The 144,179-nt window shown below is 42.2% G+C and overlaps 1 protein-coding gene across 5 annotated transcripts; it reads left to right on the forward strand.

Moving 5' to 3' along the window:
* The first annotated feature begins 23,084 nt into the window (after positions 1-23,084).
* On the forward strand, positions 23,085-103,748 carry CXCR3 (C-X-C motif chemokine receptor 3). 5 transcript variants are annotated; one of them, XR_011847681.1, is made up of 3 exons: positions 23,085-23,462; positions 40,917-41,037; positions 85,984-86,322. XR_011847681.1 is itself a non-coding variant. In XM_072110387.1 (3 exons), the coding sequence occupies exon 3, from the start codon at positions 101,671-101,673 to the stop codon at positions 102,586-102,588; it is 918 nt and encodes a 305-aa protein (XP_071966488.1). In that variant the 5' UTR covers positions 23,103-23,462; positions 40,917-41,037; positions 101,533-101,670; the 3' UTR covers positions 102,589-103,748. The 5 variants fall into 5 exon arrangements, 4 of the variants coding, with proteins under 4 accessions (XP_071966488.1, XP_071966489.1, XP_071966487.1 ...); XM_072110387.1 differs by lacking the exon at positions 85,984-86,322 and adding an exon at positions 101,533-103,748 and having other exon boundaries at positions 23,103-23,462; XM_072110384.1 differs by lacking the exons at positions 23,085-23,462; positions 40,917-41,037; positions 85,984-86,322 and adding exons at positions 87,519-87,576; positions 91,522-91,643; positions 101,533-103,748.
* Positions 103,749-144,179: the final 40,431 nt, after the last annotated feature.

Consider the following 144,179-nt stretch of genomic DNA (forward strand, 5'->3'; position numbering starts at 1 on the left):
TCTTCAGACCTTGGCTGCAAGAGCTCACACATAGACATGTTTCTCGTGTTGCAGTCAGGCACCATCCCCTAAAAAGAGTTTTTATCTTTGAAAATAGTTTTTTTTTCAAATTTTTACTAAATCGTCTACTTTTACACCCCAAAAAACATAATCAATGACCAAAAATTTACTACTAACCTAAAATACAGTGTGCCACTATAAAACAATCTCAAAATCACTTTGATAAGGCTTTGTCTTTAACCCCTTAAAGATGCAGCCTGTTTGTATGTTAAGGCTCAGTCCTTTTTTTTTATTTGACCAGTGTCTTTTCCTGTGGTAATAACTCTTCAACACTAAGATATCCCTGTGATTTTGAGATTGTATTCTCGTGATACATTGTAATTTTTGATTACGATTTTTTTCATTTTGCCCTAAAATGAACACATTCAGAAGGAATTTGAGGTAAATTTACATCCGAAAATTTCTGCCCTCCTTCCTCCGAGTATGGCAATACCAGACTTGTGGATGTCAACTGCTGTTTCGTCGCACAGCGATGTCCAGAACAGAGTTCTTACCATTGGGTTTTTGGAAGGCCAATTTGGCTGCAAATGTTTTGTGGTGCCACAGTGTATTTGAAGTGCCCCTGAAGAGAGAGTACAATTTAAAAAAAAAAACAAAGATGACACCATTTTGGAAACTAGATCCCTCAAAGAATTTATTTGGGGTTGAAAGGGGGGGGTAGGGGGTGAGCAAAGTAAAAAATGTGTTTTTTTCTCAAAAATGTCATTTTAGTGCCTAATTTATTGTGCCCCACCAAAACCACTTTAGACAAACCCCCCAAAAATCCTTTTGTGGGTTGTCCCATGTGCCAATAATTGACAGGTTGGGCACACAGCAGGACTGATAAGGGAAGGAGTGACATTTTGCTTTTGCAGCTCCGTTTTCACACATTTGGATTTGGAGTGCCATGTCATGTTCACAGGGCCTCTGAGGTCCCAGTGCAATAGAAACCCCCGAGAAATTATACCATTTTGGAAACTAGACCCCTCAAAGAATTTATCTGGGATTGGGCTGAGCATGTTAACCTCTAACATGCTGGCCTTTTAGGGATAAATGAGAAAAATCGTAATCAAAAATTGAAATTTCAAAGTAAATGGTGCAGAGTAAAAAAATAGTTTTCTCAAAAATATCATTTTAGTGCCAAATATATTGTGCCCAACTAGAGATGAGCGAACATACTCGTCTGAGCTTGATGCTCGTTTGAGCATTAGCATACTCGAAACTGCTCGTTGCTCGGACGAGTATTTCGCCAGCTCGAGAAAATGGCATCTCCAGCCGTTTTGCTTTTTAGCGGCCAGAAACAGAGCCAATCACAAGCCAGGAGACTCTGCACTCCACCCAGCATGACGTGGTACCCTTACACGTCGATTGCAGTGGTTGGCTGGCCAGATCAGGTGACCCTGGAATAGACTAGCCCCTGCCCGCGCTGCTCGCGTCATTCTCTGTCTGGATGCCGCTAGGGAGAGAGCTGCTGCTGGTCAGGGAAAGCGTTAGGGTGTTCTATTAGAATAGTGTTAGGCAGGAGTGATTCTACAAGAACCCAACAGTCCTTCTTAGGGCTACAATAATGTTTTATTTTCCTTTTTTTTGGTTTGCTTGTGGCTGGGCTTGCTGCTATTAGTAGTGTAGCTAGTACCATACAGTGAGTAATTTGCAGGGAGACTTGTGTTTAGCTCTTAGTGACACACATATCCACCTAAAACACTGAAGTGGGACAATTTATTAGGGGTTTGATTTCAATTAGGCAGAGTCTGCGGATTTATTTTTTTTTACGTTTATTTCTTTTTAGAACTCACAGTAATCTGCCAAAGCAGTGTGCTTTGAGTGTGGGCTAGAAAATAGCCATAGGAGAACCCCAACGGCTTATTTAGGCCTACAATAGCGTTATATTTTCCTTTTTTTTGGTTTGCTTGTGGCTGGGCTTGCTGGCATTAGTAGTGCAGCTAGTACCATATTGTGAGTAATTTGCAGGGAGACTTGTGTTTAGCTCTTAGTGACACACATATCCACCTCAAACACCGAAGTGGGACAATTTATTAGGGGTTTGATTTGAATTACGCCGAGTCTGCTGATTTTTTTTTTTTTTACGTTTACCGTACATACTCGAGTATAAGCTGACCCGAGTATAAGCCGAGACCCATAATTTCAACACAAAAAACTGAGAAAACCTATTGACTCGAGTATAAGCCGAGGGTGGGAAATGCATTGGTTACAGCCTCCCAGTATATAGTATGCCAGCCCCTGTAGCATACAGCCTGCCCAGCCCCTGTAGTAGGAAAAAAAAAATAACACTGTACTCATCTTTCCGACGTCCCCCATAGGTCCTCTTCTGTCTCAGACAGAAGAGGACCTACGGGTGACGTCAGAAAGGTGAGTTTTGTCTTTATTTTTTTAGTTTACTCGAGTATAAGCCGAGTTAGGGTTTTTATACTCGAGTATATAAGGTATTTCTTTTTAGAACTCACAGTAATCTGCCAAAGCAGTGTGCTTTGAGTGTGGGCTAGAAAATAGCCATAGGAGAACCCCAACGGCTTATTTAGGCCTACAATACCGTTATATTTTCCTTTTTTTTTGGTTTGCTTGTGGCTGGGCTTGCTGGCATTAGTAGTGCAGCTAGTACCATATTGTGAGGAATTTGCAGGGAGACTTGCGACCGTTGTGTTTAGCTCTTAGTGACACACATATCCACCTCAAACACCGAAGTGGGACAATGTATTAGGGGTTTGATTTGAATTAGGCACAGTCTGCTGATTTATTTTTTACGTTTATTTCTCTTATAACTCAAAGTCATCTGGCACAGCACAAAATCCAGTTGTGTGCTGTCAGTGTAGGTTAGAAACTAGCCATAGCAATAGGATAGCATCGTTTTGCTTAAAAAAAAAACACAAAAAAAAAAAAGTCAGTCAGTCTTCCACGCAGTCCACCATGTCACCGAAATCAGCACTCCTCGAGCTCCTCCACCTCAGCCTCCTTCCCCCCAGTCTGCCCCCTCCCACCAAAATTTGGCATTTGAACCGGCATACTCTGAGGAACTGTTTTCTGGACCCTTCCCACAGTCACAAACCACTTGTCCGGTTGCTGCTGAGCAATTTTCCGATGCCCAGGTTTTCCACCGGTCGCAGTCTGTGGGTGATGATGACATTATTGACGCAGTGGAAGAAGTGTGTAAAGAGGTGTCGGACGATGAGGAGACACGGTTGTCAGACAGTGGTGAAGTTGTTGTCAGGGCAGGAAGTCTGAGGGGGGAGCAGACTGAGGGATCGGAGGATGATGAGGTGACAGACCCAAGCTGGGTTGATAGGCCGGGTGAACACAGTGCTTCTGAGATGGAGGCGAGTCCTATAGCAGAACAGGTTGGAAGAGGCAGTGGTGGGGCCAGACGGAGAGGCAGGGCCAGAGCTGGTGCATCAGCGCCAAATGTTGCCTGTAGTCAAGCTCCCGTGGCGAGGGCTAGATTTTCAGACGTCTGGAGGTTCTTTAAAGAGACACTGGATGACCGACGGACTGTGGTGTGTAACCTTTGCCAAACCAGGATCAGAGGGGTTCCACCACTACTAGCTTAACTACCACCAGTATGCGCAGGCATATGAATGCTAAACACCCCACTCAATGGCACCAAGCCCGTTCACCTCCGGCCGGGCACACCACTGCTCCTTCCCCTGTGTCATCTGCTAGTCAGCCCCCTGCCCAGGACCACGGTCCAAACACCTCCCGTGCGAAAACCCCATCTTCGCCTCCACGATCCTCCACAGCATCCACCAGCGTTCAGCTCTCCATACCCCAGACGCTGGAGCACAAAAGGAAGTATAGTGCAACCCACCCACACGCCCAAGCCCTCAACGTCCACATCTCCAAGTTGCTTAGCCTAGAGATGCTGCCCTATAGGCTGGTAGAGAACGAGGCCTTTCGAAACCTCATGGCGGCGGCCGCCCCTCGGTATTCGGTCCCCAGCCGCCACTACTATTCCCGATGTGCCGCCCCAGCCCTGCACAAGCACGTGTCAGAGAACATCATCCGTGCCCTGACCAACGCCGTTTCTGACAAGGTCCACCTGACCACGGACACATGGACGAGTGCTGCCGGGCAGGGCCACTATATATCGCTGACGGCACATTGGGTTAACTGGGTGGAGGCTGGGACCGAGTCTGACCCTGGGGCTGCTCATATACTGCCGATGCTGAGGATTGCGGGGCCTACCTCGGTCCAGGTCTCAAAGGCCTACTATGCCTCCTCCTCCTCCCACCCCTCCTCCACCTCCTCCTCCTCCGAATTATTATCCGTGTGCATGGCGCCATCAGACGGTAGCTCTAGGCACAGCAGCAGTGCCGTCGCTAAGCGACAGCAGGCGGTGCTCAAACTGCTGAGCCTAGGCGATAAAAGGCACACTGCCCAAGAGCTATTACAGGGCATCACGGCGCAGACTGATCTGTGGCTGGCACCGCTGAACCTGAAGCCAGGCATGGTTGTGTGTGACAACAGCCGTAACCTGGTGGCGGCTCTGCAACTCGGCAGACTGACACATGTGCCATGCCTGGCCCATGTGTTAAATCTCATAGTTCAGCGTTTCCTCAAGACATACCCCAATCTGTCTGATTTGCTCACGAAGGTGCGCCGCATCTGTGCGCATTTCAGGAAGTCCAGCACAGATGCTGCCACTCTCAGGGCAGCGCAGCGCCGCCTCCAACTGCCCGCTCACCGACGTGCCCACGAGGTGGAATTCAACATTAACCATGTTATCCAGAGTTTACCAGCAGCGCAGAGCGATTGTAGACTGCCAGATGTCAACTTCCACCAGAACTGGTAGTCAGGTCAGTCAGCTTCCTCAAGTCTACAATGAGGAGTGGACGTGGATGTCTGATATCTGTCAGGTGCTGAGTAACTTTGAGGAGTCAACACAGATGGTCAGTGGCGATGCCGCCATCATCAGCCTCACCATCCCGCTGCTTGGCCTGTTGAAAAACTCTCTGGTCAGCATGAAGTCGGAAGATTTGCGCTCGTCACAAGAGACGGGGGAAGAAGATTCCCTTGTTGATAGCCAAAGCACCCTTAGGTCTGTTTCTCAGTGCATATCGGAGGAGGTGGAGGAGGATGAGGAGGAAGAGGAGGAGAATGTTGGCGAGACAGAAGAGGGGACCATTGTTCAGTCCTTCACTGTTCAACGTGTATGGGCAGAAGAAGAGGAGTTGGAGGAGGAGGAAATGGGCAGTCAGGCCAGTGAGAGGAGTGAATTCTTGCGCGTTGGGACTCTGGCAAATATGGCAGATTTCATGCTAGGCTGCCTATCCCGTGACCCTCGCGTTCAAAGAATTTATTCCAGCACCGATTACTGGGTATTCACTCTCCTGGACCCACGGTACAAGCAAAATCTTTCCACTCTCATCCCTGGAGAGGAAAGGAGTGTGAGAATGCATGAATACCAGCAGGCCCTGGTGCACAAGCTAAAACAGTATTTCCCTTCTGACAGCGCTAGCGGCAGAGGGCGTACTTCTGCGGGACAAGTAGCGAGGGAGAGTAGGCGAGCAGGCAGCTTTTCCAGCACTGGCAGGGGTACGCTTTACAAGGCCTTTGCCAGTTTTATGTCACCCCAGCAAGACACTGTCATCTGTCCCCAGTCTCGGCAGAGTAGGGCTGATCTTTACAGAAAGATGGTGAGGGAGTACGTAGCTGACCATACCATCGTCCTAAATGATCACACAGCTCCCTACAACTACTGGGTTTCAAAGCTGGACATGTGGCATGAACTGGCGCTGTACGCCTTGGAGGTTCTTGCCTGCCCTGCCGCTAGCGTGTTGTCTGAGCAGGTTTTCAGTGCAGCTGGTGGCATCATCACCGATAAGCGTACACGCCTGTCGACTGACAGCGCTGACAGGCTGACGCTTATCAAGATGAATAAAGCCTGGATTTCTCCGGGTTTTCATTCTCCACCAGGTAAAAGAAGCTCAACCTCAATAATGTATGCACTCCTCCTCCTCATTGTCCTCCTTCTCCTCCTCTTTGTACACTAAAGCAGAGGAAACTGGCTATTTTTTGCCAGGGCCAACTGGCTCTAGCTATAGTACTCTATGTATTTAATTTTTCTGCAGGGCCACCTACCCGGTCCTCTGTTTTAATAAATTTTTGGGAGTGCCACATACAGGCACTCAATTTATTTAATTTTTCTGGAGGACCACCTACCTGCTCCTCTGGATTGAAAACATTTTGGGACTGCCACATACAGGCACTATCCAAATTTAATTGTTTCCATTGCAGCCTCCACATGTCGTCTTTTTAGCTGGCTCCACACGTTGTCTTCATTGCTACCTCCACACGTCATCGCCATAGCTGCCTCCAAAAGTCGTCCATATAGCTGCCTCCATACATGGTCTCCTTATCAAACGAACTGTGTCAGGCAGAATTTTGTTTTTTTTTCATGGATTCCACATTGTTAACTTTGTCGCCACCCTGCTGTGTAATCCACAAAATATACTGGCAAACTTTTATCATTTACCGATATTATTTCAGCGCTTCTTGCGCATCTGTTTAGCCGAGAGACAGGGGCTTGGATAGGTGAAAGCTCGCCTGGCAGCGGAGCGCCAGCTCCATCTCAAGATCCAACTAACATAGTTTTAACTGCAGTACCTTTAATCTACTACTAGTTCACTGCCTCCATACATGGTCCCCTTATCAAACGAGCTGTGTCAGGCAGAATTCTGGGTTCTTTTCATGGCTTCCACATCAAACTTGTTAACTTTGTCGCCACCCTGCTGTGTAATCCACAAAATATACTGGCAAACTTTTATCATTTACCGATATTATTTCAGCGCTTCTTGCGCATCTGTTTACATTCCCCTCACCTGCCATAACCCAAACTTATAAGAACGCTACTACACTTGATCTTATACAAAAGGTTCTTAGAAGTGCTGTTTGGGGAGTAGCCGAGAGACAGGGGCTTGGATAGGTGAAAGCTCGCCTGGCAGCGGAGCGCCAGCTCCATCTCAAGATCCAACTAACATAGTTTTAACTGCAGTACCTTTAATCTACTACTAGTTCACTGCCTCCATACATGGTCCACTTATCAAACGAGCTGTGTCAGGCAGAATTTTCAGGTGTTTCACCAGATACATAGTGGAACTCGGCCCATCTCTCGCCGCCATGCTGGAGAACTGAAGTTGCAATCATAGCAGCGCAATATGGATGCCCCATACTGTCGCTCTTAATCATGGAACCATTTCCGTAAAAACAATTAAAAATAGAACCACTATGCTATTCCATTATTCCTAGGTGAAATATTCAAACCACCCGGCCTACTTTGAAAATGATAATTTTTTCAAAGTAAACGCTTCTGGCCCCCAGGCCCATTTTGGGTGGGGAGGAGCCGAGAGACAGGGGCTTGGACAGGCAAAAGCTCGCCTGGCAGTGGACCGCCAGCTCCATCTCAAGATTAGGTAGCCTCAGAGGCATCCATGCATGCTGCCCCTGCTGTTTCCTGTCCATTTTGCCTCCACGATCCTCCACAGCGTCCACCAATGTCTCATTTCAACTCTCTATACCCCAGACGCTGGAGCACGAGAGGATATGCAGCACATCATCCCCTTATCAAACGAGCTGTGTCAGGCAGAATTTTCAGGTGTTTCACCAGATACATAGTGGAACTCGGTCTATCTGTCGCCGCCATGCTGGAGACCTGAAGTTGCAATCATAGCAGAGCAATATGAATGCCCCATACTGTCGCTCTTAATCATGGAAGTTGTCTCCATGGCTGCCTCCACATGTCGTCCCCTTATCAAAAGAGCTGTGTCAGGCTCATTTTTCGGGGATTTCACCAGATACGTTATGGAACTTGGTCACTATGTCGCCACCATGCTGTGTTATCGACTAAATATACCGTCAATCTTTTGTTCACATAGGAAATCATTTCCCCTCCTTTGGTGAAACCTGAGTCCATTTAGGGTATGTCGCCATGACACTCTCTAGCCTGCCACTGCTGCCACTGCCTCTGCATGCCGTCCCCTATAGTGTCAGGGTCAATTATTGCATGTTTTAGATGCTATCTAGCCTCATTCGGTCACTCTGTCATGGCCATGTTGTTGCCCATAATTTTTGCATAATGGTGCGATTAAGCAGCCTCAGAGGCATCCATGCATGCTGCCCCTGCTGTTTCCTGTCCATTTCCATGGTGTTTCCATCCTTTTCTGAGGTTCCCAGGTGTTTGGCCAAGCTTCCCTGTGCAGAGCCTTGGTCCCCTTGAAAAATGCTCGAGTCTTCCATTGACTTCAATGGGGCTCGTTATTCGAGACGAGCACTCGAGCATCGGGAAAAGTTCGTCTCGAATAATGAGTACCCGAGCATTTTAGTGCTCGCTCATCTCTATGCCCAACCCATTCCACTTTAGACACACACCCCAAAAATCATTCTGTGGGTTATAATGGGTATGTCATGGACAGGGCAAAATTTAGCTTTTGGAGCACCCTTTTATCTTGACTGGTGTTGGGGTGAGTATTGACCCCGTTTTAGGAAAGGACACCCATCAAAGTATTGATCTAGGGATGTATGAGCATTTTAACCCCTTAGATGCTGGCGCAAATGTAATACAAAATGAATGGGTCAGTGTAAAAATTACATTGTTTTCTTAAATGTGCTATTGTAGTGACAAATTAAATCAGTCCAACTCATGCCACTGTGGATAAACACCCAAAAAATCATTCTGTTGGTAATTACGGGTATGGCAATACCCCATGTGTGGCAATAGTCTACAGGCTGGGGACACGGCAGGGCTGAGAAGGGACAAGCAAAATTTAGCTTTTGGAGCACGCTCTTCACTGGACTGGTTTTGGGGTGTCCCTGAGGTATCAGTGCAATAAAAACCCCCGAGCAGTGACAATGTTTTAGGAAAAGGCACCTCTCAAAGTATTGATCTACGGTTGTATGAGCATTTTAATCCCTGAGATGCTGGCCCAAATGTAATACAAAATGAATGGGTCAGTGTAAAAATTGCATTGTTTTCTTAAATGTGCTGTTGTAGTGACAAATTAAATCAGACTAACTCATGCCACTGTGGATAAACACCCAAAAAATCATTCTGTTGGTAATTACGGGTATGGCAATACCCCATGTGTGGCAATAGTCTACAGGCTGGGGACACGGCAGGGCTGAGAAGGGACAAGCAAAATCTAGCTTTTGGAGCCCCCTTTTCACTGGACTAGTGTTGGGGTGTCCCTGAGGTACCAGTGCAATAGAAACCCCCGAGTAATGACCCTGTTTTAGGAAAGGGCACCTCTCAAAGTATTGAACTAGGGTTGTATGAGCATTTTAATCCCTGAGATGCTGGCCCAAATGTAATACAAAGTGAATGTGTCAAATGTGTCATTGTAGTGACAAATGAAATCAGCCCAACTCATGGCACTGTGGATAAACACCCCAAAAATCATTCTGCGGGTTATAACGGGTATGTTAATACCCCATGTGTGGCAATGGGCTACAAGATGGAGACACGGCTCGGAATAGAATGGTATTTGGAGCACAGGCATTTACATTTTTTTTGGCATCACAAAACATTTGTAGATGCCCTTAGGGATCATTATAGTAGAAACCCCTGAGAACTGATCCTATTTGAAAACTACACCCCTCCATGAATAAATCTAGGGGTGTAGTGAGGTGATTTTAACCCCACAGGTGGACCCAAGGATGATGCACAATGGATAGTGCATAGTACAAAGTATCCATTATGTGGCTACTACCACGGGAGACAATCACCCTAAAAATCATGATGTGGGTTCTCCCGGCAAAACCCTGTATGTGGCAATAATCTACAGGCTGGGCACATGGCAGAGCTCAGCAGGGAAGGTGCGGCATGTGTCATGATGTATAAGCTGTGTGAAAGTGCATCAGGGTACAATTATATGTCCAGGGACATGTGGCAAATCCGGAAACAATCCTTCATGCATAACCCTGGTTTCTCGGGGCACGTGTCACACTGGTATATGGTTTGTTTTTTTATGCCCCTTTTGGAGCACACCCTGCATCTCTTCTGTGTCCTTCCCCTTCTGGCTGTTTGAGGAACTTCTCCTGGAAAGTGCAGCCCTGGTACAATACATGTTTTCGCCTCGCTTCCAGACGTACTTTTATTCCCCCCTTCCTGGTCTCTAAAAATCAACTTCTTAACTACCACCTCTTGAAATTCCAGGAAAGTTCCATCCTGGCATGCACACCGAAGCAGCACGTAAGCATTATACAATGCCATCTTCATGATATGCACGGCCAGGTTCTTGTACCATACCCTCGACTTACGTATGACGTTATATGGCTGAGGTACCTGGTCCGACAAATCCACCCCTCCCGTATACCAATTATAATCCAAAATAGAGCCAGGTTTGGGGGCTTCTCACTGGTACCTCGCAAAGGGGTTGTGTGCCCACGTATTGTTGTTAGTACAAGGACATCCCTCTTGTCCTTGTACCTAACACAAAATACTGAGTCGCTGCTGAGTGCTCGGCTCTCGAGCCTTCTGAGCTTTTCCCCTAGCAGCGACTTAGGGTGGGTGGGCACTGAGCATTGTCGGCAAAATGCAAAAACCTATGGATGGTTTCAAAGCGCATCCTACTCATCCCCATGCGGAACATCGGGGTGTGGTACAGTATGTCTGTCCTCTAATGGCTTTTGGATGAGTCCCACAAGAACTAATATGCCCCAGTACTTCTCCATCTCTGCTGCACTAGCAGGGGTCCACCTGTGGGGTTGCAAATAAAAAGAAGTGGGGTTTAGGGCCATGTATTGTGCAGTGTAGAGATTGGTCTCGGACACCATCAAACCAATTAGATCCTCACTAAAAAAACTTAAAGTAGTCCACTGGTCCAAGCCCTGCTGTGTCTCTGCGTAACCCAGGACTGGTAGTGAGATCAGGGACCTGGTTGGCATAATTACTGGGGGTCACCCATGTGGGGTCAACTTCAGGAGAAGTTCCAGGCACTCCAGCAGAAGTCCCGGGAACTCTAGCAGAAGTCCTGGTCACTCCAGTAGAAGTCACGGGCACTTCGGCACTACTACGTAAGCGCCTTCTCGGGGGGTTCCTCAGATTAATAAAAAAGTATTTTTCTTTTCTTAGTAGATAGTATTTTTCTTTATTTTTGGCCCTCATATATGTATTTACTTTTCTGTACCTTGATTTGCATATGATTAGATGCATGGCCATCTTTGACTTACTTCGGCTGTACTGGCCTTACTTCTTTTTTTTGTTGAATGGTAGTCATGGCTTGTTAATATACCCATATGTGAAGTCTTTCTTCTGCAGGTATTATCTGGCTGCTGAAGTCTGCTCTTCTGGTTTAAACATGCGCAACAACCACATGTTTCTTCATAACAATGACTTTCAATGGGCCTCTTTATCTTTAACAGCCATGGCACCCTGGCAGGGCCGAGAAGAAGGGAAGGCGAGGGTAGGCGATCGCCTAGGACGATACCCTTGCCTCTCATCTTGGGGCACTGTCCCATCCCCTGTAGCAACCAGCGATATGTGTAACTTTAAGATACACATATTGCTAGTTGCCTTGCGCAGCTGGCACTCACAAGCACCCAGGCACGCGACTGCCACTAATGTCTTTGCTCAGGTGCAACCTGGGTCATAGAGTGGGACTACACCGACGCCACAGAATGGACCATGCGGTTTCAGGGAACGCAGGTAGGTGAGTGTTATTTTATTATTTTTTGGGGCATGGCTATATAGTACAGGTGGCCAGGTTGACTGTATACTACAGGGGTGCAGGGTGACTGTATACAACAGGGGACAGGCTGATTGTATAAACAGGGGGGAGGATGGCTATTTACTACATGGGGGCAAGACGACTTTATATTACAGTGTGGCATGATGGCTGTATACTACATGTGGCTGGCTGGTTAAATACTACACTGGAGCAGGCTGGCTATATACTACATGGGGCTGACTGGCTATTTACTACATGGGGGCAGGATGGCTAGATACTATATGGGGGCAGAATGTCTATATAGTACAGGGGGCAGGATAGCTATTTACTACATGGGGGCAGCATGGCTATATACTTCAGGGGGACAAGATGGCTATATACTACATGGGGGAAGGATGGCTATATACTACAGAGGGGCAATATGGCTATATAATACATGGGGTATGAATGGCTTTATACTACATGGAGCTGGAAGCCTATATACTACATGGGGGCAGGATGGCTATATACTACATAGGGGGAGAATTGCTATATACTACTTGGGGTATGAATGGCTATATACTACATGGGGCAGGATGGCTATATACTACAGAGGGGCAGGATCGCTATATACTACATGGGGCTGTTTGGCTATATACTACATTGAGCTGGCTATATACTACAAGGGTAGGATGGCTATATATTACATGGGGCAGGATGACTAAATACTACATGGGGACAGGGTGCATACATATTACAGGGGGACAATATGGCTATACACTACATGGGGTTGGCTATATACTAAAGAGGGCAGGATGTATATATACTACAGAGGCTGGCTGGCTATGTACTACAGCGGGCAGGATGGCTAAATACTACATGGGGGCAGGATGACTATATACTTCAGGGGGGCAGGATGCCTATATACTACATGTGGCTGGTTATATACTACATAGGAGCAAGATGGCTTTATACTACACGTGGGCAGGATGGCTATATACTACATAGGGTATGAATGGCTATATACTACATGGGGCAGGATTGCTATATACTACATGGGGTGGCTGGCTATAAACTACATCAGGCTGGTTATATACTACAGAGGGGCAAGATGGCTATATACTACATGGGGGCACAATGGCTATATACTACATGGGGCCAGGGTGGATATATACTACAGGGGGGCAATATGGCTATACACTACATAGGGCTGGCTATATACTACAGGGGGCAGGCTGCCTATATACTACATGTGCATGGCTGGCTATATACTACAGGGACGCAGGATGGCTATATAATACAGAGGGCAGGATGGCTATATACTACATGGGGATGGCTATATACTACAGGGGCAGGATTACAAGGAGAAGGCTGGCTATAGAATACATGGGGATGGCTGCCTATATACTACATGGGGGTGGATTGGCTATATACTTCAAGGGGGATATGATGGTTATTTGCTACATGGGGGCAGGCTGGCTATATAATACAGGGGGCAGGATGGATATATACTATTTGGGGATGACTGGCTGTATTCTACAGGGGGATAAGCTGGTTATATACTAAATGGGACTGGCTGTATACTACAGGGCGCAGGTTGCCTTTATACTACATGGGGGCAGGATGGCTATATACTACATGTGGTCAGGATGGCTATATACACCATGGGGCCAGGATGCCTATTTACTACATGGGGTTGGCTGGCTAAATACTACAGCAGGGCTGGATGGCTATATACTTCAGTGGGGCAGGATGGTTATATACTACACAGGTGCAGGATGGCTAAATACTACATGGGGTTGACTGTACGCAACATGAGGACAGGCTACCTATATAATACAGGGGTTATATACTACATGGGGGTAGGATGGCTATTTACTACATGGTGGCAGGTTGGCTATATACTACAGGGGGCTGGCTGTCTATATACTACAGTTAGGCAGGATGGCTATGTACTATATGGAGCTGGCTGGCTAAATACTACAGGAGGGCAGGATGGCTATATACTACTTGTGGGGCAGGCAGGCTGTATGCTACAGGGGAGCAGACTGACTGTATACAACAGAGGACAGGATGACTGTATACAACAAGGGGGTAGGATGGCTATATACTAAATGAGGGCAGGATGGCTATATATTAGATGGCACTGGCTGGCTATATACTACTGGGAGGCATGATGCCTGTATAATACATGTGGCTTACTGGTAAAATACTACAGTGGGGGCAGGCTTGCTATATACTACATGGAGCTGACTGTCTGTATACTACAAGGGGCAGGATGGCTATATATGAAATGGGGCTGGATATTTAATACATGGGGCAGAGTGGCTATATATGAAATGTGGCTGACTGTATACTACATGGGGCAGGCATCCTATATACTACAGGGGGACTGGATATATATTTCATGTGGGTGGGATGGCTATGCACTACATGTGGGCAGGATGGATATATACTACAGCAGGGCAGGATCGCTAAATACTACATGGGGCTGACTGACTATATATTACATGGGGGCAGGATTGCTATATAGTACATGGGGGCAGGGTGGCTATATACTACAGTTAGGGAGGATGGCTATGTACTATATGGGGCTGGCTGGCTATGTACTACATGGGGCTAGCTATATACTACAGGGGGACAAGCTTCCTATATTCTACATGGAGTTGGCTGGCTTTATACTACAGGGGGCAGGATGGAAATATACTACTGGGGGGCAGGCTGGCTACATACTACATGTGCAGCCCAGTCTTTGGTATCTATGTGTTTGGTACATTCATTGCTGGAATATACTTATGTGTTTGCTACATTCTTTTTGGTATAAGCATTGCAGGTATTTTCATGAACATTTTTTCTAGTTTGTGCTATGTTCGTGGCTGAAAGGCCTTATTGTAGATGTTTCCATACCAGTTGGACTTTCTTATTATTTTTAATTGGGGACATTTCATTTTTCCTGTTAGCATGGGCCCAAATTTGGCAGAGTGTCTAGAGCTTGTCCTGGCCCTGTCCTGCTCCTGTACCCTTGTAAAGAAGAAAGCTGCATAGTCTCTATAGGAATAACAATGCACCCAGTGGCGTAACTTGAAGCTGATGGGCCACAGTGCAAAGTCTGTGCCAGGCCCCCGACTATAATGTATGGTTTATAGTACTAGTCTTCTCATATGGGAAAGTGAGACCTTATGGCTACCCTAAGCCTCTTTGGCCCGGGTGCGACCGCACCCTCTGCACCCCCTCAAGTTACGCCCCTGAATGCACCCATAACAGTGACAGCCACTGTGCCCCATAACAATAACAGCAATATAACATTGTGACATGTTTGCAAAACCGTTCACTTGAAACGTATAGTTTGATGACTAAAGTGACAGATGTTTCTCTCTGAATATAAATGCAGGAAATGTTGCTTCAAAAATAACGTGGTATATACAGTAAATAAGCCAGGTGTCTAAAAAGGTGTGAAAAGTAATTTTAATGAAAACAGGAAGATATTGGCACTCAGAAGTTCAATTATTAAGAGGCAATTAAAGTATTATGGTCCACAAGCATAGCATTGTTTTATTTAGGGGCAGTAGATCAAACAATTGATCGAAGAGCAACCCTATTTCACACATTTATTTTAAAGTTAATAAAGTTGATGGCATATACAGTAAGTGGCAGAAGTGTCATAGGCATGACTGTCTAGGTCTACAATTACTGAGGAGACTTTCAGTTGTGCTGTATGCATAGCATCAATGGATTTCTGGCACACAGGCCCATAAACCATTCTAGTACGCGCTCTTTCTACTATCCAGGTCAGATTATGCAAAATACATAAGAACACAGCATGACCTAATAGTTATATTACACATGCATGATCATACTAAGAGAAGGCAAGGTAAAGAGATAAACTGTTTACATAAAATCAGACCAGACCATTGCAAGAGACGGAGCAACCTTTTATCCCGCCGCAAAGACGAGCAAACATCGCATTAGACTAACCCAGTGAAAAAAGTGGCACTACATATATTTCAGATTATTGGAATAAAGACTGTTCAACCAGAAATGTGCTAAGGAAGGAAACTGATGGTTAGTTTGTTTTCTAGGAAAGAATGAGCATGTATGCTAATATTAACCCTTTCAAGAACAAGGGTCATGGGTACCTGAATGTCCAGTTCATATTTAGCAATTTTGTTACCGTATATACTCGAGTATAGGCCGACCCAAGTATAAGCCGAGACCGCCAATTTTACCACCAAAAACTGGGAAAACATATTGACTCGAGTATAAGCCGAGGGTGTAGTATACAGCCAGCCAGCCAGCCCCAAGTAGTATACAGTCAGCCCCAAGTAGTATACAGCCAGCCCCCAATGTAGTATACAGGCATCCCCCCAATGTAGTATATAGGCATCCCCCCAATGTAGTACACATGATACAGGAGTGCAAAAAAAGAGGGAGAGCCAAGTGGGTGCGCTTGTAACCAAAATGAAATGAGATCTCCAGATATGACGGAATTCACACTATTTATTAATTAAACATAAAAATATAAAACATAAAAAACTTAATACTCACCCTCCAGTGTCCGGATCGTTGGCGCGGGTCCCGATCTGCAGTGCGAGGCTCCCGATCTTCGGCGCGGGTCCCGGCGGCTCCTCTTCTTTCTTCTCTGTTCTCTCGCCGGCAAAGTCGCGTCCATGCGACCTGCCGGCGGGCACACACTATGATGCAGCGGTATCGCTGCAGATCGCATGGACGCGACTCTGCCGGCGGAGAGAACAGAGAAGAAAGAAGAGAGAAGAGGAGCCGCCGGGACCCACGCCGGAGATCGGGAGCCTCGCGCTGAAGATCGGGACCCGCGCCAACGATTCGGAGGGTGAGTATTACGTTTTTTATTTTTTGCTTGACTCGTGTATAAGCCGAGGTGAGTTTTTTCAGCACATTTTTTGTGCTGAAAAACTCGGCTTATATACGAGTATATACGGTATGTTCTTCTTTACATGATGTATCTTTGGAAATGCGTAACATATTGTAACTGTATTTAGTGAGTTTTTTTAATGACAAGAACCTTGCTAGGATAGTTTTATTAATTACATGTTTTGTTTATAGACCAGTAACTAAATATTTGAAAAAAATGTGTATTTGTCATTTTTTTCATTAGGTTTTTCCCAATAAGCAGTAAAACTGATAATCAAAAACATATTTAAAATATGTAGATTAATTTCATGACTATGGGTTAGCAGACTACTTAAATTCTGTTCCAGTGGAACTTAAAAACCCTTTTTCCTGTACCAAAACTAGGACCATGTCCCCAGTAACAACCATGATCAGATGCAAGATATAAAGTTGCTAGGATAGTTTTATTAATTACATGTTTTGTTTCTAGACAAATGACAACATTCTTGGAATAAAATTTCCCATTGTGGTTTTTTAATAAGCCGTAAAACTGAAAAGAAAGACTTTGCAAATAAGTGTTTAAAATAAAAGTCAATGCAGGACTAGGGATGAGCAGACCCACTTATGTTCAGTTACAGCTGAAATTAAAAACCCTGTTTGATACTGTAACCCAGACTAGGACCATGCAACCAACAATACCCAGGATTGGTGCTGGCACCTTTAGCAGGTGTTAAAGGAAACCTACCACTTGTAGTTGCAGGTTTCCGATGGAAATACCGGGCACCAGCTCAGGGTGAGCTGGTGCCGGAGCTTATTTTAGTTAGTGTTTTAAACCGCGGTATCCGCGGTAACCTACAATTGGTAGGTTTCCTTTAACCTTTTAATGGATGCAATGCAGCACCATCTTGACAACATTGGGGAGTGCCAATCCTCCCCAAAATGGTGGTGTGCAGCATTGCCAGCATGTAAGTGCCAGTGTGCATGAGCCAGAACAATTTGGCTGTTGCTGGCAACTTCACCAGCGGCTTTTAAACAGTGCATCATTACCAGCAGTTACAGACGGGATTGTTGATCAAAGGCATATATTACATCAATCTACAAGAATGTAGCAATAAGATGATTTTCAGGGAGATTTAATCAAGAGAGGCCCTGAATATTCTGTGTAACTCCCTCTAGGATAAAGCAAGGAAGACCTGAAAAAGGAAGAGGCACTAGAGGGGGTGGGAGTTACTGGAAGGTCTAGCATCATTTAGGACATTTTCTATTAGATTTGATTTGGTGCAAAATCCCTTTAACCCCTTCCCGACGCGCGCCGTACTAGGTGCATGGAGAGGGCCGAGCCCTCTCCATAGCCGGTAAGTCTTTGCTGCATATTGCAGCAAAGGCTTACCGGTAACACCCGAGATCGGTGCTAGCACCGATCGCGGGTGTTTTCTCCGCGATCGCCGCCGGCAATGCTGCCGGCGGCTTCAAAGAGATGGCGCCGCATGGGCGCCGCCATCTTGTTGTGGATCGCTGATCCCCAATGACGTCACGGGGAGCGGCGATCCGTCGCCATGGTAACCTCGGGTGTTCCGAACACCCAAGGCTACTTCGTTTTAACCCATGCATTACAATGTGCTAATTGCGCATTGTAATGCATGGGGAGTAAAATCCACATATACTGCCATACTGTAGTATGGCAGTATATGATAGGATCGATCAGACTACCTAGGGTTAGAGTACCCTAGGGAGTCTGAAAAATAGTAAAAGTAAAAATAAAAAAAAGTTAAAAAAAAATAAATTATAATAAAAAAAACTAAAAATTCAAATCACCCCCCTTTCCCTAGAACTGATATAAAAATAAATAAACAGTAAAAATCATAAACACATTAGGTATCGCAGCGTCCGAAAATGCACGATCTATCAAAATATGATAATGTTTTTTCACTATGTTTAACCCCGTAACGGAAAATAGCGTCCAAAGTCGAAAATGGCATTTTTTTGCGATTTTGAAAAATATAAAAAAATTAATAAAAAGTGATCAAAAGGTCGCACAGTCCCAAAAATTATAGTAATGAAAACGGCTTCAAAATTCGCAAAAAAATGACACTGTCCACAGCTCCGTACACCAAAGTATGAAAAAGTTGTTGGCCCCAGAAGATGGCAAAATAAAAAAAAAATATTTTGTACAGGAGGTTTTAATTTTTTTAAATGTATGAAAACATTATAAAACCTATACAAATTTGGTATCCACGTGATCGTACCGACCCAAAGAATAAAGTAGACATGTCATTTGGGACGCAGAGTGAAAGCTGTAAAATCCAAGCCCACAAGAAAACGTCACAAATGTGGTTTTTCACCATTTTCACTGCATTTGGAATTTTTTTCCCGCTTCCCAGTACACACCATAGAATATTAAATACAGTCACTATGAAGTGCAATTTGTTTCGCAGAAAATAAGCCATAACACAGCTCTTTATGTGGAAAAATAAAAAAGTTATAGATTTTTGAAGTTGGTGAGTGAAAAAGGGAAGTGAAAAAACTAAAAAAGGCCAAGTCGTTAAGGGGTTAACATAACTGAACAAATGGAATCATGACTTAAATTCATTCTGATCATACACCACTTAGACAAATTGGTGGAGAACTGCTTTTCTATGTGTCAGTGTGTTAGTTCAATGTTCAGAAGCCAGATGAAAGTGTATATAAACCTGTACCATGATAATCTAACCAGACTGTATCTCACAGAACTAGATGGATCATAATGTGTCTGTAATTTTGCACTAACCACCGCTGAGTGCTAGGAGCTAAAACAGCAATAAAACTGAGTTATTAATAAATTAAAAGCCAGCAAAACTGAGAGGTGCTGAGTTTGAGTGCCTCTGGCTAATTTACATATTTTTAAAAATCTTTTTCTCACAAATTGTGCTGTTTTTTTACAGTTCTACTTGGTGCATAAAGAAATGCAAATGTAAGTGCTACAAATCTGAAACTGATGGTAGTATCCTTTAATTACTCACATTCGTAACTACTATCAATAAACATAAAAATATTCACGACATCTGCAACAAGTGCCAAATATGTTATTTTATTGATAATAGGGTGGGTTCCCAATTTCCTCACGAAAAAGAATCTGCTTACCCAAGGAGTGACATCCTTTGATTTATAATAATTTATACTGAGCTATTCAACTGTCTGACATCACATGACCATTATGTAAACCATCAACATGATGTAAACATAGTACACAAACAATATCAATTATTTGCTTCAGTGGAATTGACCCTAAAATAGCCAGCAATGGAACCTGATGATAGATGTGCATTACTCACCTCCTCATTCCTGGTAGCATGGATCTTCTTTTACTATAACTTTGAATGCCACATTTAGTTGAAATAAATGTTAAAATAATCAAATCAGCCTGAGGTGTCTATGCACGAGAATAGCTTTCCTTGAGCTGCCAGCAGTGGAGAAATGCAAAGACAGCTATTCTTGCGCATACGTGAGATTTGCAGTGAGAACCGATTGTGTCACCAGCTCTTGGAAAGCACCGTGCATCGTGTTCAAACAACCTCAGGTTCTCTAATGACTAATAAAATTCACAGAGTGAGCTCAAAGAAATCAAACCAAGACAAAGTATGGTATAATATCTCAATCTCTGTGAAATGATGCCATGAAAGGCTAGGCAGATGGGAGAGTGCTTTATTTCCTTTACAAAGGATTATACAGAACTTTCAGTGAGGCAGGACCTGGCCTTGGTTAGTTAAAGATAAGTAATGCCCAAAGTTCATTGGTTAGTAAATTATAACATAGGCATGGCAGGAACAAAGGCTCTGTTTTCCCTGGAATTGGTAGTATCGTAAATCAGCCAAAGCCCACATTCTTTCACTGCACAGCAGAGTGTTATCACACTGTTATCAATCTTCATCCATAGTCTGGCATCATCTTAGTTCCAGCATTTAGCAAGCATATAAAATAAAAAAAACATTTTCATTAAACATATAACAATACTTCACACCAGGGTGTGAATAAATTAGGTTACAACATAGCAAGAAGGTGATCTTAAGAGCACCTCAGGCTAATTTGAATATTTTATAAACTTTTATTTCAACGAAATGAAGGAATTCAAAGTTATAATAAAAAAAAAAGATCCATGCTCCATTACAAGGAGGTAAATAATACACATCTACCATCAAGTAATCTGATGATAGATTTGTTACTGTACCATTGAGGGTACATATTTCTTATTAATTCACATTTATTACCGTATAAACTCGTGTATAAGCCGAGTTTTTCAGCACAAAAAATGTGCTGAAAAACCTCGCCTTGGCTTATACACGAGTCAATGATAAAAAAAAATGAAACACACCCTCCGGTGTCCCCGATGTTTGTCGTGGCTCGCGGCGGCTCCCGATCCCTGTCGCAGCTACCCATGTCTCCTCTTCTGTCTTCTATCTTCTCTAGCCGGCAGAGTCGCGTCCATGCGATCTGCCGGCCGTCGGACACTGTGATAACGTCATCCGCGGCGACAGCGATCCGGCCAGAGAAGATAGAAGAGTGAAGAGTGAAGAAGCCGCCGGGAGCCGCGACGAACATTGGGGACAACAGAGGGTGAGTATTAAGTTTATTTTTTTATATGTATGCTACACAGGCTGTATACTGATGGGGGCAGGCTGTATACTGATGGGAGCAGGCTGTATACTGATGGGGGCAGGCTGTATACTACTGGGGGCAGGCTGTATACTACATGGGGGCAGGCTGTATACTACATGGGGGCAGGCTGTATGCTACATGGGGGCAGGCTGTATGCTACATGGGGGCAGGCTGTATACTACATGGGACCAGGCTGTATACTACATGGGACCAGGCTGTATGCTACATGGGACCAGGCTGTATGCTACATGGGGGCAGGCTGTATGCTACATGGGGGCAGGCTGTATACTACATGGGGCAGGCTGTATACTACATGGGGGCTGCTGTATGCTACGTGGGGCTGGCTGTATACTACATGGGGGCTGGCTGGCTGTATACTACACCCTCGGCTTATACTCGAGTCAATATGTTTTCCCAGTTTTCTGTGGTAAAATTAGGGGTCTCGGCTTATACTCGGGTCGGCTTATACTCGGGTATATACGGTAGCCCTTTTTGAGCAATATTGAAATAAATGCCTTTTCACTCAACTCTTCTAGTTAATTGTTTTTTCTATATTTAATGCATAGCATCAGTAATATGTTATCTTCATTCTACGGGTCAGTACGATAACGTCATGCCAAATATGTATAGTCTTTTTAAGTTTTTCTTCTATTTTATTCCCACAAATAAACACATTCAAAATATATACTGGGTTTTCTGTGCCACTGCATTCAGAGCCATAACTTCTTATTTTTCAGTGACTTCTATTGTTATCAGTGGTCCTCTAATTTTTTTCCCAGCTGAATGAGTTAAATATTTAATGGTAACAATTTTTGGATACTTATGAGTTAATTACTATTTTCATTAACTTTTCCTGAAAGGGGACAGATAGTAGAAAAGTCGTTGTTAACTCTGGCTCCCTACTTTTTCTAACCTGTATTGTTACATCTAAGGCCCTGTTACATTAACACAGTCTACTCCATGTATGTATCTGATTACATGAAATCAAAGAATGCCTCCATGGAGGATGAGGAGGAGTAGAAGTCCTTGGAAGATGGGGAGGAGTAGATATTCATGGAGGCATGCTGTGATCATGCCATGATACTGCCACGTGGTAAGATACATATATGCGGTAGACATAGCTAAGGTCCTTTACCCAGTTACATTTGCAAACATCACCCTGCTCTCATGACATACTGAGAACAGGCATGGGACATGGGGAGGAGTAAATGGGAGAGGTCGGCTGAGATACAATATACAAAATTTTTACAAAAGTTTATTTAATCCGTGAATACGTAAAAAAAGTGTACAAAAAAATCACTTTAAAAAAATGTATGCGGTAACGTGTTTCGAACAAAACAATGTATTAGTCCTTAGCCTAATGCGTTACCGCATGCATTTTTAAAGTGATTTTTTTTGTACACTTTTTTATGTATTGTTGGATTACATAAACTTTTGTAAAAATTTTTACCTACTGCCAGTAGATCAAGTAGATTTAATAAACCATACATTATAGTCAGGGGGCCTGGCACAGACTTTGTACTGGGGCCCATCAGTTTCTAGTTACACCACTGACTAATAACATCAAACTGCATGCAAATATATATATATATTTACTGCTAAATTTGTGAGGTGCTAAATTTACTGTTTGCATTTGTCACAAGTATAATTTACATGTCTTTTGCATAAGTACTTTTGCAACATATCACATTTGCAGCAAATCACATTTGATTTGTGATTACTTGAGGTTGGACAGAAGGCGCATCGTTTCCGTTTTAGGTTGGTTGCACTGCTGGTGCAGGCCATGGGTATTGTCGCTGTGCTAGCGGAAGCCGTGGCTCACTTTCTTCAGCATGCTGTTGGATCCTGTGGACAGTGGCTACAGCTTCATCATCTCTGGGTGTTACTTTTCTTTGTTCAACATATATGTGTTTTACATAGTTTATTTTTGATCCAATTTGGGTCTATTCATGCCATAACCCAAATGCATTGTAAGCCAACACAAGCCGAACAGAAACCTCTAAAAGTTCAAGAGATCTCCTTCTTTCTCTTAGGGGACTTATGCTTGCTGGTAGCGGTCCACTCATCAATCCTTGGAAGAGGCAGGAGATCTAGGTGTTGCTCCGTTACCGGCACCCAAGATGTGACTTCTAGAGGCTGCATTTCTAGAAGGTCCCATGCCTTCTGTAAATCTGCGGGGTATTTAATGGTGCATCTTTTACCATCTTTGGAAAAGAAAGCCCAAAGGGGAAGAGCCACTTAAAAAGAATCTTCTGGCTTCTTAGATGCTCCGTAAGTGTCTTAATAACTACCTTTTGTATAAAGTTGATGGTGCTTACTCTTGGAAGAAAGTAATAACAGTTCCCTCTGATTCAATCTCCCTCTTTTCTCTTGCCACTTTCAAGATGGCCGCTGTGTCACAGTAACCTACATGCCACATCTCTTGGCGGTTAGTCTTCCTTTGGAATTGGTTTTAGCAATCTGTGAATCCTCTCAACGATTATCTGTTGTGCTCTTTCGTGTGACAATAACAAAGCAAAAAGCTCTTGTGTCTTTGAGTTGTTCTGTTTTAACTGTCTCTGGCAGCCCTTTGAGTATTATATTCTTCCCGCGGCTGCGGTTCTCCTGATCTTCTATTATGAGCAGCGCTGAGTTAAGCCTTCAGCTTGTGTTTTCATTACATGAGCCATGGCTGCGCCGTGTTCCACTATCGTTCCTTGATTGGACTCCCGAGCTTCTACTATCTGCCCAATATGTGTGACCTCTTCATGTATGATGGCCAGTTGCTGTATTACTGGGGAGAGCGCTTGAGTAAGTAGTTTTTTTAAAACTGACCTCGTGAGTGGGGCTTCTTTGCTAGGCCCTGGGTTCCTCTCTGCCTTTAGCAAGCTCTCCGCGTCTGAGTCCTCGGGCACGTCACACTCTGTGACAGGATCCGGCGCCATCTTCTGCCCTCGTGCCGGCGGAGTCGCAAGTTTTTCTTGAGGTATTTGTCTAAGTCCCCTTGACTTCTTTTATAACTCAGGGTGTCAGGTGGATTTTGAGCCTTCTCCTTGTTAGATTTGGATATACAGCAGTTTAGGGCTTGCTGAGCGGGAGCTAAGGCACTATGCGTCTGCCATGTCTCGCGGCTCGGCCACGCCCCCCCTAATGAACGTATTACAATGTTCGATTTAGTATGGCAATATATGGTATGATCACTGAGAAAACCTAGGGTTAAAGTACCCTAGAGGGTCTGAAAAATAGAAAAAACATTTTTTTAAAAGTTGAAAAAATAATTGAATAAATAAAAACTAAAAATTCAAATCACTCCCCTTACCCTAAAATTGATATAAATATAAATAAACAGTAAAAATCATAAACATGTTAGGTATCGATGCACGGAATTTAACCCTGTAACAGTAATAGCGCCCAAAATGCCACCTTTTTTGTCATTTTGAAAAACATTAAAAAAAAATCAATAAAAAGTGATCAAAAGGATGTACTGTCCTAAAAATGGTAGAAGATGTCAAAATTAAAAAAAAAAACATTTTGTGTGGGAAGTTTTAATTTTTGCAAATGTATGAAAACATTATAAAACCTATACAAATTTGATATCCCCGTGATCACACCAACCCAAAGAATAGAATAGACATGTCATTTGGGCCGCACAGTGAAAGCCATAAAATTCACATCCACAAGAATATGGCACAAATTTTTTCACCAATTTCACTGCATTTGGAATTTTTTTTTTCTATCTATAACTATCTATCATCTATCTCAATATTTATTTATCTATGTATTTCTTTCCATTTATTTATCTACATACATCTATGTACGGTATATCTATCTATATCTCTATCTATGTACATCTATCTATGTATATCTATCTCTCTATCTACACAGTCAAAACAGCACAAAAAGAAAATGAGGCGGGTGCATGCCCAAAAGAACCAGGCCTCAGGTCCTCCAACAATACGACAAAAGAAAGAGTCTGTCTATCTATCTATCTATCTATCTAAGTCCAGGTAAAAGGCAGCACTCCGTAGATTGTGAAAAGTGGGTGTATCTTTATTCCATAACTGCAACGTTTCGGTGTATTGCACACCTTTTTCAAGTATAAAGTGACAAGTACATATCCAGGTATTTAAGGACCAACAAACACTCTGATTGGTTGACACACATAATGACAACAATTCATATACAGCGTAAAAAATGAGTCAATATACAAAGTGCAATAGTAGGATAATGAAGATAAATGGGTACCTTTATAAAGTGCATTATAATTCTCAATGGTATACAAATAAAGTGACATAGTGCAAGGTGTAGAAGATAAAATCTGCCCATCGGCACGAGAATCCTGCCCACGTCTCCTCCTGTTCATTGACAAATCCGTAATTACTATTCTGGAATTGACTTGCCCCTGTGGCCTAAAATACATTGGTGATTTCCAGCTATACTAAAACTCTTTATTCTCTTTGTAGAAATCAAGTATGACTATGCTACTCCCATCGGATGGACCCCCTAAGATCCACGTCTCCAGCATCATCCATATCACAATTTTTTACGTAACTTGTTCCGACAAGTCTGACTATAGTCTACATGTGCAGAGATCGGACTAGTGTCCACCCGGGCAACTACACGTACCAGGGCACGGATGCCGTATACCCAAATTCTACCTATCAGTCAGGCGATTGACACGTTAGTAAATGGGTGGCTCCAGATTAAAAGGGAGCCCTTCTGTTATGAGGGATTCACAAAATATACCAGCCCAAATAACGTGTGCCCCTCCATGTATTTTTATACTTACCCTCTTGCACGCTGTGTAGATAAGACTTGGAACAGGTCATGCCCCTATCCAAGATGCCCGCCGTCATCTCCACGAGTGGACAGTGCATGCACGCAGAGCACCACCTCTGGGATACACTCCCCATTCTAGCACTTCCGGTTTCACGGAGGTTGCTTCGCTCATGTCCGGCCAACGGAGAACAACAGTGCGCCAGGACAGGTGAATCCAGAATAGTAATTACGGATTTGTCAATGAACAGGAGGAGACGTGGGCGGGATTCTCGTGCCGATGGGCGGATTTTATCTTCTACACCTTGCACTATGTCTTTATTTGTATACCATTGAGAATTATAATGCACTTTATAAAGGTACCCATTTATATTCATTATCCCACTATTGCATTTTGTATATTGACTCATTTTTTACACTGTATATGAATTGTTGTCATTATGTGTGTCAAGCAATCAGAGTGGTTTTTGGTCCTTAAATACCTGGATATGTACTTGTCACTTTATGCTTGAATAAGGTGTGCAATACACCGAAACGTTGCAGTTATGGAATAAAGATACACCCGCTTTTCACAATCTACGGAGTGCTGCCTTTTACCTGGACTTATCATTGAAACCCTTGCCAAAAGATCTACGGCCCTGCACCCACAAGGAACCTGTGCTGCTTCTATATGTCTATCTATCTACTTGTTTATCTATTATATTACCTCACATATTACTTCAATAAATCGAACAGACGAGCCACACTCCGTATTGTCAGTGCTGCTCGTCTGTTCGATTTATTGGATTCCTGGGGCTTTGAGTCCTTGAGCTTGCACCCATTTTGGATCTTAATCCTTTACTTTAAAGTGCCGTCCTTAACTTCTACTATTGCTCACATATAGCCTTACATATAACCTCACACATATGCTGTCTTATACTCATTGCCTATAGTAACCAATCAAAGCTCAGTGCTCATAATAATGACTTGAAGCAAAATAGAACCTGAGCTGTGATTGGTTGCTTCTGTATATGGTAGTGCAATTCCCCTTAGCATTTCAAGATGTGGGTTGTAGGTGACAACAAGAGGTACTCTGTGGTTCTCTCGTTTGCCTTGTATTGCAGGAAATGACTTCTTGGAAAAAAAGTGGCTCCGGCAGTTTTATTTTTAATGGGGCTTGAATGATATCCCTGATTTAAAAATGTTTTCTTTAGAGGCTTGCAAGGTGTTTGTCCCTCTCTGTGGTGTTGGAGCTTTTTATGTGTTTTGGATAAAAACTGTCCCATCTGAGGTATGTCGGGTGGTCAATTGGTATAAGGTACAGCGATGTTTAAATCAAATTGTTCTGTATTTTAATGACAGTATCCAGAAAATTAATTTCAGTGAAAGAGCAGTTGAGGGTGGGATTAATGATGGGATGGAACTAATTGAAGCACTCATAAAAGTTTTTTAGCTGATGTTTAGAACGAATCCAGATAAATAGTATGTCATTAATAAACTGATAATAGCCAGAGCATTGTGGTGGACAGAAAGTTACTGTCCAGCTAAAAGATAGGTACTTGTATTAAGAGACAATTTCAATCTCAGAGAGAAAGAAAGGTTGGGAGTATAGGTTTATATTTTGGCAATGCTAAACTGTTTTTGGTCCTGCCAATGAAGCTTCTTTGAATTGAATTTATGACAACATTTGACACTCACAGAACAGGGATGAAAGTGTCACTGGGATTTATGTATTTTTTTATGACTCTTAAGGAATCTGCTCCCAGACCTGGAGGAGTCATCAATGTCATGGACCAGCTCTCAATTAAGGGACAATAAAACCTTCTCACTCCCCAAGTGCTAAACATTTATTTCCATTAGTGTTTACTTTTCTTCTTGCATTGATTGTTTGTTTTCCTAACACTTGTTTGATCAACTACTCAAAGCATGTGTCCATTTGTGTAAAAATTTGTGTACTATTCAGATACTATGGGAAAATATGCAAATAAGTTTACCAGAATGGGAAAAGGAAAACCATACCTCTTTTGCTACGTTGTAATTTAGCCCCCTTAATACCAAGCATGTCTTTCAGTGAGCCTATATTTGTGGTTGCATCTCTTCAGTACATCGTAGGGAACTGGTTTGGATGTGAGAGTGAGAGGCTATTGACTAGAGCCAATCAAGGCTGCCTTGTGGAGACCATTGAAGCTTTACTGGGGTATTCTGAGAAAATATGCAAATAGGTGTTCCAGGATGGGAAAAGGAAAACCACCTGGTAAGACAATAGTATATTGTTCTTATACCATGCCTGATGAAGAGACCTATGTAGTCCCAAATGATTACAACTAACATCATCCTTTTTATAAGGATAAAAGGTATCAACTTTCATCTATTTAACCACCAGCTAACATGGTACAATGAATCTTTGAGCAGAATTTATTTTCTGAATTTTTGACAAATTTCCATTTTTTTCATAAATAAATGACATATGGCCAATTTTCTCAGAATCACCTGCATATGGTAAAGCGTTCCAAAGTTATAATTAGAGATGAGCGAACATACTCGTCTGAGCTTGATGCTCGTTCGAGCATTAGCGTACTCGAAACTGCTCGTTGCTCGGACGAATACTTCGCCCGCTCGAGAAAATGGCATCTCCCGCCGTTTTGCTTTATGGCGGTTAGAAACAGAGCCAATCACAAGCCAAGAGACTCTGCACTCCACCCAGCATGACGTGGTACCCTTACACGTCGATAGCAGTGGTTGGCTGGCCAGATCAGGTGACCCTGGAATAGACTAGCCCCTGCCTGCGCTGCTCGGATCATTCTGTGTCTGGATGCCGCTAGGGAGAGAGCTGCTGCTGGTCAGGGAAAGCGTTAGGGTGTTCTATTAGAATAGTGTTAGGCAGGAGTGATTCAACAAGAACCCAACAGCCCTTCTTAGGGCTACAATAACGTTTTATTTTACTTTTTTTTGTTTGCTTGTGGCTGGGCTTGCTGGCATTAGTAGTGCAGCTAGTACCATATTGTGAGGAATTTGCAGGGGGTCTTGCTACCGTTGTGTTTAGCTCTTAGTGACACACATATCCACCTCAAACACCAAAGTGGGACAATTTATTAGGGGTTTGAGTAGAATTAGGCAGAGTCTGCTGATTTTTTTTTTTTTAGCTGTATTTCATTTTATAGCTCAAACTCCTCTTGCAAAGCAGTGTGCTCTCATTGTAGGCTACAAAATAGCCATAGGAGAACCCCAACGGCTTACTTAGGCCTACAATAGCGTTATATTTCCCTTTTTTTTGTTTGCTTGTGGCTGGCCTTGCTGGCACTAGTAGTGCAGCTAGTACCATACTGTGAGGAATTTGCTGGGAGACCTGCGACCATTGTGTTAAGCTCTTAGTGACACGCATATCCACCTCCAACACCGAAGTGGGACAATTTATTAGGGGTTTGAGTAGAATTAGGCAGAGTCTGCTGATTTTTTTTTTTTTTTTTTACCTTTATTTCATTTTATAGCTCAAACTCATCTTGCAAAGCACAAAATCCAGTTGTGTGCTATCAGTGTAGGTTAGAAACTAGCCATAGCAATAGGATAGCATCGTTTTGTTAAAAAAAATAAAAAACTAAAAAAAAATAAACACAAAATTTTTTTTTTTTCAAGTTTACACTTTAATTTGGAAAATGTTTAACCCGAGGGCTAGGGGTAGAGGACGAGGGCGTGGACGTGGGTGTCCAACTACTGCAGGGGTCAGAGGCCGTGGTCCTGGGCGGGGTGAGACACCACCTGCTGATGGGGGAGCAGGGGAACGCCGCAGAGGTACACTCCCTAGGTTCATCATGTCTCAAGTTACTGGGACTCGTGGTAGAGCACTGTTGAGGCCAGAACAGTGCGAACAGGTGATGTCGTGAATTGCGGACAATGCTTCTAGCCATTTGTCCACCAGTCAGTCTTCCACGCAGTCCACCCATGTCACCGAAATCGGCACTCCTCCAGCTCCTCCACCTCAGCCTCCTTCCCCCCAGTCTGCCCCCTCCCACCAAAATTTGGTATTTGAACCGGTATTTGAGGAACTGTTTTCTGAACCCTTCCCACAGTCACAAACCACTTGTCCTGCTGCTGCCGAGCTATTTTCCGATGCCCAGGTTTTCCACCAGTCGCAGTCTGTGGGTGATGATGACATTATTCACGTAGTGGAAGAAGTGTGTAAAGAGGTGTCGGACGATGAGGAGACACGGTTGTCAGACAGTGGTGAAGTTGTTGTCAGGGCAGGAAGTCCGAGGGGGGAGCAGACTGAGGGATCGGAGGATGATGAGGTGACAGACCCAAGCTGGGTTGATAGGCCGGGTGAACACAGTGCTTCTGAGACGGAGGCGAGTCCTATAGCAGAACAGGTTGGAAGAGGCAGTGGTGGGGCCAGACAGAGAGGCAGGGCCAGAGCTGGTGCATCATCGCCAAATGTTGCCCGTAGTCAAGCTCCCGTGGCGAGGGCTAGATTTTCAGAAGTCTGGAGGTTCTTTAAAGAAACAGCGGATGACCGACGGACTGTGGTGTGCAACCTTTGCCAAACCAGGATCAGCAGGGGTTCCACCACTACTAACTTAACTACCCCCAGTATGCGCAGGCATCTGAATGCTAAACACCCCACTCAATGGCACCAAGCCCGTTCACCTCCGGCCGGGCACACCACTGCTCCTTCCCCTGTGTCATCTGCTAGTCAGCCCCCTGCCCAGGACCCCGGCCCAAACACCTCCCGTGCGAAAACCCCATCTTCGCCTCCACGATCCTCCACAGCATCCACCAGCGTTCAGCTCTCCATACCCCAGACGCTGGAGCGCAAAAGGAGGTATAGTGCAACCCACCCACACGCCCAAGCCCTCAACGTCCACATCTCCAAGTTGCTTAGCCTGGAGATGCTGCCCTATAGGCTGGTAGAGACCGAGGCCTTTCGAAACCTCATGGCGGCGGCCGCCCCTCGGTATTCGGTCCCCAGCCACCACTACTTTTCCCGATGTGCCGTCCCAGCCCTGCACAAGCACATGTCAGAGAACATCCTCCGTGCCCTGACCAACGTCGTTTCTGACAAGGTCCACCTGACCACGGACACGTGGACGAGTGCTGCCGGGCAGGGCCACTATATATCGCTGACGGCACATTAGGTTAACTTGGTGGAGGCTGGGACCGAGTCTGACCCTGGGGCTGGTCATATACTGCCGACGCCGAGGATTGCGGGGCCTACCTCGGTCCAGGTCTCAAAGGCCTACTATGCCTCCTCCTCCCACCCCTCCTCCACCTCCTCCTCTGAATTACCATCCGTGGGCATGGCGCCATCAGTCGGTAGCTCTAGGCACAGCAGCAGTGCCATCGCTAAACGACAGCAGGCGGTGCTCAAACTGCTGAGCCTAGGCGATAAAAGGCACACCGCCCAAGAGTTATTACAGGGCATCACGGCGCAGACTGATCTGTGGCTGGCACCGCTGAACCTGAAGCCAGGCATGGTTGTGTGTGACAACGGCCGTAACCTGGTGGCAGCTCTGCAACTCGGCAGACTGACACATGTGCCATGCCTGGCCCATGTGTTAAATCTCATAGTTCAGCGTTTCCTCAAGACATACCCCAATCTGTCTGATTTGCTCACGAAGGTGCGCCGCATCTGTGCGCATTTCAGGAAGTCCAGCACAGATGCTGCCACTCTCAGGGTGGAATTCAACACTGCCAGATGTAGACTGCCAGATGTCAACTTCTACCAGAACTGGTAGTCAGGTCAGTCAGCTTCCTCAAGTCTACAATGAGGAGTGGACGTGGATGTCTGATATCTGTCAGGTGCTGAGTAACTTTGAGGAGTCAACACAGATGGTCAGTGGTGATGCCGCCATCATCAGCCTCACCATCCCGCTGCTTGGCCTGTTGAAAAACTCTCTGGTCAGCATGAAGTCGGAAGCTTTGCACTCGTCACAAGAGACGGGGGAAGAAGATTCCCTTGTTGATAGCCAAAGCACCCTTAGTTCTGTTTCTCAGCGCATATCGGAGGAGGTGGAGGAGGATGAGGAGGAAGAGGAGGAGAATGTTGGCGAGACAGAAGAGGGGACCATTGTTCAGTCCTTCACTGTTCAGCGTGTATGGGCAGAAGAAGAGGAGTTGGAGGAGTTGGAGGAGGAGGAAATGGACAGTCAGGCCAGTGAGGGGAGTGAATTCTTGCGCGTTGGGACTCTGGCGCATATGGCAGATTTCATGCTAAGCTGCCTATCCTGTGACCCTCGCGTTCAAAGAATTTATTCCAGCACCGATTACTGGGTATTCACTCTCCTGGACCCACGGTACAAGCAAAATCTTTCCACTCTCATCCCTGGAGAGGAAAGGAGTGTGAGAATGCATGAATACCAGCAGGCCCTGGTGCACAAGCTGAAACAGTATTTCCCTTCTGACAGCGCTAGCGGCAGAGGGCGTACTTCTGCGGGACAAGTAGCGAGGGAGAGTAGGCGACCAGGCAGCTTGTCCAGCACTGGCAGGGGTACGCTTTACAAGGCCTTTGCCAGTTTTATGTCACCCCAGCAAGACACTGTCACCTGTCCCCAGTCTCGGCAGAGTAGGGCTGATCTTTACAGAAAGATGGTGAGGGAGTACGTAGCTGACCATACCATCGTCCCAAATGATCACACAGCTCCCTACAACTACTGGGTTTCAAAGCTGGACATGTGGCACGAACTGGCGCTGTACGCCTTGGAGGTTCTTGCCTGCCCTGCCGCTAGCGTGTTGTCCGAGCGGGTTTTCAGTGCAGCTGGTGGCATCATCACCGATAAGCGTACACGCCTGTCGACTGACAGCGCTGACGCTTATCAAGATGAATAAAGCCTGGATTTCTCCGCATTTCCATTCTCCACCAGGTGAAAGAAGCTGAACCTGAATAATGTATGCACTCCTCCTCATTGTCCTCCTTCTCCTCCTCTTTGTTTTTGTTTTTTTTTTTTTTTTTATTTTCATCAAATATCCATAATACATTGCATCATTACATGACATCTTTGTATATATCTTCATAAACCAGGCTCCCTAACATTGAGAGCCACCAACATGTTACAAAAATGTCATAATATCAGTATACATATTCCCCCACCCAGCCCCCCACCCTCCCCACCCTGTACCGATGCTGGAGATATTGAGTGGTCACAATGGGTGCTCAGTGGAGTACCCTACATAGAGAGTCTCTATAGTCTCCACTGATTCCAAATATCATTGAGTCTGCTGCCCTTCCTATAGCGTTTCTCGTACGCACATTCGTACGATTTTATACGTTTAACTAGATTACTCCATTCATTCACTGTTGGGGATTTTTCATCTAACCAATGTTTGACTAATACTAGTCTTGCAAGGAAGATAGTCTTCAAAGCCAAATCGTCTAAGGGGATTGGGAGCAAGCCCAGAACCCCAAAAGTGGCCACTCGCGGGAAAGAACATTGAAGCTGGTCCTCTAATTTCATGAAGATCTCATCCCAATAAGAGTTGATCTTCGGACAATCCCATAGAACATGTAGGATATCGGCTTGAGGACTTTTACACCTCCTGCAGTTAGAATTTTCACTTAAACCAATTTTAAACATTAAATATGGTGAAAAATAAATTCTATATAGTATATGAAGTTGTGTACATCTGTGATTTAGATTAATCGAAGATCTAACCACACCCTTATAAATATCTCGAATTGTGCCGCAGAGATAAAACCGACCTGATTTGTCCATTTCACTTGAGTTACATGACTAAAATTCTGGTCTATACTGGACCTAAGCCGGCGATAAATACTGGATAGATTAAGTCGTGACAAGTCTAACTCTAATAATTCCATAAGTTTACCCCCTAAGTGTGTCGTGAACCTATCGTGGTGTAATTCTTTCCTATATGCATGTGCAATTTGACAGTACCTAAAAAAATCCCTTTCCTCCAAAATACCCCTAAAACACCAGTCCTGAAAGGAGGGCAGTGCGCCATCTTCCTCCAACTGTTCCAAAGACTTAATCCCCTTTCTTTCCCAAAACCCGACATCTTCCATTTTAGATAGCTCCAAAAAGTTAAGATTACCCCACAGAGGAGTGAATTTAAATCCCCCCTTAATACCAAATAGCTTCCTAAGGTCTCTCCAGGTATACTCCAATAACCTCGCCAGAGGGATTCTTTTAGCATTAAGGCCCTTCAATTGACCAGACTCCAGTAAGACCAATATTGATTCGAATCTTCGCCCCAACCGAAAAGTAATCGCATGAAATATGTTAGACTGTCTGTTCTCCAGAATGAACTGTGTCTGTGCCGCCAGAAAATAATGGTAGAAGGAAGGGAGCGAAAGACCGCCCCTTTCCTTATCTATCATTAAAGTTTCTTGTTTAATGCGCACCCTTTTTCTCCCCCAAAGTAATTTGTTTATAATCGCACGAATGAACCCAAACCAACTCTTACCTATCCAGCAAGGAGAGTTGGTTAGTACATATAGGATTTGAGGTAGCAGTACACTCTTTGTAAGTATAACTCTCTCTGCGCGATTTAGTGGCAGCGTATTCCATGCATTCACCTTATTTTTAAGTTTTGTTAATAAGGGGGCAAGATTCAAAGTAATATAATCGTCAACCTTGGCCGTAATCTTTAACCCCAGATAATCGCATGAGGAAGAAACCTTCAGATCAAACTGCAGATAATTGGGATGTGGGGCACCGTCCAGCGGGACCAAAATCGACTTATGGGTATTAATCTGGAAGCCTGAGAATCTACCAAATTCCTGAATGACCTTCAAGGCTTTTGGCACCGATATTTCGGAGTCCTTAAGAGATAGGAGGACATCATCAGCATATAACATAATCTTATCCTCAGGCCCAGCAAGTCCTCCCCCCTCTATCTCCCTGTCTGCCCTAAGTTTTATTGCCAGAGGTTCTATAAAAAACGCAAATAGTAACGGGGACAGTGGGCATCCCTGCCTAGTACCCCTAGACAGTGAAAAAAAGGGAGAAAAATTGCCGTTGACTCTGATGCAGACCCTCGGGGCCCTATAAAAAAGTCTAACCCACTCCACAAACGGGCCACCAAGCCCAAATCTATGCAGCACCTCCCATAGGAAGTCCCACTCCACCCTATCAAAGGCCTTAGAGGCATCCAGTGACAGAATGGAGCGGGACCCCCCCTGACCCAACTGTAGACCGGCAAACAGGCGTCTTATATTAGTTTTACTCTGGCGGGCGGCCACAAAGCCGCATTGGTCTTCGTGTATAAGTGTTGGCGCATACTGCTTTAATCTGTTTGACATTAATTTGGCCACCAGCTTGGCGTCTGCATTAATAAGCGAGATCGGTCGATAAGATTCCGCTTCCAGTGGGTCTTTGTTTTTTTTTTTAATCAGAACTATACTTGCCTCATACCACGAATCAGGCAGCTTACCCTTCCTTTGAGAGAATTCCCAGATCTCTACCATAAGTGGTAGAAGAATAGCACCGAATCTACTATAGATTTCTAGAGGCAACCCATCCAGTCCCGGGGAAGAATTACGTCTGGAGGATGCAAGGGACTCCTTAAGCTCCGCACTAGTTATAGGGCGAGATAGCACATCTGCCCTATCCATCGAGAGAGAAGGGAATTGAATATTATCTAGGAATTGCCTTATGTCCCCTATTGACACCTCCAAATCTGAGGAGTAAATACCTTGAAAAAATTTTAAGAAGATTTCTCTAATCTCCTCAGCATTGGTGGTTATATCCCCAAAATTGTTTTTAATAGCTGTTATTCTGTTTACCTCCTGTTGTTTTTTAACTTTCTGCAAAAGCCCCTTTGAAGGTACACCGCTCTCACAATGTGCCTTCTGATCCAAAAAAAATAATTTCTGCATCGCCTTATCTGCCATTAATCTGTTATATTCCTCTTGTGCCCTATTAAAGCTGTCGTGCCGCTCTTTCGAACCACTCTCAAGAAAGGCCCTTTCTTTTTCTTTCACCTCCTTTTTTAATGTCCTCTCCTGTCTAGCCCATTGCTTACGCAGGTATATGATTTCTGAATTTAGTATCCCTCTAAGAAAGGATTTCAAAGCATCCCACATTAGCCCGAGGTTCTCCGCGGTTCTATTAGCCGCAATAAATCTACATAACTCTTCCTTGATTTTACATTCACCCGTCAATAGAACTAACCAATGCGCGTTGAGTTTCCAGAACCTAAGAACAGGTTTCCTAGATCCGGACAACTCAAGGACCAGCGGGGAATGATCAGAGATGGAACGATTATCGTACCGAATTTTCCCCACCCAGTCGGTGGCAAGGTCATTGGCCAAAGCTAAGTCAATCCGGGAGAAGGTATTATGGGAGCGATTGTGACATGAAAATATCTGTTGTTCCCCCTTTAAGGATCTCCACACATCTCTCCAACCCACTTCCTGGCAAAACCTAGCAAAGGGGGTGTCTCCCATAACTATACTTGCCGGATTTTTTTTCCCTATACGATCCTTTTTATCCGACATTACAGCATTAAAGTCGCCGAGAACCAGAACAGGACAGTCCCCCACCTTTTCCAGGAACCGCAGTAGGCTTATCAGGACATATCTAAAGGGGGGAGGTATATAGACTCCTGCCACAACCCATTTAATGCCATCTAGTATACCTAACAAGAATACGTATCTTCCGTCTGGATCACACTTTGCCTCCAATACTTGGAAGCCGACTGATCTATGAACCAGAATAGAGACACCTCTAGAAAATGATGAAAAAACTGAATTATACACATGACTTGCCCATCTCCTATCTACAAGAGCCAAAGACTCTTTATCGAGATGTGTCTCCAATAGTATGACAATTGCTGGTAGTTGTTTAACAATATAATCAAAAATGATACAGCGTTTCAAGCGATCTTTTAATCCTCTTATATTCCACAATATAAACCTAGTACCCATATGTTACATGTGCGCGAAGAAGAGGAAGAAAAGCAACAGACGAAATAAAAAAACGCCCTGCGACCAGACAGCATCCCCAGCATCGTTTCATCCCACCCCCCCAAAATCCCTCCACCTGTTCTACCGTAGTACAACTCTTCCTACTTCAGCCACTTTCCCGCCCCCCCTCACCCCCATCCCCTCAATTGCTGACTTGTACCAAAATATAATGACCTAAATATCTGCATTCATAGTCCCTTAAGATCTAACCAATCTGAGACTTGTTCTGGCGTACTGAAAAACTGGGACTGACCTTGAAAAATAATTTTTAGTTTGGCCGGAAACATTAATGAATATATAATTCCCTTGTCTCTCAGCCTTTTTTTTTTACCTCCAGAAAACTTTTCCTTTTCTGGAGGGTGTCCTTAGAAAAGTCTGGGTATATTGCAACTTTAGCGCCTTGAATTGACAGTTCTTTTAAATCACGTGCTCGTCTCAATATCGTGTCACGATCTCTCGAGAGTAATGTTTTACAAATAAGGGTACGGGGGGTATTCCCCGGAATATAAGGACCCGCCGGGATTCTGTGAGCTCGCTCAATGTCAAAATTCTGGTACCCCTATTAGTCTTAAATTGGCTCTTCTTGAGCGACCCTCCATATCCGCAATTTTCCCTTTAAGGGCCTTATTCTCTACCTCCAGCCGGGAGGTGATTTTTTTGAGAGTACCCACCTCCTTCTCAATATTAATAATTTTATCTTCTGCCGTTTTTTGTTTATCTCTTACCCTATTCAACTCTTCTCTCAAGAGGGAAACATCTCCTCTTAGGGCTCCCACCTGATCTGTCAGACCCAGTATTGCTGAGTTGCATGTTTTTATGGAATCTAGGATCTCTCTTAACATAGCGTTTTCTCCCCCGGCATTTGCCTCGTCCCCGTCCTGTTCCTCCCCCTCTAGCATGGCAAATCTCGAGCCTTGTAATTTATTTTTAGGGTCTTGACCATCATTTTCCGAGTTTTTCTGCGTAGTCAAGCCTGTGCGTGTTTTAACTGGGGGGGACTTCCATAATTTATCCAATTTTGTGGAGTTATCTCCTTTAACCCCACCTTTCTCTTTCTCCTTGGGGGAGGCTGCCCCCACGGACTTCCTTGAGGCATTTTTCGGAGGCATACCTGACGTCAAAATATATACCCCCTAAACAACCGATGCTATACTAACGGACATATAACCAAGGACCCAGATATAACAACCTAGGAATAAGACAGCATATACTGCATAATTGACAAGGGAGAATATTAAGTTAGTAGAGTTAGGAAATGCAAACCGCTAGCATATAACAGGCGAATAGCAGACAGTTAGGAAGCAGAAAAGAGAGCGAGGTTAAGTTGACCAAGGTTGGTACCGGTTAGCATCAACCCCAAATATTACGAATCCAATATAACAAAGCATATACTGAACAGCAAGCAAAAAGCCCAAAATGTTCTGCATGTCAGAGAGGCAAGTGTTAAAGGGCGAGCATATCCAAAAGCTGAGTCCGTTCCCCTTAAGAGAATGTTAAATTATTAGAGAGTTTATATGCAGAGTTAATATAGCACTGATGCCACGTTGTTGTTATTGTCTTATAATCTTAGATCTTGACGGGATAATATCCACGTGGCAAGAGCTTGCAGAGATATAGCTTGCCACCGACGCTATTAAGTTGGTTGAGTTAAGCGATGCAGATGGCTAACATATAGCGGACGGATAGCAGGCAAGAAGCAGGCAGGCAAATATCAGGCAGATGTTAAGTTGGTTAAGAAAGAGTCAAAGTTAATGCCAGATGCAGTCAGCTTAATACATGGGAGAAGAAGGTTAGGGCCAGGTACATCTCACCCATCCAAACGGACGGCTCCTGACCGCAGTCCTCTCAATCTTGGAGAGCAGGGGCCAAGGACGAGAAATTCTTATCACCCCTGCCACCGGTCACGCCGATACCGAGGACAGCACTCCAGCCACACCGCCTCAGCAGCGACCCCAGAACGCCTTCCTCCGGGTCAGCGCACGTCCGGCACGAGATGTCAGCAGATCCCCACTCGTCCTCTAAGCTCCTACGGATTCTCCTGCTCACGGAGCCGTGTGGGCGTCCAGCTGTTTCTGCGCCAGAGATGGACTGCGGGCGGACAGACTCCTCCAACGACGAGCGCCAAGCATAGAGGGACAGCGTTCCTCGTGGTGCCGTAGAATCGGCACGGCGCCAGTACGGCTGAGCCCAGATCCTCCCCTCCCGGACCGGTAGGTGACGGTCCGCGGGGTTACCGAGGGGTTACCAGCCTCCAGTGCACATGCCGAGTCAGCGTGGAGAGCAGGGGGGGGGGGGAGTGGAGGGCGGCTGTGCAGCGTGACGCGCCTACGTCATGCCGTTACGCTCCCATCCAATGAGCTTAGATTCTCCTCCTCTTTGTACACTAAAGCAGAGGAAACTGGCAATTTTTTTGCCAGGGCCAACTGGCTCTGGCTATAGTACTCTATATATTTAATTTTTCTGGAGGGCCAACTACCCTGTCCTCTGTTTTAAACAATTTTTGGGAGTGCCACATACAGGCACTCAATCTATGTAATTTTTCTGGAGGACCAGCTACCTGCTCCTCTGGTTTGAAAACTTTTTTGGACTGCCACATACAGGCACTCAATTTATTTAATCTTTTTGGAGGACCAGCTACCTGCTCCTCTGGTTTGAAAACTTTTTTGGACTGCCACATACAGGCGCTATCCAAATTACATTGTCTCCATAGCAGCCTCCACACGTCGTCTTTTTAGCTGCCTTCACACGTTGTCTCCATTGCTACCTCCACACGTCATCGCCATAGCTGCCTCCAAAAGTAGTCCATATAGCTGCCTCCATACATGGTCCCCTTATCAAACGAGCTGTGTCAGGCAGAATTTTGGGTTGTTTTCATGGCTTCCACATCAAACTTGTTAACTTTGTCGCCACCCTGCTGTGTAATCCACAAAATATACTGGCAAACTTTTATCATTTACCAATATTATTTCAGCGCTTCTTGCGCATCTGTTTACATTCCCCTCACCCGCCATATCCTAAACTTATAAGAACGCTACTACACTTGATCTTATACAAAAGGTTCTTAGAAGTGCTGTTTGGGGAGTAGCCTAGAGACAGGGGCTTGGATTGGCGAAAGCTCGCCTGGCAGCGGAGCGCCAACTCCATCCCAAGATCCAACTAACATAGTTTTAACTGCAGCACCTTTAATCTACTACTAGTTCACTGCCTCCATACATGGTCCCCTTATCAAACGAGCTGTGTCGGGCAGAATTTTGGGTTGTTTTCATGGCTTCCTCATCAAACTTGTTAACTTTGTCGCCACCCTGCTGTGTAATCCACAAAATATACTGGCAAACTTTTATCATTTACCGATATTATTTGAGCGCTTCTTGCTCACCTCCTTTGGTTCCTCTCTGCCACCCATTGGTTTTAAGCCTGAGTCCATTTGGGGTATGTTGCCAAGACACTCTCTAGCCTGCCGCTGCTGCCTCTGCATGCCGTCCCCTATAGTGTCAGGGTCAATTATTGGATGTTTTAGATGCTATCTAGCCTCATTCGGTCACTCTGTCATGGCCATGCTGTTGCCCATAATTTTGGCATAATGGTGCGATTAAGCAGCCTCAGAGGCATCCATACATGCTGCCCCTGCTGTTTCCTGTCCATTTCTGTGGTGTTTCCATCCTTTTCTGAGGTTCCCAGGTGTTTGGCCAAGCTTCCCTGTGCAGAGCCTTGGTCCCCTTGAAAAATGCTCGAGTCTCCCATTGACTTCAATGGGGCTCGTTATTCGAGACGAGCACTCGAGCATCGGGAAAAGTTCGTCTCGAATAACGAGTACCCGAGCATTTTAGTGCTCGCTCATCTCTAGTTATAATCAATTATAGTCACACGTTACATGAAAAAAATAAAGCCTTGTCAGGCAGGTTAAAATTGGCTTCAGAGTTAAAGAACTGGCAAACTTTTTAGAGTTTCAATTTACTAGCGCTGGACCTAAGCGGTCAGTTTGGTGAGAAACATGGTGATTTTTTTTTACCAGATTTGCTTTCACAATTTTAAAAAGTTATATCTTTATGATCTGCCTAATCTTGTCTCATTAACAGTGAAACAGTGCTGGAAAGCTGCACCTCAGAACATCCTTCTATCTGACCACAAACTTTCTGAGTATTTTAGCTTTTTTCACACCTTGACTGAATCAACGCCTAGAAAGGAAACCACCACAAGGTAATGTTCCATCTGATGAGCCACATCTCTTCTGTATTCTTCAGTCTTTGTTCTTATTATCTCCTTGGCAAACATAGTCTGCAGAGACCTCAATTACGTAAACTTAATGGTGAACCTTGCATTCCCTTAGTTTAAATGACATGCAGGTCACCATTAATCATTTGTTGGACTGGGGTCAGTCACAGCCTTCAATAGAAATGTTACCATTAAAATATTAGCATATCAGGTAAACTTATCTCAGAATTAGAAGTTGTAATGTGGCTCCTAGTGCCCCTACCATTTCATCTTCACAGTAACTACAAACCACCAGCTGTGACTGGTTTATAACGAATTATCAAAAAACACTTCAGAAAATACAATGATAAGTCATGTAATGTGAAACTTATCTATTTAAAAGTCGCAAAAAGAGAAATATATAATCTTATATAGAGTTGCAATGAGGGCAGCCAGAAAATATCCAGAGACTTAAATTAACTCATACTTTTTATACTTTTGAATATACATGGAGCTTTGGTCCCTTGTTTGTGTCCCTGTTGTAATTGGCAGCTGCTTATCACACATCACCGCTGATAAAAATTTTAAAGGACTGCCCGGACTCGCAATCTGGGTGGTAATAGGACCTGCCCTAACATTTTATGGCATGGACAGTCAGCGCTAAAAATACAGATAGCACACATCCATTGGTCTTCCACTCACTAAACTCTCTCCTCTACATTCTATTCTTAATGCAGCAACCAGGCTCGTCTATTAGCCCAAATGCTACACGGATGCCTCCAGTTTGTGCCAATCATTGCAATGCTGCACCTTCCTATCTCTCTCTCATTTCAGTCTATCACCCAACCCGTGCTCTTCAATCTGCAAGTGATATTAGATTAATTAGAACTTCCACTACACATAGGTGCTCCTGTAGCGTGATGACTCAGCATGACTCAGCGTGATGACGTAACACGCAACACACCTGATGTCCGCTGACCGTGCTGGGCAATGATGCTTGATGGCTGGGACCTGCTGGGTCGTTCTGGGCTGTGTACTGGTGGCAACTTGAAGCGTGTGTCGGGGGAGGTTTGCAAGCCGGTGATCCGTTCCCCCGCTCGACACTGACAGTCAGGCTGTGTGTTGCACGTTAATATCAGGATCCTGTTCCGCTGCGCTGCTAGAGTAGAGGGAGAGACGAGAGTGTGTGGGAGTTTTGTGACTGCAGACGCTCGGTGTGATCTGCCTCCTGATGGAGCGTCTGGATGCTGAGGCATATCGAGGAACGATCTAAATCATCTCATAGGAGTACAAGTAAGAAACAAGGGGTGCATAAATCTGAACACACAAGAAATTCTTTCTTTGGATAAGATAAGAGAAGAACGTGCGCTGGACTGGTGAGACCGTTCTGTAATTTGTTTTTCTCTGCTTAAAACTCCCGCACTACAGAAGTTAGATACAAGATATCTGTATATCATCATAACTCCTAAATTTCAAGCTGTGGGAAGTTATATAATTGCTATCTCCCGCTTAGAAACTAACCGCTTCTTATATGATCTTTACAAATATTATGACATCTAACGGTCTGCCTAACAAGCTGTCTATGAATGAACTATTAAGCTAACTAACAGCCTATGCATTAAATTAACCTGCAGACATCCAGAGCCATTGAATCTATATTACTGCAGAGCAATTGACTGTTTAGCTTGTGAACTTGCTTCATAACTGCATTATATTAACTGGGTTGGCGTTTCTTTAACAATATTCAGAAGTGCTGATCAATGTAGTATTAAGCTAAACTATATAACAGCTTGAGCTTGCAACCCATTGGATACTGCTGCAGAGCAATTAATTGGTTGGCTTGTGAACATTGCTTCAGATCTGCACTATCATAGTACAAGGTGGCTGACATTCCTTTTAGCAACTAGAAGAACTGATGAGGGTAATACTAAGCTAACCAAAGCAATTATCTAAGAGTGCAGAGGAACTTAATATTAAGCAAACCATAGAACAGTCAGTACTTGCAATTTGCTGAACGATACATGAGTCTGCTACTATTATTAAATGTTGAAGATTGTGTTTAGCAAGACGGCTTGATATACTTGATATAACCGTTACTATTTATCTTGAAACTTGACTAACTTTGTAGATATAGCTTATTAATATTCACGTGGAGAGCTGTTATAGCATACAAGAATCCTTGGGATGTCCTAACCTAGACTATACTGGTTCTCTGAATATACTAAAATTCTGTTGTGTTTGGAGAATCTGTTTTGACCTATACTAGTCTGGACAAGAATTACCATTGTTTATGCGTCTGCGTTATTATACACTGGAATTATATAAAGAAACTCACAGCGTTTATGTGCATGTGGGAAGATACACTGTAATTATGTCAAGAAATCGCCAAAATAAGCAGGCAGGCAAAGCATCCAAGTTAACAGACTATTTTGAAAACCAAGAAGTCACTGAGAATAGACAATCTGAGGAGATATTGGGGCAGATTTAGCAAGTGTCTGAAAGTCAGAATATTTCTAGTTGCCCATGGCAACCAATCACAGCTCAGCTTTCATTTTAGCAGTGCTCATGAATATTTTAAAGGGGAGCTGTGATTGGTTGCCATGAGCAACTAGAAATATTCTGACTTTCAGACAGCTTGAAAAATCTGCCCCATTGAGTCCATCACAAGAGAAAGATAACGCTGTTTTAGTTAAAACAAAGCTAAAGAAAACACTGATGAAGGACAGTATTCCGACTGAGGAAGAAAATATGAGCATGTCGGCGATAGAGAAGATGATGGAAAAAATGCTTACTAAGCATATTGGGTCGCTTCAGGAAAATCTGAAAACTTCAGTCCAAGAGATAAAAGAAGAAATGATTGCAATAGGAGTGAAAGTTGATGATTTAGAAAAACACAACGCAACAGTGACGAGGAACTATAATTTGTTGCTGGATAAAACGGGGGAAATGGAAAAGAAGCTGCAAATATGCCAAAATAAACTAATAGAAATGGAGGATTGTTCAAGACGAAATAATTTGCAAATAAGGGGGATCCCAGAAGCAATAAAAGTTTTATTTTAAGATTCATTTGGAAACTAATGGTAGCTGTGCTCCCGGATGCATCTAATATGGATCTAACAATAGATAAAGCACACAGGCTACGGAAATGCACCGAAAGAAGCTTCAAGGGATGTCATTGTACGAATACACTTTTTCCATATTAAGGATGAATTCTACAAAGCAACAAGGAGTTTAACATCACTATCAGAAAAATTTAAAGATCTAAAGATTATATATCACCAGGGACGATGTCCAAGCGACATGAGTTTAAAATAGTAACAGATATTTTGCGTAGAAAAAAATGTGCGTTACAAATGGTTCTTTCCAGCAAAATTGATAATTATTCAGGACGGGAGCTCGCACACGTGTCTGACAGTAAAAGCGGCTATAGAACAATGTATTTTATGGGGCCACAACAAGAGGAACCAGGCCCGGTTAAAATCCCTGAAGAATGGAGCAGTGTTTGAATAATGGGAATGAATATTTTTTGATCTATATATAAAGGGACATTGTAATATTGTTCTTTGTTTGCTTTATTCTTGCTTATTTTTATTTTTCATTATATTCTTTAAATAGATAGGATAAAGTCCAGTCGGTCTAGGACTTTTAGGTGGTATAGGGTTGTTTTAGAATCCTGTAAGTGTTTCCGCAGACAGGAAAACCCTATTCGGTGGTAATTGTGTATGCCAATTGAATTTAGGGTAACAAAGTTTGCGGTCATCATGTTACTCTTTTCTTGTTTTCTTCCTTTTTTCATTCTTATTTTCTTTTTCTTATTTCATGCCTCTCAGTTGTATTGTTTGCATTATTCGACCTTGACAAGGGAAAAGAGAAAAAGCAAAAAAAAAAAAAAAGAAAAAAATGGCAGTTGGGACTTATTTATCCATAACTGTGAGTTTGAAGGTCTTATCTTTAAATGTTAATGGGCTGAACTCCCCCTAGAAAAGATTTTTATCATGGAAGGAAGTTAGGAAGTTCAATGGTGGAATTGTATTTGTTCAGGAATCCCATCTTTTGGCTAAAGATAATTACAGGATAGAAAATACCAAATACCCCCACAGGTTTTTGCTAATTTATCCAAAAAGGATGCAGGGGTCATCACTCTGGTCCACAAGTCGGTGAATTTAAAATTATTAAATAAAGAAGTAGACCCTGATGGTAGATATTTGATTTTGGCTTGTAATATATGGCTTGGTGAGTAGGTCCTTGGTGGAAAAGGTACAAAGTGCAGAGATTGGGGTGAGAGTTTGGTCTGACCACTCTCCAAATATGCTGGAAGTACAGAGTTTTAATTACTCCTGTCCATTCCCTAATAATTGGCATCTAAGGCCCTCAATGTTGAGTATAGAAAGCACAAGGTTGGAAATTCAAGGGTCACTGGAAGAATATTTCCGGTATAATCAGAATGAACAGACCATGTCATTTGCTGTATGGGCGTACCATAAAATAGTGGCTAGGAATAAGTGTGCTTAGATGTCCGCTAGGCTTAGAAAGTTAAAGAAGGCCAAGTTTGATGAGCTTTATAATGACTTGGCTAAGTTAGAAAATGAATTTAAAGTATTGCCCTCACATAAACTAGCTGAAGAAATCGATGATATACGGGAAAGGATAAAAACCTTATTATTAGATGAATATGCTGACAATCTTAGGAAAATACAGACTTATGAAATGGGAGACAGAGCTGGATCAATATTAAGCAACCGTATAAACAGGGAAAAATCGCAGAATCAAATGTATGGTATCAAAAATAAGATGGGAGAAATATTTTTTTTTCACCAGAAGAAATCGCTAATGTTTTTGCAAACTACTCCTCAGAATTATACAATTTGAGAGAAACTACTGTGGATGAGGGAAGAATTGAGACACCCCTGCCTTCTACTTTCCTGGATAAACTTAATTTGCCAAGAATAACAGAGGAACAAAAATGTAAATTGAACACACCCTTTGGAGATCGAGAAATTTTAGATGTAATTTCAAAATTAAAAGTGGGGAAAACAGCGGGACCTGATGGACTATGCAATGAATATTAGAAATACTTTGGGCAGATTCTGGTAGCACATATGGCTAGATTATACAATTGAATAGCACAAGGGGAAAGCATCCCTAAAGAAATGCTTGAAGGGCTGATAGTTGCAAAACCAAAATCCGATAAGATTCTGGAAACCCCGGAAGATTACAGGCCGATCTCCTTGTTAAATGGGGATATAAAAAATGTTGCCTCTGTTATGGCAACTCGGTTAAGGAGAGTTTTAGGTCTTAATAGAAGAAGATCAAGTGGGATTTATGCCCGGGAAACAAACTACTGATGTGATTCGGAAGGTATTAAATCTAATAGAACTTTCTAGACAGAAAGGCCTCCCGACCATATTTTTATCCCTGGATGCTGCTAAATCCTTTGATCAGATAGATCGGGTCTTTATGCGGGAAGTACTTAAATGTTATCGGTTTGAAGGTTCTTTTTTGTCATCTATAATATCACTGTATTCCTCTCCCAGCGCCAGAGTCATATATAACAGATCAATTTCTAGAAAGTTCCTTTTAAATAATGGCACAAGGCAGGGGTGCCCTATATCCCCATTGATCTTTAATTTGGTTATAGAAACCCTGGCTATTGCCTTAAAAGCCTGTCCTTTTGTTAAGGGAGTTGATGGAAAAGATAAATCGACCCTACTACCTATATATGCCGATGATATTATGCTGGCATGTACAGAACCGTTAATGTCCTTGTAGCATATTAAACATATTATAGATCAATTTTCCATGGTCTCGATGTATAAATTAAATGAGAACAAATGTCAGTATTTTATGATTAATGGTATAAGAGATACTCATGATGAAATAGCAAAGCGATATAGGTTTAAGTCCGTAAAAACAATAAAATATTTGGGGATTGAATTAGGGGAGGAGTTGGAAAATACCTGCTTGCTCAACTCTCAAAAACTGATCAACAGGGTTAAGGAGGACATATTAAAATGTAGAGGTACGTTCACCTGGATAGCAAGGATAAATCTGGTGAAAATGCTGTTACTTCCGAAAATATTTTACACAATCAGTTGTTTTCCCTTCCTTTCTAAGAAAACATTAAAATATATACAGATGTTGTTAAAATTCCTATGGAGAGTGAAAGGTATAAGAGTGTCTAGTAAAATACTGTCTTTACCATGGGACCACGGGGGGGTTGGATTTCCGGACTTAATATATTGTAAGTTTACAATATATTATAGACTGGTACAGAACAGAATCAGTAACAATGTTAAAAACAGAAGAGGCCTTATTCACTCCGAGAAGCTCCCTGAAAGAGGTTCTATTTAGGTCTTGGGCTGGTCTGATGATTCCATCTTACAAATCAGTCATAGTTCATCATCTTCTTGCAGTATGGAAAGAAGCTAATTGGATATATTTTGATATGAAAGAAATTAAGATAGCCTGGTTGGTTGAAAACCCGACTAACGTGTCTAGAAGTTTTCAGCAAAGATGTGATAAATTTACATTAAAAGATCTAATAACTGGTAACAGAATAATTCACTTTGATGCAGCAAGGGAGGCTGGTATCTTTGCAGCGGGTGATTTCCTGGTTTACATGGGAATCTGCAGTTCTATAAAACGATATAATATCATAGGAAGGCTGACACTGCCAGAAGGCCCCTTTAAATTTATAAATAAAGTGGCAAGACAAACTCAGAACCAGAAGAAACTTATTTCAGGTATACAGGCAGTCCCCGGGTTACATACAAGATAGGGTCTGGAGGTTTGTTCTTAAGTTGAATTTGTATGTAAGTCGAAACTGTATATTTTATAATGGAAGTTCTAGACAATTTTTTTTCTTTTGCCCCAGTGACAATTGGAGTTTCAAAATTTTTGGTGTAATTGGACCAAGAATTATCAATAAAGCTTCATTACAGGCATCTTACAGCTGATCATTGCAGTCTGGGACTATAGTAAAGCATCCAGAGAGCTTCACCAGAGGTCACAGTGGGCAGAGGGGTCCGTCTGTAACTATGGGTTGTCTGTAAGTCGGGTGTCCTTAAGTAGGGGACCGCCTGTATACAGAAACCTCTCAATTAAACAAGATAATGGTACAGCCGGTTATAAAATATAATGGGAAGGGACCTGAGTAGAAAATTTAGTCTGAGAGAATGGGAAGGGTCTTGGAAATCAATAGTAGGATACTCCATCTGTATAAATCATATAGAACTAGCAAAGAAAATTCAATTTAGATGGCATTACTGTCCAGAATTGGTAAATAAATTCAGTGGTGATAAGGGAAGTGATCGGTGCTGGAAAGGCTGCGGTTTAGTGTAAAATTTTCTACACTCTTGGTGGGGAAGTGCAGTAGTTCAGGAATTTTGGTGGGAGATATTTATAATCATATCTAGGGTGGTTGGGAAAGAGGTAGTCCCCTCAGGAGAATTAGCCCTTTTAACAATGAACATGGATTCATTACCAAAAAGATTTAGGTATTTGGTGTCCCATATACTCTGCGCAGCAAGAATGGAAATAGCTCAACGATGGAAAGAAGTACAAGGTCCCTCCTTAAAAGCTACAATAGCAAGAATAAATAAATTTTATCAATACGAACGATGGATAGCTATAGAGAAACGAAAATTTCCAATCTTTACAGATAGATGGGAACCATGGAGTTCTAACCCAGATTTATTTAGGGGTCATGACATATAGGGAAAATTCGGACATGAAATAATGCTTTTTCTTTTCTTTTCTCTTTTCTCCCTATATTTTTCTTTTTCTTCTTACTTACCCCTTTGAGGGAATACTCCTTTTTTGTCTTATAGAGGTAGACATTGATAGTGAAATGCTACCATGGACACTGTATTATTGACGTCCTTGTATGTTCGGAAATAGGATATAGAAATGTTTTATATTTATATATGTTGCATTTTTGACATGGTACTTTTCTATTTGACATGTACAAGGCTATTGCTGCGTTGTTTTTGTTTTTTCTTGTCATGCTTTGCAAGTTATTTAATTAAAAAAAAAAAAAGATTAATTAGAACCTCTCATGCACGTCTCCATGACTTCTACTAAGTTGCACCAATTCTCTGGAATGCCCTTCCCCATACACTCAGACTACCCTACCCTCCAAAGCTTCAAACGTGCTCTTAAAACCCATCTCTTTAGGCAAGCCTATCACACTCGCTAACTGCATGAAATGTCAGCTCTCCCTTTACTAATCCATCCTTTGTCCTATCGCCCGTCTGTTATCCGTCAAACACCAGATACATACCAAGTTCCAGGCTGCAGTCACTTTTACCTTGGACCTCGTAAATAAGATGGCGGCTGATGGCTGGTTCTAGCAGAAGTATTTTTATTTATTAAATTATTTTATATTGTTCCCTTATAAAGAATGGCTAGACTATCATACAAGTACCTCACTTGTCACCCCCTTCATCCTTATAGAATGTAAGCTCTCATGAGCAGCTTCTATTGTTCCATATGACTGTTTGTACTCTTTAATGTAATATAATATTTGTATACGTCCCTTATGATTTATAATGCGCTACGGAATTTGTTAGCACTATATAAATAAAGATTATTTTTATTTGGACATTTTTACCTATTACAATGTTCACCATATGGGACAATCAATATTTGTCAGCACAGGGTACAATATAACATTGTTTACAGCTATGCCAACTCAAAGCTCAATATGTGAAACCCAGTTCATGCCACAATGAAAAGTTAGTTTTCAAGTTATTATGCTGTGATTCCTAATTTGACACCATAGGTGTGTCCCTAAACCATTATCTGAAAATACCAACTCAGAAGTGATGTATCTGGATTTTAAAGAGGACCTATATGGGCGATTTGGGACACTAAACCACCCAGAAGTCCTTATGGACCAAATCATTTACCAAGTCCCTAGGTGCCCACTATAAAAAAAAACATCTCTTGTGCTTCCTACGCCTGTGCGGTGTCATTGTAAAACAAGAGCTGTGCACCTTGGCTTGATTGTGCAACCGCCATATGTAGGGTGTATGCACAATGAATAAAAGGTTTAGTACGCTGGCTTCACTACTCGACAGTGCAGGCAGCAGGGAGCACCGCCTGATGTAAGTAAAAGCATTTTTTATTTTAATAGTGGCACATAGGGATTTTGTAAAGGGCGATTTGGGACACTAAACCACCAGTCCATAAACCCTGTGGGTTGTTTAGTGTCCCAAATTGCCCTGACAGGTCCTCTTTAAGTCGGAATTTAATGACATATTCAGTATCTTCTACAGAAAAATACAGAAGTTATGGCCCTGAAAAGTTGTCAATAGTAAAAACAATGCGATTTTCTCCAATATTGGTTTTGCTCAGGAAAATTAAGCAAAAATAAGAAAAACTATATAAATGAGGTATCACCGCAATCGTAGTGAACCAGAGAATAAAGTTAAAATATTATTTTTACATTACGGTGAGCGGGGGGAAAAAAATTCGAAAAATCCAAAATAAAAATTGATGATTTTGTTTGTGTCCCCCTTGAAATAGTTAATAAAATCTCAAGAATAAGCTTTAGACTCCCAAAATAAATTATCTATACATTGTACCTCATCCCATAAAAAATAAGCCCTCATATGTTTGTATTACCAAAAAAATGTGACAATACAAATCTGCTGTGAATGGCGCCTCCATTCATTCTATACTTGGCCGTGCGCCCGTACAGAAGTTTACCATCACATATGTGGTATCAGTACACTCGGGAGGAATTGGGCATCAAGTGCCTTTCATCATTTAATTTATTCTGAAAATTTCAGTTTTGGCCTAAATGAATGTATTTTCCAAAAAAATTCAATAGTTTCTAAATCGCAGGTCCATATTTTTTAACCCATGTGAAACACTTAAAGGGTTAACAGACTTAATAGAAGTTGTTTTACATACGATGAGGGGTGAAGTTTCTATAGGGGGGTAATTTATGGGGTTTTACTATTATTTAGGCCTCTCAAAGTCACTTGAAAGCTGAGTTGTCCCTCAAAATGTGAGTTTTGGCAATTTTCAGGAAAATAAGAAACATCGCACCTAAAGTTCTGCACCTCATAACATCCTAGAAAAATGACCGGAAGCATAAAATATCATCCCAACATAAAGCAGATATTCTGTAAATGTTAATTATCAAACTTTTTGGGTAGTTTTACATCTTGTCTGGAAACCAGAACATTTCAAACTTGGAAAATGAAGAATTTTTACAAATTTTTGCCAAATTTTCACTTTTTTTCAGAACGAAATGCAAAACTTATCACTTAAATTTTATAACTAACATGAAGTACAATGTGTCACGAGAAAACATTCTCAAAATCACCAGGATATGTTAAAGCGTTCCGAAGTTATAACCAATTATGGTGAGACAGGGCAGATTTGAAAAATCGAGTCTGGTCATTGAGCTGAAAACTAGTGTCGGTGATAAGGGGTTAATAATTATGAAGCCTTTGTTATGTTATTAATCTGTAAAATCTAGTCACCTTAGGTTTAATTTGTCCAGATTCTTTATATCGTATATACTCGAATATTCAGCACAAAAAATGTCCTGGTTGGCTATATACTGGGGAAATGAGGCTGGCTGGCTATATACAGGGGGCTGGATGACGAGCTATATACTGGGTAAATGGCTGACTATATACTGTAGGCAGGTGACTTGCTGGCTATATACTGGGGTCAGGGGACTGGCTGGCTATATACTGGGGGCATGAGCTGACACGTTATATACTGGGGGCTGGCTGGATATATACAGGGTTAGGGGCTGACTATATACTGGGAACTGGCTGACTATATACTAGGGGGGTTAGGGAGCTGGCTATATACTGGGTGGAGGCTGTGACCAATGCATTTCCCATTATAGGCTTATACTCGAGTCAATAGGTTTTCCTAGTTTTTTGTGATAAAATTAGATACCTTGGCTCATACTCGGCTTGCTCGAATAATTAAATTAAACACTCCTTCCATTATTCCAATTTTACTGCCAAATGACCAAATTTTCCAAAACAAAAAGCAGAAAAGATGCCCTCCATCTTAAGAAAATATATATATTTTTTGTTTGTAGCTGTACCCCATGTATGTTTCAATTGTAAATAAGAAAACACAAATTGCTCTGTAGGTCCCCATTCCTCCTTTATAAATGAAAAGGCTTATAATCTATTCCCTTCTACCAATTGAATCAGATGAGTTATATTTTTATGTTGCTACATAGAAAAATCAAATAGTACTGGTAATCCTAGTTACCCCAAATTTTAGTGAATGTGTACTAGAATAAGTAGAGTGATTCCACATTTCCTTGATCTGATCCCAAATATCCTGCACCAGATGGAGTGTCAGACACTAGTTCAGCAAAGAGTGCAACCGGTAAGCAGACTCGGTAAGCAGTGGCAAACGCATGATAGTGGCGAAGCACAGAATCAAATTACTAGAGAGAGGTCGAGTAAACAGAGCAGAGGGCAAATACACAGAATGACAAAGTAATAATAAGCAAAAATTAGGTAAAGGTATGAGTACAACCAGCAAGGTATAATGGAACTGGGTAGGTATATAATGGAGATTCTGGATGCTGTGTTCAACAGCTGACTGAACCAGCAGTCCATCATCCTAGTAACCCTTGCTGGACAGGGCTGGGCCGTAGAGGGACTGGGTGTCGCTCAATCAATTCTAATATAAAATAAAAAATGTTCTGAGTTGCACACTAAGCCCTTTAGGAGCTACTATACAGTCAAGGACCGATCCCCATGTCCAAAAACAACAAATAAATAAAAGCAATCTGACCGGAGCTCTTTCTGCGTCTTTTAAATGTACATTGTCAAATCCACAATTTCGTTCCACTTCCACTTTTAAGGTGTATTTCCACATAAAAAAAAGATACTCTGATGGGAATAGACCACTATTCAGACAGTTCCGCTGCGTTTTCTCATGCCTTGCAACCACTATGTCTGTTGCGGGTTGCTGCAAAAAGATTTAAGCATTGATAGTGCAGTATGTTCAACCAAGTTAAAATTTATTCGGATAAAAACATACTCACAAAAAAGAGTAAAAATGTGCATTTAAAATCCACCATGCGGACGGCAGTCTCTCTAGTTCTCCCGACCCAGGGTTTCGCTACCACGGCTTCTTCCGGGGTGTTGCTGGCTAATGTCCTTTGAGTCTCTTTATATCCCACATCTATCCCAATTGCATTACTTTATTTCATCAAAATGTATCATAATATAAAACATACCATCTAACAAATATTACACATGTACATAGTTAAACAGTATATCTACCGGAATAAATGAATCTATATCGAAAATATATTACCGTATATACTCGTGTATAAGCCGAGTTTTTCAGCACAAAAAATGTGCTGAAAAACATCCCCTCGGCTTATACACGAGTCAATACTTTTAAAAAATAATTAAAAATGGACTAAAAAAAAAATAAACTTATATACTCACCCTCCGGTGGCCCCGATGCGCAGCGCTGCTCCCCCGATGTCATCGCGGCTCCTCTTCCGGCTTCCCGGCTCCTCTTCTTGCTGCAGCGCCCCTCTTCGTTAACATCGTGCTTTGCACCGCCATTGTTCTCTCCAGTGCGGCGCCTAGTATGACGCGCCGCTGCTGACGTCATACTAGGCGCCGCCCGGGAGAATAAAAATGGCGGTGCCCAGCACAATGTTAAAGAAGACAGAAGACGAGCGCTGAAGCAAGAAGAGGAGCCGGGAAGCCAGAAGAGGAGCTGCAATGACATCAGGGCCACTGGAGAGTGAGTAAATAATTTTTTTTTAAATTCTGGGCTGACTGTATACTACTGGGGGCAGGCTGTATACTACCGGGGCTGGCTGTATACTACTGGGGGCAGGCTTTATACTACTGGGGGCAGGCTTTATACTACTGGGGGCACGCTGTATACTACTGGGGGACGGCTGGTGTGGCTGTATACTACTGGGGGCAGGCTGGGGTGGCTGTATACTACTGGGGGAAGGCTGTATACTACTGGGGGCAGGCTGTATACTACTGGGGGCAGGCTGGGGCAGGCTGTATACTACTGGGGGAAGGCTGTATACTACTGGGGGCACGCTGTATACTACTGGGGGCAGGCTGGGGTGGCTGTATACTACTGGGGGCAGGCTGTATACTACTGGGGGCAGGCTGGGGCAGGCTGTATACTACTTAGGGCAAGCTGTATATTATAGGGGGCTGGCTATATACTGGGGGGGGGGTCTGTGACCAATGCATTTCCCACCCTCGGCTTATACTCGAGTCAATAGGTTTTCACAGTTTTTGGTGGTAAAATTAGGGACAGAAGACGAGCGCTGAAGCAAGAAGGGGAGCCGGGAAGCCAGAAGAGGAGCTGCAATGACATCGGGGCCACCGGAGGGTGAGTAAATAAATTTTTTTTAAATTCTGGGCTGACTGTATACTACTGGGGGCAGGCTGTATACTACCGGGGGCAGGCTGTATACTACTGGGGGAAGGCTGTATACTACTGGGGGCAGGCTTTATACTACTGGGGGCACGCTGTATACTACTGGGGGACGGCTGGTGTGGCTGTATACTACTGGGGGCAGGCTGGGGTGGTTGTATACTACTGGGGGAAGGCTGTATACTACTGGGGGCAGGCTGTATACTACTGGGGGCAGGCTGGGGCAGGCTGTATACTACTGGGGGAAGGCTGTATACTACTGGGGGCAGGCTGGGGTGGCTGTATACTACTGGGGGCAGGCTGTATACTACTGGGGGCAGGCTGGGGCAGGCTGTATACTACTTAGGGCAAGCTGTATATTATAGGGGGCTGGCTATATACTGGGGGGGGGTCTGTGACCAATGCATTTCCCACCCTCGGCTTATACTCGAGTCAATAGGTTTTCGCAGTTTTTGGTGGTAAAATTAGGGGTCTCGGCTTATACTCGGGTCGGCTTATACTCGAGTATATATGGTAATTCTCTCAATTCTAATATAACAGCAACCCTAGCTTCAGTTAACACACCCAAAAAACACAGAGGACAGAGGAAAATTAATACCACCTAAGCTGTACTCTGCAGATAGAGGAAGACTTTGTTACAGTGTTAAATCATTTTGGTGTTTATTAAGTTATTTTTATTTCTAGGTGTTTTTGCTAGGTGTGACCATATTGAATGGTAAATATTTTGTATGTATTGTATATTATGTTTGGTTGGTGAAAGTAAGATATCTGGTTATCTTTAAAGTGCCCTTCCAATATTACAGGTTTCACATGTCAATTAGACCCCTACCCTTATGTGTTGGAAGGATCTTATGTTGTTTTTATTAAGTTATTTAACGCATTAATGTGATTTAAATATTGCATTTATTCAGTAGGAATATCAATACATCTATTGCATGTACCCATTACATTGTACACATTTCAGTCATGTTATCCCTATCTGTAAGTCCATTTAACAAATTTATATATATATTATATTAATATTGCCTTGAGATCTTTGGTGTAGCAAGATACATTTGTTTCCTAGTTATTTTTACCCTATGATACCAGGGTTTGATCTTTGCACCCAATTATCTATACATATTTTATTTGGTGAGCATCTGTACACTCTATTGTTACTTATCTGACGGTTTTCTTCCCGCCCTCCGTCCACCCCGCTCTTCATCTGGTCTCCACATAACACACCCATATTGGCAAGCAGGATGGAGAAAGCCTGAAACTGGCTGGGATGGGGGGATTCATGTGGATTCTCTGCCAGAAAACTGGCTGAGAAGCTATAATAAATCTCCCCTACTATGTTTGTTGACCAAAGCAGCTTCTCATAGCACTTATTTTTTCAAAAGCAGAGTACAAACTAAAAGATTCACTGTAATTGGCTGTAATTGGTTTCTATGGGCAACAGACAGTTTTCCTTGTAGGCAGTTTCCTAATGTAAAGTATCCTCTACAATAAATAGCCCAATAGGCAGTGGCTGTAAAATATAGCATATTCCTCAAAATTTAGTAATTGGTAACTTTTTGGTATGACTCTATGGAGGTCATTTGATGTTTGATGTCGTCTTTTTCTTTTCCATGCTTATTAATAAAAGAGTTTTTTTGCTATGCTAAATGTGTTCAATCTCATGTTTGGTTTTATTTGGCACAATTTGTGTCTTTTTTATGCAAGTCATTTGATCAAAAACTTGCAATTTGTGCCTTTTTTACCTTTTTGCATCATCTTTCCATCTTCAATGACAGAATCTTGCTCCTGCCAAGGTTTTGCTGGTATAGTTTTGCACCAATTATTGCGCAAATTAGATGATTTAGATAAAATCAAGCAAGCACATCTGCCATGCTAAGATAAATAGGGAAAACATCTCACAGAAAACAACTTCTCCATATTTGTATGACACCATAAAAAGAGATAAGAAAGAATAACAACTATAATAAACCCCCAATGTACACAAATGACTCAGATACTGCTGCTTTTTTGTGTAAAAACCCAAGGAACAAGGATGAAAATAATGAAACTAGAATGCAATTAAATTAATACTTCCTGAAAGTGAAAATGAAATTTAGTCTTCTTTATATAATATATGGGTAAGTGGAAAATTTATAATAAATTGAATGCATACTCAATAGAAATGTTAGAAATGAAACAATTACATTTATGAGAAATTAGAATATTTACTAGAAGGCAAAAAGCAAATTTTTGATCAAAAGAACTACAACACAATGCAATTGTACCCACTGACATACACTCACCGGCCACTTTATTAGGTACACCATGCTAGTAACTGGTTGGACCCCCTTTTGCCTTCAGAACAGCCTCAATTCTTCGTGGTATAGATTCAACAAGGTGCTGGAAGCATTCCTCAGAGATTTTGGTCCATATTGACATGATGGCATCACACAGTTGCCGCAGATTTGTCGGCTGCACATCCATGATGCGAATCTCCCCTTCCACCACATCCCAAAGATGCTCTATTGGATTGAGATCTGGTGACTGTGGAGGCCATTTGAGTACAGTGAACTCATTGTCATGTTCAAGAAACCAGTCTGAGATGATCCTGCTGAAAGTAGCCATCAGATGTTGGGTACATTGTGGTCATAAAGGGATGGACATGGTCAGCAACAATACTCAGGTAGGCTGTGGTGTTGCAACGATGCTCAATTGGTACCAAGGGGCCCAAAGAGTGCCAAGAAAATATTCCCCACACTATGACACCACCACCACCAGCCTGAACCGTTGATACAAGGCAGGATGGATCCATGCTTTCATGTTGTTGACGCAAAATTCTCACCCTACCATCCGAATGTCGCAGCAGAAATCGAGACTCATCAGACCAGGCAACGGTTTTCCAATCTTCTACTGTCCAATTTCGATGAGCTTGTGCAAATTGTAGCCTCAGTTTCCTGTTCTTAGCTGAAAGGAGTGGCACCCGGTGTGGTCTTCTGCTGCTGTAGCCCATCTGCCTCAAAGTTCAATGTACTGTGCGTTCAGAGATGCTCTTCTGCCTACCTTGATTGTAACGGGTGGCGATTTGAGCCTCTGGCATCAACAAGGCATTTCCGCCCACAGAACTGCCGCTCACTGGATGTTTTTTCTTTTTCGGACCATTCTCTGTAAACCCTAGAGATGGTTGTGCGTGAAAATCCCAGTAGATCAGCAGTTTCTGAAATGCTCAGACCAGCCCTTCTGGCACCAACAACCATGCCACGTTCAAAGGCACTCAAATCACCTTTCTTCCCCATACTGATGCTCGGTTTGAACTGCAGGAGATTGTCTTGACCATGTCTACATGCCTAAATGCACTGAGTTGCCGCCATATGATTGGCTGATTAGAAATTAAGTGTTAACGAGCAGTTAACAAGGTGTACCTAATAAAGTGGCCGGTGAGTGTATACTGGCAGGCAGAGGCATAGTTGTTGCCTTTGTCTGCTCAATATACAAAGCATATGTATTTCCATTTTGTTCCTCCTGCTGAGCAACATAATACTTTCAGCGGAGACCTAGGGGGATGGATGCAATGTGCCCCAGCCTCTATTGAGCATATACATAACTCCATTTGGGGACAGTGGCATCACTGATATAACACCTCTTTTTAAAATGGGATTTTGGCTGCACACTGTAATCGATATTTGGTGCAGGTGCTTCGGAGAGGGTCCCAATCCCATATAGTGTAAAAAATCTTGGACTCCAGTCACACTGCATACGTTGCAAGGAAATTTTATTGACACAAACAACATGTGACGTTTCGGTCAACAATAGACCTTTGTCAAACTCTGTGAAATATAGTACAAAAGAGTGGGTCAGAAGTGTTATCACAATACTATTTACATATATACAAATTGTCACAAAATTATTGCGATGCTGACATCTGGTTTGTGTCAAATAGAGAGGGAGCAAGCTTCAAAACTAGGTATCATAATAGTCATATGGTAACAAGTAATAACATTAACAAACAAATGGCTGTAGGTATAAACGTCTTCATATGCCCATGAAAGGTAGATTTGGTCCAATCTTAAAATGTGAAAACACCTGTAGAGAATACATATAAAAGATAATGGTCAGCTTACCAGTTTGTTTTAAATAATATCAGATAAGGGAGATTGCATATAGCAATAGGAGCGCTGCCATATAGGGATGGCGGTCTGTGCCGCTTGGAGAAGTGTGGCGCTAGTCTCCTCATGTACTCGGCGGCTTTTTAAAGCCTTGGCCGTCTGAAAAAAATGTACTTCCAGTATCGCGTCAGCGACTTCCGGTATGGAACCGGAAGTTGTCATTGGTGCGTTCCATCTGCTGGAACGCAAGTGTGGACATGCGCATAAGTCACCAAGGTGTCTGGAATTGCGGTACCCGCGTTCCAAGTATGGAGCGCACAGAGGAGATGAAAGAAATAGGGTTATACCGGAGCACTATGTTGATAAGAGGGAGGGGGAAAAAATTGGAGGCTGTACATCGTTGTCAGTAGTAGGATGGAGGCAGCAATCGGGTATAATAGGTAATAATAAGAAAATGCAAAAAGTAAAAAAATTCAAAAAGTAAAAAAGTCACAATGGTAAAAAAGAAAATTTAGAAATAAGAGAAGTAGGTAAAAATTGGAAAGATAAGAGGTTAGGGAAAAGAATTAAGTATAAGGAATTTGTGAGAAGGGTTAGAGACACACAGGGATCAGGGTTATTTTACCCATCCTTCATGGTGGTTTTCATGAGTCCACATCTGGAAAATTCTATCGTCTCTGTAAAGAACAAACTAGTTAGACATTTGGAAGGGAGGGCTAAAATTAACAGAAACTTTGTATGTTGTAGTCCCGATTGAGTCCATCTGGTTGTAACGTTTGTAGGGTGTGAATCCAGTACGATTCACGCTTTTTTAATAATACAGCTCGATCCCCTCCTCTCCTTGGGGTTTCAACATGCTCAATGATCTGGAATTTGAGTTGATTTATGGAGTGTCTGGTTTCTAGGAAGTGGGCCGGTATGGGGAGTAATGTGTTATTGAGGCGAATAGTCGATTTATGTTTGCATATCCGATCACGGATTCGCTGAGTAGTCTCTCCTACGTAAGCCAGACCACACGGGCATTTGATAAGGTAAATACAGTAGTCTGTATCACATGTATAGTAGCCCTTGATGGGGTAACGTTTGCCTGATAACGGGTGTGTAAATGAGTCTCCTCTTTGAATGTTGGTGCATTGAGCAGACACTCCATAAATCAACTCAAATTCCAGATCATTGAGCATGTTGAAACCCCAAGGAGAGGAGGGGATCGAGCTGTATTATTAAAAAAGCGTGAATCATACTGGATTCACACCCTACAAACGTTACAACCAGATGGACTCAATCGGGACTACAACATACAAAGTTTCTGTTAATTTTAGCCCTCCCTTCCAAATGTCTAACTAGTTTGTTCTTTACAGAGACGATAGAATTTTCCAGATGTGGACTCATGAAAACCACCATGAAGGATGGGTAAAATAACCCTGATCCCTGTGTGTCTCTAACCCTTCTCACAAATTCCTTATACTTAATTCTTTTCCCTAACCTCTTATCTTTCCAATTTTTACCTACTTCTCTTATTTCTAAATTTTCTTTTTTACCATTGTGACTTTTTTACTTTTTGAATTTTTTTACTTTTTGCATTTTCTTATTATTACCTATTATACCCGATTGCTGCCTCCATCCTACTACTGACAACGATGTACAGCCTCCAATTTTTTTCCCCCTCCCTCTCATCAACATAGTGCTCCGGTATAACCCTATTTCTTTCATCTCCTCTGTGCGCTCCATACTTGGAACGCGGGTACCGCAATTCCAGACACCTTGGTGACTTATGCGCATGTCCGCGCTTGCGTTCCAGCAGATGGAACGCACCAATGACAACTTCCGGTTCCATACCGGAAGTCGCTGACGCGATACCGGAAGTACATTTTCTTCAGACGGCCAGGGCTTTAAAAAGCCGCCGAGCACATGAGGAGACTAGCGCCACACTTCTCCAAGCGGCACAGACCGCCATCCCTCTATGGCAGCGCTCCTATTGCTATATGCAACCTCCCTTATCTGATATTATTTAAAACAAACTGGTAAGCTGACCATTATCTTTTATATGTATTCTCTACAGGTGTTTTCACATTTTAAGATTGGACCAGATCTACCTTTCATGGGCATATGAAAACGTTTATACCTACAGCCATTTGTTTGTTAATGTTATTACTTGTTACCATATGACTACCATAGCTGTTTATTATGATACCTAGTTTTGAAGCTTGCTCCCTCTCTATCTGACACAAACCAGATGTCAGCATCACAATAATTTTGTGACAATTTGTATATATGTAAATAGTATTGTGATAACACTTCTGACCCACTCTTTTGTACTATATTTCACAGAGTTTGACAAAGGTCTATTGTTGACCGAAACGTCACATGTTGTTTGTGTCAATAAAATTTCCTTGCAACGTATGCAGTGTGACTGGAGTCCAAGATTTTTTATGATATAACACCTCTAACATCGGCAGCAGCCAGTCACCGGCTGGCTGCTGCCATTGTTCACTCCTACCCGCATTCAGGGAATAAGAGTCACAGGGCTATATGTATAAGCACATAGTGGGATACGTGTGTGCCTTATGTTGTCCTTACAACGTATAGCAAAAAAAAATATGTGAACATATCCTTACTGATCAGCTTGTAAAATTTTTTTAAAAGTTAAAACCTTTTATACAAACAAAAAGATTTCTTCATTATTTACCCTGTTTTAACAACAATAACTTTTTCAGACTTTGGCATGCGGAACTTTGTAAGATGTCATATTTTTACAGGAGGTGATGTTGCTTTCATTGCTACCATTTTCAGTGTATTACATAGCACAGTGCAATACATCTGTGTTGGGTCTATATGAGCTTGAACAAGCGATCAGAAAATCGCTTCTTGAAGCCAACATGTCAATGAAAGTTTTTTTTTTAAATAAATTAAAATAATGAAACAAAGTGCTAATTTTCTTATTTTGGTTTATATTTTTTAGGTTTTCTCCAAGCCTCTGGATTTGTTAGCATATCCTTTGTTATTCTGTGTAATTTCTGCATGAAATACATGTGGTGCTTTAACATTGCGGAGTCCTGTTGTATTGTCCGGCTAGCTTTTAGGATTACATGTTGGGTTTTCTCTGTTAGGAAACATGGCTTCCTAATCAGAGACCGGACATTTCACAGTGGAACAAACTAGGCATCACATAACGGGTATCAAACTTTCCAGAAATAATTGCAAATTCCATCTTGAGCATCCATTGCACATCATATTTGGAAACCACCTGTATGTTCAAAATTCTCCAAGGGGTGTGCGTTCAAAAATTAGGGTCACTTTTTGGGTTCTGCTCTGTTTTATACCACTTGGGCTCTCCAAATGCATCCTGGCACATGTAATTTGGCTTCTAAAAGGCAAACATCCCTCTTTCCTTCTACTGTGCGCCCCTACAACATTTTATATGCACATATGTGGTACTTCTAAATTTAAAAACACATTTTTACACATTTTTGGGGGTTATTACATTTTTTATCCCTTGTGGCTATAATAAGTTAGGGGTAAACATGACTTTTTTTGGGACGAAATTTAACCTTTTTCCTTTTTGGGGCCTAATTGAATTAAACACCTTTACGAGCAAATACACATATAACATTTTGCTTAATTCTCCAAGGGTTGTACTTTCCCAAATGGTTTCACTTGTTGTGGTTCTCGTCTGTTCTGGTACCACTAGAGCTCTCCAACTGCACCCTGACACATGTAAAGGATGTCTGTCAAATTTGGCTTCTAAAACACCAACGTCCTTCTTTTCTTTCTGAGGCAATTCTACACTTGGGAGAAATAGTTTTGCACATTTCTAGAAGTTGTTTAGTCTTTTATCCCTTGTGGCTATAAAAAATTAGGGCAAATACACATATTATACCATGCTAAATTCTTCAAGGAGTGGACTTTCCAAAAAGGTGTGTCTTGTTTTGTACCACTAGGACTCTCCAAATGCATGCTGACACATGAAAACTTTTTCAGCCATATTTGTCCTTCAAACACTAAAAAATGCTCTTTTCCTTCCAAGTGCCCCCCTGTACCCGTATAGCAGGGTACAGTGACACAATGGATATTGGCATACTGAGGAGGAGTTGCATTAAACATTGTAAAATGCATTTTCCTAAATCTAAAAAATCGCACCTACCGTTATAAGCCTCCTAACATCCTAAAAAAGGAAAGGGTGTTTGAAAATGATGCCAAATTAAAGAAGACAAATGGAAAATGTTAATTATCAAGTTATATCTATCTGTTATGACTAACTTTCTAAAAAGTATACAATTTTAAATTTGGAAAACATAGTTTAACTAACAGTTAATGCTGTGGGACTATAAAAAGGTAATGTTGGGGTGGACCGTATATAGTTAATGCTGGAGGTGCCTATAGTGATTGCTGTGGGGCTGTATACACTGAATAATAGGGGGCTGTAAATAGTGATTACTGGGGTCTGTACTGATTGCTGGGGAGGCTGTATATAGTGATCACTGAGGGGCTGTATATAGTTATTGTTAGGGGGCTGTTTACAGTATTTACTAGGTGCTATAGAAATGTATTGCTGGGGGGCTGTATATAGTGATTTCTGGGGGCTATATATAGGTATTGATGGGGCTCTATTTAGATATTGCTGGGAGGCTGTACATAGTGATTGCTGGGGGACTGTATATAGTGATTACTGGGTAGGCTGTATGCAGTGATTGCTCTACCCTGTCTAGACTATATTCAATGGGGGCCCCAACCAGGTTTTGTGCTCAAGGGGCCCCACACCAACCTTAATCTGGCCCTGCTGATCACCAATAGCAGGATAGAAAAAGTGACAATTTAGATCACACAATCAGACTTATTCCATAGAGAGAGCTCTAGACTACACAATAGTCTTGTTAAAAGATCATAAAAGGGGCTTTCCTTTTTGTTTATGTGCTTATTACTGCAGTGCGCTGTAGTAGCATGAAAATGTAAGTAGAATCCATTTTTTAATGAGCATGATAAAGTCAGGTAGGGGGGGGGAATAAAGTCAAGCTCAGCACGTATCAATTGTTCACAATTATTTAGATCTCTGCTTGCTGTCCTCCTGTAGAAAGCTTCTATGTTTACTTCCAGTGGATAGAAATCTGTCAATGGTCTTGTGATGTCACACAGGTGCACAAGCTGTTAGTATCATACAGCTCTGTGATAATAATGGCTTGTGCACCTGCCTGTCCATCACATGAGCATTTCCATAGAAGTAAACGTAGTAAACATAGAAGTAAACATAGAAGCTTTCCATAGCAGGACAGCAAGCAGAGACAGAAACTAGCAAGGAACTGATACTGAAAGCAAATTGGAAAATGGACAACCCCTTTTAAAGACCACACATCCAGGCTGTGATTTCATTCCTCTCCTGCTATTATGCTTATCTCTCCACTGTCAATCAGTATACACCTGCAAACTTACATACATTAAGAATGCTTTAGAATTTTATCTTAAAAACATCCTTCAGTTGGCTCAAGCAAATGAACTAGTAAAATGAGGAGCCTGCAGTTACTGCGGTAACTTAAAGGGGTATTCTTGTCTGGGCATTCACATCCAGATTCATTAATCTGCCTTATATAAACATCTCTTCAAATAGTTATCATTAAAAAATTTTTTCCTGTGTTAGGATTATTTCTCATAAATGCAGTGAGTGATATGGTCCCTTAGAAACAAGACCCTGGATACGGCCACCTCTGCTGGAGTGAATGCACAAAGAAGCAAAAGGTTTTTGTATATGAAATTGCTGAAGAGTTACTGCATAACACCACAGCCATCCTGTGCTAATGATTGCTGAATCCAGGAGGTCAGGCAGGACTAAATAGCGCACGTCTGGCCACTGCTGCCAGGTGGTCGTATCTGAGGAAGCTATCTCGTTTCTAAGGGACAACATGGCTATATTTATGAGAAATTATCTTCACACAGGAACAGTTTTTTAATAACATCCAATCGAAGAAATGTTTACATGTGGCGAATGAATTAAATTTAAATGCCCAGATGGGAATACTCCTTTAACCCAACACTTGTTTTCAGCTCAATGACCAGACTCGATTTTTCAAATATGACATGTCTCACGATAATTGGTTATAACTTCGGAACGCTTTAACATATCCAGGTGATTTTGAGAATGTTTTCTCGTGACACATTGTACTTCATGTTAGTTGAAAAATGTAAGGGATACGTTTTGCATTTTGTAGTGAAAAAAAGTGAAAATCTGGCAAAAGTTTGTAAAAATTCTTCATTTTCCAAGTTTGAAATGTTCTGCTTTTCAGACAGGAAGTAAAACTACCCAAAAAGCTTGATAATTAACATTTACGGAATGTCTCCTTTATGTTGGAATGATATTTTATGCGTCCTGCTATTTTTCTAGGATGTTATGAGGCACAGAACTTTAGGTGCGATTTTTCTCATTTTTATTAAAATTGCCAAAACTCACATTTGAGGGACAACTCAGCTTTCAAGCGACTTTGAAAGGCCTAAATAATAGTAAAACCCCATAAATTACCCCATTATAGAAAGTTCACCCCTCAACGTATGTAAAACAACTTCTATTGAGTCTATTAACCCTTTAAGTGTTTCACGTGGGTTAAAACAATATGGACTTGCGATTTAGAAACCTTTCAATTTTTGCAATGTTTGCTCTGCAACGTTTGGTGCCCAATTTCTCCCGAGTGTACTGATACCCCATATGTGGTGGTAAACTGCTGTATGGGTGCATGGCCGAGCATGGAATGAAAGCAGCTCCATTCACAGCAGATTTGTATTGTCACATTGTACAGGCTATAAATTTTTTTTTTTTTGTTACTGTAAACATATGAGAGCTTATTATTTACGGGATGCGATACAATGTATAGATAATTTGGGGGATCTATAACTTATTCATGAGATTTTATTAACAATTTCAAGGGGGACACAAACAAAATCAATTTTTATTTTGGATTTTTAGCACTTTTTTTCCCTCCGCTCACCGTAACGTAAAAATAATATTTTATCTTTATTCTCTGGTTCACTACGATTGCGGTGATACCTTATTTATATAGTTTTTCTTATCTTTGCTCAATTTTACTGAGCAAAACCAATATTGGAGAAAATCGCATTGTTTTTACTATTGACAACTTTTAAGGGCCATAACTTTAGAATTTTTCTGTCAGATCTGGTTCAGGGCTTATTTTTTGCGTAAAGATTTGTTCTATTCAGTCGTATCATATTAGGGAACGTAACTTTTTTTGATCACTTTTTAGAACATTTTTTGTGATGGTGTTTTGTGATAAAAAATTGTATTTTACGGCAAGTTTTTCGTGTTTTTTTTTTCGTCGTTCACCGAGCGGGTTCAATATTGATTTAGATTTATTGTACAGATTAATACGGATGCGGTGACACCAAATATGTACTTTTTTGTGTTTTATATACTTTATTTGTATTATATGTGTAACTGGGGAGATTATGGGACTTTTATTTTATTTATTCATTTGATTATTAAATGATTTAATCTTTTTTTTTTTTTACTTTTTTTACAATTTACAATTTCCATCCTTTGGCTTCAACATCCGATCGCTTGTTCAAGCCTTTACACTGCAATACTCTATATCGTATTGCAGTGTATAGTGTAAGTAACTTAGCATGCCGTGCATGCTCAGTTACATACAGCCGGGTCCAACCAGGAAGGCAGAACCCGTCGAGAAGAGGAGCCAGAAGCCTCGGGTCACTCGCTGGACCCGGCTGTATGGGGGCAGCGGCAGGAGGGATCGGATCCCCCGGTAAGGTTGCCGGGGGGTTCGGTCCACGTGGGACACACTTGCACTCCAGTGGTCATGCATGACCGCGGCGTGTAGGGGGTTAAACACCTGGGAACTGAGTTTTTCCGATCCCGGGTGTTAGTGCCGACACCAGCACCAGCTGGTGTCCCGAAATCTTCTTCTGACGCGCCGCAGTAGAAAGGCGTCGCGTCAGAAGAAGTACCCTTAATGACCGATGTAGATTCCCGATAGGGCGGTCATTAAGGGGTTAATGAAGATGGAGAGCAGTGGGTCTTTGTATTGGTCGTCTTCTTTCTTTTTGTACCTAAGATATGATAGATTACAAAAAGTAAAAAAAAAAAGGATTATGCAGTTGTAAATGACAGGAACTGGAGACAAAGTGAACATCCGAGAACAATTGTGTCAGCAGATACAAAAAGGTGTGAAATTTAGCATTGCTCTTACACGCAGAAGACAAAACCATAACTTGTGCATCCACCCAACCCCCCCCGCCTTACTCTACCCAAGAGCACAAACAGGTGCATAGACTGGATCCCTCTGAAACCAGGAAGAAAAACGTACAAGGTCTTTTCATTGTTCCCCTTTATATACAAAATGAATATTTAGAGAAGAGAGGTTACACAGATAAACCACTTCTTTAGTAGTTTAGCAAAGTGATTAAAATGTTTCCTTATTTATTCAAGATCTGTACCAAATTGTGTCCTGTATACTTGCATAATGTATTATTCTAGGAATCTGAACTCAGCTTTTCTTACGGAGCTAAAAACCCCCTACTGGCCTTCACATGATGTACTAATATGGCCAATTACCATGCTACTGTTTGTACTGATACAAAGACCAAAAAACAAAAGCAAATTCAAAAACAACTCCTTACTCAGTGCTGTGACATATTACAACAAAATATATAAAAAACATGTGACACACTCGTGTATTTGGATCCAGGGGTTTTATGCACGGGATGGTAGGATCTGCATACAGTTATTATTATTATAGTTTTATCCAGTATATTCTACTTATCTAGGACACTACTATGCAGCTATGGTATTGCAGCCAGGTAGGGAGGCACCAAATCAAAAACAAAAAATATAGAAGTTATTCACCAAAAAATGTATAAATGTAATTAATCTTTATTAATGCAAAAGTCATGATAGGGAGGCAACATGGAAAATACAAGGAGACACAGCCTCCAATACAGTATAGAAAATAATAAAGAAGGGGAGCCCTGGATTGAAAATACTGTGTGGAGGGAGGGCACAGGGGGGAAGGAGGAGAGGGGGCACAGTACAGAACTTGAAGGGGGGGGGGGACAATAAATAAAATGTAAGGGGCAGTATAAGTAAATAACACCATTGGAGTGAATTAAAAGAAACCTGTGAGCAGAGAGCCCCATTACCTTGTGCAGTGTGTAGTCCCCATCCCTTATATGTGCTTATTACTGCAGTGCACTGTTGTAGCACGAAAATGTAAGTATAATCAATTTTTAAGGGGCATGATAAAGTCAGGTAGCTGGGGAATAAAGTCAAGCTCATCACGCCCCTCTCCATTGTGATTAATCCCTCTACACTGCCTGGATTTGCGGAGCATTCAGCTCCCTACCTCTCTGATTTTGTTATGCCCCACATGGGTTAAATGTTCAGTATTTCCATAAAATAACAAGCAGATACAAGGAAATCGGATTACATGCTGCACACCATAATAGTGCTGGTTTACTGGGATAATTGTTTCATGGTTCATAATTTGGTGGGCTCTATGTAATAATACACTCAAATAATGTCAGGGAATTATGTCTAAAGTAATCAATAGGAGATTCATTGTATACATTTAGGGCTATCATATGCATATGTGGAGAGGATTATATGTATAACATTTATTAGGAAATTTTGTATAATATAATTAATAAGGTGGCAGTGGGTATAAAAAATAATAAGTGCTTTATAATTATAAATGTAATTATAATGATATGTATTATTGTATAATAATAATTAGAGGGGCCATTATATATGAATAATTAAAGGGGCCATTTGTAAAATAATAATAATTTGTAAAATAATTCATGGTGAAACTATAGATAATGTAATTAATTGGAGGTAACCACATATAACTTATTAGAGGTAAAGTATAATTTATTCAAGGGCTATAGTGTAAAAATATATTCAGGGTCGCAATGTAATTTTTTATATATGCAGAGTGGTTTTATTATGGAGGTATATTTGATAATTTACCTTTGTGGTCAATTTGGTTATGGGGATAAATATTATTTTGGAGCACCATGTGGGACATTTCTGTTATTCAGGTTACATTATTCAGTGACTGTCATATTTTTAAAGACATCTGTTGGAAAGTCATAGGTCATAGCCATAGGTCATAGCACTTCTGGACACAAAGTAGAAGTCCTGTATATTGTCAGGTAAGAGATCCTTCTTCTTCCTGTGTCTAATTATTCCTGCAGTCACTGACTAGCCTTCTAGTGTGAGAAAGCTCTTATCATGTGTAAGTAAGCCAAGTTCAAGGTTATTGTCATAAGTTCTTATAAATGTTTTCAGCATTTTGTAATTGGAATGTTGCTGCTGTCACTTACATCAAAGCCTATCCAGCAGAAGGCCCAGGAAACCAGGCACAATACATATACCATCCCCAAGATTTTTTGCCCTGACATAATGCTTTCCCATGAGCCTCAGTTTACAAACAAAGAGCCGTGCACTAGCAGAGAGAAAGGAGAAAGCAGCCCTTTATTTTATATATGTAGTAGGGTGGGCCTTCAGAATCATTTTCACCTGTGGACCCTAGGTACCCCAGTCCCAACATGGATACTAGTGTATAGCTCCACATCTACCGCTATGTAAATAATACAATCTCACATATAAAAAATAATGTCATGTACGTAATTAATTTCACTGTAACTACAGAAAAAACTAGTTGCAAAAATAGGGATTGGCAGCACTCCAGATACCTCCACACGATAGCTTGATTAAAATTCTTCTTTATTGATTCAAACAACCGCACACATATAGAATGGACAGTACAATGATCTACATGTTTCGACGTGACCGTGTCTTAGTCATGATCCTATTGTAACAAACACGTTAACAAGAGTATAAATGCACTAGCTTACCCAATGAAGAGATCATCCGGGCAGGAGGGAGGTGCTCAGTCCTCGCCGGAAACCAAAGGAAAAATCCAGGGTCATGAGGCGCGGGTAAACCGAAAGAATGAACACACTTCCGGGATACGGGAAGTCACATGATCCGAAAGAGGTCACATGATCCGAATACACCCCCTCCGGTCTGGACATGCAAAAATGCAAATACAATTGCAAGACAATATATAAGTATATTAAAATCAGGTTAGCTGCAAAATATGGTAGATTTTATGTAAAAGGCAAATAGCGATCCGATTCGCTGCTCTGATATAGATAAGAAAGGCCACAAGTTGCAAACCTTATGTCCACATCGGAAGCACCCCGGAAAGCGCAGCCAACTAGGACCACTGTTCATGCTGAGATCACTATCGTACAAGCTCGGTGACAAGACTGATCCCACCGTTTTGGCCCTTTTGGCCACACATCTAACTCCTGACTCTACTATTGGAACCAAAGTGTCATCTTGCAATAGTATCGGGATATACTTATGTATGATTTGTTTAATTCTGGAAAATTGTTTACTATAACAGGTGGAAAAAACTAAATTTTGAGACCCCTGTTTATGTTTGGGCTTTGGTGCAGGTACTTTTTTGTCTTTGAGGAGTGCCTGTTGTTGAACTTCAGATATTTTATCTACCGCAATTTTTAACTCTGAGGACTTGTATTTTCTTTGTTTGAGCCTATCTATTAGAATGTCCTTTTCTTTATGGAAGGTAATGTCCTTAGTACAGTTCCTACAGAGCCTCACCATTTCCCCGTACGGGATGTTTTTGACTACGTGTGGGGGGTGGCATGAGGAGGCTAGCAAGATGGAATTCCCGGCCGTGTCTTTTCTGTATGGACTGGCTATGATGGTTTCATTTTTCCCTTCCAAGCAAATATCCAAAAAATTGACAAAAAATGGGTGAACTTCAAATTCATGTCATTCTTGTTTAAGTACGACAAGATGAATAATTCAAATTCGTCTTTGCCACCCCTCCACATCCATAACAGGTTGTCGATGTATCGACCCAGCCACACAATCGACTCCCGATATGGATTGTTAGGGGAAAACACAAAAATGTCCTCCCACTGTGACATATATATGTTGGCTAGGGAGGGGGAGAATTTGGCCCCCATAGGGGCCCCCTCAACCTGTAAGTAATAACGTCCATCGAACAGGAAGAAATTATGTTTTAGCAGGAACTCTACCACTATTACAATGTATTCAATAAGATTTTGGCTATAGGTACTGTATTTATTTAAATGCTGCTGCAGGCAATGTAGACCCCTAGCGTGGGGGAAGGACGAATAAATCGCCGTGACATCACAGGTAGCCCACTCGTAACCATCTTCCCACGCAAAGACGTCCATTATCCGCAACAGGTGTTTCGTATCCTGCAAAAATGTGGGGGTGACTTTGTTGAGGGGCTGCAAGTAGTGATCCACCCACTCTCCTAAACGCTCACTCATGCCACCGATTCCAGCTACTATCGGTCTGGTGGGGGCGGGACCCCCCCTTATGAACCTTCGGTAGGGAGTGGACAATGGGGGTTGTGGGGGAGGGGATGAATAGATAGTCTCTTTGTTTTTGAGTTATGATACCTCTGTAAACCCCCTCATCTAAGATATCAGTGATTTTACGTTGAAATACCTCTGTAGGATTATCCTTAAGGGGTCTATATGTTGAGGTGTCCCTAAATAGATCTTCATTAATTCTTCATGCCGCAGGTCCGCGGCAGCTCCGTGGCCGCACCTTTTCTGTCTTCATGCCGGCTCGGGGCCGCGACAGCTCCGTGCGCATGGAGCTATCGCGGCCCCAAGCCGGCATGAAGACAGAAGAGTTGCAGCCACGGAGCTGCCGCGGACCTGCGGTATGAAGATGAAGAGGAGCTGTCCAGGCCGTCGGAATGGTGAGTTGTAAGTTTATTATTTTGTATACCCGAGTATAAGCCGAGTGTTGAATTTTTAACACAAAAGTTGTGCTAAAAAACTCAGCTTATACTTAATCACAGCTCTCATGACAGGGTGCAAGTTCCTCTTTATGTCTGATGTCAGTGGCCACTGCTGGCAGTTCATGACTTTGTCTGACATCTTTGTTTTGGGCCTCTGGTAGACCAGACTCCCATACAGTTGATGGTGCAGAGGAAATTTGCTCTCTGTATCTAGGTCATGAGGACGTTGATAGTGCTGAAAGCTGCATCCTTCCGTGGATCACAGTGGGTCTTCTTGTCCTTGACAAGTATCATTCCATTTCAGTATCAAACACAGCTCCTTCTAACCATTTACCTGGCCAAGCAATGGGGCCTATACATATACCCTATTTAAAGGAAACCTAACATCAAAATCAAGCATGATAAACCTAGGGCACTTACTGTAACACTGTCTTATTGTCCACCTGCTCCCTCAACAGTTTCTCCCTCTGCTAGATGTAATGTCAAGGCAGAAGAGGAAGTTTCAGCACACAGTGGGAGGAAGAAAGTGCTCATTGCACAGTGCAATACTTAGTATAAAGGGGTTCTGGTAATGCCCCAAAGAGCCCTTCTGGCTAATATGCATAATTTTTTATTGATTAAAGTTGATTTAAGAAAGAACAACTGCCACAGCCAGGAGGTTGTGCCTGCATTTATGCTAGTATGCTGTTGCTGTTGGAATCAAACAAGGTTTATGTCGGTGAGAATGGTCAGGTTTTATGTTGGATGTATGTGGGCGTGTATCCAAACCACTTGTGAGGGGCAGACGAGTTGTGGTCTCACTGGAGTGGGAGTACATATGGCTGGTGTTGGAGAAGATGGGTCTTGTCCCTATCTACATAAGTTGGGTAAACCTACTGTATGAAGAATCCACAGAAAGAGTAATTGTTAATGGTAAGGCAGTGTGGCAGCTTTATAGAGGGGCAAGGCAGACGTGTCTCCTGTCACCCTTGCTCTTTGCTGTGGCAAACCCCTTTCCTGTAGTTTATAGCGAACCTGTTACCTGGAAGCCTGTACAGTGTCTTATGCTCCAGGGTGCTATACAATTTTAATGCACAACCATCTCTAGGGTTTACAGAGAATGGTCCGAAAAAGAAAAAACATCCAGTGAGCGGCAGTTCTGTGGGCAGAAATGCCTTGTAGATGCCAGAGGTCAGAGGAGAATGGGCAGACTGGTTCGAGCTGATAGAAAGGCAACAGTGACTCAAATCGCCACCCATTACAACCAAGGTAGGCAGAAGAGCATCTCTGAACGCACAGTACGTCGAACTTTGAGGCAGATGGGCTACAGCAGCAGAAAACCACACCGGGTGCCACTCCTTTTAGCTAAGAACAGGAAACTGAGGCTACAATTTGCACAAGCTCATCGATATTGGACAGTAGAAGATTGGAAAAACGTTGCCTGGTCTGATGAGTCTCGATTTCTGCTGCGACATTCGGATGGTAGGGTCAGAATTTGGCGTCAACAACATGAAAGCATGGATCCATCCTGCCTTGTATCAACGGTTCAGGCTGGTGGTGGTGGTGTCATGGTGTGGGGAATATTTTCTTGGCACTCTTTGGGCCCCTTGGTACCAATCGAGCATCGTTGCAACGCCACAGCCTACCTGAGTATTGTTGCTGACCATGTCCATCCCTTTATGACCACAATGTACCCAACATCTGATGGCTACTTTCAGCAGGATAATGCGCCATGTCATAAAGCAGGAATCATCTCAGACTGGTTTCTTGAACATGACAATGAGTTCACTGTACTCAAATGGCATCCACAGTCACCAGATCTAAATCCAATAGAGCATCTTTGGGATGTGGTGGAACGGGAGATTCGCATCATGGATGTGCAGCCGACAAATCTGCGGCAACTGTGTGATGCCATCATGTCAATATGGACCAAAATCTGCTTCCAGCACCTTGTTGAATCTATGCCACGAAGAATTGAGGCAGTTCTAAAGGCAAAAGGGGGTCCAACCCGTTACTAGCATGGTGTACCTAATAAAGTGGCCGGTGAGTGTGTATATATACAAAATGGTCATGTGATCATCATTGACCAATAGAGGCAAAGTGCAAACTTTAAACAATCATAATGCTCATAAAATGTACTAAAATACAAATATCAAATAGATACATCATTAGATTAAAGTGCATGTGCATGTGTCTCAGCATGGTATATGTATACATATATATTTTTAGCATATGTCATGATCAATCGATTGATGTGAGTGAACACCAACATAATAAAAGTGAAAAAATCAATATATCTTAAAACATCCATAGCTAACAAGCCATAAGCAGTCCCAATCGTCTCACCACCTTATATTAAAAGAATAACTAGTAATAGCCATATACACCATCGCGGTGAACTTACACGCATGGTGGAATACAAACCGGAAGTCGCAACCTCAAGTGAGCAGATCGGCACATTGTAAGTCTATGGGCAGAACGACTGTCAATCAAAAGGCTGACAGCAGCTCAAGTCAATAGACCAAAAAATAAGAATATACAGAGGATCGCATCGCTGGAACCATGAGCAAGTAAATATATACGTGATCACAATATATATGTTGGTAGTCACACTGCAGTATGGACCAGACGGTCCTGGCAATAAACTATGGGGGAAACGCACCCCGGCATCTTGTGTATTGGCAAGATGTACATATTAGCCACACTGAAAATGCATACTGACCGCAAGTGAACCGCAATTGTTGCGAATAGTGCCTAATAAGGCTGGAGGTGCCAGTTTTTGTCTACCCCTTCCTAGGGGAAAAACAAAGAACGGCATATTCACCTCTATTTCAGTGGTGATAACCACAGCGGTAGCAAAACATTGGGTGCTGACCCCATAAGGAATAATAATTAATATATGATAAGACGTGACTGCAGATATGAAATACAAAAGAACTTGATGCTAACCCTCTATAAAAATCCAACATTTTTACAGAAAAACTGTCAATCACAAATAATCAATCACAAATAATAACTCAAAAATCACTACAGAGATGAGAAAGACATATGTTCAAATCGTTTAAGATATGTGACTTCATAATCTGAAAAAAAGAAAACAGACATTATTAGTTGACACAGTGTACATCTCTACATTTGACTGGAGAGGAGAGGCATCAGACCAAACTCAATCTGTAGTCAACATTTAAGCCATGTGGTTTAAGTGTGTTTAATACAAAAATCAATTTCAATTCCCTGCATTTCAGAATACGCTCACGGTCCCCAATTCTGCCTAGTGGTGGTATATGATGTATTATGCAAAAACGCAACTGTTTCTCAGTGTGTCCAGAAATGTTTGGAAACTGGTAAATCCTTACGTCGAGACCAACTAAATTTCAGTGGTCTCAACCACAAGGGAAAGACAGTAAATAAATGACATAGATACTAGTGCAGGCTAGATAATATTTAATATGGCAAATTTTGTCATTATGTGAAAATTGTGAGCCCTTATTCATATGTGTACAAATGATGCAATTGCAACATGGAAACCAATCCATCCGAAATGTGCCATAAAGGCCAGTTTGTCACAAAACATTTGACGGTGCAATGTTTTAACTTGTCTGCCACATAATGATTGTGACTTGTCATTTGTCTCTATAACTGAAGAAGCGGATGCCTGGCCCTCATAGGCGTACACCCACTTTTTATTTTGTTTACTCATTGGGGCTTATTTACTAAGGATCCGCGGATCACACTTTCGTTGGATTTTCCGTATTTACTTACCTGCTCCCTTAAGGCACTGAAATGCAGATAAATACTTGAGGATCAACAGTGGCCAGAGATTGTTTTACAATAACTTGTAAAATGGGTGAATCTCCATCTTTTAACAACAGCTTTATTTATTCTTGTGGTACTTAGTTTCTGTGAAGCATATTTTTGCAGAAACTAGGAGGCCATAAATAGATGCAGGAAGGAAATGTCCTATGGCTATTCTTTATACAATTACAATTATTCTAGGGAAGGAACAGGACTAGGCACAGAGAAGAAAGTACTATAGTAAGAGCCTGTTAAAACAACAGAATGGGGTACATTTACTTACCCGGTCCCTCTGAGTTCCCAAAAGTGCATTGTCCGACGACAATGCACTGTGCCGCGATTTACTAAGATTGTGCGCCTGATATCCTGCATGTGTTGCTTCGCCGCTCAGGTCCGTCGGAGTTCACCATCTTCTTCCCGGTCCATGTAAGTGCATTGGTTGTGACACAATTCCGAATCACTCCGAATCAGACGGATCGTCCGATGGCCCGGTCCCTGATTTCTGTGGAATGAAAGACGGTGACGCTGCGCAAAAATCTGATTGCTTGCGACACAATCCCCTGCTAAAACCCTGTGGCGCAAATCCGGAAAACCATGAACAGTCTGACAGAAATGCGATCCGCGGACTGTTAGTAAATAAGCCCCAGTGTGTTTATTAGTTTCTCTGGGGCAGTTGTTAGGCAATTCCTTAATACTTTTAACATTGACATGAGGTTGTTGCATATCTTTTAACTATTTAAAGACAGTGGAAGTTTTGGCCTTAAAGGGTTATTCTCATCTTAGTGAAAAGATGGTTGAAGTTGTGGTTAATAGGAACTATGGAAAAAGCTTAGCACAGTGATCTATGTTTTATCTATAACTCCAGATGTAATGGAAACAGTGTAGCTAGTAGCAAAGATTCATGGCTCCATGGCTGTCATACAATAATCTGTATTAGGCCCCTTTCACACTTTCGTTTTTCAAATGCGTTTTTGTAATCAATGGGTCTTTTCAGACTTGCATTTTTTTTCATGCACACATGTGCATTTTTTTTAACGCGCGTGTAAATCTCGACATGCTCTACTTTTGCAAGTAGAAAAACGTACCATACAAGTCTATGGAGATGCATCAAAAACGCATTGCACTCTGAGACACTTGCAAGTGCAATGCGTTTTTCACGCATCAATTGCCATAGAAAAGATACACTCACCGGCCACTTTATTAGGTACTCCATGCTAGTAACGGGTTGGACCCCCTTTTGCCTTCAGAACTGCCTCAATTCTTCGTGGCATAGATTCAACAAGGTGCTGGAAGCATTCCTCAGAGATTTTGGTCCATATTGACATGATGGCATCACACAGTTGCCGCAGATTTGTCGGCTGCACATCCATGATGCGAATCTCCCGTTCCACCACGTCCCAAAGATGCTCTATTGGATTGAGATCTGGTGACTGTGGAGGCCATTTGAGTACAGTGAACTCATTGTCATGTTCAAGAAACCAGTCTGAGATGATTCCAGCTTTATGACATGGTGCATTATCCTGCTGAAAGTAGCCATCAGACGTTGGGTACATTGTGGTCATAAAGGGATGGACATGGTCAGCAACAATACTCAGGTAGGCTGTGGCATTGCAACGATGCTCGATTGGTACCAAGGGGCCCAAAGAGTGCCAAGAAAATATTCCCCACACCATGACACCACCACCCTGAACCGTTGATACAAGGCAGGATGGATTCATGCTTTCATGTTGTTGACGCCAAATTCTGACCCTACCATCCGAATGTCGCAGCAGAAATCGAGACTCATCAGACCAGGCAACGTTTTTCCAATCTTCCACTGTCCAATTTCGATGAGCTTGTGCAAATTGTAGCCTCAGTTTCCTGTTCTTAGCTGAAAGGAGTGGCACCCGGTGTGGTCTTCTGCTGCTGTAGCCCATCTGCCTCAAAGTTCGACGTACTGTGCGTTCAGAGATGCTCTTCTGCCTACCTTGGTTGTAACGGGTGGCGATTTGAGTCACTGTTGCCTTTCTATCAGCTCGAACCAGTCTGCCCATTCTCCTCTGACCTCTGGCATCAACAAGGCATTTCTGCCCGCAGAACTGCTGCTAACTGGATGTTTTTTCTTTTTCGGACCATTCTCTGTAAACCCTAGAGATGGTTGTGCGTGAAAATCCCAGTAGATCAGCAGTTTCTGAAATACTCAGACCAGCCCTTCTGGCACCAACGTTCAAAGGCACTCAAATCACCTTTATTTCCCATACTGATGCTTGGTTTGAACTGCAGGAGATTGTCTTTTTGACCATGTCTACATGCCTAAATGCACTGAGTTGCCGCCATGTGATTGGCTGATTAGAAATTAAGTGTTAACGAGCAGTTGGACAGGTGTACCTAATAAAGTGGCCGGTGAGTGTATATATAGGGCATATATCATTTAACTCCTTAAGGATGCAGGGTTTTTTCGCTCATTTCTCGCTCTCCACCTTCAAAAATTCATAACTTTTTCATTTTTACGTGTACAGACCTGTGTGAGGGCTTATTTTGTGCGTAACAAATTTTACTTTCCCGTAATGTTTTTTATTTTAACATGTCGTGTACTGTGAAGCTGAAAAAAAATTCCAAATGTGGAAAAATTGTGGGCTCAGTTTTTACGACTTTGACTGTGCCCACAAAATAACACCTCAGCTTTATTCTTTGGTTCGGTGCGATCGCGGTGATACCAAATTTATACCGGTTTTATTGTGTTTTAATACATTTCCAAAAATTAAACGAATGTGTACAAAAAAAAAAAAAAAATTGCCATCTTCTGAAGCTAATAACTTTTTCATACTTTGGCGCACAGAGCTGTGTTAGATGTCATTTTTCTGCAAAACGAGACGACGTTTGCATTGATACCATTTTGAGGCCTGTGCAACATTTTGATCATTTTTTATTACATTTTGTATGTGATGTAAAAAGGTGTAAAAGTCGCATTTCGGACATTTGGGTGACATTTCCCGTCTCGGAGGTCACCGCTGGCTGTAACCGTTTTTATATTTTGATAGATCGGGCATTCTGTGATTTTTACTGTTTATTATGTTTTATATCAGTTCTAGGGAAAGGGGGGTGATTTGAATTTTTAATATTTTATAAATTTTTTTTTATTTTTTAAACTTTTTTTTTTCTTTTCTTTTTTCACTAATTCTTAGACCATCTAGGGTACATTAACCCTAGATGGTCAGATTGTTCCTACCATATATTGCAATACTTCTGTATTGCAATATATGGCATTTTTGCAGCTCATTCATTACAATGAGCAACTGGCTCATTGTAACATATCTGCAGAAGTCAAACGAAGACCCGAGGCTACCATGGCAACCGTCCGCGGTTATTAGCGGTGGGGGTTTGCTGCAATATGCAACAACCCCCACCCTTGTATGAAGAGGACTCAGCCCGTGAGCCCTCTTCATACATTCCCCATACCTCTGCGCCGTAGAGCTATGGCGCAGAGCGTTAAGGGGTTAAGGATAGGAAAGGGATTGATTGTCCAAGTAGCAATACGTATACAATCTATACACTTCAACTGTAAGAGACAGAATCTAAAAAAAATCCAGAAAAACATTTTATGGTTTTTAAATAATTAATTTGCATACTTATAGCCTGAAATAAGTATTTCATCCCCCTGCCAATCAGTAATAATTCTGCATCTCTCAGACCTCAAGCTCCACCTACTCTGCACTCATTACCTGTATTAAAAGCACCTGTGTGAAATCATTACCTCTATATAAAACACCTGAGATTGTAGTCCTGCACAAGTATAGGATAAGCTACCGGACAATAGGCAAGCAGCTTGCCGACAAGGTAAAAACTTTTGATATTATTATTATTATTATTACCCACCTGCATAGATATATTATTCCACACTGGGGATAGGTTCGCAATTGGAACGATTAAGCAGTTGGTTAGATGCATTCCTTCAACCGATTTTTGGAAAGGTGCCGGATTACTTACAGGACATAAAGAAGTTCTAAAAATAATGACACAGATAGAGTGGTGCCAACAGTACAAATGGGTTTCTTGTGATATATCAGCCCTTTATACAAATATACCACATGATAGGGCTCTAATTGTCCTTGAGAGCCATATTCATAGATATACTGAATATTCATATGAATTGGAACAATATATTTTGTCAGTCACGCATTTCTATTATCTAACAATTTATTTTCATTCAACAAAGATTTTTTTTTTACAAATACAGCGGTGCCCTATGTGCTTGTGCTTTTCACTATCCCTAGCAAACATATATGTCTCATGGTGGGAAGAGAAATATCCGTACAATCCCCTCAATCCGTTCAGAGAGGACATACACTGGAATGGGAGGTATATCAATGAGACCCTGTCATATGGACTGGCAGTGAGCAGGGTGTCATTGATTTCCTTTCCTATATTAACCAAAATGACTGTAATCTCACATTTACCTGCCAGATAGAAAATCATCACATTTCGTTAATTTGGACGGTAATGATAATACTAACTCAATAGATAGGTCCCTCTATCGCAAACCCATTAGTGGGAATTCCATTCTACAGGCCTCCAGCTGTCACCCCAAGCATGTGGTGGAAAACCTACCTGTGGGTGAATTCATATGTGCCCGTAGGAGTTGCAGTGACTTTCAGGTATATGACAAGGAACGCCATACCATTTCTGAGCGTTTAAAAAGCAGGGGTTACACTTTGCCAATCATCCAAAAGGCAAATATAAAAATATATCAGCCAAAACAAGAGAACAGTTGCTCTACAGCTTAAGAAAAAAGACAATACAGGCGGTCCCCTACTTAAGAACACTCGACTTACATACGACCCATAGTTACAAACGGACCTCTGGATATTGGTAATTTCTTGTACTTTAGTCCTAGGCTACAATAAACAGCTGAAACAGTTATCAAATGTGTCTGTAATGAAGCTTTAGTGTTAATATTGATTCTTATGACAACCCAACATTTTTTAAATCCAATTGTCACAGAGACCAAAAAAGTTCTGGCTGGGATTACAATGATAAAATATACAGTTTCGACTTACATACAAACTCAACTTAAGAACAAACCTACAGACCCTATCTTGTATGTAACCCGGGGACTGCCTGTACTGTACTTTTAACAAAGTTACCTTTTCAACTACATATTGCAGTGACTATTACCAAGTCACTAGTATTTTCAAAAAATACCTGCCAATATTAACAGCTGATGAAAAAAGAAAAAAGATATTGCATCAGGGATGTCAATTTTTACCACGACGATCTTGTACTATTGGTAACATTGTATCCCCCTCTTTGTATATATTGCCAGAAAATAAGGATTAAGAGATGTAGGGGTAACAAGTGTTTTGTTTAATGTTCAGACCATAAATAAGAGCTGGATATGAAACTCGTAGGCCAGTGGTGGCGAACCTATGGCACGGGTGCCAGATGTGGCACTCAGAGCCCTCTATATGGACACTCTTGCCATCACCCCAGGGCAAAGTTTGCCAGACAGAACTCAAGGCCTCTTGCAGCCCAGGACCCTAGAAGGAAGCTACATTGTTAATCCAAACTTCTTCTCATTCTTTCTACGGTATTGGTGTATTGGTGCCTATACAATTTAATCCTGTGAAAGAGCAGGGAGTAATAAGTTACTGCTTAAATTGGCACTTTGCAAAAAATATGTGGGTTTTGGTTGTAGTTTGGGCACTAGGTGTCTAAAAGGTTTGCCATCACTGACGTAGGCCGTTTATTGGAATATGGACCGTACTCCCTTTTTAAAATTATATGGAATAAACATTATGGATTTTTAAACCATTTTAAACCACCACTGTTTTGACTCTATAAAATGTTGATCAATAGAAGGGTTGCACAATCTGCTAACACATATTAGTAGATTGAAATGGGAAGTGAAAATTGGGGGAGTGAACTGGGGAAATATATAAAAAATAATAATACTGTTTCAATGAATATGTTTAATTGCTTTGTGCAGTTTAACATCATCTTTAGGGTAACATCGTGTTTAGGCTCTACTAAACATGGAATTCGTCCATAGACAATAAAGAACGGGGCTGCACCAGCAGACTCTGAGTCCAGGGAGTTATAGGAGAACTCTGCCCAAGGCAACAAAGTGGACCAATCGTCTTGACTGACAAAATTACGGTAATAGCCTAGAGTTTAGTTAACTCTCTCTAGCTGACCATTAGACTGTGGATGGCATGCAGAAGAGAAGTCAAAATTCACTTGCAGCTGATTTCATAGAGATTGCCAGAAGCAGGAGACAAACTGGACCCCTCGGTCCGAAACAATGTGCAATTGAAGTCTATGTAGCCAAAAAATGTGGGTGAAGAACAGGCTGGCAAGGCGAGGAGTTGGTGGCAGACCTGGCAGCGGGACAAAATGAGACATTTTTGTGAACTGGTCGGTTACCACCCAGATGACGGTATTCCCAGAGGAAGATGGAAGGTCCGTGACAAAGTCCATGGCCACGTGAGCTGAGTATCAGCAACGACATCAGGAGACCAGCGGGTTTGAGGCATGATGGCTTATCCTGAGCACAGGAGGGGCAGGAACCCATAAAATCCTGCACGTCTTGGACAAGATCTGGCCACCAATAATAACGGGAAATGAGGGCTACAGAGTGCTGCTCCCCAGGATGAACAGCTACATGAAAGCAATGTCAAATTATTCTTCTGAAGGGCAGGTCGGACATAAGTCTTGCCCAGTGGGAGCTGCCAAATACCACTCGAGCGGCCACAATCAGTCGTTCAGGAGGTATGATATCCCGAGGAGCCAATTCTTCCCCACTCAAGGCGCTTGAGGGAGCATCTGCCTTGATATTCTTCTCTGCAGGACGAAAGCTGATCAATAAGTCGAAACGTGAGAAGAAAAGCGACCAACGAGCTAGCCTAGGAATAAGATGTTGGGCTGTCTGGAGATACAGGAGATTCTTATGATCGGTATACGTGCAGACCGGATATCTCCAAAAGATATCGCCATTATTCCAGGGCAAGCTTGATGGCCAGAAGTTCTCTATATCCTATAGAATAATTTCTCTCTGCGGGAGAAAAAGTTTTTCAAAAGAAACCTCAAGATGAAAGCACTTCTCTGTGTTCTCTAGTGAGAACAAGAGCTGAAGCAAAGGCAGACTTTAACCTAGAGAAGGCCTCTCAAGCGCCATGATGGGAGACACTAGATTAGAGAAATGTGGGAAAACTGACAGAAATAGTTTGCAAAACCTAGGGCCCTCTGGATGGCTCGTAGACCTTCTGGACGCGGCCAGTGTATAACTGTAGACAGTTTAGCAGGGTCCATCTGGAGACCTTTGTCAGAGATAATGTAACCGAGGAAAGGAAGGCTCCGTTGGTGGCCAAGAACTTGCCATACGTGAGAGACTGGTGGATCACCAAAATGTTGTCCACAACAAACGTATACAGACCACGACAAACGTATACAGCAGATCTCTGAAGATATCATTGACGAATTCCTGGAAGACAGCTGGAGTATTACAAAGTACAAATGGCATCACAAGGTACTCAAAATGTCCATCACGAGTGTTAAACGCTGTCTTCCATTCTTCACCCTTGCAGATCCGGATGAGGTTGTAGGCCACACGAAGTGCCAGCTTGGAGAAGATCTTGGAGCAGCATAGGCAGTCAAAGAGCTCTGTAATCAACAGCAGAGGGTAGCAGTTCTTAATCGTGATCTTGTTAAGCCCGCGATAATAAATGCAAGGACGGAATGACCCATCCTCTTGGTTACAAAAAAGAAGCCTGCAGAAGACTTACCTATAAACCCTCTTTGCAGGCTCTCTTTAATATACTCTGACACTGCAGGGGTCTCGGGAATGGAGAGAGGGTACACCCGACCCCGGGTAGGAGAGGTACCCTGGCAACAGATCTATAGGGCAGTTGGTAGGCCCTCCAAAGCCTAAGGAGTCACGGAGGAGGCCAAGACAGGTACTGGTAGAGGTGCCACTATACAGCGGGACTGACACTCTGGACCCCAGAGAAGAATTTCATCCATCATCCAGTTAAGGACAGGTGCATGGAGCTGCAACCATGGATGGCCCAGCAGGAGGGATGAGGTAGAACGTAACAGCATGTAGAAGAACAATCTCTGCTTGTGGAGAGCACCGACCTGCAAGGAAATTGGCTCAGTGCGTTACCGGACCAGATCGGAGAGAGTTTGTCCGCTGACTAAGGAGATGACCAGAGGATTCTCTAGAGGGACCACAGGGATGTGGTGCCGGGAGACCAGAGCGGCATCTATGAAGTTCCAAGAAAGCAGACTTGCATCTGAGTGCAGGTGCCAAAGCTGAGGAGCACAGGAATAGTCAGATGTGAAGGAGCTTTGCTTACACCTAGGGACGCTTCTCCCAAGAACCCTAAGTGCTGCTAAGTTCCAGGACAATAGGGACGAACAGGACAAAACCCAATGAAGTGCTCAGGACTGGCACAATACGGGGAGAGGTTCCCCTGACGTCTTCTGGAATGCACCTGGGACGAGAGGTAGACTTCATGGATGGATTTTGAGTTGCTCATGACATAAGTCTTCGACATGCTTCATAAACCACACAACAATCTGAGTGGCTAAGGTGACGAAACCACTCAGGGTAGGCGATGGGTCACGAGCGGCCCATATCGTTCCAGGAAATTTTCAAAGCCAGGGTAGAGAACTGGACAGCATTTTTTCCCATGGAAGAGTTCCCCTGGTGCAGATTCAGCAGCGCAGTCTCAGCAGAGAAGGCTGTGCAGGTTCTTCAAACATCGACCGGAATTCCGCCAAGAATGCTGTGTGAGTAGCCATGACCGTATTGTCTCTGTCCCAAAGAGGGGTAGCCCAGGCCAGGGCCTTCCCAGAGAGGAGACTGATGAAAAATGCCACCATGGATCGCTCCATGACAAATTGAGATGGCATGAGTTAGAGAGCACTGGCTAATAAAGCCCTTACACAGCTTGGGGTTCCCATCATACTTATCGGGCATAGATAATCATAGCCAAGATTCAGCAGCAGGAGGAGCAACAGGAGGAGCCGCAGGAGCTTGACGCTGTGGTTGGGTTGGCAACAATTGCTGCAACATGGCGGTGACTTGTCCCAACTGTTCACTTTGCACTGCAATCTGCTTGGACTGCTAAGCCACAATGGTGGTAAGATCAGACCGAATAGGTAGAAGAACCTCGGCGGGATCTTACTGTCAGGATCGGTGGTAATGGATCCTCTGAACTACTGTAAAGGATGACACAAGCCAACACCTGGGACCAGAGAGGCACCTGGTCTTCACCAGAGCCTGCCGCAAAGCGGCGTGGTACCACAGGTCATTCCACAGATGTGAGTTATCCGCAGTGGCAGCCGAGTACAGGAACGGCAGGCAATCTCATAGTCGGGGACAGGCAGGAGGTCAAGGCAGGCAGCGAGGTAGCGTAATCAGGAACGGAACCGGGGTCACAACAGGAAATCACATTAACAGCCCAGGGCATCAGACAATGTTTTCCCCAAGGCAAAAGGCACAAAGATCCGGTGGGGAATGCTGGTAGAGGCTTATATCAGTTTCCTGAGATTAGCCAGCACCAATTTGTGATGCGCTGGCCCTTTAATTCCTTGAGTGCCAGTGCGCTTGCACCCTTTGAAGCAGGAACACGCGTGGCCAGCTGCCAGAGCAGTAATGCATTGAAGGCATCTGCACACCATGGGGCACAGGTGCCCTCGTGACCCAGAACGCGATTTGCACATTCTAATGAATGAGGTGGAAAATCCCCATACTCTGCCATACTGAAGTATGGCAGTGTATGGTAGGATCGATTAGACAACCTAGGGTTAAAGTACCCTAGGGGGTCTGAAAAATATTTAAAGTAAAAATTTAAAAAAGTTAAAAAAAAATTATAATAAAAAACCTAAAATTCTAATCACCCCCCTTCCCTTGAAATTGATATAAATTGATATAAATAAACAGTAAGAATCATAAACACGTCAGGTATCGCCGCATCCAAAAATGCTCAATCTATTAAAATATAATAAGGGTTTTTTACTGCGTTTAACCCGTAACCGAAAATAGAGCCCAAAGTCAAAACTGGCACCTTTTTGCCATTTTGAAAAATATAAAAAAAATTCAATAAAAAGTTTTTAAAAGGTCGTACAGTCCTATGAATGGAAGCAATGAAAACGTCCTCAAAAGTCGCACAAAATGACACAACCCACAGCTCCATACATCAAAGTATGAAAAAGTTACTAGCACCAGAAGATGGCAAAATAAAAAAATATTTTGCCCAGGAGGTTTTAATTTTTGTAAATCTATGAAAACATTCTAAAACCTATACAAATTTGGTATCCTCATGAACCTACCGACCCAAAGAATAACGAAGACATGTCATTTTGGGTGCACAGTGAAAGACAAATCCAAGCCCACAAGAAAACAGCGCAAATGCGTTTTTTCACCATTTTCACTGCATTTGAAATTTTTCCCTGCTTCCCAGTACACGGTATGGAATATTCAATACCATCACTATGAAGTGCAATTTGTTAAGCAGAAAACAAGCTGTCACAGAACTCTTTACTAAAAATAAAAAAGTTATAGATTTTTGAAGGTGGGGAATGAAAAATGGAAAAAGGGCCAAGTCGTTAAGGGGTTAAACTGTTAACAACTTTACATGTGTTTCAATGTAATGTAAGTCCATTACTCTACTGTATATGAATACACCTGACATATTAGCAATATTGAAATTTTTCAACCATTTTTAGCAGAATACAGATACCATTTGTAAGAGAGTGGCAAGAAGAAGAAGTGAAAGGGGAAAAGGATAAAAAATGGCTTGGGTGATTTATTTGATGAATTTTGCAATATACTTTACTTTTGTAATCTGTTTTTTTTTTGGAAGGAGTGGAAACTGGACAGCAGAATCTAGAGGGAGCCACCTTATTGTAGAACTGTCACAGCTGTGGCATGTGTCACCAGGAAAACTATCAAGACGTGGCTAGACAGGAGTACAGTACTCAGGATTGGGAGTAGCGCTACAAGTACTAGGTGTACATGGCAGTTTTTTTCCTTTGGAAAGTAAGTAGGAAGGACACTAGCCAAAGTAGGAGGTAGAACCAGAATGAGAAGAGGAAATTGGTGAGGGGAACAATAACTCAGCAGGCTACAAAATAAAATTACTGTGATTAGTGATTCATTTTGATGTTTTTTATACTAAATGCTATAATGTCAACACATTTCTTTCTCATAAATCCTTTGCTATCAGCACACTGAAAAGCCTCTATGAGTTTATTATAAGTAGTGGCATTCAGCACTGTTGCATTTTTCTTATGCTTTGGGGTCCCAAAGCAAAATCTATAGTAGTGCCCCCTAATCAGTGGGAAATTTAACCCTGGTGCTGCACCAGGAGCATAAAGCAGAAATGGCTTCTGACTGAAGGAGTGGTATAGGTTCCTGGCCATGGTACTATCACTCCTCACATTACCCACAGCAGACACTGCCACTAACTGATATGGATGGCTTCCTTTAGTTACGCCTCACTTTGGGGCACATTTACTCCAGGTCCAGTAGCGATCCGACAAGGACTCGGGTCTGCCGGCATTCACTAAGGTCCGTGCGCCCAATATCCAACAGGTATCGCTGCTGCGTCCCGGTGCATGTCAGTTCTGATCTTGCGACACAAATTCTTTTTTAAATTCCACAGTTTTTCCGAATCCGTCGGGAAAGCCCCCCGATTTCTGTTGGGTGAAAGCCGGCGGTGATGCGCTAAAATCCGATCGCATGCACCAAAATCCTGAGGCAATTCTTTCAAAACCGAAATCTTCGGGAAACCCGACGAAAGAGGGCGATTCAGACCCTTAGTGAATGAGCCCCATTGTGTATAGCACCGACACACCATCATTCAGGTGGCGCTCCTGCCTCATTCTCCTCCGTGAAACTTTTGCTATATGATCCCCAACAGAAAATGGGACTACAGACTAGTTGGAGAACACTGCTCCAAATGCCACTAATAAAATTGGTGTGGTCTTTTGAGTCACCTCAGACATAAGGGTGTTATGTGACTGCTACTCTATCCACCCAGGACTGTCAGGGTCATACTGGAAGTTGAGGTACTGGAGGGCGTCAAGAGATCAATGCCACTCAGGCTATTTGATTTGCTTCCATGGAGTAGTGTATAATCTGAAATGATAGTAGCATGAGAAAAATTATTTGATAACTTAATACGACTGCAGTTCAATGTTAGATCCAGCTAGCATTTACTATTTTTAGTAATTTCAGATTGAACTATTAAAAGCCCTTGAATTTTCCACAGATTTCTATTATGTGCTAAGTCAGATGCAAAATATACGTGCTTACATCCTACATCCCCACCTACATTTTGTCATATATCTTATGACTATCTATGACGGAGTTTTACATTCTACCAAACATGCAGCACTGAGCTGAATAAAAGAAACAAAGACTTCTGCTTAACATGTCTCTCGTCTACGACATGGTGAGTAAAATAGATTTTTTCTTTTTGTGACCTTACAAATACTAAAGAGAATTTTGTAAATCTAGCAGTTGCATTATACTTTGAAAATTAAAGAATAACAAGTGAATTCTGTACATTTTATAGATAACTCTAAAATTTAGTAGCAATGATAAATATTTAATCTTTCAATAGTTGTTTAGTTAATTTAAATGCATACCCTTACCTTTTATCTAGAGATCATATAGATGAGGAGCAGAAAACCATCATATAGAGTTTAGAAAACAATATTGGTGATTTTCTCACAGTACATAACCAGACATGCAAACTTTAAGTATATTATAAAGAAAATGAAAATTACAACTTGGGTACTTACCTGTTGGCATCTTCTCCCAGATCGTGGCATACATTTTCATTAGCTTTGACAAGCCAAGATTCCTGCAAAAAAAAGATTTAAAAATATGTTAAATAGCCTAGTAAACATCATGCAAGCACTCTCAGGGAATAATTATGCACGCCTGCAGTTTTGCAGAATTTAATTATCAGTTAGAAATTTAACAGGTCTGCAAGGAGTTAATCTTGACTCTCCTATCCTTATCAGTCTGTGTAAGTTCTTGAAAACAGCTTTCATAAACACTGCTGGGAAATTACTAAATGGTGTTTTAAATGCCAGTCACCCACAATTGCTAAGAGGCTTTGGTTTAGTTTTCTGCTATAGTCATCACCAGTTTTTTTCAGAGATTATAGTAAGGATGGGTCATTGAGAAGACATAATGAATCTCCCCCCACTATTCACTGCAGGGAAGAGGTAGGGAAAATAAAACAGATAATCTTTTTTCTATAACATATCATATAACAAGTTTAATATTATCATCTTGACTATTCATTACAGGTTAAGTTAGGCTTCAAGTTCCCTAATTTGCAGCTTGAAGTCTAACTTAACCTGAAATGAAGTGGTTAATCCAATGCAGCTGCTATGGGGCCCACAGTATAAGAGGGCAACGACATCTGACCTGACACACTAAAGCATGGAGGATGCACACCATTATATACATATTATGCTGCACATTGTACAACATAATATGTATATAACAGTGCACACAGTACACACCAGATCCAGCAGCTCTAAAAAGAAGTGTCAGGGGAGAAGGAAGGGACAGAAGAACAAGAGGACTAGTGATTTCTCATCTCTAATTTCTGCTGTCTACTTCCCCATGTGGTCAGCAGCTACTGAGACAGATCTGTGTAAGTGTATAAATGTATATATCAGTGCATAAATGTGTGTGAATAAGTGTATAAATGTGTGTGTATGCAAATATGAATATTTTCTGAGGGACTGGGAGGTTCCCATTCAATCGCCCTGCCTCTCCTAGTTCCAGATCTGCTGCAAATGCTGAATTTTCCCTCTATGTTTGTTTGCATTGGACCATAATTTTCCTGGTGGAATTAGACAATGCTCTTACTGCCTTGAGGATATGCCTTTCAAGTGCACAATCCGACACTTATGCGTTATATTTAAATTGAAATATTGCGATTCATCATAATTTATGGATGATCCTCGTGACATAAATACAAAGAAGACTTGTGCGTTCAGAGTAACACAGACATGTGGAGACAACCTCTCATTCATTTTAATACATAGAGTTTATTTTCTACATTAAAGATGGGATGGCTACTTGTGGCACTGTCTTTAATTGTACATCCACATTTGGTCAGCTTATTTCAGTCTTATAATTCAGATCTAGGGCTGCCTGCAGATTCAGCCATCCACAACCTATCCCCTCCATATACCCCTGAACTCATCAGGCAATACTGCCCCACACCTAATCTCTGATCCTCATAGGACCTTCAGCTTCACTATATTACCATCCGTTCTTCTCACAACCACATACTGGACTTCTCCCGTGCATCTCCCATTTTCCAAACTTTCAAGTGTAACCTTAAAACCCGCTTACAATGCACATTAACTGCACTGCTCCCTCACCTAGCGTCTTCATCCCCCCCCCCCCATCATACAGATTGTGAGCACTCACGGGCAGGGTTCTCCTCCTACTTGATCACTGTCGTTTTGTATTCTGTACTTGAACCTGTTTTTGTCTTAATGTAATATAAGTGAACTCCTTACCGATTGTACAGAACCATGGAATTAATGGTGCTATATAAATAAATAATAATTATTATTATTATTCTGGTTTAGATGTTTACTGATTTGTTAATTCAGGATTATTAAGAAACACTGTAAAGCTGTAATCTGAAATCAGTGCAAGTACAATTCAATTAATTTACAAAGTAATTTATTTTTACAGCATTTAGATTTTGACACACATTTCCTGATGAAATTTCATTTCACCCTTATCAGGGGCAGATTTGTCATCTCTGGGGCTCCATCAAAGTTAGGTCTGGGTGGACTTAAACTCCATATCTCAGAACCAACTAGCAGAACAGAAAGTCTTGCAGTCCCTGGTTTGGAAATGTAGCTTTAAACTACAGGTGGTCCCATACTTAAGAACACCCAATTTACAGAAGACCCTTTGTTACAAATTAACCTCTGGATGATGGTGATTTACTGTACTTTAGCCTTAAGATACAATATACAGCTGTAACAGTTATCAAATGTGTCTGAAATTAAGCTTTATTGTTCTGGTTCTTATGACAACCCAACATTTTTAAAATCCAATAAAGATGGCTTAGAATTATAAAATATACAGTTCCGACTTACATACAAATTCAACTTAAGAACAAACCTACAGAACCTATCTTGTATGTAACCCGGGGTCTGCCTGTATATTTTTCACACAGAGAATGTAGGCCAGCATCCCCCTTACACCAGCTTCTTCTAGCCAGCAGTTTATTCAGGACAATTTTCACATTAATCATATTAACTGCATATTTTAGGATCACAGCTCAGAGGCCATAAAGTTACCGTAACTTCTACGAACTGGGCCTTGAGTGTCAAACATCATAACTATTGAAAAGCTACAAGTCAGATTCAGGTAATACTTTCTCCTGGGCCAGGGCCCCGAATTCCATCCCTCCCACCTTTCTCTGTCAGTGGTGTCCTGAGGCTGCATCAATAATTCTCTAGCAGAATAGGCCCCAGTTCTACAATGTTCCCCTGAGCCGTTTAACAGATATCATTGTGTTAGGGAAAATGGCTGTAGAATACTTTCACGGTCTTGGGGAGAGACATGGTTCACCAGAAATCCCTTCCATCTTTTAAACAGTTTCCCCGTTAGCCTCAACTTAGTGTGCCCTGCTTCCAATCTCTCCAGATGGAAGAGTTGTTTCATCTGCTCTAGCACTTTAGACACCAAGAAACTTTAGGTTCCGATCAGTTCTGTAACAAGCATCTCTTTGCCACCAAACTGACCACGTGAAACAGCTTTGGTAGTAGGCCTGTCGAGGGTTGGGATTCCTCATCTTGTCTTACATCATAGTGAAACAGGTATGTTATGGGATTCCTAGGGATCTCTCTTCCCCACAAGGAAGTGCCCAGATCCTGCACCTCCGAACAAAAGGCTTTTGAGTGTGGGCAGTCCCAGAGTCCATTATTTAGGTCAGTACATGACTCTTGGCATTTGCGGTATGCCACCTTCCTCGACGGGAATGCGGGGGATGGGGGCAGATTGAATGCGAAAATCACCCGGTGCTTAATGCAAAACTGAGTTTCCCTCCATCTCTCATTTATCACGTTGCTCCTCACAGCCTGTCAGGCATTGATAATTTTCTCTGTTATACCATTTTCAGTTAATTGCCTACCCCAACTGGAGAAGGAGAGTTCCTTGTGCCTAATCTCCTTGCATAGGAACCTGTATAGAATGGATATCCCTCCATTTTGTGTGGGTAATTTAAGCACCCTGCAAAAGGTATTATCCGCCACTGAATGTCTCTGAATTTGTCTAAATAGAGTTTAGTCAGTTGTGCAAACTGCATCGTTTGGTCCCCCCTAAGCTCATATTTCTGTATCAGTTCCAGCTTGGTCATCAATCGATGCTCTTGCACGTGGAATAGATCTTTAACTGTCCTGATCCATTTCTCTCTCCACACCACATACAGTCGCCCCTATGGAAACCCTGGATGATTCCATAAAGGTAAGTAATTTGAGATCATCTATGGGAGATGGTAAGCTTTTGTCACTGCTTTCCACGTCACCATGGTGTCTCTAAAAGTGACAGATATTCAGATAGAAATAAGCCTATTTGAACATGTAACAGTGTGCGCGGTCCCAAGGGGAGCAATAATCGTAGTTTCAAGCAACTGCTGTCTTTCAAGTAGTCAAGTATATGATGCATGTTGTAGCATCTAACATCGGGTAGATTAATTTCCCCCTTGTTCTTTCATCATTGTCAGCTTTGGGAGCCCTACACGTCATGAAGTTGTTGGGTTTTAATAGAATCGGCATAGTTTGCATGTGATACAGCAATTTGGAAATGCTAATCATCTTCACAAGTTGGTTTCTTCCCAGAAGTGACAAGGGCAACATCTGCCATCGTTGCATTTCTTGTGCTATACGATTAAAAAGAGGGAGATAATTAAGGCGATATAGTGATTCTGGAGTTTTGCCTATTATCATATCCAGGTTGGTGATCCAGGAGTAGGCTACTGGGATACCACTAATGTTGGATACTTGTGAGCCTGGCTGGTTTGATCACCCTACAAAGAGGATATCACACTTTGTGGCTGTAGGTCTGGTGGTAGAGGTGTTTATGGGTCCGTCATAAACAGGACAATGCGGTCTGCAAATAGGGCTGCTTGCAAAGAGGAGCTGCCCACCTGTATCCTTTCGAATAGTTGGGTTCCTGTGAATAGTTTGCAAATTTGTGCCAGAGCTATGATAAACAGTAATGGCAAAAGGGGGCATCTCTTCCATGTATCTTTCTATAGGTTGGGACAGAAAGTCCAGGGTATGTACCCTAGCCCATGCATTATGGTATAGCACCCTTAAATAAGTTCTGAAAGTCCCCTCAAATCCCATTCTGTCCAGCACCTGCCCTAGCCACTCCCAGCACACATTGTCAAATGCTTTTTTGGCATCGAGAGTGACAAGGGCCGTCACAAGCCCCCGGGGGGCAATTGGGAGGAGACATCCAGTGCCACAAGGACCCAGCAGACATAAGTGACCGCCGAGTGTTCCAAGAATCCCACCTGACCAGGTGAAATGAGTGAGGGCATTATCAAGGTCAACCCGTTCGCAAATATTTGGATATGAGCTTTAGATCTACATTAATTAACAAGATTGATCGCCTCTTTCGGAATTAATTTGATATATGCCATGTTTAAGTGCGTTGAAAGGGGGGTGCCCTGTACTATTTTGGAGAATAGGCTTGCTAATGCTGGGATCACTTGCTCGTGCATGGCTTTATAGAATTCTCCCGAATACCCACCCGGTCCCAGCGCTTTCCCGTTTGGCAGGTTCTTTATCATGCTGTTTAGTGATTGTAATTGATCACGGATCACCCTAGGCAGTTACATGCACTGTAAGAACTCCTGCCCCTTTGTAGCCTCCCCTGGTGCATCAGTATATAGAGAGGCGTAGTACTCGCCTAAAATTCAGGTGACCTTAACCGGGACAGTGTGCGGATTCCCTTCTACCTGATTTGTCCCCAAATTTATGTAAGTCCAGCTGTAGCTGGGACCTAACAAAAATCTCCTTCCTTTCCCGCCCAAACTGTGTACTCCCTCTGCGAATGTTACCAGGCTTCCTTATTGGCTCATCCTGGATCTTTCAGGAAGGGTGCACAATGCTTTGTGTACAATTTTGCTAATTTTTTTAAATTGCTATGTGGTTTTCTCTTTTAATGCTTTGACATGGTCCATGTCATGGGTGCCCCTGCGACCCACGTCTTGGGTTGTGGGCTCACCCGTGCCCCTCTCCATGTTCCAGCGGCTCTGCAGCTTCACTTACCTGTCTCATTCCTGCTCCAGCAGTTTTACACACCCGTCCCCATCTCCTAGGGCACGCACGGGCCGGCTCCCAAAGATTTAAAGGGCCAGGGCACCGTTGATTGGTTCTGGCAATTCCCAGAATCCTTTATAACCCAGCCTCTCCCTGCACACCCTGCCGGATCTTTGTACCTAACAGCCTTAGCGAAAGCTTGCTAAATATAAAAAATGGCACACCAAGCAGATGGTCATAAGAATATTCTGCCTAAATAAAACAGATGAGAACTGTGCTCAGAAGTAGTCTGACACCTTAGCCAAAAATGTATATTTACATTTTTTTTAAATAGACCATTGGCACAAGTAAAGATATGTTTGTAATAATAATATTTAATGCATAAAAAAAACCCTACATTGAATGGATAAGACAATACACAAATAAATGAATAAATAACTAACAGTCATTATATACTTACTCCGTTGTAACTTTACTGTACTATACTATGAGTGACTTGCATGTATATCTCTCCCAATAATGTATATTTATACTCCTAAAATGTAGCTGATTAGATTATCCAATCGGTGAGAATTAATAAAGTATGCCCAAATAAATAGATAAAGATTCCCTATTGTATCTTTCCCTGCATTATCTTTCCCTACATTTGCACATGTACTCATATAAAATTGCTGATGACTGAAAATGTCAGATCAGAAAAGATATAGGTTTCAGTTGCTTTTTTGTAAAAGTTCCATATATAGTTCCATTTGCTACTGAGGAAGAAGTTAAAGGGGACCTACCACCACGATTCTACCTCTAAAGGTAGAACGGGTGGTAGGTGGATGAATGGGACGTAAGGATAGCCCTTTTTGGGCTAAACCTTACGTCCCGGCTATCCTTTTGTAAACTTCAATCAGTTGATATGTTAATTTAATTAAGCGGCTACTGGGGCGTGGAGTAGCCGGACATGAGGCTACTAGTCGCGGCTACTCCACGCCCCAGTAGCCTTGTTCCTCCGCCTACCATGTAGCACCCGGCGTCTGCGCATGTGCAGTAGCGCCGGCCTCGGAGCTACGGCCGCGCACCCGTAGGCCTGCGTCCTGCGCATGCGCAGAACGCAGGATATTCGCACGAGGGCGCGCAGCTACGAGGAGCTGCGCGCCGAAGATTACCAGGTAGGCGGAGGAACAAGGCTACTGGGGCGTGGAGTAGCCGCGACTAGTAGCCTCATGTCCGGCTACTCCACGCCCCAGTAGCCGCTTAATTAAATCAACATATAAACTGATTAAAGTTTACAAAAAGATAGCCGGGACGTAAGGATTAGCCCAAAAAGGGCTATCCTTACGTCCCATTCATCCACCTACCACCCGTTCTACCTTTAGAGGTAGAATCGTGGTGGTTGGTCCCCTTTAAGTTACTTTATAACGCGTTAATCCTTGAACATCTTGAAGCATCAATTTTCCCCGTTCCTCCTGGATTTCTCTCATTTGTCTCTACTGTTAATGCTGGCTGCTGGTCTGCAGGGCTGGCAGTGACGCTGTGGAGCAGGTATCGCCCCATGCACTGCATGGCCTATTGTCGCTGGTCCTGCATCTCTGTCTGAGGTGGCCGGCAGGCTCTTTGTTATGGGCGAAGTGGGTATGGCAGAGGCACTTGGGAGCTCCAATTTACGCTGCTGCCTTCATCAGCGCGGGAAGTCATCTTCAGACATCAGACCTGCTCTGCTCCAGCAACTTCTGCCCACCTGGCACGGCTACCCATCCCTTGTCCCAGCACCTGAGCATTTGTTTCAATGTGTATCAGGCGTGCCAGGTAGACGGAAGTTGTCAGAGCGGAGCGTGCCTGCCTCTGTAACAAACAGAGGTGCAGCACCGAAGGACAGCGGGATAGTCTGAGAAGGCAAGTATAAGTTGTATCTGTAGATTTGCAATAAACTCAGACAATGCCTTTAACATTTTTTGGTCCATTATCAATAACTGATTAATTTTGACAATTCAGTCAGATAGACACCTTCAATCCATTTTCACTTCATCTTCACTATGTAAACTTAAAGGAAATCTACCATTTGCTTTTTTTTTTTTTTAAACATATTTTATTTGAGTCAAAATACATACCGTATATACTCGAGTATAAGCCGACCCGAGTATAAGCCGAGGCCCCTAATTTTACCACAAAATACTGGGAAAACCTATTGACTCGAGTATAAGCCGAGGTTGGGAAATGCATTGGTCACACTCTCCCCAGTATATAGCCAGCCAGGCTCTGCCCCAGTGTATATAGCCTGCCAGACCCTGCCCCAGTGTATATAGCCTGCCAGCTCCTGCCCCAGTGTATATAGCCTGCCAGACCCTGCCCCAGTGTATATAGCCTGCCAGACCTTGCCCCAGTGTATATAGCCTGCCAGACCCTGCCCCAGTGTATATAGCCTGCCGCCGCTGCCAGACAGATCGCTCAGAAGATATACAGGGGTCACCGGAAAGGTAAGTTTAGATATATTTATTTTTTTGACTCGAGTATAAGCCGAGTTTGGGTTTTTCAGCACATTTTTTGTGCTGAAAAACTAGGCTTATACTCGAGTATATAAGGTAAATACATATCATACATTGCAAATACATTGCATAAGTTTTGGTAACATCATATAGCATTTCGACTCATTTTACATATATATTTGTTGAAACTAAAACTCTGTTGTTTTTTATAAACATACATTTTATGTTATCTATGCCCCTTTCGTAATCTTACTGCACAATAAACATAATCAAACTTTGTGCTAACATAGCCAACTTGTAGGATAGCGTAAGAAACATATCTCCTATTACCACTTTAAATATATATGTACATATACCCTCTATATCTTTATGTGTAACATTGTTTTTATTCATTTGTGTTTACATGCCTCTGGAAATACATGGATTCCATCCATTTTTCCCACCCCTTCTTGAATTTAGTTTGCAAACCTTCATTTATAGCCATATATTTTTCCATTAGACAATTACTGTTTATAATATTTGTCATCTCAGCAAATGACGGTATTCTCACTGACTTCCAATTTTTAGCAATCAGATTAAGTGCTACCGTAATTACATGAAATGTTACCGTTCTGTTTTCCACTGGGGATTCCACAAGCCCTACTCCTAACAACACCAATTCTGGGGAAAGAACTATCTTTATATCTAATAAGTTATTTAACATGGATTCCACTTGTTTCCAAAAGCCTATTATCATCTGACAATCCCAAAAAATATGTAGAATTGTTCCTTTTTGTTTGTGACATCGCCAGCATTTTGAGGAAGTTGAACCATATATTTTTGCAAGTCTGTGAGGTGTGTAATACCATCTGTACAGCAATTTGCGTCTTGTTTCAAAGTGTGATGCACACCTAGATAGAGTGGAAACCATCCTAAACGTTGCCTCCCACCTGGATTCCTCTATAGCAGTGATGGCTAACCTATGGCACTGGTGCCAGAGGTGGCACTCGGAGCCCTTTCTGTGGGCACTCAGGCCATCACCAGAGAGGACTCCAGGTATCTGCCTGCAGTCCCAGACAGCCCAGGACTTGCTGTGCACAGAGTTATTTTAAAGTGGCAGCTCTACCTGGGACTATTTTCTGCTTTATTGGTGTCCTCAGGTGCTGGTGTCAATGAAAACTGTGACAGAGAAGGGAGTATAAATCATAAATAAAATTTCTGTGTTGGCACTTTGCGATAAATAAGCGGGTCTTTGTTGTAGTTTGGGCACTCGGTCTCTAAAAGGTTTGCCATCACTGCTCTATAGTGATGTTAAGATCTTTTTCCCAGTGATGTAAACAGAGCATCGGATCCTTATTATAAAATTCTCCAATAGCCCTATAGGCCAATGAAATTCCCTTAGTTAACTTATTTTTGTTAAAAAAGGTCAGTTCAAATAATGTTTTTGGATTCCCACATTCCTTTGGCAATGTATTCAGAAAATGCCTTACTTGTAAGTATTTATAGAAATCCTTTGTCGGTATATCAAACTTCTGAGTAATGTCCTTAAACGACATCAGATGGGATTTATCCCAAATTTTTTTTCCCAGTTGCTGATATCTATACCTGTAATAAAATATTTTAGTAGCCCACATGGTATGTCTACCCTTTGTAATTTTATCAATGGGAATTTAGTTACGTATTCGTCCCATATTTTTAGACTAGCTCTTGATGTGTTCAATAGGGGTCCTGTTAGAGGTTGTTTTAATCCGGATGCCCACAACCTACTAATTAACGAAGTCTGTGGAAAGGCCTCATTTTCAACCTGTAACCAGTGTTTTTTTTCTACTCCCATCACACACTGTCGTGCTTGTTCCAAGATGGCTGCTTTATAATAGCTAATTAAATGTGGAACCCCTAAGCCCCCTTTTACCGGAGGTAAGTATAGAATGTTACTTTTTGTTTGTGGTTTTTTGTTTAGCCACACATACTTATTTACTCTTCTTTGTAATTTTTCTATATAGTTTTTAGTTATTCCAATTGGTACATTCCTAAACACATATAATATTTTAGGGAGAACCATCATTTTAAACAAGGCTACTCTTCCCACCCATGAGATATTGAAGGTTGCATATTTGTTTAACTCCACATCTACTTGTTCCAACAATGGTGTGTAGTTTTCCTGAAACATTTTACTTATAGGGAAAGTTAGCTTCACTCCCAGATATGTGATCTGGTTTTCTGCCCAAACAAAAGGATATACTCCTTGCAAGTACTCCTTTTCGTATGACCCTATTCCCATATTTAATATGAGGGATTTGCCCACATTAAGTTTGTAATATGAAATTGTTCCAAATTGGTGTAACAAAATGTTCACTGCTGCCAATGACATAGTAGGCTTAGTTATAGCTATTATAACGTCGTCAGCAAACAACCCAATTTTATGCGTAGTGTTTCCTATTTGTATACCTGATATAGCCTTAGATGATCTAATGGCTTGAGCTAAAGGCTCCATTACTAGGGTAAAAATGAGCGGTGACAATGGGCACCCTTGGCGGGTTCCATTAGAAATTGTAAATTGTTTGGACACATACCCTCCTGACATAACCGATGCAGATGGTGTTGTGTATAAAGCCATAAATGCTTTAAGTGCATCTTCTCTAAACCCGAATTTTGTTAACACTTTTCTTAAGTATCCCCAGTGGACCCTGTCGAACGCCTTCTCTGCATCCAAAGAGAGAAGCAGAGAAGGCGTCCGATTCCTCTCCACACATTCTATAATATTTATAAATCTCCTGGTTCCATCAGACGACAGTCTACTCTTCACGAATCCTACCTGATCGTGATGAATTAGATCCGGCAAAAATACAGCTAATCTATCGGCCAGGATTTTTGAATATAACTTTAAATCTGTATTTAATAATGATATAGGCCGGAAATTACCAGGCCTGTCTGCATTTTTACCCGGCTTCGGGAGTGTGACAATTCTAGCCTTCAACATTTCTGAGGGGATATGTCCGGTATCCTGAATATCGTTAAATATCTTTTTTTAGTATGGTATCAGTATATCTGAGAATACTTTAAAATATTCGTTTGACAGACCATCAGGCCCTGGTGCCTTATTTCGTTTAAGCGCTCTAATAGCCACTAGTATTTCCTGTTTAGTTATGGGCATTGTCAGTTGTTTTGATTGTTCTAGTGATAAACTAGGCAATTTTAATGTCTTTAAAAAAAATTTCTATCTCATGCTCCTCCGGTTGTTTACTTTGTGTATCATCCTTAAGATTGTACAGTGAGGCATAAAAATTTGCTATCTCATCTGCTATATCCTGAGGATCAAACACCTTTTCCCCGTTTTTATTAAGCAAGTATGGTATTTTACTTTGAGTTGTTTTCTGTTTTACTTGGTTAGCCAGTATTTTCCCTGCTTTATTGTTGGATGCATAAAATTTAGCCTTTACCCTATTAAGGGCCCGTTCATATTTATATAGGTCCATTTGATGCAATTGTTTTTCTAAGTTTTTAATCATGTCTGCTCTGTGGGGACAAAATTTCCCTTTATTGAGAGCGTTTAGGTGTGTTAGCATGGATATTATATGGAATCTAGTTTCCTTTCTGGACTTAGAGTCCGCAATAGCAACGCTAGTATAGTGCCCTTGCATGAAGGCTTTGTGTGTACACCATGAAGTTACTTGAGACACTTCCTCTGAGCCATTGAATCTGAAAAACTCCTTCAATACCTCGGTAGATTGGGGAAGAAATTTGGAAGAGTATAAGTGATAATTACTTAAACGCCAAGTGGAGGGACGAGGCTTGTTATATTGTTCCGCTATATACATATGTATTGGAGCATGGTCTGACCAGCTAATAACATCTATTTTCGAGGTTTTGACCCTATTATACAACTCGTGATCCGTCAGGAACATATCTATTCTAGTATAAATTCGGTGTGGGTGGGAAAAAAAAGAGAAGTCCCTTTCAGTGGGGTGTTGCAACCTCCAAACATCCAAATACGCTTCTTTATGAGTCAAGCTATAAAGTGTCGATGCATTTTCTCCCACTGCTTTCCCTGATGTATCCATAGCCGGCCACATGGACATATTGAAGTCGCCTGCTAAAAGGACAGACCCCTGCTTCACCTTATTTATCAGTAAGAATACTTTTTTAAAAAATCGTATTTGTTTACGGTTGGGTGCATATAGAGATACCACTGTATATATTATATTATTAATAGAACATACCAAAATTACAAAACGTCCCTGAGGGTCCACTTCTGATCTCAGAAGTGAAAAAGCTAAAGAATTTTTAATTGCTATACATACTCCTCTTTTCTTATTTACAGCTGGGGCGAAAAACTTGTGAGGGAACTGTTTGTGATTAAGTCTAAAGGTATCCTCCTTATTTAAATGCGTTTCTTGAACGCATATCATATCAGCTTTAGCTGATTGTGTTTCTCTCCATAATTGGGAACGTTTGAAAGGACTATTTAGCCCTTTAGCATTAATAGACATAACCTGTATTCCCATTGTTATGACCACATGTTATGCTAATTTTGTATATGACATACACATTAATGAAATATCCTTCAATTTGTTTCTTATTTTTTGCTATCCTACTGCAACTAAAACTTGAAAACAAAAACATAACAATCATACAAATTTCGTATGTTACATGTTGAATATCCCTTCTTCCAAGGGATATAGTGAGGGAACGAAAAACCATATCACTTTTGGTGTATCTGACATGGCACCGTACCCAGACAAAGTATATATCTAACAGCGTCCAGAGAATAAGCCCCTGAAAAAAAAAAAAGAAAGATAACATTGATACCCATATATTTACTTAATCTTTTCCTGTGGTCTCCCATTCAGTATCCAGGCGTTTCTTATGATGATCTGTTATTCTTTCTGTAATTTCTCCCTCTGGCAAGATGTTCCATTCTGATACTTTTCGGCCATCTTTGTTGATAATCAGCTTCACAGGGAAGCCCCATCTATAGGGTATTTTATTGTCCCTCAGAATCTTTGCTGCAGCTTGAAACTCCCTTCTCCGTTCCAGCATGGTGGCTGAAAGATCCGTGAAGAGAGATAGATTTCGAAATCTTTCAGGGAGACCCTCCATGTCTCTAGCAGCTTTCATCAGGCGATCCTTGAAGTGGAAAAAATGGAGACGTGCTATAACATCCCTCGGCACATCTGGAGGCAGAGTTTTTGCTTTTGGCAATCTGTGAACTCTGTCTATCATAAGGTCCATTTGAGGAGTATCCGGTATTAGTGTGACAAAAAAATCTGTGAGAAATTCTTCTAGTTGGTCTGGTTTTATTGTCTCAGGTATTCCCCTGAATCTCACGTTATTTCTACGAGAGCGATCCTCCATGTCTGCCAACTTGAGTCTCAATTCCTACCATTTGCTTTTATGCATTATCAATCAAAATTAAAGTTCACATAGTCATAGACAATAATGTTAAAAATTTGCTTTCTTCCTGACACCACTATGTTTACCACCTGTATGGATAAAATATGTAAATATATAAAACAACTTAATAAAAACTGATTACAGGTCAGTGTGAATAGATTTGCAAAATGGCCTTCTAGTAAATTAACTGCAACTTATTTACATAAATCCTAATCTATGTGTTCTATTTTTTCTTTTTAGAGTGACTTTGAAGACACCACATTTTCAAACAATGGCATTTCATATAGTGCTGATTATGATATATGTCTTTATGAGGAAAACAAGACTTTCGACAAATTATTTTTGCCAATCTTTTACAGTATTTTGTTTGTAGCTGGAATGCTGGGTAATGGGCTGGTTGTGCTGGTTATGTTGACTAATAAGCAGAAGATGCAGAGTACAGATGTGTTCATTTTTCATTTGGCACTGGCAGATATGCTGCTGGTTTCCACTTTACCTTTTTGGGCAGCACAAGAAACTTTTGGCTGGGTTTTTGGAGAAGCCCTATGTAAAATAGTTGCATCTCTTTTCAAGATCAACTTTTATGCAGGCACTTTTCTCCTTGCCTGTATCAGCATTGATCGCTATCTTTCTATTGTGTATGCTGTCCAGATCTACAAGAAGAATAAGAAGAACAATATTCACTGGAGCTGCTTTGTGGTATGGACTGTTTGTATTCTCATGTGCATTCCTGATGCTATGTATTATTCAGTCACATTTGAGTCTCGTATCAACATGTCTACATGTGACCCCTTGTACCCTGAAGGCCAGTCTAAGTCCTGGAAAGTGACTACAACTTTATTGTTCCAAATCTTTATCTTCTTGTTGCCTCTAATTTTCATGGTGTTCTGCTACTCACATATCATAATAACTCTGCTAAAATCTCAGGGGTTTAAGAAGCAGAGAGCAATGAGGCTCATAATAGCAGTAGTGGTAGCTTTCTTCTTGTGTTGGTCTCCGTATAACATTGTAGCTTCAATAGATATGTTGACCTTGCTGGAAATAATAGGTGAATGTACTATTGTAAGTAACATTGATTTTGCAATATCTGTCACATCATGTATATGTTACTTGCATTGCTGCCTGAATCCTATTCTCTATGCTTTTATTGGAGCAAAATTTAAGAATAACCTGCTAGAACTGATCAGTAAAAATGGACTTTGTCCACAATTTGTTGCAAAGCACATCAAGAGAAGGCAAACTTCAACAAAATCATTTACTTCATCTGGAGATACAACTATGTCTGGGATTTACTAAGCATAGGATTTATGGTTAACTCCGGTTTTGAGCAGAAAGATTGTTTTAATCATTAATCATCGAGTCATTAATCTCACCTGATGGACCTGATGTCAACTTCACCACTCAATCTTTTTGAAAAATTATTTCTAAGAACTCTGGATCATTACTGAGTTTTGTAGTTCATAATCCTGAGAGGAAGAAATTCAGATTGGACAAATGTTGAGTAGTCTCCAACCCACAGACTTTAATGGTGACAATAAAATCTATGGTATGACTTAATGGACAAAATGAACCTGAATAGTAATATAAGTGGTTTACAACAAACATTAAACAGAACCTTTCACCACCTCCCTCTACTCCAGTTGTTTGAGTCCTTTCAGAATCAGAGGTATTAGTTTTGGTTCCATTATAAAGCTTAATTAACGTATTTGATGATGCAATATGCAATAATGGGGACTAAGTGTGCAAGAATTAACAGTAACCATATGTCTGTTTTATATTGACATAATTTTTAATATTTAATTTTATTTTATTAGGAGATTAGGAGTCTTACAGTTCAAACAGCAATTTCCCAAATGCTTAAGTAAATTTCACATCCAATTATTTTTGAGGACAATTCATTTGCATAAGGGTTTTAAAATTTCTATTTATTAGAAACTCCCCTCAAACTATTCAAAACAGCCCTTGGCAAGCTTATTTACGCTTAAAGCCTCTCACAACAATTAAAACAGGATGTGAGAAAACACATTTCAGATTTTGTTGTACAGTTTCTTACCTGACATGAGGGTGGGGGTGACACTGTGGTCTTCTTTGACCATGGCACCAGTAGGGTTAAGGAGCCGGGACCACCACTATCATGATAACGTTTGTTCGTGCAGAGGCGTGGCTACATACAGCTGGCCTCCTGCACAGATCACACAAATACAAGCTCAACATGATGTTCCCCAATGTCATGGTGTTGTGTCATTAGGTCAAAGGTCCTATTTAATATCTCCCTTCCTCTATTTATCTGGTACTTCTACCCATGTAGAAATTTTTTCATATTATTTTAAATGTTTAAATCAGTAAAGCATACTGTAAATGTCAAGACAGAATGTATATTTATATATATTTATATGGCCACGTCTTGTATATGGGTAATATTGTACGTTGTACCTCTAAATGGTGCAGATATTGGGGCAGATTTATCAAGCAGTCTGAAAGTCAGAATATTTCCAATTGCCCATGGCAACCTATCACAGCTCCCCTTTAAAATATTCATGAGCACTGGTGAAATGAAAGCTGAGCTGTGATTGGTTGCCATGGGCAACTGGAAATATTCTGACTTTCAGACTGCTTGATAAATCTGCCCCATTATGTTGCTGTTGTATGATGTTTGTGTAATATTTTAGGATAAGCAACACATATGTTTATTTTTTATAATTGTAATGTGTTTAATGTGTAAAATGCTGCTATAACTATAAAGGCTTAATTTGGTAAACATAGCACTGGAAAGGTACAGCCTCAAATGACAATCTTAGAGGCCAGGTACCATGTACTTCCCAAAACAATGGGATATATTACGATATGTTACAATGTTATTGAACACCTTGGGGGGAATTATTTGGTACATATTGATCGACAATTTTTAAACAGTTGGAGACTGTTTTAACAATACAAATACATAAACACTTCTAGAGGCGAGTTCTTACGTGCTGCTAGTTACTTGTAGTACTAGTTACTACAGTAGGGGGGGTGCAGGTGCGGCGCTAACAGTATTGTGGTGAACTAGTGATGTACTTCTGCTGCTGGTGTTAGTTTGACAGATGAGACACTGGACGTAGCTCCACTTTTGCCAGCTACCAGTGTTAAAGCTGCCTGGTTGTGGCTGCTACCGGGGGCTTGGTGCAGCGTTCTTCCTGACTTGCTGTAAGGCTCTGGTTGTATCATAGTATCATAGTATATAAGGCTGGAAAAAGACACAAGTCCATCAAGTCCAACCATTAAGAATTAAATAAATGTTTTATCCCCATAACCCGTGATATTTTTTTCTCTCCAGAAAGGCATCCAAGCCTCTCTTGAACACTTACACAGAGTCCGCCATAACAACCTCCTGCGGCAGAGCGTTCCACAGTCTCACTGCTCGTACAGTAAAGAACCTTTGTCTATGATTATGGTAGAATCGCCTCTCCTGTAGGCGTAGAGGATGCCCCCTTGTCCTGGTCACAGGCCTAGGTATAAAAAGATCTTTGGAGAGATCCTTGTACTGTCCGTTCAGGTATTTGTACATTGTAATGAGGTCTCCCCTCAGTCGTCTTTTTTCTAAATTGAATAATCCCAAATTTTGTAATCTGTCATTGTATTCTAGTCCCCCCATTCCCCTAATAATCCTGGTTGCTCTCCTCTGCACCTGCTCCAGCTCTACTATATCCTTTTTATACACTGGTGCCAAAACTGTACACAATATTCCATGTGTGGTCTGACCATGGATTTGTATAAGGGCAAAACTATGTCTTTATCATGAGAATCTATTACTCTCTTGATACATCCCATAATTTTATGTGCTTTAGCAGCAGCCGCCTACCTCTGGTCACTAAAATTAAGTTTACCATCCACCAATACCCCCAAGTCCTTTTCAGCTCCAGTTTTACCAAGTAATTGACCGTTTAGAACATAATTATACTTTTTGTTTCCATGGCCCAAGTGCATAACTTTACATTTATCTACATTAAACCTCATCAACCATTTCTCTGCCAACTCCTCAAGCTTCCACAAATCCCTCTGTAATGCTAAACTATCGACCTCAGTATTTATTACTTTACACAGCTTAGTATCATCTGCAAATATTGAAACTTGACTGTGTAAACCCACTACAAGGTCATTAATAAAAATATTAAAAAGAAGTGACCCCAATACTGATCCCTGTGGCACTCCACTGGTAACATCAACCCACTCTGAGAATGTGCCATTTATGACGACCCTCTGATTTCTCTCACTAAGCCAATTACTTACCCAAATACACAGATTTTCCCCTATTCCCAGCAGTCTCATTTTATATACCAACCTTTTATGAGGCACGGTGTCAAATGCCTTTGAAAAGTCCAGATATACAACATCCACAGCGTCTCCCAGATCCAGTCTTAAACTTACCTCCTCGTAGAAACCAATCAGATTAGTCCGACAGGACCGATCTCTCATAAACCCATGCTGGGTTATAAGGTTGCGCACAGTGAGATACTCCAGGATAGCATCTCTAACAAACCCCTCAAATATTTTCCCACCACAGAAGTTAGACTCACGGGTCTATAGTTTCCAGGATTGCTTTTTTTTCCCTTTTTTGTACATTGGTACCACATTTGGTATGCGCCAGTCCTGTGGAACATAACCAGACCTCAGTGAATCTTCAAATATTAAAAATTACGGTCTGTCTATCACGGTACATAGTTCATGCAGAACCCGGGGGGTGTATGCCATCTGGCCCCGTTGATTTATCTATCCTAGTGGTTGCGAGGTGGCGCCGTACCTCTTCCTGGGTTCATCTGTTGACATTACAAAGAGAATTTACATTATTCCTCATTGTGTCTTCCGCCAGGGGATTTTCCTGGGTAAAGACAGTTAAGAAGGTCACATTCAGTTGATTGGCCCTTTCCTCATCTACTTCCACCATGACCCCTATGTTATTTCTAAGGGGACCCACACTCTCTGTTTTTAGTTTCTTATCATTTATATACTTGATAATTTGGGATTATTTTGCTCTCCCTGGCAATATATCTCTCAGTCTCTATTTTTGCGGCCTTTATCTGCTTTTTACAGGATTTATTTTTCTCTCTATAATCCTGCAATGCCTCATCGCCACCTTCACGTTTTAGCACCTTAAACGCCATATCTTTCTCGCTTATTGCTTTCCTTACAAGACTAGTTAGCCACATTGGCTTTTTCTTGTTCCTCTTATGCTTTTTCCCATAAGGTATGTGTTTCTCACAGGACTTTTTCAGAATATATGAGAAAAAGTCCCATTTTTTTTTTGTGTGTGGGGGGGGTCTTTTGTCTTTGAGAACATTATTCCAGTATATGCCTTTAAGGTCTTCCCTTAGTTCCTGAAAATTTGCCCTCCTGAAGTTTAGAGTGTTGGTTGCCCCTTCCCTAACGCTCTTAGTAAGGCATAATACAAAATCAATGATATTATGATCACTATTACCGAGGTTCCCCCCAACCTGTAGTTTTGAGACCCTATCAGGTCTGTTGGTAAGGATAAGGCCCAGCAGTGCGCCCCCTCTTGTTGGCTCCAGGACTAGTTGTGAAAGGTAATTGTCTTTTGTTGTTGACAAGAACCTGCTACCTTTGAAGGACCTGCATGTTTCTGCACCCCAGTCAATTTCTGGGTAGTTGAAGTCCCCCATGATAAGTACTTCACCATGCTTTGAAGCCGCATCCATTTCACTTATCAGCATTTCCTCTGCTGCCTCCATTATATTTGGAGCCTTATAACAAAGCCCTAGTAATATTTTATTATTCTTTTTCCCTCCCCTTATCTCCACCCATAGGGACTCCACATTGGCATTTGCATCACCGATGTCATCTCGCAGGACAGGCTTGAGGCAAGAATTCACATATAAACCCCCTTTTTTATTTATACGATCCTTTCTAAAAAGACTATAACCATCTACAGTAACAGCCCAGTCATAGCTACTGTCCAGCCATGTCTCGCTGATACCCACTATAACATATTTACGCTCCAACATTAAGAGTTCCAGTTCCTACATTTTGTTTGTGAGGCTTCTGGCATTTGTGTACATACACTTTATATGGTTTTCCCTATCCCTATTCATTTTGTTCTTATTCCCCAATCTCATTCCAGCCCTCCTTCCTCCCCCATGGACTATGACTCTTCCCAGCTCTCTATCTACACTGTCTATTTGTCCTGCACAAGTATAGTTTCCCTCCCCCCAGGTCTCTAGTTTAAACACTCCTCCAACCTTCTAGCCATTTTTTCCCCCAAAACAGCTGCACCCTCACCACTGAGGTGCAGACACATCCCTACTGCAGAGCCTGTAGCCGACAGAGCCCAGTTCTCCATGATCCCAAAACCCTCCTTCCTACACCAACTTTTGAGCCACTTATTTACCTCCATGATCTCCCGCTGCCTTTCTGGTGTGGCACGTGGTACAGGTAGTATTTCGGAGAAAACTACCTTTGAGGTCCTTGCCCTGAGCTTATAGCCCAAAACCCTGAAATCATTTTTAAGGACCTTAGACCTACCTCTTATTTTTTCATTAGTGCCAATGTGGACCATGACCACTGGTTCCTCACCAGCCTCTCCCAGTAACCTGTCAACCCGATCCGCAACATGCCAAACCCGAGCACCCGGCAAACAACACACTGTTCGGTATGTACGGTCTTTGTGACAGATTGCCCTGTGTGTTCCCCTAATAATCGAATCTCCCACTACCAGCACCTGTCTGACCTTGCCGGTGCTCCCATTACCCTTCTTACTGGAGCAGACAGTCCCCTGGTTGCTAGAGGCCATGTCTTGCTGCAGCACTGCTACCCCAGAGCTGATATCCCCCTCATTCGCCAGCCTGGCAAACTTATTGGGGTGCACCAGATCACGACTAGACTCCCTACAACTCTTCCCTCTACCCCGCCTTCTACATGTTACCCAACTAGCTGCCCCCTCACTCTGCACCTCCATACTTCCCTCCCCACACCCATCTTCCCCAGAGAGTTTGTGCTCCAGGAGCAGCAAACTTCACTCCATATTGTCCATTGCCCGCAGCCTTGAAACGTGCTCATTTAGATCCAGAATCTGGGCTTGTGATCACTTATATTTCCGGTGCTCCGATAAAGCTGCTACCAGTGCTCTTGGCTGCCAGGATCCCGTTCTGGTGCTCTGTTGCAACCAGTTGTGCAACATGGAGCCACTGCTCCTGCTTATCTGTTTAGTGGAGGGTGATAGGAAAACTGGGTGTCACAGGGCGAGGTGAGGGTGCGGGGGAGTCAAAAGCCAATGCACAGGCAGCCAACTACAGCCGCGCCATCTTGGTAGTGCATCCTTTCTAGGTGCCACTACAAATACACTAGATTTGAAGGGGGAAGAGGTGATGGAAGAAAGAAGTGCTTTTCAGGCTACATTTTGAAAGACAATGGGGCACACTTACTTAGCCTTTGGAGGAGATCACAGAAAATGCATTCTCTGTGTATAATGCACTGTGCTGCAATTCACTAAGATCGTGTGCCCAATATCCTTAAAGTGTCGCTTCCCTGCTCAGGTCCGATGGAGTTTACCTTCTTCTACCTGGTATATGTAAGTGATTGATCTCGCGACACAATTTGGAAGTTAAATCCCCAGCTCAGTCCGAATCAGTCGGATCCTCCGGCGGCACACCCCTCCTATTTCTGTCGCATGGAAGCAGCGCAGCTGGGCCACAATCCGATTGTGTGCGACACAGTTCCCAGTTAAATATCTGTCACAGCCGTGCAAAACCCGAAATCGTTCGGACGTACGACAAAAGTGCGTGCTCTGACCCTTAGTAAAAAATGTTCTTTCAGCTAAAGTCCCTTTGTTTCCATCTGGTTCAATTCTGCTATAATTCTTTTGCACTTAAAATAGGTGCACTTAGAAAAAGTTGCACTGGGCAAGACCACAGTCCAGTATCACCTGTAGTCTGCAATTTATACACCCAGCACAAAGTTCGTTAAAACTACCAGGTGTTAATCCAGAGGGCGGAGAGACACAGAAAGGAGTAAGAAAGTCTCCAGGGAGAACAGGGAAACAGATAAGCATTTAAGCATACCAATAAACAGAGATGCACAAAAGATGCTGGGACTTTTGGCCCTGAATTAAGCAGACATACCAATAAAAATTAGAGAAGCAGAGATACAAGAGATGCTGGGACTTTTGGTGCAGAACTAAGCAGACATACCAATAAACAGAGCAAAGTAGAATATGTCTTGTTTGCTGGCTGTCTTTTTGTGTCTTTTTATGTACTGGCATGCAACTTTTTCCTTAGAATTTTTGTAAGTTAAGACAGCACAGTAAAAATACCAAATAGCGCTCACCAATGTAGCAATAAGTCATTGTACATTATGTCTAATGAAACACATGTATATAAAAAAAGATATGACGACAATATAAGACAATCCAATGTCCACTCTCTATTCGAGGTCTACAAAAAGCAGTATCCTAGCATATAGAATTCCTAAGAAGGAATAGGGGAATGGGGCTAATTAAAGAAAAGGTAAGTGGAGGAATATTACCAGGGTATACCTATGGATTCAAGATCTAGCATTCAGAATAGAATCAGCGTTCAAAATAGCATTAAGAGGAATTTAAAGGGATATAGCCATTACAGCAAATTAATGTAATTATTTTTATGATAAAAAGTTTTACAATTTTCCAATATAGTTTCTGTATCAATTCCTTACAGTTTTTAAATCTCTGTGCTGGTCAGATTCCACTTGAAGTAAACATAGAAGCTTTCTATAGAATGACAACAAGCAGAGATCTGTAAATCTAGGAATTGATATAGAAAGTATATTGGAAAATTGTATAACTTTTTATCATAAAAACAATAACAATAATTCGCTGAAATGGGACAACCCCTTTAACCCCTTCCCGTACCCTGGGTCGTTCGATGCAGGTAGTTACGGCACCTTGATGTAGAAGTACGTCATGGCAATCGTCCGGGCACATAAGCTGAGCCTGTGTGATCACCTCAGGATCCCGGCAGTACGCGGTAGCAGTAACAGCTGGGAACCCGCAGTAACAGCCGAGATTGTGACTATTTGTTTCACCCTATAGACGTCTATAGCGCATTGGCGCAGGGCATGGAGGTGCCGATCATTGCCATGGCAACCCTGAGGTCCAATAAGGACTCCAGGATTGCTTATAGTAGTAGCCTGTGCAGCTGTCAGCCTATGCATAGGCTGACTATGTAATATGCTGCAATACATTAGTCAAATGATCACTTGTTCATGTCCCACCCTGGGCCAAAATAAAACAGTAAAAAAGAGTTTAAAAAAAAGGTGTAATTAAAAAAAATATTAAAAAAGAAAAAAAAGGCATCTGAAGTTCCGTCCCAGGTAATAATCAAATAAAACATCAAAAAAGGGGGAAAAAAAAACATATATTGGGTAACACACGTCAGTAACAACCCATATAAATACAATAAAAATTGTCACTAAACCCATACAGTGACCACCATAAAAAAAATGCCAAAAAACAAAAGTTTTGAAATTTTCACATCTGACCTCATAAAAAGCGCATAAAAAGTGATCAAAAGGTAACATTAACCCGACATGATACCAAGAAAAAGTACAGCTTATCCCACAAAGAATAAGCAATAAAAAAGCTCTGTAAACAAAAAAATATAAACGTTATACATTCTGAAAAACAAGTTCACCATAAAAAAGTAATAAATAAAAATAATAAACATTTTGTAGCATGTAAAATGTGACAATGCAAATCTGCTCTATATGGTACTCCTTCCGCTTTATGCCTGGCCGTGTGCCCATACAGCAGTTTACCACCACATGCGGGGCATCCTCATACTCGGGAGAAATTGGGTATGAAACTTTTTGTGGAGTTTTTCGTCATGTAATACTTTGTGACGGTTTAGATTTTGGCCAAAATTATGGTGCCTCTCAATAAGGGTTTTGGCAATTTTCATAAAAATGAGAAAAATTGCTCCCATGACTTTTCATAAAAAGTCATGACAATATAAAGCAGACATTTGTCCTAGGTCCTCTTCTCCCTCTATACTGCCCCCATTGAACAAACTATCAGCAGTTTTGGTTTCCAGTATCATCTCTATGCTGATGACACCCAGCTATATACTTCTGCCCATAACATCACCCCTGCATTACTCCAGAACACTAGTGACTGTCTCTCTGCTGTCTCTAGCATCATGTCCTCTCTCTTCTTGAAACGTAATCTTTTTAAGACTGAAATTCTTATCTTTCCACCATCTACTAACTTGCCTAACCCTGATCTCTCCATCTCGGTCTGTGGGATCACTATAGCACCGAGGCAGCAGGCCCGCTGTCTTGGGATTGTGCTAGACTCTGACCTCTCCTTTTCACCATATATTCAATCTCTTGCGTGCACCATATACTGCGGTATATACATTATGCAGGGTGACCAAAACCAGTGGGAGGGCGACCAGGACCAGAACCTGTCTGTTTTTTGGCAGAAGAGGACAAGATAGTGGTGTTAGGTAACAGCATGCCTTTCCTGTCAATGGAATGCTTCCTTGCACTGGTCCAGGCCAATCCCATTCTGTGGCATAAGTGTTTGGATACTTATGCTGACCGTGTGCAGAAGACAAGAGTGTAGGAAGAGGGGACTTCCCAATTGATGGGTGAAGAATGGATCACAGCGTAAACTGTGAAGCAGAAGCATGCACTTGGTGAGCGTGATTGGCTCACTGTATCCCTATCATGTTCACTAAAGTCATTTGCAGCACCTACTTTCCAGTGACCATGTCCAGTAGATGTGAATGTGCCATGTGAATTCTACATGTGTCCCATGTGCATATGAACCACTGCAGCTTTTTGCATCATAGATGTTACCCCTGCAGCATTGTACATTATATATGTGATCCCCTTTTTCTTTTTTATTACACAGTACAAATGATAATAAAATGCCAGGTCTCGGCCAGGGACCAGTACAAACAAGAGAAAAGTCTCAAGATTAAGAGCGGCAACTGGAAACTCACAAAGAAACCGTACATGTACAGCAGATTTACACGATTCTTGGATGCTGTCATGGATGTCGGAGCATAAATATTTATCTTTTTTGCCAAATGTTAAACATGTCCTTTATGTCTAGAGGTGTTTTCTTTCCAACATGCAGAATGATATCCCTCTACCGCGAACATTCATTCTGCATGATGGATAGGAATCCCTTGCATATGCATTTCAATTGCTAATTTAAATTTTGCTTCCCAAAGAACGTCTAATTACCTGGAGGAAGCATCAGCTCAAGAAGTGGTGTCTTTGCCGGAGGAACACCCCACTGAGCAGGTGGAGTCCGAAGTTCAAGTGCCAGCCTGTTGCACTTACTACACCGCAGCCACCATTCCTGCCTACACTAATTCAAAGTAGGCACTGCAGATTCCACCCCAGGAATGAAGGGCATCATACTCCCATGCCACTTGCTGCTAAGAATCGCAAAGGCACACTCCACATACCACCTCGCACGGGTGAGCCAGTAATTGAAAATGCGACTCTGTTCATCCAAACCACTCCGAGGGAAAGGTCACACATGAAGGGAAAGTCCAAAGCCTTCATCAGCAACGATCACAAAAGGAGCAGGATGTCCACTAGGTAGACATCTAAGCTCTGGTAGGGTGAGCTGGTTGGAGCGAAACCGTTCACCCATTCTGGAAGCCCTGAAGAACTCTACCTCCGCAGAACTTCCATAGGCCCCATTATTCACAATTATAAACTTGTAGTCACTATCAGCAAAAGTCAACAAGACAACAGAAAAATATTGTTGTTTAATTGAAGAATTGGGTCCCAGAGTGAGCTAGCTTCTTCACACGATTGTGTTTACTATCCAGCACCCCAATGCAATTCGTAAACTGTGCTGAGTCTTGGAAACCATCAGATATCCAGATCCAGTCTTCAGCAGTCGGCTCAGGCATCACTGCAGCTCTCAATCGCTCCCATATCAGATCGCAGGTTGCTCTCACAATCAACTAAATGTTGGATACACCCAGCAGGAACTCATAATGCAGTGAAGCAAACAAATTCTCAGTGAGTATCATTGAAATAAACATTACTACTTGAAATTGAAAAATGTGTATAATTGAAAAAAAACTTACGGCTGTGTCACTATGAGCAATTCCTCAGGTGTGACGGACCGTCTCATGTTGGTATCCTTCATCGCATGTCCATCACATGTCCTTCAAAAGATGGTCAAATGACGTAACAGTCATCTGAACGTAGTTGTGAAACTTATCTGAATGTCACTGCAGGTCAGCGTACAAGTTCCTAGGCCGCTCATCAACAATGGGATGAACCCAAAACCACGTAGTCCTCTTCGGCTACTCCTCTGGCATCACAAAAACCCAGTCCAGGAGAAGATCATCTATAGGATTGTATGACATTTCAAGACCTATAAACACCATAAATCACAGCCAGAAGCAGCAATGAAATCTAACCTCGCTCTCAGAAAAGATAAATGGAGTCTGGGCGAGTCAGGTGACCAAATTTGGGGTTGGGCAAGCTTTTGTCATCATTTGTCAAGCATGGTGACATACGTGCACATACAGATGAAAAATGTCACGTATATACGGGCACATACGACACAGAAATACGGGACTGGAGAAATAATACATTTGTTTATGGATAATAACAAAAAATCCAGAATCCCCTTGCATCAAGAGATATTACAAATTCCTACACCAGAAATGGCGGCTACCAATGGTACCTTTGGCGCTTGTAAAATTGACTTATTTTTCCTGCTGCACTTATGTCTGCACCATTTTATCTGCAACCTTTCTGAAACCACACTGACACCAGCTTACACACTTACAGATAGTCACTGCTTGTTGTTTTAATTAGCCAACTGTGAAATAAAAAACTTGTTGTTTTAAGGCACTATGGCAAGATTCAAGTCCTCATAAGCATGGTAATTTAACAGTGCATAAAATTTTCATCATACCCGACTGTCACTTGTTGACTAGGTTGCAGACAGTTAATTTAGCTATTTTGGACAGATGCCTCCTTTAATCGCTTTCTAGGACTCTGATTCCTGATAAGAGCTTTGTTTGCCCAGTTCCCAGTGCTTGCTATAAATCTTTTTGGGAGCCTGCTAGCATTTCCTGGAATTCTGTATTTTGGTTACTTTGACCTATTGCCTGTTTTCCAACTATCCTTTTGCCTTTAGATTCTGTACTGCATTTTCCTCTGAGACGCAATCACGACAAAACAAACACAGAAGAATAGTTGTACAGTGTTTTCACTTTGGTGCAGGATAGGCAATTAGGTAGGGACAGCTGGGGGTGATTTAACTTTAAGGCTCACTGTCCATGTCTGTCCTACATTTCCATCTATGTCCATTCCCTTACAGCAGCATTACAGCATCTGTGTTTGTGTGGGTTTCTGTGTTTGTGTTATTTTCTATAACACACTTATAGGATAATTGGTTTTCTATGACTTTTCAGTGATGGACAATTTAATTGATAATGCAAAGGAAGGGATCCATATTCAAAATAGTGGACAACAGTACAGAAAAAAGTAACATAAAAACAAACATATCAATTAAATGAAGAAATAAGCACAACTGCGTTGTCATGACAAAAGAGTAAAAGAAGACTTCCTGTTGAGTTCATCTTCTTCTTTGTTACTTACACTACATAGTTCCTATTTCTAAATGAGTAATCTACACTGTCTATAGAGCTATTTGCCAAAATATTTCCACTTTTGTACAATACCCGTCACAATTCAGTTGAAGGGTAGAGGTTTGAACTGTATCACATATATCATATATATATCACATATATCATATAATGCTATGGTGCCACATTGAATCATATGCTGTATGCTGTAACATGCATTTATTATGCTTTTTTGTAAATTTTGACTTTGGATGTTAATTAGTTACTTATTGCATTAGACTCCAGGAGCACCACTCTGGGCACTACTCTGGGACCCCCCATTCTATCCCAAACTCCCTTTAATATAATACAATCTGATACTCTTGAATTTGCCCAATAAAAGGAATGCAAACAGGGGAAATTCGATCAGAGCTGGGAGTACGGTCCTTGCCTCCTCCATAAGGAGTGCCGCCCTGGCTCTCAATAGTAATCAATGATATCTGCACCTTAAAGATGAACATACTACTGATCTAGGGCCACAGGTAGTACAGTGTTACTGCTGCCCCTCTGTGACCCAGGTGGGTGGTCAACTAAGCTTAGACGGCCATCAGTGCTGCCTGTGTCATAGAGAGAATGCTGGCTGAAGTCTATTCATGCTGCTGGGATCGTGAGAGAGAGGAGGCCGCAGCAGGATAATACATAAAATAAATATATAAAATATAGCTGACAATAAGGTTAGAAACTCCCCATCAATTAATAGGCACATTTTGACAAATATGTCAAAAACAGAAACTCAATCTATGGAGTGTCCAGAGATGAGTTGGCAAACTCAGTAAAAATTTAGAAACATTATTGTTATTATTTTTTCTTGTATTGTTTAAGTAGCTTTAAGAGGAAGAATGGTACCTTAGTAAGAGTCCTCTTACATAGTCAATATTATAAAAACTTCCTAATAAAGAAGTTTTGCCATCCATGTCTATTAAAACCAGTGTAACTATTTTGTGATAACTTAGTGGTGCATTGTCCTGCGTTTGCTGACCACGCGGTTGTAGAGAGCAAAATAGTTAAGAGTGAATGAGAAGTGAAGAATTTAAATTTAGAAATATTTGCCCATCCCACTAATGTGTGTCCAGCAGCTTTGGGTTCCCAAAATATAATTGCAACTCAGTTATTTTTACGCTAGATTCCTTAATGATATTATATTTATACAAAATAGTACCTAGTTATATATGTTTTTAATACGGTTGCTTAGTGGTTAGCATTACAATCTTGCGGTGCTGGGGGCCTGGGTTCAAGTTCTAGGGTCAACATCTGCAAAGAGTTTGTATGTTCTCTCCGTGTTTGTGTGGGCTTCCTCTGGGTCCTCCGGTTTCCTCCCACACCCCAAAACATACTGGTAGGTTGACTAGATTGTGATCACAATTGGGACAGGGACTGATTTGTCAAGCTCTGTGCAGTGCTGTGTAATCTGTGTGTGCTATATAAAGGAATTATTATTATTATTACTACTACAATACCTGCTGATTTATTCCTAAGGTCTATAACAGCAGTCCTGCAGTCTCTACACTGATACAGAATACACAGTAAATGTGGTTAAGGGGTTAGATGATAACACAGGAAGTAGTATTAATCATTTTTGAAATATAACATGACATTTCACTGGTGGGTATAATTTTCACAATGACATCTGTATCTGAAACTGTGAGACATTTTGATGCAATCAGACATTTTAGAATTCAAAAATCCACTGCATGCTAGCTCACTGAAGTTTGAGTGTGGTTTTAGGCAGAGGAGATTTGTTGCCCACTAAGATCTGGGCCATAGAAAAATGTTCCCTGGATTACAACTGTATTCTCTGCTCTTCTGTATAAAAACTATGTGGATAAAAAGTATGCCACGCGCTATGCTTCTAAGTAATACGTTCCCTACACAACACAACTGACCACACTACGTCTCTCATATATCATATAAATCCCTCACGCAACAACTATGCTGTGTTGGGTCCCAGACAAGGGCAATATTATAGGGATAGCATCTATTGCAGCTGCTATAGGGCCTAGGGCCTAGTGTCAGGGGGCACTGTCATCTAGGGTATTGGGTGTATATATGCTGTATGTGTGGTGTGTATATTCTATATCTATGTGTAAATGATGTATATCTGTATATCGTATTGTATGTATGTGTGTATTTGTGGATGTGTGTGTGTAAATGTCATGTATATGCTTTATATGAGTGTGTATGCTGCATGGGTGTATATGGAACTGTATATATGGTAATGCTGTATGCGTGTATATGCTGTATGCATATAAGTAAAGGTGTGTATACATAAGTGTTTAAATGTGTGGGATTGTACTTATACAGATGTGAGTTACAAATATGCACATTTTTTTTTTAAGAAAAGGGCCTCTTTTGTAACTCTGCTATAGGGCCCTGCCTCTCCCAGTTACGTCTGTGCTGTCTGTATGCAGAAAAATCATCCACCTGTGTGGACTCTTTGCATAATGTAGTTAAAGAAGATGACGTCTGGAGTTCCCTTAAGAATGTTTCAAAGTGGTATGGCACATCTTTTGAGCATGTCCCAGGGTCAACATCTGAAAAGAGTTTGTATGTTCTCTCAGTGTTTGTGTGGGTTTCCTCCGGGTCCTTCGATTTCCTCCCACACTCCAAAACATACTGGTAAGTTGATTAGATTGAGAGCCCCATTGGGGACAAGGACCAATTTGGCAAGCTCTGTGCATCGCTGTGTAATCTGTGTGTGCTATATAAATATACAAATTATTATTATTATTATAGTTTCCATAATGAATTGGGAATCCTGTAAATTATGGAAGGTTTAGAATACACTGACAGGTCATGTAACTTGAGATTATTCTGTTTGGAAAAAGATAATGAGGAGATCTAATTAAAATTTATAAATACTTGAATGGACACTTAAAAAGAAGGTTCTGAGACAATGGGGCACATTTACAGGAAGTCCCCGGGTTACATACAAGATTGGGTCTGCAGGTTTGTTCTTAAGTTGAGTTTGTATGTAAGTCGGAACTGTATATTTTATCATTGTCCAATTGTCACAGAGAACTTTTTTGGTCTCTGTGACAATTGGATTTTAAAAATGTTGGGTTGTCATAAGAATCAATATTAACACTAAAGCTTCATTACAGACACATTTCATAACTGCTACAGCTGATCATTGTAGCCTAGGACTAAAGTACAATAAATTACCAATATCCAGTGGTCTGTTTGTAACTAGGGGTCGTATGTAAGTCGAGTGTTCTTATGTAGGGGACCGCCTGTACTTAGAAATTTGGAAAATGCAATAAAAATGCTATTTCCGCATATAATGCTGCGTGCGGCAATTCACTAAGATCGCGTGTCAGAAATCATGAATCTACGGCTTCCCACTGGCACTGGCCACACTGGACAATGTGCTTATCTGGGATGGTTCATCTACTCTCTGAGACTGGTCCCAGTAATGTGAAGAATAGAAACACTGAACCTGACAATTCTTTCTTGTGGCAAATAGGTCTATAACTAGAAAAGAGTGGACCTTTTATTTTCTAGTTTGTGTTCGGTCTCGCAACTCGGATATATTTCCAGATTGGCAGCCAAACAGTCAATCTGCCAAAATGACACCCCTTGCTACTAGCTATGACCACGAGTGGTAGCATATACATCCGCCATTTCTGGCATAAGGCTGAATCACTGGATTTAATATTTGTGGGCTATGCTACAAATGCCTCCAGTGCAGGAGGTAATTGGAACTGCATGCAGACCCATTCAAAACCTTTGAGGAAAAACAGCTAGATTGCCATATTTCTCCAAAACAGAGAAGTGATCCAGTCAGGGTTTAAGGGATACAGTGTCCATGGACCCACCCTGGGGTGACGATGAATTACATTGCTGCTGCATTTGACCCCTTTTTAGCTGGTGCTCCCTCTGGGCTTGACACTCGGAGTACTCTGCTTTCCGTTGTCCTCCATCAATGCCTGATTTAGCATCCCTTTGGTTCTACAGGCGGTCCCCTACTTAAGAACACTCGACTTACATACGACCCCTAGTTACAAACGGACCTCTGGATATTGGTAATTTATTGTACTTTAGTCCTAGGCTACAATAAACAGCTGTAACAGTTATCACAGGCGTCTGTAATGAAGTATTAGTGTTAATATTGATTCTTACGACAACCCAACATTTTTAAAATCCAAATGTCACAGAGACCAAAAAAGTTCTGGCTGGGATTACAATGATAAAATATACAGTTCCTACAGACCCTATCTTGTATGTAACCCGGGGACTGCCTGTACTGGTTCATAAAGGCCTCTCTACTCACAAAGACCAACCAGAGTGACTTTGTCAAGTAGCCGCCATCTTAGCGGTTAAATATAAATATATAAATAATAAAATATAGCAAAGAAAAACAAGAGAGAGGGGAGCTCTTTTGCAAGTATGTCTTACTAAAATAAGCATTGAGTTTGTTCTTAAAGACTGGGGGCACTCCGCGCAAGGATTCCACCAGTCCTTAAAGAGAACCCGTCATGCAAAATAACCCCCCTAAACTAAATATATTTTCATAAACTGCCATTAGAGAGCATTGCCTCTATCCCTTCATTGTCCCTCTACATGCCTGTAAACCTAAGCAATGAGGTCCTAAAGCTGTATGCAAATGACCTGTGAAATGTCCAATGAAGCATTAGCATATTCAAGCTGTCCACTCTATTCATGAGTGGGAGGCACAGCCACACCCCCAGTGCATGACTGACAGCCTGTATAATGATGTGAGGCTGTATAATGATGTGCTTCCTGGTGCTGGTGGCCACACCCCCTGCAGCCTGTGTGTGCATGTGTGTGTGTTTAGGAGATATACAGCAGCTCCAGGCAGCCATGTTACACCAGAACATGTCAGATTCATGTGTAGATGATGTCTGTGTCTCTCACCTGTATATTAGGAGGATGCAGCATGTCAGCAGATGCAGCACAGATATCAGCAATACTTTACTATACATTACACACAGACATGAACAGGGGGAGGAGAGGGGAGGGGTAACAGGGGTGACATCACTGCCTCTGACCATGTGACCAGCCTCATTTACATGATAAAAAATAGATGATTTTACAATGAATAATGTATGAAATAACTAGATAAAGCCTGGGATGGGATTCTTGTGAGCTGCTCCAACAGGTAGTAGTGACAGGACTAGTGGCAGAGACCTGATGACAGGTGTCCTTTAAGTGCAAGAGTTAAAAACTTAAACCAAGCAATTAATGCTCCATAACAAAAAGGGAAAGTATCCCACTGCCGCCAACCAATTTTTTCAGGGAAACCAGATTCAGGGAAAACAGATTCCCAAACACACAACCCAGGGAACACACAGACACACTGGGGGTCATTTACTATGGGCCCGATTCGCGTTTTCCCGACGTGTTACCAGAATATTTCCGATTTGCGCCGATTTTCCCTGAATTGCCCAGGGATTTTGGCGCACGCGATCAGATTATGGCGCATCGGCGCTGGCATGCACGTGACGGAAATCGTGGGGCCTGGCCGAACAAAAACCAGACGGATTCGGAAAAACCGCCGCATTTAAAAAAAAACCTTGTGGACGTCGAAGGAACTACCTTAGTGAATCCTGGCCGTACCCGAATCCACCGCAGAGAATGCGCTGCTGGATCGCGAATGGACCGGGTAAGTAAATCTGCCCCACTCTGTACTCCCTCACTGCTCACATTTAAGAATAAAGGAAAGAGAATTTGCTGACCTCACTGTCAGATTTAAAGCAGCTCCTTCCCATACCTTACGGGCTAGGCTGGAGTCGGCGAGAGTAGAGCTAAACCTTTGCCTCACTAGCTGGGCTTAAAGGACACCTGTCATCATGTCTGTGTCACTTGTCCTGTCACTACTACCTGTTGGAGCAGCTCACAAGGATCCCATCACAGCCTTTATCTAGTTATTTCATACATTTATCATTGTAAAATCATCTATTTTTTATCATATAAATGAGGCTGGTCACATGGTCAGAGGCAGTGATGTCACCCCTGTTACCCCTCCCCTCTCCTCCCCCTGTTCATGTCTGTGTGTAATGTATAGTAAAGTATTGCTGATATCTGTGCTGCATCTGCTGACATGCTGCATCCTCCTAATATACAGGTGAGAGACACAGACATCATCTACACATGAATCTGACATGTTCTGGTGTAACATGGCTGCCTGGAGCTGCTGTATATCTCCTAAACACACACACATGCACACACAGGCTGCAGGGGGTGTGGCCACCAGCACCAGGAAGCACATCATTATACAGCCTCACATCATTATACAGGCTGTCAGTCATGCACTGGGGGTGTGGCTGTGCCTCCCACTCATGAATAGAGTGGACAGCTTGAATATGCTAATGCTTCATTGGACATTTCACAGGTCATTTGCTTACAGCTTTAGGACCTCATTGCTTAGGTTTACAGGCATGTAGAGGGACAATGAACGGATAGAGGCAATGCTCTCTAATGGCAGTTTCTGAAAATATATTTAGTTTAGGGGGGTTATTTTGCATGACGGGTTCTCTTTAAAAAAGCTTAAATAAGCTGGGCACTTTATTAGCAAGACGCTTGACACCCAGATAGAAGTATGCCGTATTGCCCAAACTTAGGTTGGTCGGAAGGTACCCTCACCCAAAACCCATTGAAACTTATACTCCAAGACAGAAAACTTTATATCTTTTCCAGGCATGCCATGCCAGAGGTGTGCCAGCCGCATGCCAAAATATCACCTTATTTTCCAATTCAGCTACTAGTCAGGGGGGTGGGCTTCGGGGTTGACTAGCCAAGCACGCACAGAGCCTTTGACCGAGTGTGTCTACAAGATTCTGCCAACATTTCTAATTACATGCAATTCTGGCCCTGCCTCCAGCACCTCCCCGTCCTCTGCGATCTTCTACGAAATCTCGGCATATCTCTTCTCAGGCCCCGCTGCGTACCACGCTGTTGCATATTTTATCTGCTATTATCTAGCAGCATAAGTTCCTGCTCTACAGTTAGCAGGTAAAGAAGTGTGGCCATAGCTTTCTTCACAAATGAAAGCTATGGCCAAAATTAATCCTACAAAATTGGTAAAATATGAACATTTATTTTTTAATATATAATAATATATAAACACAACACCATCACTACCATCATCTCCGTCACCCCTTATTAATGATGATAGCAGCAATAGTAGCTAAATCCAGGTTCTGTGCTCTTTTCAGTTACAAAACAGATTTCTAGCTGAGTTGTATTCAGACTAGGAGTTGTAGTACACCATGCATTGCCCATATATTCTGGATAGCAGTAATAGTACCACCAGGCATCCACCATATATTTAGGTTAGGAGTAGTAGTACCACCAGGCATCCACCATATATTTAGGCAAGTAGTAGTAGTACCACCAGGCATCCACCATATATTTAGGCTAGGAGTAGTAGTACCACCAGGCATCCACCATATATTTAGGCTAGGAGTAGTAGTACCACCAGGCAGCATCGGTGTGGCCTGTCGGGGGGGCGGGGAATCCCCCGGTGGGCTCTGACTCCTGTCACCAGGGTCGGTCTGGCCTGTGGGCCCTGACTCCTGTCACTATGGCAGGGGCCTCCGATCGGATGCAACGGAGGCCCCTGCCAGTGGCTGCAATAGTACTCGATGCAGCCGAAAACGACGTCGCCGGGTACTTTCCCGGCGCACGCCGCACTCAGGCCCTAGCTGACCGGCCGCGCAGTTACGTCAGCACGGCGGCGCCGTGACCTCGTCGTGCGGCCGCGTCGTGACGTCATTGCTCGGCCACTTATCTCTGACAGCAGCACCAGGGACTGGAGACGCAGGTTCAGGTGAGGTGATTTTTTTTTTTTTTTGCCTTAATAAATTGAGGGGAGAGGGGTCCTTAATTAAATATGGAGGGGAGGGGGGTCCTTAATTAAATATGGAGTGGAGGGGGCGCCCTTAATAAATTGTGGAGTGGAGGGGGCGCCCTTAATAAATTATGGAGGGGAAGGGGAAGAGCTCTTAATAAATTATGGAGGGGAGGGGGCGCCCTTAATAAATTATGGAAGGGAGGGGGCGCCCTTAATAAATTATGGGGGGGAGGGGGCGCCCTCAATAAATTATGGAGGGGAGGGGGACCCTTAATAAAATATGGAGGGGAGGGGGGTTCCTTAATAAATTATGGAGGGGAGGGGGTGCCTTAATAAATTATGGAGGGTGGGGGCATGCCTCAATATATTATGGAGGGGAGGGGGGACCCTTAATAAAATATGGAGGGAGGGGGGGGGGAGACCTTAATAAAATATAGAGGGGAGGAGGCGCCCTTAATAAACTATGGAGTTGAGGGGGGGGAGACCTTAATTAAATATGGAGGGGAGGGGGGAGCCTCATGAAGACCCGAGGCTACCATGGCAACAGATCGCCGCCCCCCGATGACATTCGGGGGAGACAAAGAAAAGGTTAATACCAGCGATCGGTTCAAGCACCGACCGCGGGTGTTAGCGATGGGTCTTTGCTGCGATATGCAGCAAAGCCCATCTCTGTATGAAGAGGGCTCAGCCTGTGAGCCCTCTTCCTACACCCTTCATACCTCTGTGGCGGATAAATTTGTCACAGCGCGTGAAGGGGTTACTGACCACCCACTCTTTTTTAGATGATGGACTGTACATGAACTCTCTGGTCGGCTGCATTGTTGAAAGACACTGGGTGATAGTTACCCGTCACATGTGTTTCCATGGAAAAGCATATGCAAAATGACCAAGCTCTGCCCCTGGCCGTTTGGATTGCATTTGTAAATGCAATACAAATGCCACAGAGTTGTATTTTTTTATTGGTATCTATTTGAATTAGGGCTTTTTCACATTGATATAGTTTTTCACCTCTGTGGTTCAGTGATTTCCACGGATGCCTCACAGTGCCATTGATTTCAATTGGTGGAAAAAATGATAATTTTGGTGTTTTTTCCCCCAGAGCTTACAATAGGCTTACACAGTGTTTACATGTTGCATTTCATTGTAATCTCTATATATCATGAATCTACCACCACAGCTATACATGTTTACACACAAATTATGAATATTTTACCCATAAAAATATTCTGGAATTTGTAGTAAAGAATAGTTTGTACATGTGCCATCATGCACTGCCATCTAGAGGTACAGTTAAATAATTGCATCCTTTGCATTTATCATTTCATATTTCACATTTTATATTTCAGTTCTTACTTTTATAAAGAACATACAGGTCACTATTAGTTTTGGTAGTTCAATTAGGTATCAAGGCACTTTAAGAGGTGAAATAAATGTAGCACCCATTGCAGTATTGTGATACTTGTAATATTGTATGCACGAACTAAAGAAAAAAGCAAGTGTTGTAAGATAAGTGCAGAGTGAGACTATCAATGGGGCACGTTTCAAACTCTTTACTATTTGAGACTTTTCATGGTGCTTGGGCTTATTTGAGCTTTTTTTTGCGCCTCGCACAGTCTGCCTTCAAAGTTTGCCATTGTCTAGTTTTCTGCAGTGTTCCCCGAGTTATCACCTGACTCCAGATGTGAAATTTGCAACTTTTTTAAAAAATTCACAAAAATGGTGCCAATTTTGGTACAAATCTGAGGCTGCCTCTGACCAGGCATCGAAATTAGATTAGAACTGATTGTGACTTTTTCCAACTATTTGCGACAAATGCATATTGCAGCAAAGGCTTACCGGTAACACTGGGTGTTGTAGTATGGCAGTATATGGTAGGATCGATCAGACAACCCCGTCATTATGCCTATGGGTAAGTGTGTCTTCAAAAAAAATTTTTTGAACCTGTAGTACCGGAAGGTACCTCCGGCTTACTTTAATTACTGGCTTCACTCTATCATTGCCACCTTACCTTTATTTGTCCCATTGTTGGACTTATTGGATTTTTATAGTGGCATTTGTTGACCGTAGGACATTCAATAAAAAGGAGGGAGCCATAAGGACTCTGTGGATGTCCCACCCTTCATCTGGGACTAATTGTTTCCCCTATGTGAATTTATTTCTTGATTTCCGCATTGTGGAATATACATGTTTGTATTTGACTTGTATGGAATATTAATAAAGGATATACCTTTTTATATTACTCATTGGCAGCTCTTATCTTTGGTATTTTTGGTTGTTGCGGTTTGGGAGTTGCTTTGATTTGGCTGTGCCATAATATGTAGGGGTATATTTGTTTTTTCTTTTTTGCATTGATGTTGTTTTTCACCTCTGTGGTTCAATGATTTCCATGGATGCCTCACAAAGCCATTGTTTTCAAGGGGTGGAAAAAAAATTTCCTTATAGTTTATACGGTTGAAAAAAGACACTTGTCCATCAGGTTCAACCAAGGAAGGGTAGGGATTGGATGAGGAAGGGATTTAGGGCATCTAGACCCTTCTTGAAGCTCTCCGCTGTCCCTGCTGTGACCAGCGCCTGAGGCAGGCTATTCCACAGATTGACAGTTCTCATAGTAAAAAAGCCCTGTCGCCTCCGGTGATTAAACCTTGGTTTCTCCAAACGGAGACAGTGCCCCCTTGTCTTTTGATTTGATTTAATCTGGAACAACTTACCACCATATTTTTTGTATGGACCATTCATATATTTATATAAATTAATCATGTCCCCCCGTAGTCGTCTCTTTTCCAGACTAAATAAATCTAGTTGTTTTAATCTTTCCTCATAACTGAGACCCTCCATACCCCTTATCATTTTTGTGGCTCTACGTTGAACCCTCTCCAGCTCCAGGGCATCCTTTTTATGGACCGGTGCCCAGAACTGGACAGCATATTCCAGGTGAGGCCGAACCAATGCCTTGTATAGTGGTAATATTACATCCCTATCACGAGAGTCCATACCACTTTTGATACATGACATGATCCTACTAGCTTTAGAGGCAGCTGATTGACATTGCATGCTGTTATTCAATTTATGATCTACTAGTACCCCCAGGTCCTTCTCAACAAGAGACTCTCCCACATACTGCAGTATGTAGTCTTTTACTAACCCTTCCAACACTTTCCCCACAATGGAAGTTAAGCTTACAGGCCTGTAATTGCCTGGCGAAGTTCTAGAGCCCTTTTTATATATTGGCACCACATTTTCCTTGCACCAGTCACTTGGCACCACACCAGACATTACGGAATCCCTGAAGATTTTAATGATAATTTTGATGTTTTTTTTAAAAAACTTTGTTCACTATGCGAGTTCACTTCTGAATTTTTTATTATTATACAGCTTGTTATGTACATTGTTTTCATTTTATATTTTATACAGTGGCATTAAGGTCATTTAAATTGATTTTACTACTGTTTTATTTATTTTTTTTATTTTTACTTTATCTTATATTAACTTAGCCAATTAATATGTGGTGCAAAGTACAACTAAACAGTCTCTACAACTACATAAGATTTATCATCGAGTATCAAACACATTGGGGGTCCTTTATCTTTATTTTTCTTCCAGTTTTTTCTGTCTTTTTTGAAACATGTTGTGGCACATTGCAATGTTTGCGCCTTTTTGGGGAAATTTTGAAATGTCCGCCAGACATTTGTTTTCACATTTATCATTTATCATCTATTGCAGATGTGCTAAATGTCACAAATTACATTTATAATTTCAAATTATCTAAAATTTTGTGGCTCAAAAAACTCCAGACAAAAACACACTTAAGGAAGACTTAGAAAATGGAAAGAGGTGAATTAATACATTTGTGGGACATTTTTGCAACATTTGTAACAAATGTCTCAAAAAGAGATCTGAAAAAAACATTTAACAAAAGGAAAAAGGGAGATTGATAAATTACCAAAGAAGCAGACAGAAAAATGACAGGCAAAAATAAAGAAATAAGATAAATAACCTCTATTATATTATAAGTCTGGCTTTGTCTGTCTGTTTTTTTGAACCTTTCTTGTCTTTTGTGCTGGTCAGTGTCACGGGTGCTCCTGCGACCCATGCCTCTGGTCACAGGCGCATCCATGCTACTCTGTGTGCCCCTCCACGCCAGCAGTGTCACTCACCTCCCCACGATCCAACTGCGGCTCCTGTGATCTGGCGAGCGTGTCCCCCCCTCCTAGTGTGCGCGTGCCAGCTCTGCGAGATTTAATGGGCCAGTGCATCACCAATTGGCCACCTGGTAACTTAGTTAATAGCAAGCATCTTCCCTTATGCCCCGCCGGATCTTTGTGCTTTCATGCTATTGAGAATGCTGCATTCCTTGCCCTGTGCATTTATCCTGATTTCCTGTTGTGACCCCGGTTCGGTCCCTGACTTTACTACTCTGCTGCCAGCCTTGACCTTTTGCTTTGCTCCTGACCTCGATCCTGTACTGCCTGTCTCAATCTCCTGCATGTCCCACACCATGATTCTGCTTCACGACTCTGTACCTTACCTTGGCCACCGCTGTGGAAAAAAAGTCACACCTGTGGAGCGACCTGGAACCACGTCGCAGCAAGTCCAACCCACTTTGCAGTGGACTCTGGGGAAAACCGGGTACTACTAAGACTCCACTACCAGGCGTCGGCTTACATTATCATCTACTGTGCTTCAGTGGGTCCAAAACCCTAAATCCTGACAGTCAGATTGATATTTTCCTTATTGATGCATTTTTCGTAAAAAGTCTGAAAATCAGTTCTAAGCTAATTTCAATGCCTGGTCAGAGGCAGCCTCAGATTTGTATCAAAATCTGCACCATCATTTGCGATCTTTTTTTAAAAGTTGCAAATTTCACATCTGGAGTCAGGTGATAACTCAGGGAACACTGCAGAAAACTAGACAATGGCAAACTTCGAAGGCAGACTTGCTAGGCGCAAAAAAAAGGCTCAAATAAAGTTCCTTGATCCCTAATTGAACATCCAAAACTAATAGTGACCTGTATGTTCTTTGTAAAAGTAAGAACTGAAATATAAAATGTGAAAAATGAAATGATAAATGCAAAGGATGCAATTATTTAACTGTACCTCTAGATGGCAATGCATGATGGCACATGTACAAACTATTCTTTACTACAAATTCCAGACTATTTTTATGGGTAAAATATTCATAATTTGTGTGTAAACATGTATAGCTGTGGTGGTAGATTCATGATATATAGAGATTACAATAAAATGCAAAATGTAAACACTGTAAGCCTATTGTAAGCTCTGGTGGGAAGAAACACCAAAATTATCATTTTTTTCCACCAATTGAAAACAATAGCATTGTGAGGCATCACAAGGGGCAGGGCTTGGTCATTTTGCATATGCTTTTCCATGGAAACACATGTGACAGGTAACTATCACTCAGTGTCTTTCAGCAATGCAGCCGACCAGAGAGTTCATGTACAGTCCATCATCTAAAAAAGGGTGAGTGGTCATTAAAGAAGCAAAATCTGGAGGTAAAGAGTTAATAGCTCTCCCCATATCACCTAAAATTATCTGGCACAGTGCCTTTATTACAGCTGTTTTTATGATATGCAAATAAGTGGACATGAGTCAACTTCTGAAGAGAACAGTCAAGTTTTCTCTAGGCTGTCAGTGAAACATACCTCCTTCTTTTGACTGATAGCTCAGTGCATACAGGAAGAAGTCTTACCAGAACGCTGTCCTTCTCTCACTGCATGGTATATTTAGCAGTGTGAACTGTGTGAGAATCTGCATATTTTCTTACCATTTCACACTCCCCGCGGTGGATGTGTCCATGCTGTGGTGGGTTGGGCCTTATGATAGTGGGAAGGGCCTGCATAGAAAAAGAGGGAAAAGTTTGGGAAGTAACTTTATTAGTGGGAGGAGGAATATTTAAGCTGGGATGCTTAGATCTTAAAGGGAGATCTTGGCCATCATACCTTTGTGTTTGTTTTTAGTAGCAGCAGGACTGTGAACTGTTAAAGTATATTCTAGTAATCCTAGTTTGACTCTTGGAAAACCCCCACTTGCCCAGAAAGGCTTCCATATCTGGACACAGCTACCTCCCGGCCTGCACCTACTTCCAGGCTGGTGAATCTACTGCTGAGGATCACTCTCCATAACCACTTCATAATCCAGAATCTCAAACAATCCGGCATCTGTAACAAGACCGTTTGGCCGTTGCCTGCAGTTGTTCGAAGAAAGAACCATGAGTTATTTTGCACAATGTTGCCTCCATCTGTTCACTGGATACGGCTGTAACACCAAGGGCACCCCATCCATTACCCAGGGACTCATACTACAGACACCAAAGGGGTTGCCCCAGGGAGATTCAGTACATCAGCCTCTCCCTCCATCTTTCTTGCACACATCACCTGCTGGAGACCTGCCAGGCTGTAGGACCTGTAGCTCTGGACCCCATACCAAGCACCGTGACATTAGCGTGCCTAGGCCGCAACCGCCAGCCACTCCGGTATTCTGGGCCCCCGCTGCCTCCAAGCCCCAAGAAAAGGCTAGGCCCCGGTGGGGGATGTTGCAAATACATTGGTGGATTCCAAAGGCATCCTTATAACAGAGAGCTAGAACATATCCCTTTGTATTTCTATATCCCATTGTAAAGGCATTGTAAAGTATTGTGATAGTTGTAATATTGTATGCACAAACTTGAAATACACAGACAGGTATCGGTCATGGCAGTTAAAGTAGCTGTGACTTTGTCATCATCAGACTCCTTTGGCTGAATGAGGAGCCTGAATGAGAAGGAGAATCAATTAGGACCAGAGTTTTAAATGCTAGTCTTGAAGAAAATCTACCATTTGCTATTATGCATTATGAACCAAACATGCCTTGACAATGCTGTAGCTACACAGAAACATATCTTGTTTAATCTCTGAACTGAGTGGTTCACAATGCATAAAAACAAGTGGTAGATTTCCTTTAATATTCACCCAGCGATCAAAAGTTCCTACAGTATTGAATATGGTATTAATGAAAACATTAACTCCTTCCACTAAAAACTGACACCTTACACAGCTCTGTACACTGAGGCATGAAAAAGTTATTGGTGTAAGAAAATGTTGCAACTGCAGTTTTTTGTTGTCATATATACATATTGCATTTTAGATTTTTTCCAGCTTCCCAGTACATTGCAGGGAATACTAAAAACTGACACTAGGAAGTACAATTTGTCTCACATTTAACAAGCCATCATACAGCTCTGTAAATGGAACACAATTTGTAACTTTTGAAAAATGGAGAGTGAAAAACAAAGGCAAAAATGAAAAAGAGGCAGGTCTTTAAAGGGTTAACTATCAAAAAGCGGGAACCTCAATTTAAATGGTCAATACTATACAAAAAAAGACAGATTATTATCAGATATACTGTACATGTGGAGCTACATTACCTGCCTGGAGTTTATTTTAGATTTTTGCAACTCAGTGGAAACAAAGTTCTCATTTTTAATTAACTTTGACTGATTTACTCCCTAATTTAATAAGGGAATTATGGGATCAGAGTGTACACTTAGGGATGGAAGAAGAAGGGGGATTGTTCAGCTGTGGTTTTTATTAAATGTGATTGACGTTTCTCCTAATTGAATTAAGCAGCCAATATGTTTGATCTTGGTCTCCTCTATAAAGAAGAAACATCTATTTGTTTTACAATGAATTAACAAAAAATTCGATTTAGAATTCATTCAACTGAAGCTGAGAATAAAGAATGTTCACTGTGTAGGGCTAAATGGAAATACAGTGTAGTTGTTAAACCAAGCAATGGCGATCATGGTTATACATACTGATGGGAACATAGTAGGAGAGGATCTCTTTTTCCTGTGTTTGTATACAATAGTGTATTTACCTTCTACTGATGAGTGTTAACCCCTTAAGGACGGAGGGTTTTTCGCCTCATTTCTCGCTCTCCAACTTAAAAAATCCATAACTTTTTCATTTTTCCGTGTACAGACCTGTGTGAGGGCTTATTTTGTGCGTAACAAATTTTACTTTCCCGTAATGTTATTTATTTTAACATGCCATGTACTGCAAAGCTGAAAAAAAATTCCAAATGTGGAAAAATTGAAAAAAAACCGCACGTGCGTCACGTTCTTGTGGGCTCAGTTTTTACGACTTTCACTCTTCGCTCCAAATAACACGCCTACTTTATTCTTTGGTTCGGTGCGATCGCGGTGATACCAAATTTATATAGGTTTTATTGTGTTTTAATACATTTTCAAAAATTAAACGAATGTGTACAAAAAAGAAAAAAAAATTTTTGCCATCTTCTGACGCTAATAACTTTTTCATACTTTGGCGCACGGAGATGTGTGAGGGGTCATTTTTTGCGAAATGAGGCGACGTTTTCATTGCTACCATTTTGAGGTCTGTGCGACATTTTGATCATTTTTTATTTCATTTTTTATGTTATGTAAAAAGGTGTAAAAGTCGCATTTCGGACATTTGGGCGCCATTTCCCGCCTCGGAGGTCACCGCCGGCCGTAACCGTTTTTATATTTTGATAGATCGGGCATTTTGGGACGCGGCGATACCTAATATGTCTGTGATTTTTACTGTTTGTTATGTTTTATATCCGTTCTAGGGAAAGGGGGGTGATTTGAACTTTTAATATTTTATTAATTTTTTTTATTTTTTAAACTTTTTTTTTTTTTTTTTTTCACTATCTTTTAGACCATCTAGGGTACATTAACCCTAGATAGTCAGATCGCTGCTACCATATACTGCAATACTTCTGTATTGCAATATATGGCATTTTTGCAGCACATTCATTACAATGAGCCACTGGCTCATTGTAACGAATATGCAGCTGCCAGATAGCCTCGTGTCAAAAGAAGACACGAGGCTACCATGGCAACTGATCGCCGCCCCCCGATGACGTTCGGGGGCGTGGCGATCGAAAAAAAGATGGTGGCGCCCACGCGCCGCCGTCTTTTAAACGCCGCCGGCGACTTTGCCGGCGGCGTTTAGGGGGTTAATAGCCGCGATCGGTGCAAGCACCGACCGCGGTTATTAGCGGTGGGGGTTTTGTGCAAAATGCAAAAACCCCCACCTTTGTATGAAGAGGACTCAGCCCGTGAGCCCTCTTCATACATCCCTTATACCTCTGCGCCGTAGAGCTACGGCGCAGAGCGTTAAGGGGTTAAAGGGGACCTACCACCACGATTCTACCTATAAAGGTAGAACGGGTGGTAGGTGGATGAATGTGACGTAAGGATAGCCCTTTTTGGGCTAATCCTTACGTCCCGGCTATCCTTTTGTAATCTTTAATCAGTTGATATGTTAATTTAATTAAGCGGCTACTGGGGCGTGGAGTAGCCGGACATGAGGCTACTAGTCGCGGCTACTCCACGCCCCAGTAGTCTTGTTCCTCCACCTACCATGTAATCTTCGGCGCGCAGCACCTCGTAGCTGCGCGCCCTCGTCCGAGCACCCGGCGTCTGCGCATGCGCAGTAGCGCCGGCCTCGGAGCTACGGCCGCGCACCCTCAGGCCTGCGTCCTGCGCATGCGCAGAACGCAGGATATTCGCACGAGGGCGCGCAGCTACGAGGAGCTGCGCGCCGAAGATTACCCGGTAGGCGGAGGAACAAGGCTACTGGGGCGTGGAGTAGCCGCGACTAGTAGCCTCATGTCCGGCTACTCCACGCCCCAGTAGCCGCTTAATTAAATTAACATATCAACTGATTAAAGTTTACAAAAAGATAGCCGGGACGTAAGGATTAGCCCAAAAAGGGCTTTCCTTACGTCCCATTCATCCACCTACCACCCGTTCTACCTTTATAGGTAGAATCGTGGTGGTAGGTCCCCTTTAAGGAAATATAGCATCTTCTCTGGATTCTCCGTATTAGGTAATAACTAATAGAAATGCCCTAACTTTCCTGCTATGGTTGCTTTCTAATATCTGAATATATTATAAGTTGTGGTACAAATGCTGTTTTGCGATTTTCCGTTGCGCCAAATAAACATAGGACAATGCCAAGTCACTTTAACCCCTTAAGGACGCAGCCTGTTTGCAGGTTAAGGCTCGCAACTTTTTTTGGAAATTTGACCAGTGTCTCTTCCTGTGGTAATAACTTTTCAACGCTTTAAGATATCTCTGTGATTTTGAGATTGTTTTCTCGTGAGACATTGTAGTTTATGTTAGTAGTGTCATTTCAGTGATCCGTTCCTTTTTTGGGGGGTAAAAATTCAAAAATTTAGGAAAAATTTGAAAAAAATGACTATTTTCAAAGTTTCAAATGTTATAATTTTTAGACAAAAAGTGATACCACAAATTTTTTTTGATAGAAACCTTTTGCCATTGGTCTTCTTTTTATATCCATAATTTGTTTTACGTTTCCATTATTTTTATGGATGTGAGAAGGTTTGAAGTTTTAGTAGCAACTTCTCAGATTTTCTTGAAATTTGAAAAATGCGAACTTTTTGGTGATCAATTCAGTTTGGAAGTGCTCTATAAAGGCTTATGTACTATATACCCCCACAAGTAACACCATTTTATGAACCTAACATCTCAACCTATTCAAATCAGCATTTAAGAAGTCTGTTAACCCTTTAATTATTTTTCCGGAAGCATATGAAAATGGAGTGGAAATTTTGAAATTTCAATTTTTGATTTCAATCTTTCCAATTTAGCCCTAAAACGGATACATTCAGAAGGAATTTGAGGTAAATATATATTCCTAATTTCTTGCCCTGCTTCTTCCGAGTACGGCAATACCAGACATGTGGATGTCAGCTGCTGTTTCCCCGCACATCGATGTCCAGAACAGAGTTAGCGATACCGGGAATTTGGAAGGCCAATTTGGCTGCAAATATTTTGTGGTGCCACAGTGTAATTGAAGAGCCCCTGAAGTAAAAGTACAATAGAAAACCCCCCAAAATGTCACCATTTCGGAAACTAGACCCCTCAAAGAATTTATCGGTGGTTGTGGTGAGCATTTTAACCCCCGACACGCTGGTCAAAATTGAATGCAAAGTAAATGGTGCAGAGTAAAAATTGTGTTTTTATCTCAAAAATGTCATTTTAGTGCCTCATATACTGTGCCCAACCCATGCCACTTTAGACAAACACCCCAAAAATCATTCTGCGGGTTGTCCCGAGTACAGCAATACCACACATGTGCCAATAATTTACAGACTGGGCACACAGAAGGGATGAAAACGGAAGGAGTGAAATTTTGATTTTCCAGCTCCGTTTTCACATGTTTGGATTTGGAGTGCCATGTCATGTTGGCAGGGCCCGTGAGGTGCCAGTGCAATAGAAACCCCCAATAAATGATACCATTACGGAAACTAGACCCCTCAAAGAATATATCGGTGGTTGTGGTGAGCATTTTAACCCCCGACACGCTGGTCAAAATTAAATGCAAAGTAAATGGTGCAGAGTAAAAATTGCGTTTTTATCTCAAAAATGTCATTTTAGTGCCTCATATACTGTGCCCAACCCATGCCACTTTAGACAAACACCCCAAAAATCATTCTGCGGGTTGTCCTGAGTACAGCAATACCACACATGTGCCAATAATTTACAGACTGGGCACACAGAAGGGATGAAAACGGAAGGAGTGAAATTTTGATTTTCCAGCTCCGTTTTCACATGTTTGGATTTGGAGTGCCATGTCATGTTGGCAGGGCCCGTGAGGTGCGAGTGCAATAGAAACCCCCAATAAATGATACCATTACGGAAACTAGACCCCTCAAAGAATTTATCGGTGGTTGTGCTGAGCATTTTAACCCCCGACACGCTGGTCAAAATTAAATGCAAAGCAAATGGTGCAGAGTAAAAATTGCGTTTTTATCTCAAAAATGTCATTTTAGTGCCTCATATACTGTGCCCAACCCGTGCCACTTTAGACAAACACCCCAAAAATCATTCTGCAGGTTGTCCCGAGTACAGCAATACCACACATGTGCCAATAATTTACAGACTGGGCACACAGAAGGGATGAAAACGGAAGGAGTGAAATTTAGATTTTCCAGCTCCGTTTTCACATGTTTGGATTTGGAGTGCCATGTCATGTTGGCAGGGCCCGTGAGGTGCCAGTGCAATAGAAACCCCAATAAATGATACCATTACGGAAACTAGACCCCTCAAAGAATTTATCGGTGGTTGTGGTGAGCATTTTAACCCCCGACACGCTGGTCAAAATTAAATGCAAAGTAAATGGTGCAGAGTAAAAATTGCGTTTTTATCTCAAAAATGTCATTTTAGTGCCTCATATACTGTGCCCAACCCGTGCCACTTTAGACAAACACCGCAAAAATCATTCTGCGGGTTGTCCTGAGTACAGCAATACCACACATGTGCCAATAATTCACAGACTGGGCACACAAAAGGGATGAGAACGGAAGGAATGAAATTTTGATTTTCCAGCTCCGTTTTCACATGTTTGGATTTGGAGTGCCATGTCATGTTGGCAGGGCCCGTGAGGTGCCAGTGCAATAGAAACCCCCAATAAATGATACCATTACGGAAACTAGACCCCTCAAAGAATATATCGGTGGTTGTGGTGAGCATTTTAACCCCCGACACGCTGGTCAAAATTAAATGCAAATTAAATGGTGCAGAGTAAAAATTGCGTTTTTATCTCAAAAATGTCATTTTAGTGCCTCATATACTGTGCCCAACCCATGCCACTTTAGACAAACACCCCAAAAATCATTCTGCGGGTTGTCCTGAGTACAGCAATACCACACATGTGCCAATAATTTACAGACTGGGCACACAGAAGGGATGAAAACGGAAGGAGTGAAATTTTGATTTTCCAGCTCCGTTTTCACATGTTTGGATTTGGAGTGCCATGTCATGTTGGCAGGGCCCGTGAGGTGCCAGTGCAATAGAAACCCCCAATAAATGATACCATTACGGAAACTAGACCCCTCAAAGAATTTATCGGTGGTTGTGGTGAGCATTTTAACCCCCGACACGCTGGTCAAAATTAAATGCAAAGTAAATGGTGCAGAGTAAAAATTGCGTTTTTATCTCAAAAATGTCATTTTAGTGCCTCATATACTGTGCCCAACCCATGCCACTTTAGACAAACACCCCAAAAATCATTCTGTGGGTTGTCCCGAGTACAGCAATACCACACATGTGCCAATAATTTACAGACTGGGCACACGGCAGGGGTCAGGAATAAAGAAGCACAATTTAGGTTTTCAAGCTTCGTTTTCACTAGATTGGTAATGGGGGGTACCCCCGAGGTACCAGTACAATAGAAACCCCCAAGTAGTGAACCTATTTTGGAAAGGGCACCCCTCAAAGAATGTATGTAGGCTTGTATGAGCATTTTAACCCCCAACACGCTGGCCAAAATTGAGTGCAAAGTAAATGGTGCAGAGTAAAAATTGTGTTTTTATCTCAAAAATGTCATTTTAGTGCCTCATGTACTGTGCCCAACCCATGCCACTTTAGACAAACACCCCAAAAATCATTCTGCGGGTTGTCCCGAGTACAGCAATACCACACATGTGCCAATAATTTACAGACTGGGCACACGGCAGGGGTCAGAAATAAAGAAGCACAATTTAGGTTTTCAAGCTTCGTTTTCACTAGATTGGTAATGGGGGGTACCCCCGAGGTACCAGTACAATAGAAACCCCCAAGTAGTGAACCTATTTTGGAAAGGGCACCCCTCAAAGAATGTATGTAGGCTTGTATGAGCATTTTAACCCCCAACACGCTGGCCAAAATTGAGTGCAAAGTAAATGGTGCAGAGTAAAAATTGTGTTTTTATCTCAAAAATGTCATTTTAGTGCCTCATGTACTGTGCCCAACCCATGCCACTTTAGACAAACACCCCAAAAATCATTCTGGGGGTTGTCCCGAGTACAGCAATACCACACATGTGCCAATAATTTACAGGCTGGGCACACGGCAGGGGTCAGGAATAAAGAAGCACAATTTAGGTTTTCAAGCTTCGTTTTCACTAGATTGGTAATGGGGGGTACCCCCGAGGTACCAGTACAATAGAAACCCCCAAGTAGTGAACCCATTTTGGAAAGGGCACCCCTCAAAGAATGTATGTAGGTTTGTATGAGCATTTTAACCACTAAGGTGCTGGCTCAAATGTAATACAAAGTGAGTAGTGCAGAGAAACAATTGTATTGCAATTTATCAAATATGCCATTGAAGTGACAAAAGTATTTTGCCCAACTCATGCCACTTTAGACAAACACCCCAAAAATCATTCTGCGGGTTACCCCGGTTAGGGCAATACCCCATAGGAGGCAATAATCTGTAGGATGGTGACACGGCAGGGCTCAAAAGGGAATAACTTGTTGGAGCACAGACATTGTACTTTTTTTTTTCTTTTTGGCATCATGAAAGATTTGTAGATGCCAATAGGGGCCAGTACAGTAGAAACCCCTAAGAACTGACCCTATTTTGGAAACTACACCCCTCCATGAATTAATCTAGGGGTATAGTTAGCATTTTAACCCCACAGGTGGACCCCTGAAAAAGTGCATAATGGATAGTGCATAGTAAAAAATATCCATTATGTCATTTTGTGCCCAGCTGCTGCCATGGGAGACAAACACCCTAAAAATCATGATGCATGTTTTCCCGGGTAAAGCATACGGGATAGTAATCTACAGGCTGGGCACATGGCAGGGCTTAGAAGGGAAGATGCGGCATGCGGCATGATGTATAAGCTGTGCGTCAGGGTAACAACAGGGTACTCTAAAAATCCAGGGATGTATGATAAATTCGGAAGCAATCTTTCATACATAACCCTGGTTTTTCTGGGCATGTCTCACAGTGATGAATGGTGTCCTTCCTAATGCCATTTTTGGAGCACACCCTGCACCTCTTTTGTGACCTTCCCTTGCTGGCTGATTGGGGAACTACTCCTGGAAAGTGCTGCCCTGGTACAATACGTGATGTGGCCTCACTTCCAGATGTGCTAGCACTCTCCCCTTCCTGGTCTCCAAAAAGAAAGTACTTTATTACCACCTCTTGAAATTCCAGGAAAGTTCCCCTCTGGGCGGCATATCGATGCAGCACATAAGCATTATACAATGCCATCTGCATGATGTGCACGGCCAGCTTCTTGTACCACACCCTCGACTTCCGCATGGCATTGTACGGCTGAAGCACCTGGTCAGACAAGTCCACCCCTCCCATGTATTTATTATAATCTAAAATACAGTCTGGCTTGGGGGCTTCTGCACTGGCACCTCGTACTGGGACAGGGGTGGTGGTGTGCTCATGTATTGTGGTTAATACAAGGACCTCTCTCTTGTCCTTATACTTAACACACAATACAGAGTCGCTGCATAGTGCCCTGCTTTCGTGCCTTTTAAGTTTTTGCCCAAGCAGCGACTTAGGGAGACCTCTCTGATTTCTGCGTACAGTGCCGCATGCCGCAGTATTTCTGGAAGTGAGGCACTTGAACAGGGTGGTGCTGGTGTAGAAATTGTCCAGGTAGATGTGGTAGCCCTGGTCCAGCAGTGGGTGCACTAAATCCCACACTATCTTCCCTGTAACACCCAGGAAGGGGGGGCATTCTGGGGGCACTATAGTGGAGTCCTTCCCTTCATATACCCTGAACTTGTATGTGTACCCTGATGAACTTTCGCACAGCTTATACATCTTCACACCATATCTTGCCCTCTTATTGGGCAGGTACTGGCGGAAGTGAAGTCTCCCTTTGAATTGTACCAGGGACTCGTCTATGCTCACATGTTTGGCGGGAGTATATGCCTGGGCAAACTTGGCACTAAAATGATCTAATATGGGCCTGACCTTAAATAACCGATCATAACTGGGGTCACCTCTGGGTGGGCACTGTGTGTTGTCAGTGTAGTGCAAAAACTTATGGATGGCTTCAAAGCGCATCCTGCTCATTGCCATGCGGAACATGGGGGTGTGGTACAGTATGTCTGTGCTCCAGTAGTCCCTGATTGAAGGCTTCTTTACTATCCCCATAAGGAGTATTATGCCCCAATACTTGTGCATCTCTGCTGCAGTGACAGGGGTCCACCTGTAGGGTTGTGCATAAAAGGACGTGGGGTTTTGGGCAATATGTTGTGCAGCGTAGAGATTTGTCTGAAATATAATAATATTCAGCAGCGCCTCATCAAAAAAAAACTTAAAAAAGTCCACAGCTCTGAGCCCTGTCGTGTCAAAGTTAATTCCAGGATGGCCCGTAAAGTCAGGGACCTGAGGGGTATAATTATCTGGGGCTACCCATGTGGGGTCAGTGGAAGCCCCAGACGCTTCTCCTGCAGAAGTCCCAGAAACTTCTCCTGCAGAAGTCCCAGGCACTTCTCCTGCAGAAGTCCCAGGCACTTCTCCTGCAGAAGTCCCAGGCACTTCTCCTGCAGAAGTCCCAGGCACTTCTCCTGCAGAAGTCCCAGGCACTTCTCCTGCAGAAGTCCCAGGCACTTCTCCTGCAGAAGTCCCAGGCACTTCTCCTGCAGAAGTCCCTGGAACCCTACGGCGCCTTCTTGGGGGTCCTTCCAGGTCACTAGAAGATGAGCAGGAGGATGATGATAAGTAAAAGGGACCATCATCCCCACTAGCTGACTCGGTGTCAGAGGCAAGCATGTTATATGCCTCCAACACGGTGTACGTCTTCTGAGACATTGCACACAAAAAAAATAGAGAACTAGAAAAATTAGATAATGTGCACCAAACTACACGGATAAACCGTCTAGCAGGCACACAAAAAAAAAAAAATATAATGCACACCAAACTACACGGACAAGCCGCACAGATGGCACACACAAAAAATAATGTGCACTAAACTACACGGACAAGCCGCACAGATAGCACACAAAAAAAAAAAGATAATGCACACCAAACTACACGGACAAGCCGCACAGATAGCACACAAAAAATAATGCGCACTAAACTACACGGACAAGCCGCACAGATAGCACACAAAAAAAAAAATATAATGCACACCAAACTACACGGACAAGCCGCACAGATGGCACACACAAAAAATAATGTGCACTAAACTACACGGACAAGCCGCACAGATAGCACACAAAAAAAAAAGATAATGCACACCAAGCCACACGGACAAGCCGCACAGATGGCACACAAAAAATAATGCGCACTAAACTACACGGACAAGCCGCACAGATAGCACACAAAAAAAATAATGTGCACTAAACTACACGGACAAGCCGCACAGATAGCACACAAAAAAAAAAAGAGAATGCACACCAAACCACACGGACCAGCTGCACAGATGGCACACAAAAAATAATGCGCACTAAACTACACGGACAAGCCGCACAGATAGCACACAAAAAAAATAATGCGCACTAAACTACACGGACAAGCCGCACAGATAGCACACAAAAAAAAAGAGAATGCACACCAAACCACACGGACCAGCCGCACAGATGGCACACACAAAAAGTAGCTACGTACGGGTACACCTACGGCGCTCTGGAAAAAAATATTACCAGGCACCGAAAAAAAACCTATGTGCACCGCGCAAAAAGGCGCTACAAATGCACCTAGCTTGCCCTAAGACAAACTAACTACCGCTAAGACTGCTAAAGATTCTGTGCAGCGCTATTCACACTGAAAAGTGCGTCCAGTGCAGAACAACGCTAACACAGCGCACTGAAAAGTGCGTTTGGGTTCAGAAGGGACAGACAGGGAAAAACGGAAGACACGTGGGATCACACAAGGCGATCACACAGGGAACACACAGGACACAGGAAAAAACAGATAGGGATGGGAATTTGTAGGGAACAATAGGGATCAGATAAGGATCAGAACACTATTTATAGTGTAAAAGTGTATTTTGGTGCACACAGTAACGCTCTCTCCTCTCTCCAGCGATACCAAACCAAAATGGTGCCGCTGGAGGAAGAGGAAAGGGCTAAAAGCACGTTTTTTAGCCCAAAATCGCTGTAATTGGCCAGTCAGGTTTGACTGGCCAATCACGGCGATCGGCGGGCGGGACCGATTTGATTGGTCGGGTGACGGAGACAGGAACTCCTCCTGCCTCTGTCACCCAATTCTCGTCCCGATGTCACCACGTCGCGAGACGTGGTGACAATTCTAAAATCCTATGCGCTCGCGCCGTAGCTGTACTGCGCTGAGCGCTAATCGTCGGAAGCTGCGCAGTACAGCTACGGCGCGGAGCGCTAAGGTGTTAAAGAGCTGTGTGAGGGCTTGTTTTCTGCTTTACAAAAAAAATTCCAAATGCACTCAAATTGGTGAATAAATACATTTGCACCATCTTCTTGTGGGCTTGGATTTTACGGCTTTTACTGAGTGCCCAAAATGTCATACCAATTTATTCTTTGGGTCGGTACGATCATGGGGATACCAAATTTATAAAGGTTTTATAATGTTTTCATACATTTACTAAAATATAAACCTCCTGTACATAAGAAATTCTTCATTTTCACATCTTCTGTCGCTAATAACTTTTTCATACTTTAGTGTACAGAGCTGTGGGTGGTGTGATTTTTTGCGACTTTTGGTAACATTTTCAATGCTACCATGTTAAGGACTGTATGGCCTTTTGATAACGTTTTACAAAATGGCAAAATAGACTTTGGGCACTATTTTCCATTACGGGGTTAAACACCAGGAATATCCGTTATTCTATTTTGATAGATCGGACATTCTGGGATGCTGCAATATATAACATGTTTATGACTGTTACTGTTTATTTATATTAATTATAGGGAAAGTGGGGTGGTTTGAATTTTTAGGGTTTTTCTATTAATTTTTTTTTACTTGATTTCAGATGCCATGGGGTACTTGAGGTTGTCTGATTGATCCTATCATAGTCTGCTATTGAGCAGTATAGCAGTAGATGGGGATTTTCCACATCATCTATTACAATGTGAAAATCGCACATTCTTTGTGTCACCCGAGGCTGTCATGGCAAAGGATCGCCACTCCCCAATATATAGCAAACGCTCTCCGGCTATGGAGAGGGATTAGCCCCTGAGCCCTGGGTGTCGATTATTTTTCACACTATTGAACTGAATTTATGATTTGCGATTTGGCACAAATTTTTGTTTATTCGCATGGTTTGGTCCAAAATGCAAGCGTTGTTCACACTTGCTATGTTTGTCTATTTGCTAACCATCTGTTTTCTGATCTCTGGACATTATGGGGCAGATTTATCGAGCCGTCCGAAAGTCAGAATATTCACAGTTGCCATCTTCGTTGAGAAACTATTAACCCCACTTGTTAAAACATCCCCATCCCCACGGGACCAGCCTCTATATTAGCATACAGCACCAGAAAGGGATTGAGGCACAAAAAGATATGTTATCAAGATCGCAACACCATCCGTTAATAACTAAATTATGTTTTGACTTAACATTCATTTTGTATGATAATTTCTTCCTTTTCCAGGATACCTTCTACTTACAGGTGCGTGGAACGGCCATGGGATTAAACGTGCCCCCCCCCCCCCCATATGTGAACTGCTACACGTCTCATTTTGAAGACCGATCCATGTACATGTACAATCTATTCCGACAAAATTTCATCCTTTGGAAACAATATATAGAAGATATTATATGCTTATGGGGGGGTCCACTAGATTCCCTTTCAACATTTTACGATTTTCTCAACCAAGTGTGGCCGGAATTGAAATTCACGATACACTATGACCAATGTCTGATTAATTTTCTCGATACAACAGTCCTAAAAGATTCTGTAGGTGTACTATTGATCGATCTATACACAAAGCCCACAGACAGGAATGGATTGCTACACTATTCCAGTTGCCGCCCAAACGCATGCAAAAAGTCACTCCCCAAATCCCAGTTCTCCATGGTCAAACGTATGGTATCAGATGAACACCAACTAGTTAGGCTCACCGAAATGAGAAATAAATTCCTCAAAAGAGGCTACCCCAAGAGAATTGCTCAATGACTAGATCAAATCCCCTAGCAATTGTCAACAGATAAAAGATTACCAAACGGGGGCGTGGCCTGGCTGCCATCTGAGATGTTTGTGTGAAGCTCCAGCTCCGTCCTGTAACCACCTTATCAGCGACTTTCCACAGCGAATCAGGGGTTTAATCTTATCCCCCAACATCCCGGAACAGTCCTTATCATGACTAAAAAAGAGGGAGAATGTGGGTAGACCTCATAAATTAACGGAATTTTACTTTTCTCCGTCATCGACATAAAATCAAGATGGCGTCGGCCGGGACCCGTGGCAGGAAAATAGGCCGCAAGACGCAGAAGGTATTACCTCGCGGCGGGCATCCCCCGCAAGCTATGGGTCCTTGAGTGCAGGCCTCTCCGACTCCCCCAAGGTGGGAGAGGGAGTTGGTGGACTTACCTATGCAGCTGCATGTAATTCATCAGGTGGCTCCCCTCAGACACAGAGTCCCGCCAAACAGAGGCCGCGCCTGCAGAGTGAAAGTGCTCAGAGCGGGCATGAGAGAGATGACACAGGAGACCTTGGAGGAGAACAAGACCCGTTCGCTACACTACCTGACTCGGAGTCCATTATCACGCAGGCATCAATGAAAGAGATGCTATCCATGCTGAGGAAATCCTTCCAGAAGGACTTTAATTGTATGCTAAGACCCCTCAATGGAGCCATCCATGAACTGGGGGATAGAACTGAACATATTGAGACCCAGTTAGGGGTCTTTAGGAACTCGCATAATGAGCTCATAGACGCTCACTATGAGCTTGAATCCGAGGTCCATAGGCTACAAGCTAAACTCGCAGACCTAGAAGACAGGTTGAGGAGGAATAACCTCAAATTCAGAGGTATTTCAGAGCTAATTCAACCTGCGGACCTTACACAATATCTGCAGAAAATGATCAAGGCTATACTACCAGAGACCTCAGCACTGGACTTAGCTATTGATAGGGCCCATCGGGTCCCCAGGCCTAAGCACCTGGATGAAACAACGCCTAGGGATGTCCTGGCTAGAATTCATTTTTTCAAGACAAAAGAGGAAATAATGAGAGTGACAAGAAGAATGGAATCACTCCCTGAGCCATACAACAAAGTATCTATTTTTGCTGACCTATCTGTGGCCATTCTTCAGCTACGCAAGCAGTTGCAACCCATCACCAAAGTCCTAGGATAACAAAATCCTTTATAAGTGGGGATTTCCTGTACGTGTAATTATCATCAGAAACGGAGCCACACAAGTGGTGAAAACACTTCAGGAAGGAACTGCTCTACTTAAAAGATGGAACCTAGAAGTATCCTTGCCCTCAACTACCTTGAGACCGGCCACCAACTCCGCTTGAAGAAGAATGGACCACAGTCCAGAACAACAGAGGACACCACTGAGGGGTTACATGGCTATAGCCCTAGACCCTTCGTACATGGTGGTGCGGACTCTAGACCTTCCACATGTCAAGATTGGGTAACTACATGACTGTTGCTCCCCTTACTTGTCCGACGGAACCACGTAAAGTGGCTCTTGATAATATCTCGGA

This window comes from Engystomops pustulosus, chromosome 6, assembly GCF_040894005.1.
Source record: "Engystomops pustulosus chromosome 6, aEngPut4.maternal, whole genome shotgun sequence".
Lineage (NCBI taxonomy): Eukaryota > Metazoa > Chordata > Amphibia > Anura > Leptodactylidae > Engystomops > Engystomops pustulosus.

What these genes read in the sequence shown, in the direction of transcription:
- CXCR3 (XM_072110384.1), top strand. Translation starts at nt 91,617, where the DNA reads ATGGAAACCCTGGATGATTCCATAAAG. An exon ending in CCCTGGATGATTCCATAAAG is followed by an intron (nt 91,644 to 101,532) that starts GTAAGTAATTTG and finishes TTTTCTTTTTAG; the next exon opens with AGTGACTTTGAAGACACCAC.